We start from the raw sequence: 144,179 nt of genomic DNA on the forward strand, positions 1-144,179 counted from the left end.
CTTCTTTGCTTCTCTTCTTTAAAATTACTGAAATGTTCCCAACTTCTAGTTTATTTATTCTTCACTTTTGTTTTTTAATGAATATGCTCTCTCTTTAATTATAGTTTGTTTAGTGGTACTACTATCTCTAATATCTTTAATATTCTACCCTATGATTGTAATCTCCTATTCCTTATCCTATCCCCCTATACACTCTCTGCTTTTTTTTTTTCCTTTTAGCACTTTGACCATTCTATCTTCATTGTCTTCAAATCTGCTCGCCTCATACTATCACTGCCTTTCCTAAGTAGCTTAGATTCTGCTGTCCATTATTTCAGCTGTATTCTTGGAGTCTTTTGCTCCATCTTCATGGCCCTCTTTTCCTTTTGTCCCATTTGCCTGTCAAAATCCTTACCTTGTCTCAATAATTTCCTCGACATAACATGAAAATGCAGTTTTGTAAAAACAGTTCACTGTGATGCTAATCACTGTGGTCTATGGATGAGTCTCTGGTTTAGCTTGCATTTCTAGAGTAAGGCTTCATCAGTTTGTAACACAAGCATTTGCTAAGGATTAGACAGGAGAAAACTAAAATTGTATTTTCTGTCAATAATTTGAGATGAAGATTTTTATATTGCCAGTTATAGTTAGTTTCACACGAATTAATAGAGTTAAGGAAATGAAGGAACCCAGTCAAGAATTGTGCCTGAGGAGTTGACCATTTAGCCTGATGTACCCAAATACAAATAGCTTCAATTTCATTTTACATTGGTTCTTCCATTTCTTACCAGTTCTCCTGTAAGCAGTGCATTCAATTAACCAGCTAGTTTCTCCTCCATTCCACTCATTGTTTTTTTCTCTTCTCTCTTTCCTACCTCACCCACCTTATTAATCTTTTAAATTGTGATATATTATGCATTAATAAAAGTGCATAAAATGAACTTGATATGATTTTTACTAATAGAGAATGTCAGGTGAACATCTGTGTAAGTATTGTCTAGTCAAAACATAGAACATATGAAGCCTAGCACAGTGGTGCATGCCTGTAATCCCAGTGACTCGGGAGGCTGATGCAGGAGTATTGTAAGTTCAAAGCCAGCCTCAGCAATTTAGCAAGGCTCTGAGCAACTTATCAAGACCCTAACTCAAAATAAAAAAGGGCTGGGATGTGGCTCAGTTTTTCAGTGCCCCTGGATTCAATTCCTGGTACCCAAAATAAACAAACAAAAAACATATTCATTGTCCCCACTCCACCTGGTACTCCCCCAGCCCATGCCTTTTTTTTTTTTTTTTTTTTTAATTTTAAAACTAGGTATGCATCCCAGGGTAAAACTTCTGCCTTTTTTAACCTTTATGTAAATGTAAGTGGGAAAGTACAGTAGCTATTTGTGTATATGTCATTGTCTAATTTATTTTGCTTATGATCTGTTTCTATTTTTATCTGTCTGATGATGTTCATTCTTGTGTTTGTTGTATAACATTTAATAATCTGAGCATATCACAATATATTTACCCATTCTGCTATTGGAGAACATTTTGATTCTTTCTAGTTTTAGCTGTTAAGAACAGTGCTTCTATGAACATTTTTCTATTACATTGAACTTTGCTGAGCGGAATTGCTCAGGTCAGCTTTATTTTTAGTTGATTTATGTCCATTTAACACCAAAACACGCGCACACGCATGCACATGCACACAGTTTTTAGAAGAGATTATGCCAGTTTTGATTCATATTAGCAGTATAGAAGAATTTTTGTAACACTTGTCACTTTTTTAAAACTCGTGTCTTAAACTGAAAATGTTTAGTTTTCACATTTCTATATTGAAGTAAAAAAACTATTTTAAAATATGGGTTTAATCTTTTTATGTCATCTAAGTCCATGCCGTGAAGTCAGCCTATATTTTTATCTATGTTAAATGCACTGTTTATTGACTCCTTTTATATTCATGTAGGATGACTATATTTTGTAAGTACTTAATGATAGTTACAACTTTTATTTTTAAATAAAATAATTTTGTTTTTGCTTTATTTTTGATCTAAAATGTTATAGCTGTATAACTTGACCCTAAAAAAATAATGATATTTTATATAAAGATATGTGTTCCTCAGTAATAATATAATTTCTGGCCCTATTGTATAACTTTTATTTATACAAATGTATGTGGTATATTTATTAAAGTGAGTCTGATCTTTATTTTTCTTTCAAGTTGGCCTTTGCCAGAGTTTGATCCAAGTCAAATTCGATTGATTGTATATCAAGACTGTGAAAGGCGAGGGAGAAATGTCTTATTTGATTCCAGCGTTAAGAGAAAAAATGAGGACACATCAGTATCGGTGAGTATCATTATTGATGTGTTTGAATTTAATGTTGAGCATTTTAATAATTTGAGAAAGAATGAGTAGAATTTCTGTTTGTAAGTACAAAGTATCTTGTCAGTATAGAAAATGTTTAAAGTTCAGAGTTCTGATTTGAGATTTTTTTTTAAATAAGAAAATACTTGTATTATTTGTCATCAATCTAGTTAGAAACTATTTTAGTTTGACCTTTATGAATCTATATGATTATATGACATTTTCATTCTGATGAGAGGAAAAAAGCATTTGTTTATGTAAATAACTAAGTGTCTACAAGATTTCAGACCTGGAATTTTATAGGCTCTGCCCTCTTAGTCTCTCACCTTATTTGGGGAGGTAGACATTGAACAAATAAATGTATAAACAATTCTAAATTGTGATTAAGTACTATGAAAGAAACTTGTAGAACGCTTATGAGTTGCTAAATTGAATTGAGTGTTGGGCTCTTAAGGAAGATCCTACCATGAACCTTTCTTAGTTTTCTTCCATGGGGAGGCTAATCCCCAAAGGGCTCCGCTCTCGTGACTTAATCATCTTCCCATGAGAAGATGTGTTAGGAGTCCTTATCCCCTAATACCACCCAATTGGGGATTAAGATTTTAACATGAATTTTAGGGATACGCAAGCATTTAGTCCATAAGTATGTCCTCCTCCTCTCTTTTTGTCTCTGCCCTTTGTCTCTCTTGGTGTCTTTTGATACCTCTGTTTTTGTGTCAGGCTATCTTCATTGTTTTTGGTCTCCTCTCATCTTAGACTCTCCTTTCTATCTGTTGGTCTATCCTTGGTGTGTCTTAGTTTCCTCTCTTAATAGTATCTGTCTCTTAGCTCTGTTCTAATATTATCCACTTATTATTTAACAATGAAAATTTCCTCTAAGCCTACTCTAAAACTTTTAATGTAATTGGTACCTAGAAATCAAACTACCTTAAATACCAACAGTCTGGTTTTTTATGCTATCTTCTTAGATAAAATTTACCCTCCTTCAGGATTCCTTTCTGAGGGGCTGTGGCTGTCGCTCAGTGTTAGAGTGCTTGTCTGGCATGCATGAGGCACTGGGTTCGATCCTCAGCACTACATAAGAATGAACAAATAAAAAATAAAGGCATTCTGTCCATGTATAACTACCAAAAAAATTCTTTTCCGATTTCCCTTAGGTATATTTCTTCTCATTCAGAATTCTCATTACAATTTGTTCATAGTCATATATTATGGCTATCTTTGTTTGTATATTACTAGATTATGAAAAAAATCTTGAAATTAAAAAATTGGCCTATTATTTACCTATGTTTTCTAAATTGCATGCTACCTCACATGTGGTAAGTAGGCAGAGCATATTTCAATCCATTATAAATTTTATTCAGAAGTTTTTTTCAAAATCTTCTAATTTTTTGAAAATTCCACATATTGCTTTTGTACAGTACAGAATACACTGAAATACCCATTTGCAACCAATTGGAAGCCAGTTGATTTTTTGGGCGGGGGGGGGGATGCTGCTTTTTCTTTTCTTTTTTTTAATTTTTTTAAATTCTAATTTGTTATGTATGATCACAGAACACATTACAATTCATATTATACATACAGAGCACAATTTTTCTTATCTCTGGTTGTACACAGAATCACACTATTCGTGTCTTCATAATATATTTAGGGTAATGATGTCAATCTCATTCCATCATCTTTCCTACCCCCATGCCCTCTCCCTTCCCCACCCACCCCTTTGCTCAATCTAGAATTTGTCCAATCCTCCTATGCTCCCTGCCACCAACCCCATTATGAATCAGAATCCTTATATCAGAGAAAACATTTGGCATTTTTTTTTTGAGATTGGCTAATTTAACTAAGCATTATATTCTCCACCTTCATTCATTTACCTGCAAATCCCAGGATTTTATTCTCTCTTAATGCTGAGTAATATTCCATTGTGTATAAACCACATTTTTGTTATCCATTCATCTACTGAAGGGCATCTAGGTTGGTTCCACAGTTTATTTTGAATTGTGCTGCTATAAACATTGATGTGGCTGTGTCCCTATAGTAGTTTTTAAGTCCTTTGGCTGTAGATCAAGGAGTGGGATAGCTGGGTAAAATGGTGGTTCCATTCCCAGTTTTCCATGGAATTCTCCATACAGCTTTCCATGTTGGCTTCACCAATTTTCAGTCCCATCAGCAGTGTATTAGTGTGCCTTTTCCCCCACATCCTCACCAACACTTATTGTTGTTTGTGTTCTTAATAGCTGCCATTCTGACTTGAGTGAGATGAGTAATTTTGATTTGCATTTCTCTAATTGCTAGAGATGTTGAACATTTTTTGTATATTTGTTGATTATTGCATATCGTCTTCTAAGAAGTGTCTGTTCAGTTCCTTGGCACATTTATTGATTAGGGTGTTAGGTTTTTTGGTGCTTAGACTTTTTGAGTTCTTTGTATACCCTAGAGATTAGTCTCTATCTGATGATGTGTGTGTGGTAAAAATTTGCTCCCAAAATGTAGGCTTTCTATTCCCCTCACTGATTGTTTTTTTGTTTTGTTTTGTTTTTTTGCTCAGAAGAAGCTTTTGAGTTTGAATCCACTCCATTTATTGATTCTTGATTTTAATTCTTGGTCTATAGGAGTCTTATTAAAGAAGCTGGGGCCTAATCCTAAGTGATGAAAATTTGGGTCTACTTTTTCTTCTAATAGGTGCAGAGTCTCTGGTTTAATTCCTTAGGTTATTGATCCACTTTGAGTTGAATTTTGTGCATGGTAAGAGATAGGAATTTAATCTCATTTTGTTGGATATGGATTTCCAGTTTTCCCAGCACCATTTGTTGAAGAGGCTATCTTTTCTCTGATGTTTGTTTTTGGTGCCTATTATAAGATAACTGTAATTTTGTGGGTTAGTCTCTGTGTCCTGTATTCTGTACCATTGGTCTACCAGTCTATTTTGGTGCCAATACCATGCTGTTTTTGTTACTATTGCTCTATAGTATAGTTTAAGGTCTGGTATATTGATGCCACCTACTTCACTCTTCTTGCTAAGGATTGCTTTAGCTATTCTGAGTCTCTTTATTTTTCCAGATGAGTTTCATGACTTATTTTTCTATTTCTATGAGGCATGTCATTGGAATTTTGATTGGAATTGCATTAAATCTGTACGTGCTTTTGGTAGTATGGTCATTTTGACAATATTAATTCTGCCTATCCAAGAACAAGTTAGATCTTTCTTTCTTCTAAGGTCTTCTTTAATTTTTTTCTTTAGTTTTCTGCAGTTTTTGTTGTAGAGGTCTTTCACCTATTTTGTTGATTTTCAAATACATACATACATATATATATATATATATACACACACACACACATGTATATATGTATATATGTTTTTTAGACTATTGTAAATGGGATGGTTCTCCTTGTTTCCCTTTCAGAGGCTTTGTCACTGATATACAGAAATGCCTTTGATTTATGGGTGTTGATTTTACATCCTGCTACTTTGCTGAATTCATTTATTTATAGAAGTTTTCTGGTGGAATATTTTGTGTCTTCTAGGTATAGAATCATATCACTGGCAAATAGCATTAATTTGAGTTCTTTTCCTATTTCATATCCCTTTAATTTCTTTCAGTTATCTAATTGCTCTGGCCAATGTTTCAAGAACTATGTTAAATAGAAGTGGTAAAAGAGAGCATCCCTGTCTTGCATAGATAGCTTTTATGATGTTGAGATACGTTCCTGTTATCCCTAGTTTTTCTAGTATTTTAAACATGAAGGGGTGCTGTATTTTGTCAAATATTTTTTCTGCATCTATTGAGATAATCATATGATTCTTATCTTTTAAGTCTATTGATGTGATGAATTACATTTATTGATTTCTGTATGTTGAATGAACCTTGCATCCCTGGGATGAACCCCACTTGATTGTGGTGCACTATCTTTTGGATATGTTTTTGTATTTGATTTGCCAGAATTTCATTGAGAATTTTTGCACCTATGTTCATTAGAGATATTGTTCTAGAGTTTTCTTTTTTGATGTGTGTTTGCCTGGTTTTGGGATCAGGGTGATATTGGCCTCATAGAATAAGTTTGGAAGTGCTCTTTCTTTTTCTATTTCACAAAATAATTTGAGGAATATTGGTATTAGTTCTTTGTTAAAGGTCTTGTAGAACTTATCTGTGTATTCATCCGGTCCTGGGCTATTCTTGGCTGGTAACCTTCTGATGGCATCTTCTATTTCATCACTTGACTGTTTAAATTGTGTATATCATCCTGATTCAATTTGGGAAAATAATGTGATTAGAAATTTTTCAATGCCTTCGATGTTTTCTATTTTATTGGAGTACAAGTTTTCAAAATAATTTCAAATTATCTTCTGTATTTCTGTAGTGTTATGATATTTTCTTTTTCATCACATATGTTAATAATTTGAATTTTCTTTCTCCTTCTCATTAGCATGGCTAAGGGTTTGTCATTTTTATGTATTTTTTCAAAGAACCAACTTTTTGTTTTGTCAGTTTTCTCAATTATTTCATTTGTTTCAATTTCTTTGATTTCACCTCTGTTTTTAATTATTTCCTATCTTCTATTTTTGGTGTTGGTTTGTTCTTTTTCTAGGGCTTTGAAATGTAATATTAGGTCATTTATTTGGAGTATAATGTCAGGCATGGTGGTTCATGCCTTTCACCCCAGCAGCTCTGAAGGCTGAGGCAGGAGGATCACAATTTCAAATCCAGCCTCAGCAAAAGTGAGTTGTTAAGCAACTCAGTGAGACCCTGTTTCTCAAAATACAAAATAGGGCTGGGGATGTGGCTCAGTGGTTGAGTGTTCCTGAGTTCAATCCCTGGTACCCCCCCAAAATTTAAAAAAATAAATGGAGTTTAACTTCTTACCAGAGTAGTTGTACCAATTTGCAGTCCCATCAGCAATGTATGAGTATATCTTTTCCCCCATATCCTCACCAACGTTTATTGTTGCTTATATTCTTGGTGATTGTCATTCTGACTGGAGTGAGATGGAATCTCAGTGTAGTTTTTTGTTTTAATTTTTTTTAGATGTTGAAGGACCTTTATTTTATTCATTTATTTATATGTGGTGCTGATAATCGAGCTGGGCAACTGCTCTACCACTGAGCCACAACCCCAGCCCAGCATAGTGGGTTTTGTTGTTGTTGTTGTTGTTTTTTAAAATATTTTTTGAGTTGTCAATTGATCTTATTAATTACTTAATTAATTGATTAACTAGCATGCAGAGCTGAGAATCAAACCCACTGCCTCACACACTAGGCAAGCACTCTGTCACTGAGCCACAACCCCCACCCCAATTTTTTTTGGGGGGAGGGCGGTACTGGGGGGTTGAACTTGGTGCACTCGACCACCTGCTTAAAGTGAATGTTTATTTTTAAAAAGTATCTTCCCATATTCGGAAAAATTATCATGATAATTTCTTTAAACAGTGATATATATATAGCCAAATTAATCCAATTGAATTTTATCACATTACTGTTCTTATTTTAGACATTGTTTTGTGTCAGCAATAATGCAGTGCTAATTCATGAGTTCCTAGTAAATTATGTGCTCATTCACGTGTTCAACTATCACTGATTATATGTAAGGATATAGTTTTGTACATCAGTAAATTCCTGGAAAGGTGAATACAAATTGTAAGGGTTGAGAATTTTATATACTCCTAAGCATTATTCCTTGATTTACTTTTAGTCAGCCTTTTATAACTGTGACTAAAATACCTTGAAAGAACAACTTTGAGGAGTTTGACTGATGGTTTCAGAGGTTTAAACCATGGTAGACCAGCCCCCTTGCTCTGGACCCAAGGTGAGGCAAGACATCATGACTGAAGAGCATGGTAAAGGAGCATTGCTCTGCTCACGGAGGTCAGGAAATAGAGGGAGAAGGGGGAGGAATCACACGGAAGACAAACCCTTTCAGGATACTTTACCAGTCACACCCCATCTGCCTATAGTAACTACCTGGTCAGTCTATTCAAACTAGGTTCGACTTATTAGATTATAGCTTTCACAAGCCAATCATTTCTCCTCTGAACATTTCTAACACAGGAGCTTTTGGGGGATACCTCATATCCAAACCATAATGTCCATAGTCAACAAAAAATAAGGGGGTTGAGGAGTACAGTACAATAGATATTTTAAGGGAGACCACATTTATGTAACTTTTATTATTGTGTATTACTATTTTATTATTGGTTATTATTTTTAATCTCTTACTGTACCTGATTTATAAATAAAACTTTATCATACGTATGTGTGCATAGGACTAATTAGTATCTGATTTCAGGCATCCACTGGGGGCTGATAGAACATATCCTTCTTGGGTAAGGCAGGTACTATATGTCAAAATGTATAGTTGAGTCTTAATTATGACATCAGATTTGGGACAAGATTTGATTAGGTAATTGAATTCAAAGTTAATGTAGTATTAGTAAAGTCAATATAAATAGCTTACAATTAGAAGATACAAAGAAAGGAACACCTCCATTGAAAACAAATTAAAATGGCAAAGTAGTTATGCATAAACTTAACTAGAACTTTTAAAGAGTCTTTGTAGAAACATAAAAAGTTACTTGAACAAATGGCAAAGGAAAATATATTCTTATGTGATGCTCAGCATCATAAAATTGTCCATTTTCTTCAGCTTGCTTTGTAGAAGAACATCATTCCTCCCCCAAATGCTAACCTTTTTATTGGGGGGGGGGCGTGGGTAGTGCCTGCAACTAGATAGTAGACTATAACATTCAACTGGGAAAAAAAATTAGCAGCAAATAGTTGGAAAGCTGAAAATGAAGGGCACTGGGGATGAACCACTAATTTTCAATTATACTGTAAAAGTTCAATAATTAAAAGTGTATTATTGCCCAGTGGCTTGGGAGGCTGAGACAGGAGAATGGCGGGTTCAGAGCCAGCCTTAGCAACAGTGAGGCACTAAGCAATTCAGTTAGACCCTGTCTCTAAATAAAAAAAATGCAAAATAGGGCTAGGGATGTGGCTCAGTGGTTGAGTGTCCCTGAGTTCAATCCCCAATACCCCACCCACCCACCCAAATTATTATTGGTGTGTAGACAAAGATACCAATGGGATAAAATAGTGAATCAGAAATAAGTCTAAATGCATGAAGGAATTTAGTATGTGTTAAAGGCATCATTTAATAAATGGTATTGAGGGCTTGGGTTGTGGCTCAGTGGTGGAGCGCTCGCCTGGCATGTGCGAGGCCCTGGGTTCGATCCTCAGCACCACATAAAAATAAGTAAATAAATAAAGGCTAAATAAATAAAATAAAAATAAATGGTGTTGGGATAATTGGATAGCCGTTGAAAGAATGATGAATTTGAGATCATATTCCACTGTGTACATTGGGATAAGACTAAGTGTATCAAACAGTTAAATGCAAAATTTAAATGTAAAAAGAAGAACCCTTCTACATTACAAAAGAAAATATGAGTGAATTTCTAAATATCTGTGGAATGGAAAATACCTTTGTAGCTGTGACTTAAAATCCAGAATCCACAAAGTAGAAGAGTGATGAATTACTAAAAGCTAAAAGACATGGCAACCTGGGAAACACTTTTATAATTAAAAAAAAAAATTAAGTTGTAGATAGACATAATACCTTTATTTTATTTATTTATTTTTATGTGGTGCTGAGGACCAAACTTAGTGCCTCACACATGCAAGGCAAGTGCTCTTCCACTGAGCCACAGCCGTAGCTTCTACTTTTGTAGTTTGTAACTCCCAAGTGTTGCACTTCCACTAACAATGTTATTAATAGATGAATGGTTAAATAAATTGTGGTATATTTATACAGTCTAATACTGTGCAGCTATATCAAAAGAGAGTGAAGAAGATATCTAAAGATAGAAAAATTCTCCAGTGTATTAGTGAAAAACAAAGCAAGGAACACAATTGAATTTTTCTGTAAAAGAGGAAGAAAAGTAATATTATGCCTATGTTTATAATTAAAAACAGTGGAAGGACAAGAAAACCAATAAAAATTATTTTACCTATTAATGTGTAGACTGAGAGTAGTTGAATAAGGATGGTACCTAGACTTCTTTGTCTATACCTTGTTTTGAGTTTTGAATCATACAAATTTATTACTTATATAAAACTTAAGTTTTTTTTTAATTAACAGAACAAGAAAAATGTTGAAAATTTTGGGGAAAGTTATTTGTAAGAAAAGTGAAAAATACTTTTATTTGATTGAAGTTCAATTGTGATAGAATGTGACATAATTATATACCTAGATTAAACATTTTAATACCTCATGTCTGCTATCCTCCTTCTCTTCTTTATCCAAACAATTCAGTTCTAATACCAGTAGAGCTGAGCACAGATACCATCTGGTAGAGGCACACTGACCCAGACCTGGGTATCAGAGCCCAGGTAGGTTAACGAGAATATTTGCATAAGTTGTGATCTAACATGCCTAAGTGGAAGAAGGGGGGCACTCATCCTTGGTATCAGCTTGTGAAGAATGCACTTGAATTCATGGGCATCTGTTTCTCATGTAGACAAGAGAAATGGGAGACTAGTTATATCCAAGGACGTTTATGAAATAAATCTCATTCAAGATGATAGAAAGCTTATTTCTAAATGTGAGAGAAGGGAGGTATAAATTAGGAAATGAATACAGGAGCCATATGGATTTGGATTGGAGATTTTGGTGCAGATACATATGCAGATGTAGTAAATGTAGATATATATGTGTATGTGTATGTAGACACATAAATGTACTTTCTAGTTCTGCTCATTGAGAGGCCCTGGGGGCGATGAGACTCCACTATAATGAGCATCATAGTATCCACATTTTTCTAAAATCTGTTTTATGCTAAAAATAACCAGATCTTCTTCGAGAATTGACTTGTGCCTGGGTTGTTTGGGGCAGGAAAAGGTAAAGGTAAGCCTGAAACTTTCTGTGCTGCAAGTGCCAAAAGTGATGGGAACATATCAGAAACACATGGAGGCAGGTGTGGTGGCACTTACCTGTAATCCCAGCAGTTTGGGAGGCTTGAGACAGGAGGATCACAGGTTCAAAGCCAATCCCAGCAACTTAGCAAGCTTATAAGCAATCTAGTGAAACCCTGCATCAGAATTCAGAAAATTAAATCAAAATAAAAAGGACTAGAAATGTTACTCAGTGGTTAAGTGTCCTTAGAGTCAATCCCTGGTATCAGGGGAAAAAAACAAAACAAACCCACCAAAAAAAAAAAAACTGAAAAGTTCCTGGAATTCACTTTGAAGAGACTCATTGACCAAATTGAAGAAGACTTTATTATAAAACAATAAATGACAGTATTAGAATAAAACTCACTGAATGTACATATGACTGTATACTTACATCAGTGAATAAATTAAAAGTTCATTGAGGAACAGAGAATTTATATAGTTTCAGAATCTTCATTGACCAAAATACTAATTACAAGGAGAAAATAATTTCGTCATAGTGAAGATGCTTGGTAGATGGCACTTAAATAAAGTGATCATTAGTATTAAGAATATAATCAGGGCTGGGGTTGTGGCTCAGTGGCAGAGCACTTGCCTCACACATGTGAGGCACTGGTTTCAATCCTCAGTACTATATAAAAATAAATAAAGATATTATATCCATGTATAACTAAAAAAATTTTTAAAAGAATATAATCACTTAATGGGACAAATTGAAATCATAAGCTGTGTGATAAGACTCAGTGAGGACACTGTCACTTTTTGTGATATTCCACCTCAGTATGCATAACCTGAATCTTTATCATAAGAAACATGAGACAAATTGAGTCTGCAAAATAACTGCCCTGAAATCTTCAAAGTGTCAAGGTCATTGAAGTCAGAAAGGAGACTGAGGAATTTTTTCCACCTTGAATTAGAGTATAAAAAGAGATAATAAACATTTAAATGTAAGAATATGATCTGGGTCCTTTCCCTCTATGGGATACTCCTTGGACAACTGGCCAATTTTAGTGGAGTTTGAGGATTAGATGATTATAATGTATCAAATAAGATTTCCTGATTTTTTTGTGGTATTTTAGAAATGTAGAGAGTAACGTCTTTGATTTGAGGAAATGTACATTATTTAGAGCTGATGGCACATCAAGATGGCAACTTATTCTTGTTTGATTCAGAAAAAAGGTTTTTTTGTACTAGACTTGCTACTTGTTTCTGATTGAAATTGTACAAATGGCTACTAAAATTATAGGGCAGTTATATAAAGACTCACTTTTTAATAATGTTTATGATAAATATTTCTTAAGAGGGCGTTGCTTGATATAAAGTATGTAATCACTTTTCTTAGGAATGAAAGTAAATTGTAAAGAAAATTGAACCCCTTTTCCTAAATCTTCTCATTACAGAACTGTTCCTAGTCTGGGTTGCTGATTGTGCATTGTTTACTCCTTAGAGGACCATCTGCTCCTGTAGTTGTTGCCATGTGGTTCAAAAGAGCTATGGTTTAAGAATGTAAGGGAGAGCCAGGAACAGTGGCTCACACCTGTAATCCCAGCAACTCAGGAGGCTGAGGCAGGAGGATTGCAAGTTCAAAACCAGCCTGAGCAATTTAGCCAGGCCCTAAGGAAATTAGATCCTATCTCAAAATAAAATATATATTTTAAAAAATATTTATTTATTTTTTAGGTGTAGAAGGACACAACACAATGTCTTTGTTTTTATGTGGTGCTGATGGTCGAACCCGGCTCCCGCCCATGCTAGGCGAGCGCTCTGTTGCTGAGCCACAATCCCAGCCCCTCAAAATAAAATATTTTAAAAGGGAAGTGGGGCAGGGATGTGTCTCAGTGGTTAAGCACCCTGGGTTCAGTCTCTGATATCTTTTCCCCCTAAAAAAACATATTTTTACTGAATTTTATTTGTGTATGCATTAAATTTTATTAAGAGATTTATTTAATTTTATTCAAAGAGTAATTTAGGTAAAAACAGAATAGTAGCCTGACTCAGTAAATGCTAATGTGAATTAGCTTTTGCTGTCATTTGTTTATTATACATAAAATTACACATATTTGCATAATTATTTAAATGTCTTTTTTTTCCTGTTAGATTGTTAATTCCTGTGTTCTCTAGGGCTTGGTATACATAGTACAGTTCTTTTGTTGACTGATGAAAGAGTGGCTTGCAATAGTAGAAAAGTCAAGCTGAGTGGGTTTTAGATATAAGACTTAGTAGCACTTATAAACTTGGTGAAGTTGTTTAACATCTTTGGACTTCATGGTTTTTATATGCGAAAGAGTTACCTTTCATGGTAGAGAAAATGTACATAAAAGCTTATTGATCAATAAGTAGTGTTTCTAAGATGAGGCCAAGGGTACTTATACTAAAAATACTAATATTTTTAGTGTTTATTATAAATGGAAATACATAGTGGAGGTCCTTTAGTTTATGTTAGTTCCCTGGTTTAACTTTTCTCTAGTTTCAACGGTACATCAGTTAGCATGTACAAGTTCTCTAAGGTATTATAATTATTTTATTATAATGTGTGTAGTATGTATGCATACATATATGTGTGTGTGTGCGTGTGTGTGTGTGTGTATTTGTGTTTACATACATATTCCCTTAAGTGTCATTAGGTAGGGCTTTTCTTCCCATTAAACAGATAGCAAATGAAGTTTTAGAGAAATCGAGTAAACTGCCCATAAATCATAGTTTAATTCATTTCTAGTTCAAAAGCCCTTCTTTTTTTCCCGTAAGCATTTGGTTAGAGATGATTTAGGGATTATTAAATATCCTCTTTGAAATGCCTTTGATGATGATGGTAAATGTAAAATAGTCTTCAAAAAATGTGATTTCAGTCAAATTGTGGCTGCTACTACCACTACTTTTTTTTTTTTTTTAAAGTACTGGGGCTTACAACTGAGCCCTCTCCCCAGGGCTTAGAGATAGAGTCTCACTGAGTTGCTCAGGGCCTTACTAAGTATCTGAGGCTGTCCTCAAACTTATGAGTTCTCCTGCCTCGGCCTTCCTAGTTGCTGTGAGATTACAGGCATGTGCCACCATGCCGATCTTATTTGCTTCTTCTTAAAGCCTACTGAGACCTCTCACTTGGAAGAATGAGTATACTGGTGACCAATAAAACATTGAAGTACTATTATTATTATATACAATGTATGTATTACAAACATTGGTAAATTGCAGGTTTGGTAGTTGTGAATAGTGAAAGCTGTAGAACCCATTTGGGATGGGATACGATAAATTTATAAGTTCATTGCCTGAATACATTCTCATTTCAAAAAATTAAGCATATATATACTACATACATGTATGTAATAAGGTAAAATAACTCATTTGCATTTCTCCTCCCATTCCTACATTTCTCTCCAGCATGTATACATAGTTACCTTTTGAAAACAATGTTATTTGTATTAACTTGTAATAGGTTTGTTGTTATATTTAATTGAGTTAATAAATACTTTAAAATTTCTCGATTTTGACTTCTAATATAGGAAAACATTAATAGCTATAACTCCAGTGAACAAAAGCCTTTGGGATTCTCAGTAATTTATAAGAACAAAAGGGATTTAAGACCAAATGATTTGAAAACTGCCACTGTATATTATTAAGTCACTGTAAATAAATTTTGTTTAGACCATTATAATATAGAAAAATTCTTGTGATTTAGTAATGTCAGTGAGAAAAGTGCAATAAAACTCCTCAAATGTTATATCTGTGTGTCAAAGAATAGCAAGTAATACTGAAGAAAACATAGCAAATTAAAAGTAGAGTTTATATTAAATTATATTATTTTTAGTTATTTCTTCCTTGGATTTTACAAAGGTTTTTGTGCTGTGATTAAATTTGTATTGTATATTATTGCAGCACATGACTAAACCAGTAAGAATCACTTCAGGTGAAGTGGGCTGGCACGAAATAATGACAATTATTTTTCTTTGGGTTCTGTGATGGCTTCTCTGACCCAGCTCCCACAAAGGAGGCAAGGCAGGCAAGAAAGAAAGCGAGGAACACATTCTGAACCTTTTTATTGGGGAGAAGCCATTCAGATGAGGCAAGGGGTTAGGTTTCATGGGGTTGAATCTAGCTTTGTGTTGTCTTGCTATCAGCAGATTGACTAACATCTTGGAAGGCCATGCCTATCCCGTTTGCTGTGTGGGGATCATAGGCAGAATGAGTAAAAAGAACACATACATTGCCAGCCCAAACAGAGAGGCGACACCAGTCCAATCCACTATGTGTACTCAGTGCTCATAGTTCACACCCACACACAGCCTATGGCTGGCTCGCTGCATACATAGCTCCTGTCCAGAGTGGCTTCTGACAGTATATGGTGAAAAAATCTATTAGAATATGAATTGGAATATCGATTGTATTTCAGAAACTCTGCAGTGATGCCCAAGTTAAAGTCTTTGGGAAATGCTGCCAACTCAAGCCTGGAGGAGATAGTTCTTCCTCTTTGGATAGTTCTATCACTCTATCTTCTGATGTAAAAGACCAGTGTCCTAAGTACCAGGTAAGATCACTGATTTTATTTATTTACTTACTGATTTACAATATGTTTAGAGCACCATCTTAGAGACCTGAGATGTAATAGTTATTTTCCTGGAGCATTTTATGTTGTAGATATAATAATGAAATATTTTTATGAATTTTGAAAAATCTTAGGATAGGAAAAGTATAGAGAACTGTGGATATTTTCTTTTTCTTAAATTTTATTTTTTGGTCTACCAGAATAATTTATTTTATGTATCTTTTCTTTATTGAAGTATGAAGATAAATGTAAAATAATGCAGTTCATGGTATAAAATTACAGTATCATTGGAGATATATACAGCCAGAAATGTATGTTTTTATTTTTCAAAAGTAACATGATTCTTCTTTTAAAATATAGAATTCAACAAATCAGTAACTATATAGCAACTTCTCTGTAAACTTAACTACTTTCTATTTAAGAGCAGCGCTCAGTTTAATGCTAAGCAAATGTCACTTGATGTGAATTTATTCATGTCATCCAAGCTTGCATGAATCATAACTGTTTTATTTTTAGTAGTATCAAAATAGAATCTTGGACTTTTTAATTATTTGAAATGATATAATTCTAGGATTTTTATGTGATGCTGAGGATTGAAACCAGTGCCTCACACATGCTAATCAAGTGCTCTACTACTGAGCTACAACCCCAGCCCAATGTTGTGTATTTTTAAATGTAACTGGTGACCATTTGTATGCTTTTTTGAAAAAAATGGCTATTCAAGTCCTAAGTCCTTTTAAAAATTAGTTCACTCATTTTTACTGTAGTGTTGTAGGAATTCCATGTATATTTTGGAGAGTGACCTCTCATCAGATATATGATGTGTAAATATTTTCTCCCATTCCATGGTTGACTTCGTATCCTCTTGTTCCTTTGCTGTGAAGAAGCTTTTTAGTTTGATGTGGTTCCATTTGTCTGTTATTGCTTTTGTTGCCTGTGCTTTTACCATCATATCTGTGAAATCATTGCCTAGACTAATGTCATGAAACTTTATTCTAGTTAGAGCTGATTTTTGCATATAGCATAAGGGCCCAGTTTTATTCTTTTGCATATGAATATCCAGTTTTCCCAGGAGCAGTTGTTGAAGAGACTATCTTTTCCCTTTTGCATATTCTTAGCAACCTTATTAAACTTTAGTTAATGCTATAGGTACAAATTCATATCTGGGCTCTGTATTCTGTTTCGTTGATTTGATGTCTTTTTTTAATGACAGTACCATACTGTTTTGATTACTTGGCTTTGAAGTATATTTTGAAATCTGGAGTATGTTGCCTCCTGTTTTGTTCTTTTTTTCTCTAGGTTATTAGGCTACTCATGACTATTCATGGTCATATGAATTTTAGGATGTTTTCCTATTTTTGTAAAAAATGCCATTAGGATTTGAGTTACATTGAATCTGAAGATCACAAATCTTTTTTTTTTTTTAATACAAACTATATACAAATCACCTCATATGTAGATACTTCTTTTACACAATAGAAGTAGAACTATTCTATCTATTCAGTGAATTATACTTGTTATCTCTCCTGGAGGAGAAATGTTGCATATATTTAATACATGGTCAAGTATGTTGATTTTGAGCATTATTTGTAGTAGCAAAATCCTGAAAGTGACCTAAATATTCATCAGAAAAAGGAACTGGTCTAAACTGCCGTGTTTTCATTTGGTGAACTCAGGTGCTCTACCGTTGAGCTACATCCCCATTTCTTTTTATTTTTTATTTAAGACAGGGCCTCACTAAGTTGTCCAGACTGGCCTTGGACTTGTGATCCTCCTACTCTTAGCCTCCCAAGTAGTTAGGATTTCAGGTATGTGCCACCATGCCCAGTTATGGCACAGCTTTTAAGGGGAATGAGTTAAATTTCTGTGTTAACAAAATGGTTAGGTGTATGAGACATTGTACACAAAGACAGTGTACATAAAGATGAATTAAAACCTTCAAATGTAGAATAATATAACAAAAGAAATAATCAATATTTGAAAAAATCATAGGGGTTTTAAATTTTGCAATTTTACTAATGTTTTGGTTATTGTTCAGGGTTCAAGGTGCTCTTCTGATGCCAATATGCTTGGAGAGATGATGTTTGGCTCAGTAGCAATGAGCTACAAAGGATCCACCTTAAAAATTCATCAGATCCGGTGAGGAGTTTTCTGAATTTTTTAAAGTGAATTCAATTTTGTTTTTTGAAGATGACAGAATTTCATTTGATTTTCCACTCATATTGAGCATGCTACATGATTTATGATGGTCTGTAGTTTTAATGCTACTTCATGATGGCTCTTGTTATTATGCTACAAAATCTGGATGACTCACCAATTTTTATTTACAATAAATTAAAGAATTGTCTGAACTTCTATTTTTCTTTATAGTTCCCCTCCACAGCTCATGCTCAGCAAAGTTTTTACTGCACGGACTGGCAGCAGTATATGTGGAAGTCTCAATACGTAAGTTCTTATGGATGTAGAGAGAAAAGTTTTAGTTATGATAAGTGGATATGAAAAAAAAGAATTGCTTTTTGTATTATAGTACAACTTGAGATTTTTTTTTGTCTTTTCCAAGTTTGAAGGTTTATGGAGACCAGATTGCATCATTTGTGTTTAATCAAAAAACAGGAGATGTTGTTTCTGTTTCTATAATTTATTTGATGGTATATCTGGAAGCAAAATGTTGAGTGCATTTTCATCTTATGTTAACCTGCTGATTTTTAGTTTTGCAGTTCTGAACGAAGTTAGTATTTGTAAGGTTGTGTTCTTCAGTTTTCACATTCCTTGCAGAATAAAATCCACTGACAAGATTGGTCTAGGTCAGCCATGTCAGTATCTATATAGTATATATAATACATAATGAGAGCTGCAGGGGTATGATAAGCTATGAATGCCAAGATTAGAATAGTGAAGCTGAAACAACAGTAGGCCTGGTGTTAGGATAATGGACCATTTATCAGAACTTAACAAATGAACTAAGAGGGTTGGACTTAGGTGCTAATGGACCCCAAGAGAAGAATTCTGTGGGTCCAAATCAGAACAGAGCTCATTGGTTAGGTGGAAACCCAGGAAAAACCTGAGGTGAAAAGAAGACAACAAGGAAACTATTCTAGAGAAATTCTCTTGAACTTTCATTAGTTGTTTATGACTTTAAAGTGCTGTATGTTTCTAGGGCTGGGGTTGTGGCTCAGTGGTAGAACGCTTGCCTAGCATGTGTGAGGCACTGGGTTCAATCCCTGGCACCACATAAAAATAAACAAATAACTCCGCTGTGTATCCATCTGATCCTGGGCTTTTCTTGGTTGGTAGACTTTTGATGGTGTCTGCTATTTCATCACTTGAAATTGATCTGTTTAAATTGTGTATATCATCCAGATTCAATTTGGGCAAATTATATGGCTCTAGAAATTTGTCGATGTCTTCCATATTTTCTATTTTATTGGAGTACAAGTTTTCAAAATAATTTTAAATTATCTTCTATATTTCTGTAGTGTCTGTTTTGATAGTTCCTTTTACATCATGTATATTAGTGATTTGAGTTTTCTCTCTCCTCTTCATTAGCATGGCTAAGGGTCTGTCAATTTTATTTATTTTTTCAAAGAACCAACTTTTTGTTCAGTCAATTTTTTCAATTGTTTCTTTTGTTTCAATTTCATCTCTGATTTAAATTATTTCCTGTCTTCTGCTGATTTTGGTGTTGATTTGTTCTTTTTTTCTATTTAGTGTTAAGTCATTTATTTGTTGACTTTTTCTTCTTTTAAGGTATGAACTCCATGCAATGAACTTACCTCCTCGAACTGCTTTCATAGTGTCCCATAGTGTCCCAGAGATTTCGATTGTTGTATCTGTGTTCTCATTCACTTCTAAAAATTTTCTAATCTCCTCCTTACTGTCTTCTGTAACCCATTGTTCATTCAGTAGCATATTATTTAGTCTCCAGGTGTTGGAGTAGATTTTATTTTTTTATTCTACCATTGATTTTTAGTTTCATTCCATTATGATCAGACAGAATGCAGGGTAGAATCTCTACTTTTTTATATTTGCTAAGAGTTGGATGGAGTTAGAGAAGATAATGCTAAGTGAAGTTAGCTAATCCCCCCCAGAAAACAAATGCTGAATGTTTTCTTTGATATAATGAGGCTGATTCATAGTGGGATAGGGAGGGGCATATGGGAGGAATAGATGAATTCTAGATAGGGCAGAGGGGTTGGAATGGAAGGGAGGGAGCATGGGATTTTTAATGGTGAAATGTGATGTTCATTATTATCCAGAATACAGGTATGAAGACACGAATTGGTGTGAATAAATTGTGTAAACAATGAAAAATTTTGCTCTGTATGTGTAATAAGAATTGTAATGCATTCTGCTGTCAGATATAAATAAATAAAGAAACTTTTAAAAAAATAAATAAAATAAAGGTATTGTGTCCATCTACAACTGAAAAAAATTTTGAAAAATTTCTACATTTCTGTAGCAGCTCTTTTAAAACTTTTTTTTCCCAGGAAACAAAGGGAAATATTCTTAAAAATATTTTAAACACTTAAAAAAACTTGATGTGAAAAATGCTGATTTTTTTTAGTTTAATTGTGAAGTTGAAATTAGAGGTCATTGATTTTAGTTGTAATCACCTCAGTTTCATCTTTTTTAAGTTATTGTAATAATTCTTGAAGTTTATTGAAAGTGTAATTTGCACTAACAGCATAAAGTAATTTTATTTTTGTTATTCTGACAGATATACTGAAAGAAGTAATATAAGCTGTTTTAAATGTGTAGACTAAAGATATGTTTTGTTTGGTTGCAGCTGCTGCTCCTCTTCCTCCCTCACCTCCCCCCATATTGAGAAAATATTTTCATATCCAAAATGTGAGGGAGGCTGGGTACATAGCTCAGTTGGTAGAGTGCCTGCTTTGCGCGCACAAGGCCCTGGATTCAATCCCCAGCACCACACACCCACGCACATACACAAAAAGGAAACAATGTGAGGGGAAACCTTATTGGTGGACAGGGGTTATAGCTCAGTGGTAGAGCTCTTGCCTGGCATATGTGAGGCACTGGGTTTGATTTTCAGCACTGCATGTTAACTAAGTAAAATAAAGCTCCATTGACTACTTAAAAAATATTTGAAAAGAAAAGAAAACCTTGTTGGTAATGTAAACCAGAGTCACAACTTTCCTTTATAAAAGGGCCAAATACTAAATATTTTTGACTTTGTGAACCACACAGTGTGTTGTACTTTTTCACCCCTACTTTGCAGCATTAAAACAACCATAAACAATATATAAATAAATGAGCATGACTATGTTTCCATAAAAGTTTATTCATAGAAAAGAATAGCAGGCTGGTTTCACCCTCAAGCTGTATATAGTTTGCCAATCCCTCATTTAAATGATTACTTGGTTATCGTATATAGTTTATAGTACCAATATGTAAACATCCTTAAAGAGTTTTTTGCTCATAAAATTTCATTAGGATGTATACAGAATTTCCATTAAAGCATAAAATGAATTTGGAATTTATTTATATATTTCTCCCCCTCTATAGGTTGCAAGATAGTCTTGAATTCATCAATCAAGACAACAATACATTAAAAGCTGATAATAACACAGTTATTAATGGACTACTTGGAAATATAGGTAAATGGTTTATTTGATTTTATAAGTTTAAAAAATGTTAACAGTGTAACATGGGTTTGAACCTATTTCTTAATCATGTAAACCTATTATAAAACTAAAAAATTTCAAATACCATACACGGAAAATGCTTTTAAATTGCACATATTACATAACATTTGTAATATTTGGAAAACATTTTTATTATGTTAGGATATAATATTTATTTTGTCAACTGCTGAAGATATAATTTGTCCTCACTGTTTTTTTGTTTTTAAATTCGGCTTTCATTGATACAGAAAGCCCATATAAGTGTTCTTGAATATTCCACAGCCAGGAAAGACTGATATTGTCCCTTAACTCTTCTCTCATTCCTAACCACAAGTCATTTTAAAATGGTTCTCATTTTTGTGATCTGTAATTCACATGAGCAGACATCCAAATTTGTTTTTTTTTTTTAAAGATTTATTAGGCTTAACAACTTATTTAGTAATGTGATTAGCTAATTGTTGTTATTATGTAAGCTCAACATTTTAAAATGACAAGCTATTTCTGAAATTTCTGGTCGTTTGTCCTAGAAAGTACAACTAAACTGCTGCTTATTACTATTTTCCTTGCATGAAGAACTATAATAGCTCAGGGAGTGGGTGTCAATTAAGCTAGTATGAATATTTCTCTCTTATTTAGTAAGAACTTTTGTTTATAATTAGTTTTAATAAACATTTAGTAGTTATATGTATTAGTAGAAAACACATTTTTCTTCCAACTTGAGCATTGTTAACGTTCTGCTCAGTAAATATTATTTTTATAAGTCATGTTTTTTTTCAAATGAGCAACTATATTAAGCATCTAGTTTTTCTTAATTTATTTTAATAAAGTAGAACTGTAGCAAAGAAATAACATGTCTTTTTTCTTTATAATTTTGACACTATTAAAAGCTCAAGGGGCTTATTAAAAGCTACTCTGTTTAATAGTACTAATCTATTGTCACTTAGAAAATTACACTATTGAGATTACATATACTCATTCTTTCTTTTCTAATGTAGAACAGAAAATCCACTTAACAAAGAACAGGTTTTAAATAATGAATGGCTTATACTTGCACATTCTTAATTGGAACTCAAGGAAAGTTGGTCCTTGTGCTATTGTTTATTTTCTTTAAATTTCTAATCAGTCAGTCAATCAGGTGCTTGTTGAGCATCCATAATAAGTGAAGCACTCTGCTAGGCCATAGGGGAATTAGTTTCTGCCTCAATGAACTAACACTTAGTGGGGGTCAGAAAAGTAATACAATAATTGTAATATTCTGTAGTGAATTCTTAGACAAGACAAAGAGCAGAATGTAATGAACATTTTGAGAAGCACCTCACTCAATCCTGGAGAGTCATGGAGGTCTTCCTTGAGGACATGAGACCTAAGCTCACATTTAGCCAGAGAGCCGGGGAAAGATATTTTCTAGGAAGAACGCAATGTGTATCTAAACCTAGGGAAGAGATCATAGAGTATGCAAAAAAGGTGACTGTCAGTAAGACCCCTTTCTGTTCTTGTGCTAAATGCAGTAAGATATTATTCTTTTCATAGTTGCAGGTGAATACTGTAATCATAAAACTGACTTTTTAAATAAATTTTATTTGGCAAATGTAGATAACATTTTTGTCCTTTTTTGAATCTTTACAAACTGTTTTACATTAGAAAGCAGAAACATATTTCTGTTATTATGTATGGGCTTATTAGGAAATAGGCAAGAAATTGTTTACATAAACTATGACTCAGAGGAAGACCATCCTTTTTCCAAAAAGGGAAGACAACTTGAATTCTATTTAAGTTAAAAGTTTCCATCCATATCTGTTAGTCTGCTTTTGTGCTACCTTACCTTACCTTTTTCCCATGACGCATTGTGGCTTCTCTAACAGCCCTCTTTCATGTGTATTTTACATTTTTGCCATGTAGGTCTTTCACAGTTCTGCAGCCCCAGGCGGGCATTCTCTGAGCAGGGTCCGCTCCGCCTGATCAGGAGCGCCTCTTTCTTTGCAGGTTTGCCATGTGCTGTGTGGGTAGACTAGTTGTTGTGCCCTAGAGGCTAGAATCTGTAGTTAAGCTGTGGAAACAAGAGGGTAGGTGAATGCAATTGGGAAGGTTGTGGTTAAGAAACCATTACTTATGAACTATAAGAGCTTAATTACTTTCTACTGAATATGTTCCTAAAGGTTCCACAAAATAATCAGTACAATTATATTTTTATGAAATTTCAGTTTGTTATTTCTTTTCCCTTTATGTCATACTGGTTTTAACTTAAGAATCCTAAACAAAATTGAGTATGAACATTATTTCTTTTACTGCGACTTAGAATTTTAAATTTGACACTGTCTTGTTTCCATGGCTAAGTAGCTTTTGTATGGTAGTTCACCAATTGCAGAAAAGTATCCTCTGATTATTATTGTAAAATTTCTGATCTATATTTTTCCATAAAAGCAATTTTTCTTGGAGCTAAGATTTAGATGAACAAGCACCATTTTAATGCTCTGTAAAAGGAATATCTGAGTATAGTCATTTGTATCATTAAATTGATCATTATATGTGTGTGGTCATGATTTTATATTTATAGGAATCTAGTCCTATTCTATATTTTCACACATTTCACACACAGTGACCTGGCATTGTAACCTTCTGGTAGAAATTATTAGAATGGAGCACATTTATTGGTTATTGTTCTCAGATTGGTATTCATTTAGCCCTTCTTTTTAAATTACTATTTCTTTTTTTCTTTTGTGGGGGGGGGGAAGGGAGGTTCCGGGGGTTGAACTCAGGGACACTCAACCACTAAGCCACATCCCTAGCCCTATTTTGTATTTTATTAGAGACAGGGTCTCACTGAGTTGTTTAGCAACTCGCTAAATTGCTGAGGCTAGCTTTGAACTCACAGTCCTCCTGCCTCAGCCTTCTGAGCTGCTGGGATTACAGGAGTGTGCCACCGCACCAAGCTTAAATTAACTGTTTCTTTTTCCTGTAAATATTAGATGTGAACAGTACATCTTTATCATAGAAAATTTTAAAAATATGAAAAATAGGCCAAAAAATGTGCATTAACCATCTTGTCAGTTAAACAGCCACTTTTTTGTGTTTATGGTGCTAGCAGTTGAACCCTGGAATTTACCCGTGTAAGCGGGCACTCTACCACTGAGCTGCAGCCCTAGACCCCCACCTTTTATAAACAAAATTAGTATACATTCAAACAAATTCCTCAAACTTTTTTATTATAAAAATTTTTATTTTTGTTATGTGTCTATTTAAACGTTGATATAGTCAGAATTAGTGAAGTATACCATGAGATACCAATCACAGAGACACAGCAATCAGCATTCATACTGTCCTGTACTTTGCTTTTTTTTCATATAGTAGTATATTGTAATATCTCTCTGTTACTGAATATGCTTCTAGAATATTGATTTTAGTTACCCCTAACTTCTTTAGATATTATTATATCATAGATTATTCAGTGTCAAATCTTACAGATCTCAAAGCTTGTTCAACTGAGTAATGGCTCTTGGTGTTGGGTTGGTGCCATGCTACTGAAAAAAATAAAGGAATGCAATGAGATGAGCATGATTTAGTTTGCTGTTTAAAAGGAGCAACATCCACCTGAGTAAGAATATATTCTATAACTGACAATTTTGTCTTGATTTGCAGTTCATAGTAACCCAATGGACATGCCTGGAAGAGAGCTAAATGAGGACAGAGACAGTGGCATAGCACGCTCTGGTAATGTCAGGTTCTTGTACTAATTTCATTTTTTATGAGATTGCTGTTAGCTGGCATTGATTTTTTTTTTTAATCCCTGTTTTTATCATCTAATTCTGTGTGTACAGTTGTTCATATTGATACTTGACATACAAGAGGATTGTGGCAAGAGCAAAGAGATACCTCTAAAATTCAACCTTTTTCATGTTTATGGTTAAGTGTGCCTGGTAGAAAATGGCTTAGCTACTACAAGAAAGAAAAATACTGCTCAGGAGAATACTTAGAAACCATAATAGAAAACAAAACAAACAAACAAAAAAAAAACCCCCAAAACTACACAGTAGTTTATATCTGCTTGCTGCTAACTAGAGTTTAAATTTTTAGATTGTCTTTTGCCCAGAAAAGCTTAGGCATTAAGAACCAGTGTTATACATACATTTTTCTTTAAAGTATGAAACTTTTCCAAAATCTGTATTGTCTAGCAGACATTTAGTAAAACATGCTGGATATTGGGAGGTAGCAGGAGGCAAAGCCCAGATTCTGCTCTTAAGGAGCATAGAAGTGCAGAGTCTACTGGAAGAACAGGAAAATCTTCTGTCATTAATTCATTGTATGGTGTGTTAAGTGATAGACCTGTGCAAAGAAGTTCAATGAATGGATACTTCTGTTAGCCTGGTTAAGGGGCAGGATGCCAGCAGTGCTTTTCAGAGATATAATGCTTGAGTTATATCTTGAGAAATAAATAGCCAGGCAAAAGGCATAGAAAAAGGTATTTTAGGTAAAATAACTTATCATCTGGCGTGTACCTTTTTATAGAAGACGTTAATACTTCCATGTTTTATGTTTGATTACCAATTTTCATTATGTGATTATAATAAAGATGGAAATCTAAAATATTGCCAAACAAAATAAGCCCTTATTGGCATACCTTAGATCTACTTGGGAGAAGGAGAAGATCTCTAGTCCAAGGAAAAGTAGAGGATTATAGCTCTCAATTTCTCAGGCAAGAAACTGGTCTTAGAAATTCAGAGAAGGGGTTTGGGAAAGGAATTAGCCCTACAGTTGAGATTGCAACAGTTATAACTAGAGTAGGGTCTACTGGAATGTGTTGTCATCTTAAAATGCTCCAAAGACTAATCTGTAGGGTCAGCTGGTTTTTGTAGCATAGTAGGTATAATCATGACTCTTACTCAAACCTATCCATTCAAAAGTGATACATGAGTGCTCTTAAATTACCTCTATAAATGCCAGGCACTTAACTTTCAAAATAAAGCTTTTGTTCTTGAAAACCATCTGTTGCATTGTTTGGAACAACATCAGATTTCCTTTAAGTACTTAAAAGGTTCAGCAAAGTTAGGGGACAGGTGGCATTTTCTTCTGTAGGGGGTGGGGCAGGGATGCCAAAAGGGGATTGTCTTAGACTTGTTCTAGTACATACAAAATTTGTCACCATGAATGATATATTTTCAGTGGAAAGTTTAGAGGAGAGGCTATTAAGGCAAAATGAAAAATTGAATCATTCTGCTCTCAAATTTGTTAAAAAGAAATTTGACATTATGTTTAGTTATTCTTGACTTATACTTTGTACTTGTTCTTCTGGCTTAACAGCATCTCTCAGCAGCTTGCTTATCACCCCATTTCCCTCCCCAAACTCCTCACTTACCCGAAGTTGTGCCAGCAGCTACCAGAGACGTTGGCGACGCAGCCAAACAACAAGTTTGGAAAATGGGGTATTTCCTAGATGGTAAGTTGAAATTTGAACAAGACTGAATAATATTTAAAGGGTTTTTGAAACCTGGACTTGTATTTTATATATTTTAAGTCTGGAACTAAAAACTTTTAAAATTATATCTTTTTTTATTGTGGTAAGTTATGAAAACAATATTCTGTTTTAATGATTTTAGATGTACAATTCAGTGGCATTAAGTACATTTACACCATCATCACTATCTAATTCTTGAACTTTTCCATCTTTTCAAATTGAAACTCAATAACTCCTCAATCCTCCCTCCTCTGCCCCTTGCACGCACTCTTCTATTTTCTGTCCACATGGATTTGGCTGCTTTTTGTACCTAATATAAGTACAATCATATGGTACCTGTCCTTTTATGTCTGATTTATTTTACTTAGTAAAAATATCTTCAGGGTTGATCCATGTTGTGTCATATATCAGAAACTTATTCATTTTTATGGCTAACTAACATTTAATGGAAGTACATTTTGTTTATCTATTATCTGTCAATGGACACTTAGGTTGCTTTGGCCTGTTGTCAGTAGTGCAGCTCTGAATATGATATACAAAAATATCTGTTTGAGTCTTTGTCTTCAGTTCTTTGGGTATATACTCAGAATTGGAATTGCTGGGTCAAATGGTAATTCTATTTTTAACTTTTGAATAACTGCCACACTGTTTATTACTGTGGCTTCACTATTTTACATCTCTACCAGCAATATAGACAGGTTCTAATTTTTCCATGTTCTCACCTGACACATTTCTGTTTTGTTTTTGTTTTTGGAGTTTGGTAATCAGACCAAGGTCTTTGCACATGCTAGCCAGGTGCTCTACCATTAAGCTACACTCCAGCCTCTTCTCCCTTTTTTTTTTTTTTTTTTTTTTAATAGACTTGCTAATAATGGATGCAAAGTGGTTTTTCATTGTAATTTTGATTTGCATTTCCCTATTGATTAGTGATATTGAGCATCTTTTCAAGTGCCTGTGGGCCATTTGTATATCTTCTTTGGAGAAGTGTCTTTTAAACTCCTTTGTCATTTTAAAATCAAGATTTGTTTGTTTTGTCATTGAGTTGTAAGAGTTCTTTATATGTTTTGGATATTAATCCCTTGATAAATATATGATTTCCAAGAGTGGAGAATTTATATTTTTATTATATTTATGTTACATTTCATCAATATTTCATTCTGCTAATAATATCCTTTTATGCACAAGTTTTAGTATTTATGTAGTTCAGTTTAGCAATTTTTTTCTTTTGTTGCCCATGCTTTTTGTGTTACATTCAAGAAACTATTGCCAAATCCAGTGTCAAGAAATTTTATCCTTTGTGTTTTTTTCTGAGAGTTTTATGTTTAGCTCTTTGATTCATGTACTGTATGTTTTGATATTTCAGTTTTTCATATTTCTATTTTGGTAAGTTATTCATTCTCTAAAGATCTTTTTTTGATCTATGTTAAGTACAGCTACAGATAATGAAACTTCTTGCTTCCTCATTTACTCACTCTCTTTATTCTGTCTTCTTTGATTTTGCTTCTGAAATTGAAAGGAGCACCAGTAGATCCTAGAACAGCAAATAATTTATACCTGGCTCTCATAAATTCCTTAAAATTCAGATATTTAGCTTAATTATGAATTGGATCATGTGCTTCTTTAGGGACATCTAATTGGACAAAAATATTTCCAGCCTGAAACTATAGTAAAACTTCTTATCAAAACTTAAGCATGAAAGGATAGCCAATGTATTTCTCAAGAGACATAAAATTTGTATGAAATTTTAGATTTATTTGATAAAAAATTCAGAAGATCTTTAATTTGCCTGCATTTAATTATCAAGAAGATTGAGTTGCAAATTTAATTACTTTTTTAAATTAAAAAATTTATTTTTAAGGTCTATAGAAGAAAGCTTTAATCTGTCAGATGAAAGCTGTGGCCCTAACCCAGGAATTGTGAGGAAAAAGAAGATTGCAATTGGGGTAATCTTTTCGTTATCCAAAGATGAAGATGAAAATAACAAATTTAATGAATTCTTTTTTTCACATTTTCCTCTCTTTGAAAGCCACATGAACAAATTAAAGAGTGCAATAGAACAGGTAAGTAGTTCTTTATATCTGACAAAATATTTATTTTTATCATTTATTATTCTGATTAATCATTTGGCAAAAAAATTAAAAGCCACTTTGCAGATGCCTTACAAAATACTCTTGAAGATGGAAATAAGATACAACCTTTTTGAAGAAGCTTACTGTCTAATAGAAGGTCTATTCTATTATTCCTTTAGAAACTAAATTTTTGAGGACCTATAATGTAGCAGAACTATTCTAGTAACTGAAGAAAACTTGTAAAGAAAGCACCACTCCTGACCTCATGGGATAGCAAAATAAATGAATATGGTTTTTGTAGATGGTAGTAAGTGCTGTAAAGAAAAGAAGAAAATAAGGCATGTAAGAGAAAGGTACATAAGGCATGTTCTAAGGAAGAATCACCAACTCTTATAGGCAAATCAAGAAGTCCACTCATAAAATGAAATAATAGATATGGGGAATATGAAATAGGAGATATGGGGAGTATGAACTAGAGTGGTCAGGGAGAATATGTTTGAAGCAGGAGCAAAGACCCTTTGGCAGGAGTGATTGTGATGCTTAACCAGCATTAAGGATGCCAAAGTGGGTTAAAATAGGACCAGATCATGTAGGGCTTTATAGGATTCCACTGAAAGAGTATTGGCATTTACTAAAAAGGATGGGAGAACACTGGAGTAGAGAAATGACATTATTTACAAGATCATTCTTACTGCTGGTGGAGAACAGGTTTCTAGGAACAAAGGTGGATGTTGTGGGAGTAGTTAGGAGGCCATTGCAACAATCTGAGTGAGAGATGATGAACACTGAAACCAATTTAGTAATGGAATTGGTGAGAAGTGGTTATATTCTGAATATATTGAAAATAGAGCCGATACGATTAGCTGATGGATGAAATTAAAATGTGAGAGAAAGAGCAGTATACCACTTACGGTAATTTTGAAATAATATTTGAATTGAAAAGTTGGGATTTAATAGGTTAAAGGTTACTTTTTTAGTGTTTTCATGTTTTAGTGCTTTGACCATTCTATAACCTGAAGTGTACACTGTTAATACTTATAGTTGTCTGAATATTTCTTCATGTTTAATATCTCACTTTTTAAATTAAGGGTAAAAGATAAAACTAAGTGTATTTGTATAAATGAATGGGACTTTAAAAGTTCTATAGTAGTTTAGTGATAGGATTTAGTGAACTATAAATCATCCAAAAATGTTATCATCTAGGTTCAGTTTTCAAATTATGGACTTTTTTTTTTTTAAATTAAAAGCTGTGAATTATCTGAGTTCTTAAGCATTACCTCTTTTTGAGATCTATAATGTAATTTTTAAATGTGATATGATTGCCTGGTACTGTGGCATATGCCTATAATCCCAGTAGCTTGGGAGGCTAAAGAGGGGGGATTGCAAGTTCAAAGCCAGCCTCAGCAAAAAGCAGGGTGCTAAGCAACTCAGTGAGACCCTCTGCCTAAAAAAAAAAAAATACAAAATAGGGCTGGGAATGTGGCTCAGTGAGTGAGTGCCACTGAGTTCAATCCCCAATATCCAAAGGGGAAAAAAAATGATAAGATTAAAGAAGACGACTTAATTCTAGTACAAGAATATTTACTTCTTTATAAATTGTGAGTTTCTTAACTGTCTGAAGAAACAAACTTACTTTCATCCTATGAAACTTGATCTCTGGCCTGAAGTCATTTAACCTTCTAAATTAAAAAAAAATGAAGTAAATTTGTAATTACATAAATAATGCAGAATTAAATTCTCTTTGAAAAAGTAAAAACTTGCGAAGTTTTTTTTTAACTCCGTATCCTAATCTGCATCTCAAGCTTTCCAACTTAAGCTGATTGTGTCTTTTAAGATAGCAAATATTTCTAATAAGTTTAGATATATTTCAGGAGAAATTTTACATTTCTGATATTTAAAAAAGCATTAACAGAAGCTGTGAAATTATCTGTGAAATGCAAGAATTAAATCTTGAGCTACTATTAATCAGTTATCATTAAGTCTTATTTTGTTTAGGAAAAAACATTGTTCTTCTGTAACCCAGAGATTGTGGACATCAGTTTTCTTTGTGTGTTGATATTCTGCAGTTTGATAATTAAAATAAGAGATCTAGGGAGCTGGGGTTGTGGCTCAGTGGTAGAGTGCTTGCCTAGCATTCATGAGGCACTGGGTTTGATCCTCAACACCACCTAGAAATAAAAAATAAAGATATTATGTCCACCTAAAACTAAAAGATAATTATTAAAAATATTTTAAAAGAGTTCTAACAGTTGAAAATTTTGAATTTTGACATAATAATTAATAACTAAAGGTACAAAAAAAAAGCTATTATAAATGGGTTTATCTTTTTTATTTCTTTCTAGGTTGAAATGTTGGTAGAGTGTTGTATAAATATATGACTTTTTCTGTCTTTTTTTTCCATGTTTTGACCACGATTGGCATAAGATCTAACTATGTAATGATTGTTTTCAAGGCTATGAAAATGAGCCGGAGATCAGCTGATGCCAGTCAGAGAAGTTTGGCATATAATCGGATAGTTGATGCCCTGAATGAATTCAGGTATATATTTCCCAGTTTTAATAATACAGAACTGTTTCATAGTATACCCAAGAAGATATTTCTTTTCCTAATTTGTTCTAATAGAATTTAGTTTTTAAAATGTTTTTTTATCCCATAGTTAAAGGAGGGTGGTTGGGATCAAAGCACGTTTTGTAGTCTTCAGTGGTACAGTTTTTAGTACTGGACTATTTGACAAAGTATGTATGACCGGAAAATGCATTGTTTTAAGCAAAGTATGCTTTGTTCTGTAACTAGTGATAGTAATCAAATGTTCTTTGATATAAATTTTCCATGAATACAAGTATATATGGATATAAGCAGAATGAATTTTATGTTCTGTTGCTTGGTCTTTTCTCTAGATATGGCACAGTGACTAGGATTTCTTCTGATATATTTTCTGGCTCAGTTAAATTGTACCTGAAGCTCCAACATGGGGCTGCATATATGTGGCAAGCAAAAATATTACAAATGAGCTTTAAGTTCAGAATCACAATAAATGATTGTATGTCTCAACATGAAGAAATTAATTTTAAGTCTACTTCATCATCTCAGTCTTATTTTCTTTAGACTGGAGAGAGAGAGTATAGTACAGAGAGTAAGAGCTTAGGCTTTAGAATTGACTGACTTGTGTTCTCACACTGGCTCTGCCATTTACTACCTTCAGTGACCTGGGGCAACTCCACTAACATGTTCAACTTCTATTTAAAAAAAAAGAAAAGTTTAAAATAGGCAAATTCAATTAATGGTCTAGTAGATTGTTTTAAATATTAAACAACATGCATTTTACTGACACCACTGAGAAAGGCATTAGTGGCACCACTTTTTTCTCTGGTAAACATAACCTACAGCATTGCTTCCCTAACTATAATTATTCACATCATACTTTCATAATTTTCCCAAGTCTATTTATCATCTATCATTTTAATTTAATGTTTCTCTTTAAGTTGTCCCTCTTTTATACCTAGGTAAATTTATTTTAAATGAAACTTTATTACTCTAAATGGATAATCAATATCCTTTGCCATAAGCTAACTATAAAATGAACTACTAAAGTAAATTCAAGCCAGGCATGGTGGCACACACCTGTAATTAATTCCAGCAGCCCAAGAGGCTGAGGCAGGAGGATCACAAGTTCCAAAGCAGTCCTCAGCAATAGTGAGGCGCTAAGCAACTCAGTGAGACCCTGTCTCTAAATAAAATACAAAATAGGGCTGGAGTTGTCTAGTGCCCCTGAATTCAATCCCTAATACCAAAAAAAAAAAAAAAAAGTAAATTCATAATAACTAAAATTGAAAATGTGTTCCATACCACAGAGGGTTTGTAATCCATTTACCTCATTTTCAAAGAAACTGATCACATATTTTTGTTGTTGTTGACAATTGTGGAGTCCCTTATTGGGGCAGGGACTTTCTGGATTGTTAAGTGGCCTATCACATATTAAAATAAGAGTCTGTTTTTACTTGTGACACTGCTGTATTGCTGTGTTGAAAGTGTGTAGGCATGCCATATATATAACTCTTTTTTTTCTAAATGGAGGTGAACAAGGAGTGGTGGGTTTAAATGGAAAAAGTTTTCTTTATGGGTATTGTGTAATAATCAATTATTAAACTCCGTTATTGAAGAGAAAATTGTCTAATCATTGTTTAATTCACCATAATTTGGGGGATAAAAGACATTTAAAGTGAGTTTAATAAATCTTGATTTTCTGTATAGTAACTTAAGTGGTCAGGAGAAATGTAGAAAAACACATAGAATTTGATTGCAAGCCCTATTATTTATGTTTGGTTTTGGAAGGAAATAATTTGCATAGACAAAAACTATATTAGAGCATGGGGTTGTGGCTCAGTGGGTGGAGCACTTGCCTAGCACCTGTGAGGCACTGGGTTCCATCCTTAGCACCACATAAAAATAAATACATAAAATAAAGTTATTTTAAAAAATCATATTAGAGATGATATTTCTGCTCTTCTACCACTAAGCTACATCCCTAACCCTTTTACATATATATCAATTTTATTCTAACATCATCATTTTAGGCTTTTTTTTTTTTTTTTTCCTGGTATTGAGGATTGAACCCATGGGTGTTTTACCATTGAGCTGTATCCCCAAGCTCTTTTAATCTTTAATTTTGAGACAGGGTCTCACTAAGTTGCTCATTGACATTTTGCTGAGGCTAGTCTTGGCAATTCTTCTGCTCAGCCCAATTTTTATGATTTTATTTAAATTATTTAGTTACTTCATTTGCACTGGAATTATCATGTTTTCAACCATTCTTTTTGCTTATTTGCCTAAAACAATCCTTTTTAGAAATTTTTGAATATTACATTTTGTAATATTACCCAGTATTGAATTTTTGCCCTTGCACTGGGAGCTCAGTTAAGCATTCTTTTTTTTTAAAAAGAAATATTTTTTAATTTTTTATCTTTATGTGGTGCTGAAGATTCAACCTAGGACCTAATGTGTGAGAGGCAAGCGCTCTACCGCTGAGCTACAATCTTAGCCCTTTCCCCCTTTTTTAAATTTAAATTTAAATTAATTTATTTTAGCATTCTTAACTATATTTTTAAAAAATACCTTATAAGCTCTTTGATTTTTAATAAAAGGCTTACCTATAAGTTCTTTAATTTTATATAGGCAGTCCTCATTATTTGTGGACTTTGTATTCAAGAATTTACTATGCAGTAACATTTATTTATTATCCCCAAAGTGTACTAGAAGTGGTTTTGAGGTAATCTGTGGATATACACAGAGAAGTAACGGATTTTGAGACACCTAATAAACATTTTCCTGGATCAGGTTAAATAGGTGATTCTCCACCTTCTATTTCAATATTTTTACTGTAAACAAATGTCCCTTTTGATATTTACTTAGCACCATGTTTCTTGTTTTTCATTCTTTGTGCTTTTTAAAAAATTTTTTTTTAGTTGTAGATGGACACAATATCTTTATTTTTATTTATTTATCTTTTTTATATGGTGCTGAGGGTCGAACCCAGGGTGTCAAGCATGGGAGGCAAGCGCTCTACCACTGAGCTACAACCCCAGACTATTTTTATGCTTTTTGATAGTGATTTTAAGGTTAAAAGCATAATGCTGAAATGCTATCTAACATTGCTAAGCATAGGAATGGTGTGACGTACCTTAAGAGAAAAAAAATTTGTGTGTTAGGTAAGCTTCATTCAGGTATGAGTTAAGGCCGTGAGCTCATCAACCAACAGCATATTATTAAATTTATTTTTCAGTTTTTGGTGGACACAACATCTTTATTTTATTTTTATGTGGTGCTGAGGATCGAACCCAGTGCCCTGCGCATGCGAGCGCGTTACTGCTTGAGCCGCATCCCCAGCCCAGTATATATTAATATAAAATAAAGTATCTTTAAATGGAGATATGCATAAAAACAAGATTTTAACTAGGCATGCCTGTAATCCCAGTGACTTGGGAGGCTGAGGTAGGAGGATTGCAAGTTCAAAGCCAGCTTCAGCAACTTAGCAAGGCCCTAAGCAACTTGGTGAGACTCAAAATAAAAAATAAAAAGGGCTAGAGATGTAGCTCAGTGTTAAGAGCTCCTGGGTTCAATTCCTAGTAACCCCCCCTAAAAAAAAATCCAAATGTTTTGTATTGATGGATTAATGAGATTATCTGACCACAGGAACCCAGCTAATCCTGTATTTTAACTAGGAGTATTGGTTCAATGTTAGTTTATTCAGTATTACATGGATTTTACAAAAAAGGTATTTCATTTTTTTAACCACAAAAGGTTTTTCAAACAACAAGGTTGGACCATACTATTTAAATAAAGTGATTATTAAATATGAACAATTACATAATTTGAGACCAGATGCTCAATACGTTTTAGATAGTTGCAAACAGGAAGGAAATGATTCAGATAAATACAACAACCCTGAAACTTAGAGCAACAGGAAGCATATTTAGTTAATACTGTTGCCTGAAAAAAATTAACATTTTTACTTAGACTTTATGCATATCAAAGAAGACTAAATCATGTCTATAATTACTTTCTAAATAAAAGTCTTTTATTCTCTGGGCACTGAATGGGGAAAACAAGAGGACAGTTGCCTTAAAGTATTTGCCTTTCTTATCGTTGAGGTATAGGGCTCAAAAATTAGGATGGAAGAAACATTTAGAAGAAATTATTACTTATACATCATTAATGATAACATAGTGTTGTATATAGTAAGAAATAATATTGTGTAATTAATTTATTTGCATTCTTGGCACTTATTTTACTTAGGGTCACAGCATACATTTAATCCATAAAGCACCAAAACAAAGATCCTCAGTAGACTGTTATTCCAATGTTAGTGGACTGGCTCTGGCTGTAGACTTAGAGTAGACAGCACTATACTAAAGAAACTTACGGAAATTTCTTAAGTGATAATTTTCTTAAATAAATTTCTTAAGTTTATTTATACAGCTTTTTTTTAAAAATCAAAAAGTACATGCACATAGTTAAGAAACAAAAAAACCTATAAAATTTGAAAGTTCTAATAATGATAAATAAACTGTATTCGACCTTTGACATTCTCCCATTCTTACTTCCCAGAAACATTCTCTTTATTTGTGCTTACATTTTAATTTAACTTCGTTTAATTGATTAATGAATCACATAAAATTACCTATATTTATAGGGTACCATGTGATCTTTTGATACATGTATACATTGTGTAATGTCTTAAATCAGTATAAACATAGTATTTTCTTAAACATTTATCATTTCTTTATGAGGAAAATATTCAACATCTTTTCTTATATTTAAATATATATGTACACAGACTTGGGTGTAGTGGTACATGCCTGTAGTCACAGCTGTTTGGGAGGCTGAGACAGTAGGATTGTTTTGAGTCCAGGAGGTCAAGGTCAGCATAGGCAACATAGTGAAACTCCTCAAAATTTTAAAAATATACAGTACTTTATCAATAGTCACTCTACTCTGCAATAGCACGCAATAACAGAACTTATTCTTCCTATCTAACTGTAATTTAGTACCCATTTATCAACCTTTTCCATCCTCCTCACCCCTACTTTCCCCAGCTTCTAGTAATCACTCTTCTACTCTGAACGTATGTGAAATCATTGTTTATAAAATTCACATGTAATTGAGATCATGTACGTGGTTCTTGTCATTCTGTGCCTGGCTTATTTCACTTAACATAATGATCTCCAGTTTTGTCCATGTTGTTGCAGATGTCAGGATTTCATCCTTTTTATGTCTGAATAGTATTCCTTTTTGTGTATGTAGCAGAAATATTCTCTTTTAACTCTCAGTTATTCTATTATCTATCTCTGTATTATTAAATAGTATATTTTATGATATTTCTTGATTTATCAATTTTAGATCATTTTATTTTCTGCCATAATACATGGATTCATATTACCCCTTAGTCCTTTATCTTCTTGTAAGTTAAGCGCTATTCTTCCACTTTGGTAAGTTTTCTGGGTTGTTATTTTTTTTTTTTTAAATCATTTATTTTCTTCTAATTTTTCTGTCTGAACTTTTTTGGATTGCTCTTTTATTCCTCTTTAATATTTTTCTACTCATTTTCTGAATGTATTATTTTTATATTTGTTTTTCTGTCCCTTTTATGGTTTTTAATTAAACTTTAGTGCTTATTTTTAATTAAACTTTGTGCTTATTTTCAGGTAATCTTTTTCTGTGGAAAAAGATTTTTTTTTTCATTATTTCTGTTTCCTCCAGAGTCATTTTATATGTGAGAGTATATATGCATGCTTGCTTTCTTTTTTTGCCTCTGTTTCCTTGCAAGCTTTCTTTAAATATCAGTGTTGTTTGATTGTTCAGTCATATTTTGTGAGTGGGATACTAGACAGTATTTGGGAGTTCTGTGTAAAATAGACTTTGGAGTGGAGACCTTCACTTTAGGAGATTGTTTCTTAAACTCCATGAAGGAACATATTTTTTTCCTAATCTTTCCCTGTCCCAGAATGAAATTTTGGTACTAAAAAATACACGTTCTATTGGCTGGGGTTGTGGCTTAGTAGTAGAGCACTTGCCTAGCACATGTGAGGCACTGGGTTCAATTCTCAGTACCATATAATAAATAAATAAATAAATAAATAAATAAATAAAGGCATCATTGTTATCTACAATTAAAAAAATTATTAAAAATTGCTCTATTTCTGTTTATACTCATAAACATTCAAATATCAGGAAGTTTTTCAGAGAGATCATTCCACTGGACTATTGCTATATTTGCTTCCCTATCTGTAGTCATTCTGTAGGTAAATGAAATGCAGGTACAGGTCACCAACCATTTACACACCTTGAATTAAACTCTTCATTTTCAGTTAATCTGTCTTAACTCTTGGCCTCTCCTTCACCTGCATTTGTGAGTCCTGATCCCCTTTTTGTCTTAGTGGGAAAAAATAAGCTACTCCTTGCCCATTCTCCTTCTGTGAGACTGTAATCTATAGCTCCCTCCACTTTGCTACTTTATTCACCATTCCAATGTGTTTTGTTATTTTTAATTTTCTCTAATGAAAATTTTCTTTTAATGTTATTTGCTGTAGTGGTTTATCTGCTTTTAAATCCTTAATTAGTGTTCATTTGGAGCCTTGGAACTGACAGAGCATAATTATTTGCAGTTTTCTCTCCTATTTGATTAAGATAAGCATTTTATATATTCCTAGTTTGTATTCTATTCATTTTTCTCTATGAAATACCTCAAATTCTTATTTTATAAAAATCCTATTTAATCTTATTTAAAGTACCTTTAGGCTAAGCACAGTGGTACATGTATGTAATCCCAGTGGCGCAGGAGGCTGAGGCAGGAGGATTGTGGGTTCAAAGCCGGCCTCAGCAACTAAGAGAGGCCCTAAGCAACTTAGCAAGACCCTGTCTCTAAATAAAATATAAAAAGGGGTTGGAAATGTGGTTCAGTGGTTAAGCACCCCTGAGTACCAAATCCTGGTACCAAAAAAAAAAAAAAAAATCCTTTAATTTTTATTTAAGTTCTTAGTGATGATTTTATGCCCTGCCAAGAACTTACTAGTTTATATTTGTTATTTCTGTCCATTGTAATATAATGTTCATATTAGTGAAAGGTTCAATAAAACTTGTATAGGCAAATAGGAATTCGTTCCTTCCTTCCTTCCTTCCTTCCTTCCTTTCTTTTCTTTTTTTTTTTTTTTGATTCTAGGTATTAGAGAACTAATTTGAAAGGGATAATAACAGAATTTTTTTTGGAAGTTTCAAAAATTGCTAGAGCTGTATTGTCCATTATACTCTGAGCCTTTAGCCATATGTGGCTAATTAAATTAAATTAAAAATTCCATTACTTATTCATATGACTGACATTTCTAGTGTTTATAAACTACATGTAGCTGATATCTACCACTGTAGATTTAGAGCATTCTCATCATTGACAAAAGTTCTGTTAGACAGCATTGTTCTAAAAAGTAGAAGGTAGGATATATTGTTCTGTAGTTTCTCCAAGTCTTACAAGGTTCTTAAGCCTCAAGTTTTGCATAGTTGTGTTTTCTGTTCAGTACATAGGACTTGGTTGAATAAATATTGATATAAAAGGAAAAAACACTTGCCTATTTGAATCTGTTTTGAAGTGTTTAGGATATAATACAAGTCACAAGACTAGCTATTGTCTAAATTAATCCAAGAAACAGCTAAGAAAGCACCATATTAATTGTTCAGTAATATTTCTTAATGTTGATTCAGGGGAAAACTACAGAAGGTTGAGAATTATAAAACATAGCATGTATGTATAGAGTCAGTATTCTTCAGACTTATATACTAAAGAGCATCAAAATGTTACAGGTTTGAGTGGGTGGATGGATAAGCTGTTACCCTATCAGAAATTTTTTTTGCAACAAAAAAAAAAGAATTTTTTTTGCATATGTTATTAATGATTTACAATATGCTTAAGTGCAGCATGAACTTTAGAAATGTAGAGCTTGATGGGGCTTTAAAAATTGTCCAGCCCTGTCTTTTCATCTTACAGGTAGGTAGAAGAAACTGATGTAACATTTATGTCTAAAATGTATTTTCTGTGCTACCATGCTGATGACAAAGAACAAAAGACTTGGTTCATTGACTTTTTTCAAAAGCTTTAATAATCTATGTATAAGTTCTAAGCTGGTAACTTCAAGATTATGCAATTTGGGGAACCATAAAATTTCATAATTCCTATGAATTTCATAATGGGTCTTTCTTTTTAGAACAACAATTTGTAATCTTTACACAATGCCACGAATTGGAGAGCCCGTGTGGCTTACAATGATGTCGGGGACTCCAGAAAAGAACCAGCTTTGTCATCGATTCATGAAGGAGTTCACTTTTTTAATGGAAAATGCTTCCAAAAATCAGTATGACTTGCTTTATTTGTTTATATATGTATATTTGTTATTTACTATAACTAGATATCTAGAGTGTGAGCAAATTCAGTTTCAGAACTGGGATGATGATTTATTGTTTTCATAATTATTTCATATTATTAGTAATCAGAACAGTACTCTCAAAATAATTAAACAATAGAGTATGGGAGAGTGCTGCAAAACCTAGTGAATGAAGAATAGAAAAAATGTCTTAAATTACATGTTAAAAATCCTGACATCTCACAGAAAACTCTGAGACTTCCTGTTTGTGAATTGTATTCATTTTTTAAAAATACTTTTTTAGTTGTAGTTGGACACAACGCCTTTTTATTTTATTTATTTATTTTTATAAATAAATCCTCAGTGGTGCTGAGGATTGAACCCAGCGCCTCCCACATGCTAGGGGGGTGCTCTACCACTGAGCCACAACCCTAGTCCCATGTATCCATTTATGATACCTTCATAGGAGAGGTTTAAAAATACTTATGAAGTGCTAGGATTACAGTGATACATTTTAAATGTGATATTTTATCGTACTGTTTTCTTTGAACTATTCACCAAGTCCTCATAATCCGTATGAGTAATTCAGATGTTTTTATTCTCTTTAATGGTAGACAAAGTTTTCTTAGTACTATACTTCATTTTTCTCATTCAGTAATTTAGAAATCTAAGGACCTGCTGGTTTGAACTAAGCAGATTAACACTCAAAAGAATCTAGTTTTTCAAGTAAAATGGCATCCTTGTTTTGTAATTATGATCCAAATAACTTATGAATGTTTTCTTTATTTTAAAGATTTTCTTTAATTTGTTTCCCAGGAATAGATTTATTACTTTTTCATGCTGGTGGTGTACCTATCCTTTAGTCTCTTCCCTTCCCTTTTTAATGCTATTTGGCCATGAAAATATGTGCTGTTTTTGCTTATTCTGTCAAAATGTTTTACCTAAGGTTTCATGAAGGTAGATTAGAATCTGATAGGGATGTGTTTTGTTTTTAGATTCTTGCCAGCTCTCATAACTGCAGTTTTGACCAATCATCTTGCCTGGGTGCCAACAGTCATGCCAAATGGACAACCACCTATTAAAATATTTTTAGAAAAACATTCCTCTCAGAGCGTGGACATGTTAGCAAAGACTCATCCATATAATCCACTCTGGGCACAGCTGGGTATGTAACCTGAAACTCTTACACTGTGTATTATACTTAGACTTTTATGTAACTATCTGGAATTACTTTATAAGAAGAAAAAAATAAAATCCTCTCTTTTACTCCCTTAATTCTAAAGCATCTCTTCTGCTTTTGTCCTTATATGTCTGTTAAATTGTCCTATCATGTTAAGCCTGTTATCATTCCTCAAAGCTAGAGAACCACAGTTAAAGCAAGAGTTGCAGACTGATGGCTGTTTTACTAGTACTTCAGGGTCTTCAGAGTGTTATGCATTTTCACACTTTGTCTAGAAAGAATTAACCAACTAAGTCACCTGAGATAGCTAGAATACATCTAGTTGAGAAGCAGTTCGTTGAGATTTCTATTGTTCCACTTTTTGTTTGGTTACCATTTTGGAAAATGTTCTTTCTTAGTATTAGGCATTACTCAATAAGTGGGGAATATAAGAAGGTGGATGATTGATAAGTTCTGGGCGTGAAAAAACATGCTACACTCCATAAAGTCGGGCGTACCACTGTTGAACCATATTTTTCTTATTAAAAAAATGGAGATAGTACATCTTCAAACAATTATGAAAATTAGATAATACATGTAAAGTACTTCAGTCTGGTAAACATAGCTATTACATCTACTCTATTCTGTTTCCGTTAGATGGTGAATGGAAGATAAGTTGAGAACATTTGGTGACTTGGTTGAAACTTCCTATAGGTTTCTCTGGTGATTGAGCTTGCCAGGCAGGTTGGCATGTAGCTTATTATCTCATGTTAATCAGCCTCCTTTCCTCCTTCCCTACCTGTTGCTTTATTGAGTTACAGTTTACATAGAATAAATGAATACTTAAAGTATATAATTGATATGTGTCTGTGTGTTAATGTATTCATATACCTCTGACATCATCCCCATAATCAAAATGCTGAAAATATCTATCACTTCCAAAGGATTTCTCATGCCCTCTTGTAATTTCTTCCTCCTGTTCCTTTTCATTGTCCTCCTTCCACCCTTTCCCCCCATTCTTAGGTCTGATTTCTGTTACTATAAATTAGCTCATTTTCTGTTACAATATGTACTTTTTTTGGTCAGACTTATTTCATTCAACATAATTAAGAATCACTTCTATGTTGTATGTATTAATACTTATTTTAATGCTGTGTAATATTTTTATATGGATAGTAATTATTTTTTAAAACAAGTAATTAGCATTTTAAAATTGGGACCTTTCAAATTTATTTTCAATTCTGCAGTCATTTTTTTCCATGTTTTTAAATTGGTGCGTTGTAGTTGTACATAATGATGGGATTTGCTATTAGATATTCGTACATGCACAGAAAAATTAAATATTTTTTTTGGTACTGGGGACTGAACCCACAATTCTGCAAAGAGCACTGGAGGGTATAAGGACAAGTAATAATTTGGTCTTGTCTTTATACCCTCCAGTGCTCTTTGGACAAGTAATAGTTTGGTCTTTGCCTTCAAAAAGTTGATCATATTTAGGGCTGGGGTTGTGGCTCAGGTAGAGTGCTTGCCTAGCATGCTTGAGGCACTGGGTTCCATCCCCAACACCACATAAAGGTATTGTGTCCATCTACAACTAAACATTTTTCAAAAAGGTTGATAATGTTTAAAACTGTAGCTAATATATATCCAGACAAGAATGACAATTCAAAGAGGAAATATAAATGCCCAGTGTGAGTTCAATAAGAGGGGCTTACTTCTTTCAGTGACAATATCTAATTGAGAAGCTCTGGACTATCAGAGAGAGATAGGGAACAGTAAGTACATTGCATGAGTGAAAGGAGTTTTGGTGTTAAAAGTGCAGAGCATATTCAGTGGTCCATTTTAAGTGGGATTTTGGATTCAAAAGATGGAAAGAAAATTAAGAAGTATAACTGGAAAAGTAAAGTGGGACCAGTTGTGAAAGACTCACTTGCTGTGCCAAATTGGTTTGAATTTTTAGTTATTAGTGAGAATTTTGGATTTGGTTTGGAACAATGGCATTGTAATATTTGAGCCAGTATTTTTAGTCAGAGGATAAAACTTACCATAATGCCATGTGGAACATACATTCATTTGAGACCCATTAATGTTTGTTTCTTTAAAAAATATGGAGTTTTTATAAAGTAAAAATAGAGGTTTTTAAATGTGTATACTGACAACTTACAAAAATTGAATTAAATTTATTAAATTTGTGTTCTCCATTTTTAAGTCGTTTTGCACACCGATTCCAGGTTTAATTTTGAGTTATAGCATAAATATAGGAATGTGTGTTGTGACTGTTCCAGCTCTACTCCTTGCCATCACTGCTCCCTTCCTCTTCTTGATCTCCAGCAGATATTGTGCTTTCCATTTTTCTATGTTGGATATAGTTTATAGAATCCTTGTATATGAACTACTTCAGGCAGTACTTCTCCTAGATCCTGGCATAGACAATATGCCTAATAAATGTGACTCTTTGAAGTTTCAAAATCACAGCAACTCTTTAAGCAAGAAGTTTTTAATTCCTTCATTCACCTTTCTCTTTGGTTATAACCATTTACCCTACTCTCCTGAATACTCAGTCCTCTTTTAAATAACAGTAAATTTTTCCACTACTCATTCAATAAGAGTAGTTTCCTTGGGCTGGGGTTGTGGCTCAGTGGTAGAGCGCTCGCCTAGCGCGTGTGAGGCCCTCGGTTCAATCCTCAGCACTACGTAAAAACAAATAAACAAAAGAGGTATTGTGTACAACTAAAAATAAATATTAAAAAAAGAGTAGTTTTCTCATAATTGAAAATAGCTTCCTTAGCTGTGTGTTGAGGATGTGTCCATTAACATTTTTCTATTACAGGGGACTTGTATGGTGCTATTGGCTCTCCTGTACGGCTTGCAAGGACTGTGGTAGTTGGCAAACGACAAGATATGGTCCAGAGGCTACTTTATTTTCTTACTTACTTTATAAGATGCTCTGAACTTCAAGAAACCCATCTTTTAGAAAATGGAGAAGATGAAGCCATTGTTATGCCAGGCACAGTGATTACTACCACTTTAGAGAAAGGTGAAATAGAAGAATCAGAGTATGTGCTTATCACAATGCATAGAAACAAAAGCAGTTTGCTGTTGAAAGAGTCCGAAGAAACAAGAACTTCTAATTGTAACTGTAAATACTGTAGTCATCCACTCCTTGGGCAAAATTCAGAAAATGTGTCACAACAAGAGAAAGAAGATATTCCAAATAAGGAACTGCTAGGCATTTCAGATGAATGCCGAATAATTTCTCCTTCTGACTGCCAAGAAGAAAATACTGTTGATGTTAAACAGTGTAGAGATAAATTAAGAACTTGCCTTGACACCAAGTTAGAGACTGTTGTTTGCACAGGATCTGCTCCGGTAGACAAATGTGTATTGTCAGAAACAGACTTAGAGCCAACAGAGGAAACATGGCAGAGTAAGGAATTGCTGGATCCAGATAATCACACAGGCAAAGTAATGAGATCCACAGGAATAGTTGTGGAAAAGAAACCTCCAGATAAGACTGTGCCTGCTACATTTTCTTGTGAGGCCATCCAGACAAAGGTTACATTTCTGATTGGGGATTCTATGTCACCTGATTCAGATACTGAACTCAGGAGTCAGGCTGTGGTGGATCAGATTACTAGGCATCACACCAAACCATTGAAGAAAGACAGAGGGGCTAATGATTTACATCAAGAAACTAAACAACCAAGCAAGGACCAATCTGTAGAGTCTGATTTACAAAGCCTGCTTTCTGGAGAGCCCTGTGAACTTCCCTGTTGGAGTCCTTCAGACCCAGAAAGCCTGAGCTTATTTGATGAATATTTTAATGATGATTCAATTGAAACCAGGACTATTGATGATGTTCCAGTTAAAACAAGTACAGACAGTAAAGAACACTGCTGTATGTTAGAGTTTTCAAAAAGATTGTGTGCAAAAAATAGCAAACAGAACAATGAACTTTGTAAATGTATAGAAACAATTCACCAAGATTCGTGTAAAACCTGCTTTCCTCAGCAGGACCAAAGAGATACACTCTCCATTCTTGTCCCCCATGGGGATAAAGAGAGTTCAGAGAAAAAAATTGCTGTAGGAACTGAATGGGACATTCCAAGAAATGAAAGTTCAGATAGTGCCCTTGGGGATAGTGAAAGTGAAGATACAGGTCATGATATGCCGAGACAAGTCAGCAGTTACTATGGAGGAGAGCAAGAAGATTGGGCAGAAGAGGATGAGATACCTTTTCCTGGGTTAGTAAAAACTTTTTTCACCTATAATTGGCCTTGTTATATACCATTCTTTTGTTTAGCTGGTCTATGAAGGCTGGTAGTAACTAATATAAAAAAGAGATGATTGTCTTTTCATATTCTTTCTGTTTTTGATACTGGGGATTGAACTCAGGGGCACTCAGCCACTGAGCCACATCCCCAGCCCTATTTTTATATTTTATTTAGAGACCGGGTCTCAGAGTTGCTCAGCGCCTCACCATTGCTGAGGCTGGCTTTGAACTCGTGATCCTTCTGCCTCAGCCTCCTAAGCCGCTGGGATTATAGGTGTGCACCATTGCACCCGGCTTCCATATTCTCATTTTTTTTTATCATGAGCTCTTACTCATAGGGAGTATTAAAGTTTATACCCCACAAGCACCCCATAAAGACTTTGTGAAGGTATCTGAGAAGATACAGGATCTAGTTGATATATATAGATTACTTATTGCTTAGGAGTGTCTAGACATTTTGGAGTGAATTGTGATCATAAAAGGACCAAAACATGTCAGTTAGGGATAGGTAATCACTGAGAAGGTAGGAAATTGCTATTCAAAATAAATGTGGTCAATACAAAGAGGAAAACAAGGAATGTATACTCTAGGTCAAGTATAACAAGGAGAAAAAACAGGCTTTAGCAATGATGTACTCCCAGATATGGACAACAAAATTAGCAACTTTGTTTTGAGTAGCAGTTTTCAGAATCTGATTATATAGGACTGTGTTAAAAACACAACTCTATTTAAGTAATGAAAGATTCATGCTCACATTACAAAGTTGTTTATTAGCTATTCCCTGGATAAGAAGAGTACTTTGTGGTCTGAGCGCTTGAGGCAGTTTTTATTTAAGGATGATTTTATACTGAGTATATTTTGTAGAGAATAATGTAAGTGGAAATATGGACTAGTAGAATTCACTCTTTTGTTTTGTTTTTACTGGTGTAAAATATCTTTATTACTAATTAGATCTGTCTTCTTTGGGAATCTTTCTTCCAGGTCAAAGTTAATTGAGGTTAGTGCTGTTCAGCCCAACATTGCCAACTTTGGGAGGTCCTTGCTGGGTGGCTACTGCTCGTCTTATGTGCCTGACTTTGTTCTTCAAGGAATTGGGAATGATGAGAAGCTCCGCCAGTGTCTGGTGTCAGATTTGTCTCATGCTGTGCAGGTGAGTGTGTTCTTCATTTTATTTAGATCAAACTCAGGAGGACCCTGAATTGCCTTGTATTTTTGGTGATATGTGACCATGTAACATAATCATCTTTCTCTGAATCTGTCATTTTCTATACAGTGTTTACATCTTTGTACATTTCACTGTGAAAGCAAGTATACAGTTATAGTAATCTATCAAAATGGAAATGTGAAATACAGAATGTACTTTACTCATACATGTCCTTAAATTAGATTATTTTCAATATCAAAAAATTACAGATGAAATGCAAATGAGATTATTTTCGTAATCTCCTTTTTGGATTGTTTATTATTTATATGTAGAAGCATTGACTTTTATACATTAATCTTATATCCTAAGACCTTGCTGAATCTTCTAGTTCTATTTTAGGGTTTTCTCCACACAGGCTGTGGTTATCAGTAAACAGTTTTACATATTCCTTTCCAATCTGGATGCCTTTTATCTCTGTTGTCTTCCTTCCCTTCCTTCCTTCTGCCTCATAGCAGTACAATGTCATTAGAAGGGGTGTCATTGTCTTATTCCTGATCTTAGGGGAAAAACATTCAAGGTTTTTTTTTTTCCTCTTCTTGTGGTACTGGTGAATGAACCCAGGGATGCTCTAATACTGAACTACATTGTAATTTATTAAAAAAAGTTGTTCATAGTGTGCATTTATAATCCTTTAAATTTTTATAAGGTTGCTGGTAATGTATCTATTTTTTGTGTGTGTGTGTGTGTGTGGTACAGAAAGCTAAAAACAGGTCTTTCTACCATACAGTGGCAGCCATTCTTAATATAAATCCTTACAACCAGTCATGGTGGCATATACCTGTAATCCCAGCTACTTGGGGAGGCAGAAGCAATAGGATTATAAATTTGAGGCTAGCAAGACTCTTATCTCAAAATAAAAAATAAAAAGGACAAGAAATGTAGCTCAGTGTTTGCCTAAATGCATGAGGACCTGAGTTCAAGCCCTAGTACCACCAAAACTAAAACAAAACAAAAACAAAAACAAAACTCTGACAGTCATTTGGCAGCCTGTGGATGCTTATACAACAGACTTGGCCACTTACTACCTCTATATCCTAGGACAAAATAATTTTTTTTTCAGTACTAGGGATTGAACCCTGGTCTTCACACATGCTAATATGCAAGAGCTCTACCATTGAGCCACATTGCCAGCCCATTTGGTTTATTTTGAGATAGAGTCTTGCTAAATTTCTCAGGCTGGCCTTGAACTTGCAGTCCTCCTGCCTCAGCCTTCCAACTCACTGGGATTATAGGTGTGTGGCTGGTTCTGAGTAATTAATTTAATAAGACATCTTTTCTCAACTATAAAGTGATAATAATGCCAGAGTTATGTTGTGTGGTGTTTTGTATTAGGTATTCTGTGACATATTTTTTTAATCCTTATTCTATATTTATATGTATATGTGTTTTTTTAATACTATATAAATGAGGCCATATATATATTCCAAGTAAGTGAGCCATGTGCATATAATGTCTGCATATGTATTTGTGAATATATACTATATACTTTATGTATGTATAATTGAGACCTTGTATATAGAATATATGCATGTATGTATATGTAACATATATGTATATATGTGAATATATAAAATACATATATATGGTTCTATATTTTTTATTTTGAATTTTGCTTTTGTCACTGAGCAACTAACAAATTTATTTCTCCATATTATTAACATAGTTCATAAACATGTATTGATGTTTCTTGATTATTTCATGATTTTGTTATGGTTGATCTTTTTCTTATTCTGTGTGTGTATTTGTGTGTGTGTGTGTGTGTTGCTGGGGATTGAACCCAGGGCCTTCTGCATGCACGGCAAGCACTCTACCAACTGAGCTATATCACCAGCCCACTCAGCCTTTTTCTAGAGAAGGGAGTCTCACTATATTGCCCAGGCTGGGCTCAGGTGATCCTCCTGACTCAGCCTCCCAAGCAGCTAGGACTGTAGGTGCACAGGACTGTGCCTGGCTGCTCTACTACTGAGTTCTATCTCCTGCCCCCTTTTATTTTTCATTTTGAGAGAGGGTCTTGCTATGTTTTGCAGGCTAGTCTCAAACTTGCAATCCTCCTGCCTTAGCCTTCTGAGTAGCTGGGAATACAGGCGTGCACGACCACGGGCAGCAAAATTTTTCATTTGATTTCTCTTAGAGAATTTGCATAGTGATTGTTCATTACTGGATAAAGTGATATCCTTTTAGGATGCCTAATGTAGGCTTCTTCAGGAGCAAACTTATATCCTTAGCAACTAAGAGCTATGTTAGCTAAGCAGCTCAGAGCTTAGCTCAATAAGTTGCTGAAGTTGGCTTTGAACTTGCGATTCTCCTGCCTCAGCCTCTCCAGCCATTGGGATTACAGGCATGCACCAGTACACCTGCCTGTGCTTGTCATTTTTGATCTTTTTGGCTAAATCATCAGAAGCCAAGGGCACAGCCTGTGCCTCTTGGTCTTTTTATCAATACATGTAAGTTAAAGTATTTTTTTCAACTACACCTTAAGTTTTTTTATTATGAAAGTGTCATGCTGTGATAAACATTCAAATAATACAAAAATTTGCAGAGTAAAAAGTAGAATTTTATTTTTGGAGCGTGAGTACTGGGGATTGAACTAAGGGGCACTCAACCACTGAGCCACATTCCCAACCCTATGTTGTATTTTATTTTGAGACAGGGTCTCACTGAGTTGCAAACACAACTAGGATATAATAGTATATGTATATATTAGTATGATGACATTTGTTTTTCAACAGTGTATGTTGAACAGCCTTGTTAGTACATGTTGATTTCTCTGCTTTTCAATGCCATCTTTTACTGTGGATATACCTCTTGGTAAAATAGAAAAATCTAGTACACACAGGCAGTAAAGTACTTTATGTCATTAAGGGATAGCCCCTGTGGTGCTGAGGCATATCAATGCTTGGAAGCACAATTTACCATTAACTTGTTTGTATGGGTAAATTCTGTCTTATTTTAAAATTGTTTACCCCTTTCAAGCTAAACATATTTTCCCTGTTGCCTGGCACATAGTTAACAGTACATTTTCAAATGAAAGAATGATCAAAAGACTGATGAAAGTAAAGTTCTAGATTAAAAGATACAGAATTCTGGTGATGAGTACAAAATCTCTATGATTTCCTCTGAGACATCTGAGGATGTCTCAAAGTATTTGTTATTGAGTTAACTATTTCATTCTCCTCTGCTAAAGGTTCTTTGTTGTTAGCTGTCAGAATTTAACTTTTTTTTTTTCTTTTCTGCTTTTGGTTAGTATTGCTTCATTGCCTCCTTCCATTTGCATTATCTTTGAATACTTTATTTGCTTATCATAAGTTGAATTCTTTTTTTTCCCCCCAGCATCCAGTGTTGGATGAACCAATAGCAGAAGCTGTCTGCATTATAGCTGATATGGATAAATGGACTGTTCAAGTGGCCAGCAGCCAGAGACGAGTGACAGATAATAAATTGGGAAAGGAAGTGTTGGTTTCGAGTCTTGTTTCCAACCTGCTTCATTCCACCCTTCAGCTTTATAAGCATAACTTGTCTCCAAATTTTGTAAGTATATGTAAGCCTTGAAAAACTTTGAGTAATCTAGTAGGTGATTAAGTTTTACTTAGTATGTGCCTGAGTTAAATACTACTGCTAACTTCATTGGTTTTCTGAAACACTTGATGTTTGTTGCTCCCACCACCAGCCTTATTGTAATAGTATTTGGAGCTGAAAAGTTTGGCAGGTAATTAAGGGTAGATGCGATCCTGAGGTGGGGTCCACAGGGGTCCACTGATGTGATTAGTGGGTCTACTAAGGAGGAAAAGAGAGATTATTCTCTCTCTCTACTCTTTGAGGATACACAGAGAAGTTAGCTGTCCATCAGCCATGATGAGAGCCCTCACCAGTACCCAACAGTGCTTTCACCCTACCCTGATCTTGGACTTCTAGCTTTCAGACTGTGAGAAAATAAATCTCTCTTGCTGAAGCCACTGTGTTATTTTGTTATGTCACCTGAGCTAAGACTGAAAGGTTTGTGTATACATCAAAATACTGTAATTTCAGTGGCCATAATTTTCAGTCACCTGTAATATGGTCATATAACATCCCCATGCGTTATGTAGAATGCCACTGCATTCTGGACCCTCACTGCCACATCAGGTAGAGCACCTCTGGGTTCGATCCCTAGTATGTCCAAACCAAACCAAATCAGACAAGTAAACAACAATGGTAGTGTGGGGTAGGGAAAGAAAGAAAGAAAAGGAAGAAAAAACCTAGTTATCAAAACAAGTATACAAAAAAAAAAAAAAACCCACTGATAACAACAAAATAGAAATCAAGTACAATAGTTTAACCAAATATATATTACCATAGGATGCAGCAGTTCTACTTCTGCATTTATACTCAAAAGAATTAAAAGTTCGGACTTAAACATTTTAATGTTTATAGCAGCATTATTCACAATAGCTAAAAGTTTGAAATAACTCAAGTTATCATTAGCAAATGAATGGGTAAAGAAATTATGGTATAATACGTACAATGCAATATTTAATTGGCCAGAAAATGGAATAAAATTGCTTTTCTGTGAAGTGGCACATAAGTGTAATCCCAGCTACTTGAGAGCTGTATTCTCCATACAGGAGAAGTACAAGTTCCAGGCCAGCTTGGGAAATTTAGTGAGATCTTGTTTCAAAATTTAAAAAAAAAAAAAAAAATGGCTGGACTAGCTCAGTGGTAGAGCTATGACATAGATGAACCTCAGAAACATAATGCTAAGTGAAATGAGGTAGATATAAAAGAAAAAATATTCTGTGTAATCCCAATTATATGAGGTATCAAGAAATTCAGACAAACTGCAAATAGAATAGTGGCTACTAGTGGGTAAGGGAAGTAGAAAATGTCAAGGCATTATTTAAATTCTGTTTGAACTGAAAAAACATTCTGGAGTGTATGGTGGTGATGTTTGTATAACATTGTGAATCTCTTAATGCCATTGAATTATGTACTTTTAAATATTTAATATGATCAACTGAACATATTTTATATATATATTTCAGTTAACATTGTCTTAAGACATTTTCATCTATAAGCAAACATTATGGAGAAAACATATACCACAAAATAGATGAGCTAAGAAATCCATTCAGTTGTGTTTTTCTAATAATGGGCTTTTATTAGGAGTCTTTAATAGCTTTTCATTGGAAAGGGGATTACTCTCTTCAAGAATCTGAATGTTTTAATACTTGAATCTACTGTTTTTTTCCTCAAATATCTATAGTATTTATTCATGTGAAAAACTGTCTCTAGTAAAATGAGCAAGCTTATTAGCACAAAGCAAAATCTAGGTATTTAATTTGATGTTCCAGGTGAGAAACCTTTTCAATTACAGAGTATTCTCTGAACTATTGCAACCTGACTTAATCACAGGAGAATACACCCTTTCCTATATATTTGAAATAAATCAATTTATAATAATGTTATATTTATCAAATTTGAAATACAGAATATTTTTTTAAATCCTGAAAATGAGTATTGCACATTTTGAATGTACTTTTTGTCAGTAAATTATACATTTTAAAATGGTAAATTTTATGTTACATTTTTTTACCCCAATTTTTTTTTTCCCCCCAGTACCCGCTGTGACTTAGATGAATGCTATGACATAGATGAACCAATGGCACTCAACTACTGAGCCACATTCCTGGCCCTCTTTTGTATTTTTTTTAAGAGACATGGTCTCACTAAGTTGCTTTATGCCTTGCTTTTGCTGAGGCTGGCTTTGAACTCTAGATCTTCCTGCTTTAGCCTCCCTAGCTGCTGAGATTACAGGCTTGAACCACCATGCCCAGCCTTTACTACAGTTTTTAAAAAAGCACTTTTAGAAGCTAACCTTTGATAAAAGCCAGAAACAAATTTCTACTCCTTTTTAGCTAAAACTTAATGTGCTGTAAATTTTTGTTCATGTTGGAATAACAAAATAGAATTGAAAAAACATGATGCTTTGAAATTTGTCTTTCTTAAAGAGTTGGAACCAGTTTTCTCATCTGATTCTTGGTTCTTCATTAACTGCAGTGTGTAATGCATCTTGAAGACCGGCTGCAGGAACTATACTTCAAGAGCAAAATGCTGTCTGAGTACTTGAGGGGCCAGATGCGTGTTCATGTCAAGGAGCTGGGTGTGGTTCTTGGGTATGTTCGTAGTTTCTTTTCTGGCTTTGCTTTCTCATTGCTCTGTCTTTAGGCAAGAGATGTTTCTCAGAATTGCCCTTTTTCCTTTTAAGTATATTTTCCTATTAAAAGTTGGCCATTGTTTTCATTTGGATTTCTCTGTACCATACAAAAGCAGATTCCCTGTCATTCACTGATCTGAAAGGCACTGTCCATTGTGCCACTACATGCAGTATAATGAGAATATATTCAGAGTGAATTACGATCTAAATTTTTATCCTAGAAAAAATAAGTTAATAGTAAGTTTTTATTTATTAAATATGTTGTAAACATTTTTCCAAGATTGTGTCCTATCTTTTACATGGTGAAGTCACAGCATTCTGAGGATGAATGTTTATATAAATATGTTTATTTACATATTTCTTCTCACCTTATCTGTATGTCTGTCTCTTCTGAGTTATTCCATGGAAGGAAACAGTTATCCAAAATGCTAACTGCAGAGGAACAGAAAGTTTGTAGGAGAATAATAAAGCCCTATTTCAGTATATTCTTTTTTTTTTTTTTTTAGGTATAATCACATTTATTGAAAAATTCCATTAATTTAGCATAACAATAAATTTTTAATAATAATAATTTGGGAGGAATGTTGTAGATCTTCAACAATACATAATGCATCATCAATCTCTTCTTGGCCTTTTGAGTAAGACCAGGTGTAGCTTCATCAATAGTGGCTAGATAATAAGTTTATAAAATTGGGTAAACAGTGATCAATTTCTTTGCTTGATTGGTTGTATATCTCATACCATCACATCTCGCAGGTATTTTTCTTTTTCTTTTTCTTTTAAATTTTTTATTGTTGGTTGTTCAAAACATTACAAATTTCTTGACATATCCTATTCCACACTTTCATTCAAGTGGGTTATGAACTCCCACCTTCACCCCATACACAGATTGCAGAATCACATCAGTTACACATCCGTTGATTTACATATTGCCATACTAGTGTCTGTTGTGCTGCCTTTCCCATCCTCCACAATCCCCCCTCCCCACCTCTCCCCTCCCCTCCCCTCATCTCTCTCTACCCCCTCCACTGTATAACCCTGAGGGTCTCCTTCCATTTCCAAGCAGTTTCCCTTCTCTCTCCCTTTCCCTCCCACCTCTCATCCCTGTTAAATGTTAATCTTCTTCTCATGCTCTTCGTCCCTACTCTGATCTTACTCTCCTTATATCAAAGGAGACATTTGGCATTTGTTCTTAGGGATTGGCTAGCTTCACTTAGCATAATCTGCTCTAATGCCATCCATTTCCCTGCAAATTCTATGATTTTGTCATTTTTTAATGCAGAGTAATACTCCATTGTGTATAAATGCCACATTTTTTTTATCCATTCGTCTATTGAAGGGCATCTAGGTTGGTTCCACAGTCTTGCTATTGTGAATTGTGCTGCTATGAACATCGATGTAGCAGTGTCCCTGTAGCATGCTCTTTTTAGGTCTTTAGGGAATAGACCGAGAAGGGGAATAGCTGGGTCAAATGGTGGCTCCATTCCCAGCTTTCCAAGAAATCTCCATACTGCTTTCCAAATTGGCTGCACCAATTTGCAGTCCCACCAGCAGTGTACAAGTGTACCCTTTTCCCCACATCTTCGCCAGCACTTGTTGTTGTTTGACTTCATAATGGCTGCCAATCTTACTGGAGTGAGATGGTATCTTAGGGTGGTTTTGATTTGCATTTCTCTGACTGCTAGAGATGGTGAGCATTTTTTCATGTACTTGTTGATTGACTGTATGTCCTCCTCTGAGAAGTGTCTGTTCAGGTCCTTGGCCCATTTGTTGATTGGGTTGTTTGTTCTCTTATTGTCTAATTTTTTGAGTTCTTTGTATACTCTGGATATTAGGGCTGTATCTGAAGTGTGAGGAGTAAAGATTTGTTCCCAGGGTGTAGGCTCCCTATTTACCTCTCTTATTGTTTCTTTTGCTGAGAAAAAACTTTTTAGTTTGAGTAAGTCCCATTTGTTGATTCTAGTTATTAACTTTTGTGCTATGGGTGTCCTATTGAGGAATTTGGAGCCCGACCCCACCGACTGTAGATCGTAGCCAACTTTTTCTTCTATCAGACGGCGTGTCTCTGATTTGATATCAAGCTCCTTGATCCATTTTGAATTAACTTTTGTGCATGGCGAGAGAAAGGGATTCAGTTTCATTTTGTTGCATATGGATTTCCAGTTTTCCCAGCACCATTTGTTGAAGATGCTATCCTTCCTCCATTGCATGCTTTTAGCCCCTTTATCAAATATAAGATAGTTGTAGTTTTGTGGATTGGTTTCTGTGTCCTCTATTCTGTACCATTGGTCCACCCGCCTGTTTTGGTACCAGTACCATGCTGTTTTTGTTACTATTGCTCTGTAGTATAGTTTGAAGTCTGGTATCGCTATACCGCCTGATTCACACTTCCTGGTTAGCATTGTTTTTGCTATTCTAGGTCTTTTATTTTTCCATATGAATTTCATGATTGCTTTCTCTATTTCTACAAGAAATGCCTTGGGATTTTGATTGGCATTGCATTAAACCTATAGAGAACTTTTGGTAATATCGCCATTTTGATGATGTTAGTTCTGCCTATCCATGAACAGGGTATATTTTTCCATCTTCTAAGATCTTCTTCTATTTCTCTCTTTAGGGTTCTGTAGTTTTCATTGTATAAGTCTTTCACCTCTTTTGTTAGGTTGATTCCCAATATTTTATTTTTTTTTGAAGATATTGTGAATGGAGTGGTTGTCCTCATTTCCATTTCAGAGGATTTGTCGCTGATATACAGGAATGCCTTTGATTTATGCGTGTTGATTTTATATCCTGCCACTTTGCTGAATTCATTTATTAGCTCTAATAGTTTCTTTGTAGAGCCTTTTGGGTCTGCTAGGTATAGAATCATATCATCTGCAAATAGTGATAATTTAAGTTCTTCTTTTCCTATTTTTATGCCTTTAATTTCTTTCGTCTGTCTAATTGCTCTGGCCAGTGTTTCGAGAACTATGTTGAAGAGAAGTGGAGAGAGAGGGCATCCCTGTCTTGTTCCAGATTTTAGAGGGAATGCCTTCAGTTTTTCTCCATTCAGAATGATGCTAGCCTGAGGCTTAGCATAGATTGCTTTTACAATATTGAGGTATGTTCCTGTTATCCCTAGTTTTTCTAGAGTTTTGAACATAAAGGGATGCTGTACTTTGTCGAATGCTTTTTCCGCATCTATCGAGATGATCATATGGTTCTTATTTTTAAGTCTATTGATGTGGTGAATAACATTTGTTGATTTCCGTATATTGAACCAGCCTTGCATCCCAGGGATGAATCCTACTTGATCATGGTGCACAATTTTTTTGATATGTTTTTGTATCCGATTCGCCAGAATTTTATTGAGGATTTTTGCATCTAGGTTCATTAGAGATATTGGTCTGTAGTTTTCTTTCTTTGAAGTGTCTTTGTCTGGTTTAGGTATCAGGGTGATGTTGGCCTCATAGAATGAATTTGGAAGTTCTCCCTCTTTTTCTATTTCCTGAAGTAGCTTGAAAAGTATTGGTATTAGTTCTTCTTTAAAGGTTTTGTAAAACTCTGCTGTATACCCATCCGGTCCTGGGCTTTTCTTAGTTGGTAGTCTTTTGATGGTTTCTTCTATTTCCTCCATTGGTATTGGTCTGTTTAGGTTGTCTATATCCTCCTGACTCAATCTGGGCAGATCATATGACTTAAGAAATTTATCTATGCCTTCACTATCTTCTAATTTATTGGAGTATAAGGATTCAAAATAGTTTTTGATTATCTTCTGTATTTCTGAAGTGTCTGTTGTGATATTGCCTTTTTCATCCCGTATGCTAGTAATTTGAGTTCTCTCTCTTCTTCTCTTCGCTAGCATGGCTAAGGGTCTGTCGATTTTGTTTGTTTTTTCAAAGAACCAACTTTTAGTTTTGTCAATTTTTTCAATTGTTTCTTTTGTTTCGATTTCATTAATTTCAGCTCTGATTTTAATTATTTCTTGCCTTCTACTTCTTTTGCTGTTGTTTTGCTCTTCTTTTTCAAGGATGTTGAGATGAAGTGTGAGATCATTTATTTGTTGGTTTTTTCTTTTTTTAAGGAATGAACTCCAAGCAATGAATTTTCCTCTTAGAACTGCTTTCAATGTGTCCCATAGATTCCGACATGTTGTGTCTGTGTTTTCATTTATCTCTACGAATTTTTTAATTTCCTCCTTGATGTCTTCTATAACCCATTGATCATTCAGTAACCTATTGTTCATTCTCCAAGTGATGTATGCTTTTTCCTTCCTTCTTTTATCGTTGATTTTCAGTTTCATTCCATTATGATCAGATAAGATGCATGGTATTATCTCTACTCCTTTATATTGTCTAAAAGTTGCCCTGTGACATAATATATGATCTATTTTTGAGAAGGATCCATGTGCTGCTGAGAAAAAAGTGTAACTGCTTGATGTTGGGTGGTATATTCTATATATGTCAATTAAGTCTAGATTATTAATTGTGTTATTGAGTTCTATAGTTTCCTTATTCAACTTTTGTTTGGAAGATCTGTCCAGTGGTGAGAGAGGTGTGTTGAAGTCTCCCATGATTATTGTATGGTGGTCTGTTAGACTCTTGAACTTGAGAAGAGTTTTTTTGACGAACATAGCTGCACCATTGTTTGGGGCATAAATATTTATGATTGTTATGTCTTGTTGGTGTATGGTTCCCTTAAGCAGTATGTAGTGTCCCTCTTTATCCCTTTTGATTAACTTTGGCTTGAAATCTATTTTATTTGATATGAGTATGGAGACTCCTGCTTGTTTCCGAAGTCCATATGAGTGATATGATTTTTCCCAACCTTTCACCTTCAGCCTATGTATGTCTTTTCCTATCAAATGCGTCTCCTGTAGGCAGCATATTGTTGGGTCTTGTTTTGTGTTCCATTCTACTAGCCTGTGTCTCTTAATTGGTGAGTTTAAGCCATTAACATTTAGGGTTATTATTGAGATATGGGTTGTTCTTCCAGCCATATTTGTTTATTTCTGTTACTAAACATTGTTTGTTTTCCTCTTTGATTATTTCCCCCCCCCCTTTACTGTCCTACCTCCCACTGTTGGTTTTCATTGTTATTTTCCATTTCCTCTTCCTGTAATGTTTTGGCAAGGATGTTTTGAAGAGATGGTTTTCTAGGTGCGAATTCTTTAAACTTTTGTTTATCGTGGAAGGTTTTAATTTCATCTTCCATCTGAAGCTTAATTTCGCTGGACACACAATTCTTGGTTGGAACCCAGTTTCTTTCAGTGTTTGAAATATGTTATTCTAGGATCTTCTAGCTTTCAGAGTCTGTGTTGAAAGATCAGCTGTTATCCTGATTGGCTTACCCCGAAATGTAATCTGCTTCCTTTCTCTTGTAGCTTTAAAAATTCTCTCCTTATTCTGTATGTTGGGCATCTTCATTATAATGTGTCTAGGTGTGGATCTCTTATGATTTTGCACATTCGGCGTCCTGTAGGCTTCTAGGATTTGGGATTCTGTCTCATTCTTCAAGTCTGGGAAATTTTCTCGTATTATTTCATTGAATAGACTGCTCATTCCTTTGGTTTGGAGCTCTGTACCTTCCTGTATCCCAATGACTCTTAAGTTTGGTCTCTTAATGTTATCCCATATTTCTTGGATGTTCTGCTCATGGTTTCTTAACAGTCTTGCTGAGCTGTCTATGTTCTTTTCCAGTTGAAATACTTTGTCTTCATTGTCTGATGTTCTATCTTCTAAGTGTTCTACTCTGCTGGTAGTATTCTCCATTGAGTTTTTAAGTTGGTTTATTGCTTCCTGCATTTCTAGGATTTCTGTTTGTTTTTTATACCCTCTATCTCCCTGTATAGTTGATCTTTTGCTTCATGGATTTGTTTATGTAATTCATTGTCGAAGTGATCTTTCATTGTCTGATTTTGCTGTCTAATGTCTTCCTTGATACTCCAGATCATCTGAAGCATGTATAAAAATATGGAACGCTTCTCGAATTTGCATGTTATCCTTGCGCAGGGGCCATGCTAATCTTCTCTGTATCGTTCCAATTTTAGTATATGTGCTGCCGAAGCGAGCACTCAGTATATTCTTTGTTGGTGGTGTTTTCTTTTCTTTTCTTTTGTGTCTGTCTGTTTGAGACAGGATCTCCCTAAATTGCTGAGGCCCTCACTTCTTACTCAGGTGGGCCTCAAACTTGGTGATCCTCCTGCCTCAGTCCCCGAGTCTCTGAAATCACACACATAAACCACCATGCTTGGCTTCAGGTTGTCCTATAATCACCTTTTTTTGTGTTCTGTGACCACTTTTTTTGTGTGTGTGTGTGTATGTGTATATTTCATTTCTTGAAATACTAGTTGAAGAAATTATAACAGAGAGAATTTTTTTTCTAATTCAGTTTTTATGAAGGGAAAAGTGGAGAACATCATTTAGGAATTTACTGTGTGTCACAAACCAAATTGAATTAAATTCTTTTATTAGTTTTACTCCTTTTTTGTGTGTGTGCATGCTGGGAATTGATTGAGCCTAGGGCTAGGACCTCAAAAATACTAAGTACACACTCTGCCACTGAACTACACTCCCATTTCTTAATTTTTACAGTCGTCCTTCAGTGTGTAGGCAATATCATCCAGATTGGAAATCAGGATTTTGTAAATTAACATGCCAGATGTTACACACTAGTAGGAATGAGTAGGGATTTGAATAACTATATCTTTCTGACGGCAGATTCTGTTTATTTATACCATAGTACCACACTCTTGTTCAGGTCTTGATGAGGCTAGGCTATTGACTTGAGGAGTACGTAGAGAATTGTTGTCAAGTATTTGGGAAATCAGAAACAGTATATAATCTTGTTTATTCTAGGGAGGGAAATGTATATGTAATGTTTTTATTTTTTAAAAAATTAGACTAGTTTTTAAAATAATGGGCATATAGCCAAAGTTCATGCCATATTGGCATAAATTAAAAGTTGTTTTCATCTTTCTCTCAGCTTTGGAGAGTTTAGACTCTTATCTGTTATTGTAGAACTGACCTTCTAATATGTCTTCAACATTTATTCATATGAGCACATACTGATCACTCTTTTTAATGGCAGTATAGCATTCCATCATATATTTTATAGTTTCCTTTTTCTTTTCCTAAAAATATAAATCTTTGGCTTTTGTAGGATATATTTCTAGAAGGAGAATTTTTGGGAAAAGGGCACATAATTAAAAAATTTTAAAGATATTGTAATAGTTAATATTGAGTACTATGCAGAAAGTAAATATAAATTTCCACAAACAGCAAGAGCTAGGGTGTATTACCAGACTTTAAATTTTGCCAAGCTGCTAGCTGAAAAGTGGCATCTAATTTTATTCAAATTCCTCCAACTGTGAGTTAAGTCTGAGTTGCTTTTTCTATGTGTACTAGCCATTTTTCTTTTTCTGTAAATTGTTTTAAGATGTATTTTGAAGAAGTTTCCTTTACTTCTTCCAGTATACCTTATTATAGAAACACTTTTAGCCAAAACAATCTACACATAATATTATTTTATTATACTAGATTTTATTGTTTATACATTATGCCTTGCATAAATGCAGTATTAGTAAGTGAATGAGATGCTTTCCTGCATCCATGAGTTTGTTACCTTTGAGTTTAGAGGCTTTCTTTTCACTTTTTTTAATTTAAATTTTTATTTATTCATTTATTTATTTATACTGGGGATTGAATCCATGGGTAATTTACTGCTGAACTACATCTCTAGTCCTTTTTATTTTTTATTTTGAGACAGGACCTCAAGAAGTTGCTGAAGGTCTCACCAAGTTGCTGGGGCTGGCCTTGAACTTGGAATCCTATTGTCTCAGCCTGCTGAGTTGCTGGGATTAAAGTGCCACCACACCCAGCTTTTCTTTCCTTTCTTTTAAATCTGTGGTTTTAAATTTTACTTACTAAAAAATGTTGTACTTTTGTTATTCTCCCCTCTCACCCTTTTCCTTTTGGCCAAGGTGACTCCTTAACTGCTGAGGCATAGTAACATTTCAGGTAGTTGTCATCATCTGTAGAATTCATATTCTCTGTACAGAAAGCCTGAACTGAGTTTTCTTTTCTTTATTTCAGTATTGAATCCAGTGATCTTCCTCTTCTGGCTGCTGTAGCAAGCACTCATTCTCCATATGTTGCTCAGATACTTCTTTAACTTTGGTGGAAAGTTAAATAGAAACCAAGGAAAGAGGCACAACATGTATTTATGAAATTTTTTTCCTGTTAGACTTCTGTCTGAATGAGTTCATCTCCCAGGTACCCTGCACTGCATTGCATATTCTGGGTACTTTGGATGAGTTTTCTTTTAACTGGATTTGGGGTGGTGGTAGGTTTTTTTTTTAACCAAGTGAAACTAAAGCAGCATAAATAATTTTGCTGGCTGGTGAGTGGGGGGCATTTGAAAAAGCCAAAGCATAACTTTGAAATTTCTACAAAATAAATAATATCAAGGAATTTCATGTCATCACTACAATGTTGTCACAACTCATAAATGAGTGTCTCATGATTAAATGGCTCAGAAGTAGTCATTAGTTTTTAATTCTGTAGAAAGCTAAAAAACCTTGATTATTTGTTATTTTGTTTTGCATTTCAAAACAGCTAATTTCTGGTTATTTCTCAATGTAAGTATTTTAAACATCCTGTTAATTACAACAAACTCAGAATAATGAGTGAAAATATATGTTATGTTGTCCACCCAAGTGTACATATGTATCTATTTTTTTTAAAATGCAGAGGTAGAAATACAAAATTGGTGAACATGCCTTTTCTAAAAAAAAATTTTCAACTAATATTAATTGTATATAATGTTATTAGTTTATGTGATTTTTTTTTCTGTTTCACATATTCTAAAATATACATAAAGCCAATTTCTTTTTAAGGCTGAGGATGAGGATTCCTAAAATAAGAATACTACTTTATACTATTTGTTTTTTAAGTATGAGCTAATTCTTATAAATACTAATATTTACATATTCACTAATTTAATAAATGAAAATTAGGATAAGAAATTACACCAAAGCATTGGCAAAAATAAGAATAATATTTTCTTTAAAAGTGCTCAGGTAGTCAAGCCCCTTATTTTCATTATCAGCCCTTTTTGAAACCACAGGAGCAGAGTCTTTGTTACACTGCTTAAAATATTCAATTTACACTAATTGAAATTATAAATTATTCTCTTTTCTGTGACAGTTCCTCCCTTCCAAATGGTGATTTTTTTCAGATTTCCACTTCTCAATTTTTGTTGTCTTTGTATATACTGTAGAATGTTGCTTGTAAGAAAGGCTAATATGAAACCAAACCCATGTAAGTAATGTAAATAGAAAGATGGGTAGATAAAGTTTTCAATATGCTCTACTACCTCAGTTTACTTGAATACTTAATTATAGTTTATTCTTTGCTTATCTGGTCTAAGATACATTAAATGGTAGAAATAATTCTGATTTCTGCTTTGACTGTTTCCATCACAATTAACTCATTAGCTTAAGAAAACCACTTGTTTATTCATTTACTAAATACATTTACAATATAGCACATCCATTCTTGCTATTATAACTTTTCAATGATCTGTGAAAATTTTATGTTCTTTGTTTAGTCAACCTTGACTAGTGTTGGGTCACATTTTCCTCACCCTTTATGTTTATTCAAGAGATTTCCAACTAGACAAAGAAGTGGTTGTTTTAATAGAAAGTAAATCTGAAATTGATCTGCCTACAGTTTGGCCCATGTCCTTTAGGTGGTACTTGTTAGTACCCAAGTCTCCTGTGGATGACTTGCTGCCAGAATGTTTATGAATGTATTTTCTTTGGCTTAATTTTCTTACTCCATTCATTAACAGAACTCTTCTATTGTCTATTTTTGCAATTCAGTGAGTCGATCTCTGGCAGAATTCAGATTCTATAATACTTCCTATATGGGCCATTGTACATTATTTTTTGGTTGTGGCTCAGAATAATATGTAGCAGGTAGGTAATGTCTGTTTGAGTCAATCTTCTTAATCATCAAACTGTTTTCAGTCCTATTTGAAATGTCTAATAAATTACTATTTAGTAATTCTAGTCTTCAGTAAGTGAATGGCTCATGCTGCTGTTATTCTTAAAGCTAAGCTTTGCTGGGAAGGAAAAGGTTCATAGTTTCTTAAGCACACCTTAATCCTTATAGGTTTCCTGAGTTATAATTCCTAACACTCCTATAATTTCTGGACCTTCATCATAATCATTCTTTCCTTATATGAAGCCCAAGGAATGATTTACTGCTTTGGTGGTCTGTATGATGAATGTCAAAAGAGTTTTGACCTGTTTAAAATAAGTTTTTCAACTTCTTATGGTACAAATATGTTACATATCAAAAATATTGTTGCAACAAGCAATAAAAAAGGGATCTTTTATATGGGATAGAATTAAAACTAATTTTCCATACATATAAACTAATTGAGTTGGTTCTAAGTGTCCTGGCATTTATTAATATGTCTTAATTTTGAGTTTGAAAATATTAAGTGCAATAAACATACTAGCACAGATTTCGTTTTGTTGCAGTTGGCATACACTGAGGATGATCACAAAAAAAAAAAATCAGATTTTACTTAAGGCCTACTTCTGTTTGATGTCTTATGAGAGTGTTCTGCTTTCTCTAAGTTATTTAGATGATGCGTATATAAAATGTACATACTTGTTCCTTGTTCAGAATACATTTTTCAAATGTACACCTGTATTATAATAACCTCCCAGTTCTAGGGGAAATTTGTGCAATAAACACACATCAATTTGATGGGTAGTGTTGGTCTTTCTTTCGTATGTTAATAAGATCTATGTAACATTATGGACTCTGATGTCAAACCAATTAGATGTTTGACACTTCTGGACATGTGACTTTTCAGTATTTGTAAAATATACATCATGAGGTTGTTGGAATTGAGTAAAATAATGTATGTCAAGAATTTACTTCAGATCACTACTGTGGGTTTAATCTCAGCACTAGAGTGCCTGGTTCCTTAATGCCTGCCCTAGCATTACATTCACTCCCCAGTACAGGGGTGGGATGGGGATACAACTCAGTGCTAGTGTGCATCAAATGATAAACCTTTTGGCTGTCACTAATAACCTGGTGATTTTACCAGCCTTTTCCCAATTGTTGTTGGATAATTTTTAACATGTTCTTATGAATAGAAATGCAATAACAAAACATACACTAATACATTCTCAGACTGTATTACTCACAATGACAAAATTTCTTTAAATGCAAACTGAACCCAACCAACTAAAACCTAGAGGAAGCTATGTGAAGCTGTTAAGAACATTGATTTGAATACAAATTAATTATTACAAGACTTTACAATTAAGCAAAAAATTGGCCAATTTGTTTGGGTTGTAATCCTGGTTTGTTTACTGATCTGAATGTGACTTCCAGTAAGTCTCTCCTTTTCATCTGCATTGTAGGGTAGTCAGCTCTTCCTTATATCCTTCAAGCCCACTCCCTAGCAGGAATTCAACCATGAACAAAGTTGTTGGGGAGCTGCCTTTCTCAAACCAGGTTGACTTGAACAGTTATGCTTGGAGACAGGACTAGACCAGGGACTTTGGGAGTACCTGTTTTCATATCATATTATGTGTATGACTTTTTTTTTCAGCAATTAGCCAAAGAAAATAAGTGCATTGTTTTCATGCAGAAGAAGTAGCTAATATTTGGGAAGCAACTATCAGTTCTCTTCATCTGTTCGCACATACACTTAGAAAAAAATCTTGCAACACTTCTGAGAAGCATCGAGGACTTGTGAATGAGAAATTGAGGTATGATCCTCAGCACCACAAAAAATAATAAATAAAATACATAAAGATATTGTGTCCATCTTAAAAAAATATTAAAAAAAAGAAATTGAGGTATAGAGAATTTAACATTACCTCAAATCATATAGTTTTTCCCTATATATAGTCCCATCTTGTCTCTCAGACCAGAAGTTTTCTTAACTAGTTGTGGTGAGAGATGTAAAGATATCTGGGATTTCTTCATTTGTCTTTGCCAATGTGGAACATAGAGGTGGGGTTGCAAGTGAAACAAATCTGAGCTGAAAGTGTAACAGGGGCTGGGAAATTATAGCTCTGTGTGGGAAGGGATTGGGCAGATAATATAGTTGACAGGTTGGAGATGTAGCTTGCTGGTAAAGCATTTGGCTCTCCCACAGGACACTAGGTCCCCTTATCACCTTTCTTTTAAAGTAGAATTTTCTTCCAGGGAATATATGACTCTAGACTGTGGGATCCCTTCATATTGCAGATAACTCTTGGTCTGTATTAACACTATCCTTTTAGACCTCCTGCAGATAAACCTTGATTTTTATTCTAGAGAGAGTTATCAATTTTTTTCTTTTTTTTTTTCCTTTGCACTGAGAATTGAATCCAAAGGCACTTTACCACTGACCTACATCCCTGTTCTTTCTATTTTTTATTTCAAGATAAGGTCTTGCTAAGCTGCTGAGGCTGTCCTTGAACTTGTGATTCTCCTGTGTCTCTGCCAAATCACTGGGATTACAGGCATGTGCTTACACATGCCCAGTGGGGAAGTATTATATTAGGATTGAAATTCCAAATGACTGTTTTCACAAAGGAGAAGAAAAACATGTCTTTATATTCACCTAATTGCTCAAATTCATATTACTGATAAAGGCATATTACTTTCGTAAATTGTATCAAGCAGAACAAATCTGATGAAATGTGTAAATACATGGAAGGAGTGAGTTATTATTATTTCCTTTAGAAACTTATGGTACTGCCGCAGTCTGGCTGGGCACAATCAGGAGCCACTTGTCAAAAGAAACTAACTTTATTTTTAGAACCACACACGACAAACAAAATAGTCTCTCAGGAAAAACCCTCAGAGCCTCAACTGCCACCACCGGCTTTCCCCAAGCCTCTCTCTCCCACACAAGCTTCTCCCCACCTCCCACAATCCTCCTGCTCTTGAGGCCGATTGGCTGGGTCACGTGGGCGGAGCCAAAAAAGTCCCCCAATGAGCAGCTCCGTGGTCTGAAAGGGCAGGGAAACAGTCCAATGAGCATCACCGCAGAGGAGCCAATCAGCTAGATATTGCTGGGGCCGAGGAGCCAATCAGCTAGATGTTGCTGGGGCTGCTGTGAGCCAATCATCAGCCAGCAGCTGGAAGTTTGCTGGCAGCTGGAAGTTTGCTGGGGCCCCTTTGGCTGTGGCTCTCAACATCTCCCCCTCTCTGTTTAAACAACAAGCATGTGGCTTAGGGACCGTGCCTGTTAGGCAGTCCAATTCAACATATGGTCCTTACCCGTCATCGGATGAACTGACCTCTAGGCGTCAGCCTCCTGTCTTAGGTTGGTACCACTGCAATTGGATCATACCCGTCACTGACTACCGGTCCAGCATACAGCCATACTTGTGGATAGGCCTTTGCACCTGTGGGGGGGTGAGGTTCTTTGCCTCACCTCTGTTGGCCCCCAAATTTTAGACCATCACTAGTAGAGGAGGATGCAAAATGCCATGACATTAAGCCAATTGAGGGCTCCTAAATTGTACCACCGGTGACACCATCAGCAAAAATACTCCAGCACTACCACAATTCGCTGTACCAACAGATAGTTCACAATGCATACAGGTGAGCTCACAATGTGTCCAGGCAAGTTCTGCAAGCAGTTCAGTGATGGCTATTGTAGAAGCTGTAGATTGGTTTTATCTTTCACTTCACCAGCACTGGGATGAAGATAGGAATTCTGGCAATAATGGCTAAAGAAAAAATTATGTAACATTCCAGAAGGCACTAAAAGAAAACAATTTTCTTAACAATTTACATTATCTTTAAGAGAATTATTAAATATAATTAAAAGGAAAGGTAAAAGTAAACAAACAGATCTGTTAACCTTCTTTTTTGTTTACATATTAAACCAATCCTCAACAGTTGTTTACCCAATTTAAATTAAACCATATAAATCACGTGAAAAAAAAAATATTTGGATCCATTTTATCATGAGCGCTCATCATATATGATATATGGACATACGTACATTCAAACATATAACACAAAACACAAGTGTGCACACATAATATAATACATGCAACACATAACATTATAGTAAAGGCCTTCTAACATTTTACAGGTGAAATCTCCATTGCAATGTTTAAAAACTCTATAGTCAAAAAATAGAACTGATCAGCAAAACATTAACCTAGGTCTGTATGAGCTCAAAAAACAAAATAGAACTTCATGATATGGCAAAGGGCAATAATAAAATAGATATTGAAAAAAGCATCCTGGTTCTGTTGCAGATGTAAGAATAGCCAAACTGGAGTTTTGGATATCAGTTGTTATGGATTTGAGCCAAATCATCTTCTTTTTGGTCTGTAGAAATCGCTTTAGTTAATCTTTCTGGAATCCAAATCGGCTGCTGTTCTCCTTGTGGTAACACATAAACAGACCCCCGACTCCAGACAATCACTGGGTCAGGACCTTGGTTAATCTCTCTGGAATCCAAATCGGCTGCTGTTCTCCCTGTGGAAACACACAAACAGACCCCCGACTCCAGACAATTACTGGGTCAGGACCTTTCCATTGTCCTGTTAGAATATCCTTCCAAAGTACCTTGGGCTTATGTACATTTTTTGGACACATATGCCTTTCCGCAGCACTAAGTCCTGATGAATCCAAATTTAAAAAGTTTAGAGTAAAAAGGGTTATTTTAAGTTTATCTTTGGGGAATATATACCCCTTCCCAATTCCTTCTTTTTGCTTTAATAAGTACATTTTAATAGTTTGATGAGCTCTTTCAACTATGCCTTGTCCCTGTGGATTGTATGGGATTCCTGTTATATGAGTAATGCCAAATGTTGAGCAAAATTGTTTAAAAGAGGTAGAAGTATAACCAGGGGCATTATCTGTTTTTAACTGTTTTGGAACACCCACAGTGGCAAAATTTTGTAAGCAATGAGCTATAACATCTTTAGTTTTTTCTCCGGCATGAAGGGAGCCCATCAAAAATCCAGAAGAAGTATCAACTGTAACATGCAAATATTTTAATTTTCCAAATTCTGGCAAGTGTGTGACGTCCATCTGCCAAATATGGTTAGGTATCAATCCTCTAGGATTGACTCCAAGATTAACTTGTGGTAAAAAGGTCACACAATTTTGACATTGTTTTATTATTTGTCTAGCTTGTTCCTTAGTTATTTTAAAACGCTTTTGTAAAGTATTAGCATTGACATGGAACTTTTTATGAAAATTTATAGCTTCTTCTAGTGTAGAGAAAATATGTATGTCATGTGTAGTTTTATCTGCTAAATCATTGCCCAAACTAAGGGCTCCAGGCAATCCTGTATGTGCCCTGATATGTCCTATAAAGAATGGATCTTTTCTGTCCCAGATTAGACTTTGTATAGTGGAAAGCAAAGAGAAAACAGTAGAAGAAGGGGAAATCCTACCAGCATCTTCAAGAGATACTATAGCATTAACTACATACTGACTATCAGAAAATAAATTAAATACAGAATCTTTAAACATCACAAAAGCTTGTAAAACTGCATTAAGCTCTACCTTTTGAGCTGATTGTTTGGGTACTAAAAATGTAAAAGTTTGATCAGGGGTAACTACTGCTGCTGTACCATTATTTGACCCATCAGTGAATATATTTGGAGCATTCATGATAGGTGTTTTTCTTGTCATTTTTGGAAAAATTACAGGATGCAATGACCAAAAAGACAATAAAGGATTAGATGGTAAGTGGTTATCAAATGAAACATTAGATTTGCACATGATTATTGCCCAAGTATTTAACTCATTAGCTAACTCATCAATTTGATTCATAGTATATGGAGTAATAATTTTATTGGGAGAAATTCCAAACACTCCCTTTGCTGCTTTTATTCCTTTGAGTATTAATTGTCCTACAGCCTCAGGATACCTAGTAAGAATAGTGTTAGGAGAATAAGATAAATGTATCCATAATAATGGACCTTCTTGCCAAAATACTCCTGTAGGAATATTTTTTGTTGGTAGTACAATAAATAATAAAGGCAAACTTATATCAATTCTATCCAAATGCATATTTTCCATATATGTTTCAATGATTTTTAATGCCTTTCTTGCTTCAGGCGTTAACATTCGGGGTGAATTTGGATCTGATGGACCTTTTAGGATATCAAATAAAGGTCCCAACTCTCCTGTTGGTATACCTAAATAAGGCCTTATCCAATTTATGTCTCCTAATAACTTTTGAAAGTCGTTAAGTGATTTGAGTTGATCTACTCGTATTTGAATTTTTGGTGGACGGACCATGGTTGAGGATAATAGAACTCCTAAATAATTAATTGGAAAATTTAATTGTACTTTATCTATTGCTATCTCTAGATTATAATTTTTTAATAAGTTTGTAAGTGTGGCATAACATTCTAGCAATGTGTTTTTATCTTTGTGTGCTAATAATACATCATCCATATAGTGAAATATTTGTAGTTCAGGATTTTGATTTCTAAGTGGCTGGATTACTTTGTTAACATAAATTTGACACATAGTTGGGCTGTTAGCCATCCCTTGAGGGAGTACTTTCCATTCATATCTCTGATCAGGACCTTCATGATTCAGTGCAGGGATAGTAAATGCAAAACGTGGACTATCCTCAGGATGAATTGGAATTGAAAAAAAACAATCTTTAATATCTATAACTAAAACATACCAGGTTTTTGGCAAAGCAGACAACTGAGGAATCCCTGATTGAGCAGGTCCCATAATAACCATCTCATTATTAATGGCTCTTAAATCTTGCAATAATCTCCATTTACCAGATTTCTTTTTGATGACAAAAATGGGAGTATTATGGGGAGATACAGAAGGTTGTATATGTCCTTCTGCTAATTGTTGTTTGACCAGGTCATGGGCTGCTTGTATCTTTTCTTTAGTCAGGGGCCACTGAGGAACCCATACTGGTCTTTCTGATTTCCAAGTAATTTTTATTGTCTCAGTGGCCCTTTCTGAAAATCCAACCCATGTCTGTCTGTTCCTTGATCTATTTGTATTGGTGCTGCTATACCTTGTTCTTGTTTTTCTAATCTTTTTCCTTTCCTAAAACCTTGTCTAGTCATAATAGTGGGTGCATTTTGGTTGATGTTATTTGTTAATGTCAAACCTAATTGATCTAGGACATCTCGTCCCCATAAATTTATGGGAAGATGATCCAATACATATGGCTGTATAGTTCCTTCACATCCTTCAGGATCCTTCCAATCTAATACCATTGCACTTCTATGGGGATTAGTTGCCACTCCTAGGCCTCGAAGCGTTTGAGTGGCTTGTTGTAATGGCCAATGTTTTGGCCATTCTTGACGAGAGATGATGCTAAGGTCTGCACCTGTATCCAGTAGCCCATTAAATTCATGTCCTTGAATATTTAGTTTTAGCATGGGGCGAGAATCTAAATTTAAAGAAAGCATAGCCCAATCTACACCTGTGGAGCCTAATCCCTTGGAACCTCTTTCTACAGTACGACTGGAAAATTTATCATGTAGGCTGGGTATTATTAGTAACTGTGCTATTCTATCTCCTGGTGAAATTACTGATATACCCTTTGGAGAACTGGCTATAATTTTTATTTCACCTTCATAATCGGAATCAATTACCCCAGGACTTATCATAAGTCCTTTTAGAGTAGAAGAGCTGCGTCCCAATAATAAGCCTACTGTTCCTTTGGGAAGAGGTCCTTTCACCCCTGTGGGAATGATTTGAACTCCCATCTCTGGAGTTAGTACTGCTCTGGCGGAGGCGCAGATGTCCAACCCTGCGCTCCCTCTGGTTTGTCTGATGAGGGATCTGATGGACAATGTGTCCTGGGCACTACCCTGATGGGGTTGCTGGGTTCCTCCAGTGCTCCGTATATTTGTGGTTTTGGGCCCCGGAGCATTGGGCCCCCCTGTCCATTTTTTGGCAATGGAGCCCGATGCCTTTCTCCACGATATCGTGGATAAACACCTGGTCCTTGTTCGTTTTTTGATAATGGAGTACCCTCTATGGTGGTTTGAGAACGGCATTCATTAGCCCAATGTCTCCCTCTACGGCATCGTGGGCAAATACCTGGTATTCTACTCCTTTGATACCTAGTTTTGTTAAACCCTCCTCCAATGGGGCAATTCCTTTTAAAATGTCCTGTTTGTTCACAATTGTAGCATGTTCTTGGCCTGGCATCTAAAGCCTGTTTTACTGCAGCTGCCACAATTTGCCCTTGTTCATTAATGTCTCTGGCATCTAAAGCCTGTTTTACTGCAGCTGCCACGACTTGCTCTTGTTCATTAATGTCTCTACATAATTTAATATATGTGTTTAAATCTTCATGTTTCCATGGTCTAATGATATCTCTGCACCAACGATTCGCTTGCTCATAAGCCAGGTGTTTTAGTAATGGCATTGCTTGTTCTGTATTCCCAAAAACTCTGGTAGCTGTTTGAATAAGCCTATCTACAAATTCAGCATAAGGTTCATTATCTCCTTGTATTACCTTAGATAATTGACCTTGTAAACCTCCATGTCCTTGTAAAGTCTTCCATGCCTTAATTGCATCTGCAGCAATTTGTGCGTATACGCCAGGATCATATGCAATTTGTTGCTGCTGATCCTCATAAGGTCCCTTTCCTAACAACATATCTAGATTTCTCTGAGGATAACCAGCTGCTGCATTTCGCCTAGCCGTCTCCTTGCAAAATTCCTCATTGGCAACCTTCCATAACAGGTATTGTCCTCCATTTAGCACAGCTTTACACATATTAGCCCAATCTGCTGGCGTCATGTTCAAGTTGTTAATGGATTCGACCAAGCTTACAGTGAAGGGTGCTTGAGGACCATAGGTTGTTACAGCCTCTTTTAGCTGCTTCACTGTTTTGAAATTTAAAACTTGGTAAAATCGCTGCCCTCCTGCCTCAAATACAGGGCATGTTAATATTTGAGACCTTGTCTCAGGATCCCAACTATCAACTGCGGGGGTTGGGGGCCTCCCTGCATATGGAGGTGGCGCTGTTGGTTGGACACTTACGTCCTCTGGTGATAGAAAGGTGTTAGTAGCAGTCTCCTGTAGAGGTGGTGCTGTTGGTTGGACACTTACACCCTCTGGTGATAGAAAGGTGTTAGTAGCAGTCTCCTGTTGTAACTTTCCCCCTGATGGCTTTTTCTGTTTTACACTTTCTTTCTCTGTCTGACTAGCTTGAGAGGCCTTCTCTTTTACTTGAATCTTTTCCTCTGTCTGACTAACTTGAGAGACCTTCTCTTTTACTTGAATCATTATGTCTTCTCCTTCCTCTACCATTGTCTGAACTGAAGGCTTTGGACTAAGCAAACAAGATACGAATGTCCACAATGGCAATGTGCCAACTGGCAGAGTCCCTGGGCTTTTCTTTTCTATTCTTTTTAAATCTTCACCATGATGGTTCCATTGTGATATATTTAACAACTCCTCCTTAAAAAGCCATGGGCTACATTTTTGTATTGTATCAACGTATGCCCTGACTGCTCTTGATTTTACTGGGATGCCTCCTTCCTCTAACAATTTACTTAACACTCTTTCAGTTTGTTTTTTTACTAATTTCTGATCCCATATTTCTACTATAATACAACCCAACAAGATGACGCCAAACAAAACCGAGACAGAATGAAATAAAAAGGGAACAACAAAAAGTCATTATAGCCTTTCTATCCTCCTGACATGGGCATCCGTCCTTTCTCCCTATCTGTTCCTCAGACGTAAATAGTTTTTCCTTAGATGTGAGCGGTTTTTCTTCCGTCTCACTCATCTCCAGGGACAGGCAACTTAAAACAAAAGTGAAGCAAAATAAAAGAGGAATCTTAAAATGGCTACCCATCCTCTCGCCCTGCCCTCAGGGTCGAGCAGTTTCACTTACCCTCAGTCGCTCCCCGTGCGAGCCACCAAATGCCGCAGTCTGGCTGGGCACAATCAGGAGCCACTTGTCAAAAGAAACTAACTTTATTTTTAGAACCACACACGACAAACAAAATAGTCTCTCAGGAAAAACCCTCAGAGCCTCAACTGCCACCACCGGCTTTCCCCAAGCCTCTCTCTCCCACACAAGCTTCTCCACACCTCCCACAATCCTCCTGCTCTTGAGGCCGATTGGCTGGGTCACGTGGGCGGAGCCAAAAAAGTCCCCCAATGAGCAGCTCCGTGGTCTGAAAGGGCAGGGAAACAGTCCAATGAGCATCACCGCAGAGGAGCCAATCAGCTAGATGTTGCTGGGGCCGAGGAGCCAATCAGCTAGATGTTGCTGGGGCCGCTGTGAGCCAATCATCAGCCAGCAGCTGGAAGTTTGCTGGCAGCTCGAAGTTTGCTGGGGCCCCTTTGGCTGTGGCTCTCAACATGGTACCACCCTTTTACAACACATTGAGTCTGTCTCAAGTATAGGAACTATAGTTGAAATGGGTGAAATGCTAGTCTAAAACCTGAGTTTAAGAGATTCTCAAACCTTAGAGTATATTAGAAACACCTGGCTTTTTTTTTCCCCCCCTTTGGTACCAGGAATTGAACCCAGAGGTGCTTAACCACTGAGTCCCATCCCCGTTCCTTTTTAATATTTTATTTAGAGACAGGGTCTTGCTGAGTTGCTTAGGGCCTCACTAAGTTTCTGAGACTACCTTTGAACTTGAAATCTTTCTGCCTTGGCCTCCTGAGCCACTGGGATTACAGGTGTGAACCATTGTGCCCAGCAAACACCTGGCTTTTGAAACACACACACACACACACACACGTTTTGGCTGTGCTGGAGATCCAACCCAGGGTCTCAAGATGTGTAAATGGTTTCGAAAAACGTTAATTCCTATCTGGGTTGGTTCAGTGGCACACACCTTTAATCCCAGCTACTCTAGAATCATGTTAAACATAAGTTTGAGGATCCCAATTTTGAGGACAGCCTGAGCAACTTAGGGAACTCTTGTCTCAAAATTATTTTCAAAAAGGGGCTGGGATTTGACCCAGTAGTAGAACACCCTTGGATGCAATCCCCAGTACTACATACACAAAACAATTTTAATTTCTAAATCCTGCCTTCAGAGATTGTGACTCATTGATAACATTCTGGATCTGAACCAGAAGTTCTATGGTAACTCAATATTCAGCATACTCATGCCTCAATTCCTTACCTTATTCCAAGTGCTACTAAAACCAGAGCTTTTTACTCCCATTTTTTGTTGTTGATTTACAGTTAATTGGAAAGGTGGTCATATACATCTGCTCAGTGGCTTTCAGTTTGGTATGTGCAATAGATCTAGCCAAATTTCTCTCTTTACCACTGTAAAACAATCAAGTGCTTTACTTTGCCTTGCCTTTACTACTACTACAATTACTACTACTACTTCCTGTTGTTATTTTTTACAGGTATGTGCCATTATGCCCAGTTTCAAAAGCCTATTTTGCCAATAGCAAAATTCCTTCTTAGTATTTAGTTCTATTTTTTTTTTCATTCAGCAAATAATTATTGAGCACCAGTTATGTGCTAGGTAGGGATAGATTTGGGTGCCAGGGATATGTCAATAAAAAATACAAACATTCTTTTCTATTCTCATGGAGTTTACATTTTCCCCTCTGGTGCAAAAGACAAATCAGGTAGTATAAGTACCATGAAAAAAAATGAGGTAGAGAGTTAAGCTAATTTTTTAAAAAACCTAACCATGTTATTTTCCCACAATTTAATAAATTACTTGCATTCACATCATTATATTTTCACCTTACATACAGTTAGTGCTGGCAAATCCTGTCCTGGAGGTTACCTTATACAAGTTGGTTAAGGCCAAGATAGATTTTGAATATGTGCCCATTTTTAGATAATGGACAGCATTATTAGACAATTTTTAATTGCCACAACAAAATACCTGAAGCTGTATAATATGTACAGACATAGTTCTGGAAGCTGGTATTAAAAATAGCATGGGGCCTGATTAGGCAAGGTTCTTACAGCAACCCCTCTTGGGAATTACTGGGGTCCCTTCTGGGGGCAATGTCCAAGTGATATAATTTCCTCACATTGGGTTCTGTCTAGTAAAGTTTCCATCCATCAACACACTGGGTTCATGCTTCCAACACATGAAACTTTTTAGGGACACACCAGCAGCATACCAGATTGTCATTGTGGATAACTATTATTGCTGTCACAAAAAAGTCTAATAAAACAAGTTATTTTTGTGTACTAATTCATTTTCTCTTATGGCATACTGAAAAGTGAATATACACTCATGTAACAATTACCCATGTCAAAAAGTAGATTGTTTTCAGCAATATAGAAGCTCCCTCCTACCTGTACCTTGTCTCTTTATGGTGTGTGGGGGGGAATTTACCAGGGATTGAACTCCAGGACACTCAACTACTGAGCCACATCCCCAGCTCTATTTTGTTTTTTATTTAGAGACAGTGTCTCACTGAGTGGCTCACTTAAGGCCTTGCTTTTGCTGAGGCTGGCTTTGAACTCACAATCTCTTGCCTCAACCTTCCAACCTGCTGAGATTACAGGCGTGTGCCCACCTGGCACGGCCATATACACCCTATCTTGATCATAATTTCTCATTTTTGTAACTATCAACATGACTTTTTGTGAATGTGTCCTTGTTTTTTTCTTTAGTTTTGTCTTTGTGTATGTATCCATAACTAATACTTGTGTTTGAACACTGAGTGTATTCATACTCCTTATTTTGTTTTTGTTTTCCCCCTCAACATTGTTAGGAGATTCGCCCATGTGCAATGCAGCTGATATTGCACTGAATGAGTATACCATTCTGATATTTGACTTATTTCTTTGTTTTGGCAACTATGAGCATTTTTGTCCATCTTTTTTGGTGTACATAGGTATTCTTTAAAACATTTATAAAGGAGTGGACTTGCTGTCATGGAGTGTTAAGTTTCAGCTTTATAAGATACTTTTCCCCCCTGCCAAAAATGTTTTTCCAAGAATTCCTCTTGTTCTACATTTCATGTTTCTGAATAGAAATGAACAAACACATTAAACTATCCATTTCTTCAAACTTGAGTTTCTACTTTAGAGAAATCATTTCCTAGAGGTAAAGTGAAAATAATGAAGAATGTTTGAATTGTGCAGGCAACATAGTAAGTGTTTAAATGAATTTTCATCTGTAATCTTAAATCCTGAAGCTATAAGTCCTTTACTATTCCCATTTTATAACTGAAGAAACTGAAGTTCAAAGATAGTTTCAAGGTTGCAGGTGTGGCTCAGTTGTATAATGTTTACCTAGCACACACTGATACCCTGGGTTCAATCCCCAGTATCACAAAACAAAAAAAAAAAAAAAAAGTCACCTAAGTAGAAGTGGTGTTTTAAAAGTCACAAATTCAGGTCTGTTTGCCCCTAAAATCCAAGTTAATGATAATCCATGTTTTTGATTCCTTTCCCCTCTTTAAGGATACTGATGACACTGGAAATTGATCCTTGGAGAATAGAAGGGATAATCTTTTGTCTGACGTTGAGCAGACCTTTGAGTATGTACGTGTGTGTGTGTGTGTGTGTGTGTGTGTATGATGTGGGGGAGGGATGGTTTGCCTACTGTTTTGTGATTTTTCCACTATTATTTCTGTAATGGCTGAGCCACATCTACTTTGGTGTCTTTTCTCAAAATTAGGGCGAAAGAGACTTGTTAGTAGTCTTCAAGTTTGAGCAAGTCCCAGGACCAGTGCAGAGTATGGCACTATGAAATATTGTAGCCTGAACTTTTCTTTTCCGTTTTTTTACTCTAAAATAAATGTTAACTTTCACCATGTCATTAAACACATGAAAATCACGTCATAATCTTAAATCAATTTAGTGAAGTATATTAAGATGTATCTAAATGAGGCCAAAGCCTTCAAGGACCTTAAATTTCAGTTATGTAAAAGACAGTCCGTGGTGTTGCCCAAGTGAGGAACCTTGTGACTAATGCGGCCCATCTTCGCATTAATGAGAAATGGTACAAAGCATTGTTCTAAAATGAAGGATTCTGGAATTTTGAGCTAACTTTTATTGTTTAAATAGCCTTTGCTGATGTCTGATTGCCCCGAAGTGATGTTTTGCTTACCAAAGGACAAGTAAATCGAAATGGGCTTTATCCAGCTTGCTAGGAAGCAGACGCAATGTAAAAGCGCAAAAGCGTCCACTCTAAGTCCAGGCATTCCTACGCCCACCTACCTGAGAGAGGAGATGGGTGGAGGGAGGCCGGTTCTGGGCATTGGGTGAATGCGGTTTACACCTGGCTTTGCAAAACGGCGATTATAAGCTGGCACCCAGCACCATGGACACTCGCCCCTCTCCAATGTCAAAAAGCTTTGCTTTTTCTGCTTTTTTCTGGTGTTAAAATACTTGTCTTGAGAAGAACAAGCACTTTTTTGTGGACAGCTTTCACAAAAGATTGTTATATTGAAAGAAACACAGGGAGTGGTATGCGTGGATTTCCTTGCTTGGCGAATGGCGGCTTCGACTTCCGTACTTTCTCCAAGGGCCGGGCGTCACAGTTGCAGAGAAGGAGCTCCGCCTAGCTTCCGGATTTGGATACAAACGTCTCCCTCCAGACGCCTTCCCCAGAGTTCCGCCCAACAGGCTGTTTTCGCTTAGACCCTGTGAGTGCGTTTCCGGCCCTACTCCGGAAGCTAGAGTGGCCAAAACCACAACTGTGAGGCGGATCCCCTGATCGGTTTAAGTGAGATCTCGCGACGAGTCATTAAATCTCACGGAGGGCTGGAAAAGGTTTAACCGCACCGCCCCAGTTATTACGTCACCCTTAAGGCTCTGGTTAGCGTGCGTGCACGTGATGCGCATGCGTACTTGCCTCCCCTTGCCCCCGCGCGGGCTTCTTTCTGGCCAGTCGCGCGTGGGCTGAGGCCCTGGGCGGGCACTGCGAAGGTTTGTTTGCTTGAGCTCGGACCCTACGACGGTGCGGAGTTCCCTCCCTGTAGGGAGGGCGCACCCCTACGTGAGGTGAATGGGCTGTCCTGTGGGCTGCTAGGGGTGGGGTGAGGAGCATCTGGGCTGCTGCCATGAACTCACCGGTGGACCCCTGCGCTAGGCAAGCGCTGAAGAAGAAGCCGCCCGAACGGACCCCCGAGGTAAGGCCGTTTGATCCTGGCGCGCTTCCGCAGTTCAACTGACGGCGTTCCTCAGCTTGCGGCGACTGTCCCAGTGCCAGTAATTCTCACCTGCTGCCGGGTATCTGTTTTCTGCGTCCTGTAGCCCTGACCCAGGTCCTTGTCATGGGCTGGATGGTGACCGCCTTTCCTTCCCGAAGAAGTGCTGTCTTCTCAAGCATGCCCGTTCTTGCAGGGCACTTCCTTATGTCTTCGATAAGAAAACCCTGTTACTAAATAGTATTTTCTGAGTTGGGTGAAATGTGGGTGGGTGAGGGAGTTTGCCCGTACGTTCAGGTAGACTAAGACACAAAGTAAGAATTTTAAGTGACCTATAACAGTCAGACAATTAAGAACGAACTTCAGTGTGTGCTGCGTCCCAGAAATATTGTACAGTCCACTAAAAATGGTAAAAGTTTAGAAACTCCGTTTAAAACTTTGCATCCAGTCAGATGATAAGATCTGTGGTGGCTGATGCCTGTTTTAAGATCACTTCTCTAGGTACTTTTTCAGACTGTCATTAGAAATTTTTTTACAGTATTTTGGGCTTGACTACACGATAAAGTATTTTGGGTTAGCAGTGATGGCACGAACTGAAAAAGTTGTCATTTGACCTGAAGCTAAATTTCAGACAAATAACGAAAACCTGTTAGCCTTGCACATCCTTGTGGATTATTTAAATTTTGGGGGAAGGTATTCCTTGTTTTGGAGAAGGTTTTTTTTTTTTAATTTTTTTATTTTTATAATCACTGGCATGTTTCCTAAACCAAAACAAACACTATATAACAACCATGAATGGGAGTACTCGCTTATATTTGCATTAATGAAATTGAAATGCTTTAATTCTTAAGTCACTTTTAAGTTTCAAGGTTTTGTTTGTTTGTTTTTGCGGTGCTGGAGATTGAACCCAGGGCCTTGTGTGTGCAAAGCAGGCACCCTACCAACGGAGCTATATCCCCAGCCCAGATTTTCAGGTTTTTTGCTTAGTAATAAGTAACTGCGCCGGCCTTGTAGGACATATTACTATTTAAGTCATAATTTAAGCCGTGGTAGGTCAAACTTTGTTATTGGAAATCCTGGTCTTTGCACAGGATCAAAGTAAATATTACCACTTTCCAGAGTCCTTTGCATCTTTAATCGTATGAATCTTAATTTTCTTTCTTTGTGTGTGTGTGTGTGCGTGTGTTTTGTTAAATTATTTATTTATTCTAATTTATTATATATGATGGCAGAATGCAATTCATTTCATATTACACATAGAGCACAATTTTTCAAGTCACTGATCATATCTTCAGACTTGTAATTAAGGTAATGATGTCTAATCATTCCAACTTCATTCTTACCCCCTTGCTCCCTCCCTTCTCCTCCCTCCCCTTTGCCCTATCTAAAGTTCCCCCCATCGCTATTATGGAATCTTAATTTCTTATGATTCTGGAAGAGCATGTTAGCTAAGTGAAAGCAGTCTTTTTAAATAGCTGAATTTTCCTTTATTATTTATTTATTTTTGAGTTACTGGAGATTGAATCCAAGGGCTCTCTACTACGGACTTACATCCCCAACTATCTATTTATCTATCTATTTTTTTAATATTTATTTAGTTGTAGATGGACACAGTATATTTATTTTTATGTGGTGGTGAGGATCGAACCCATGCCTCACACTTTGAGGCAAGCACTTTAGTGCTGAGCTACAGCCCTAGCCCCCACAACTATATATTTTTTTATTTGGATACAGGGTCTGGCTAAATTGCTGAGGCTGGGCTTGAACTTAATATTCTCCTCCCTCAGCCTCTGGAGTCATTGGAATTAATGGTGTACACCACTGTGCTCCGCCCTCCCATAGTTTTTTTTATCGTTAGAAATATTCAGGGGCTGAGGATATAGCTCAGTTGGCAGAATGCTGTCGAACAAAACTTTGAATGTTTGATGTAAGTTTTACTTGTAAACATTAGTTTTGATACATTCATATTTTAATTGTAGAACTCTTCTCCTTAATGGCAAAATTATTATTGCATATTTTTTGAGCGTAGGAAAATTTTTAAACTGTTTGTGAAGTTATATTTGCCAAGTTGTGCTTTAAGTATTTTATCTTGTTTTACTGGAAGATCAGCATTATTCAAGGAATGCCTACAGTTCATAAAATAGAGCTTGACATATAGCAGCATAATACGTTAACTGCTTCATTCATTGGGGTACAAATGTAGAAATAAGGAAAACATGAGTAAGTAACCCAAATCATAGTGATGGTTTATTTTGATTAAAAAAATTGAGGCCTGGGGATGTGGGTCTAGCGGTAGCGCGTTTGGCTGGCATGTGTGTAGCGCTGGGTTCGATCCTCAGCACCACATACAAATAAAATAAAGGTGTTGTATCTGCCGAAAACTAAACAATAAATATTTTTTTAAAAAATTCTCTCTCTCTCTCTCTCTCTTTCTCTTTAAAAAAAAAATTGGTTAAATTCTCACAAGTTCATTTGCTTTCAGAAGAACCTTTTTCTTTTAGTTGACTCTTAAGGGTATATTATAATTATTTCTTGTGCACTTACCTGTTCAAGATACAATTCTCTGTACCAGGACGGATCAGTGAACAAATAGGTTGGTCCTAGTGGGTTTTTTTTTTTTGTTGTTGTTGTTGTTTTGTTTTGGCACTGGGACTTGAACCCAGGGGTACTTTACCACTCAGTTATATCCCTAGCCCTTTTAATTTTTATTTCAAGACAGAGTCCTTAAGTTGCCAAGGCTGGTCTTGAACTTGTGATCCTCCTGCCTCAGCATGCTGAGTCACTTAAATTAAAGATATGTGCCACCCTCCTGTCCTGTGGTTCTTATATACTAATGGAACAAGGAATGGAGAAGGCAGATGATAAATATAAACAAGTGAATTATTATATTGTATATAAGTAATATAAAAATTATATTGCTATAAAAAAGAGTAGGATCAGGGGTCCTGGAAACAATAGAACAAGAGCTGGGTTGCAATTTAAATAAGGTAGTTCCTGTTTTCCTGGTTGAGTTGACTGTTGGGGGGGGTTATCAAGGATTGAACTTGGGGCATTTGACCACTGAGCCACATCTCCTGCCCTGTTTTGTATTTTATTTAGAGATAGAGTCTCACTGAGTTGTTTAGCACCTCACTTTTGTTGAGGCTGGCTTTGCACTCACAATCTTCCTGCCTTAGCCTTTCGAGTTGCTGAGATTACAGGCGTGTACACTGCACTCAGCTTTGAGTTGACTTTTGATTAAAGATTTGATGTATGTGGTGGAATTAATCATGGGGGAAGAGCTTTGCAAGCAGAGGAAATAGGCATTGCCCTATGATGAGCATGTCTTGATGCATTGTAGGAATAGCAAGCAACCCTGGAGTGACTATAATAAAGAGTGAACTAGGGTGAGTAAGAAGTGAAGTTAGAGGAAAGAATGGTGAAACAGAACTTTCTGAATCATTGTAAATTCTTTGACTTATTTTAGTAATAGGGGTGGAAGGGCCACCTAAATATTTTAGAGCAAAGGAGTAAAATTATCTTACTTAGCTTCATTTTTAAAGTCTCCTGACTGCTGTGAGGGAGCAAATAGAAGTAGGAAGTTAGAGATTATTGCATTAAGTCAGGTAAGAAATGATGGTAACTCAGACTAAGGTAATAGTAATGGAGGCAGTGAGAAGTATTTAGACTTTGAAAATTGTCAGGAGCCATCCATGGGCTGTGTATGTAAGCTATGCACATTTGAGCGTATAAGGGGCCTGGCCTGACATTACTGTCTGATTAGGCTATGCGACATATGTGTGCCTTTCCTCTAGCTCTGCCTGTGATCCCACATAGCACCTGAGACGGGTGTGGCTTTCCAACATGTCAGTCAATCTGCTGACCACAAGACATCACCAAGCAAGATTTCACTCTTCGAAACCCAGTCCCTTGCCTTATTTGGATGGAACTTTCTATCGAATGTCTTTTTCCTAAATAAATAGTGTGGGGGTTAGGGTGTGCTCTCTCTCTTGCCTCTTACCTCTTGCCTCCTGCCTCCGTTTCTCCCCTTGAATTCCAGCTTGGGAGCTGACATCTGAGGCATCAAAGCTGTCCCTGAGCCCTGAAAAAGGTATTTCTGTGTTTGTATGGTTTTTTGTTGTTGCTAGCTGGGCCAGCTGGTGACAGAAAATAATTTGAATGTTTAGCCAGTGGGGTTTGTTAATACATTAGATGCAATCTTTGAGGGAAAGAGAAGAATCAAACACTATTTTAAGAGTTTTGGCCTACATAACTGGAGTTTAATTAGAGTTTGAGGTGCCCTCAAAGAGCTGGGGACATAGACTGGGAGTGTAGCTTGATAGTAGAGCACTTGCCTCTGATGTTTGAGGCCCTTTATTCAACCCCAGCACAAACACACAAAAAAGATGCGGAAATTTGCAAGAGGAGTAGGGTTTGTTGAGGAGGATCAGAAATTCAGTTTTGAACATGTCAGATTTAAAGTGATTATTAGAAATGTTGAGTAAGGAAGTGCATGTACAAATTTGTTCTAAAGGAATGCTATGCTGGAGATTTAAAAGTGTCTTTAACTTGATGAATAAAATTTCAATCTCCAGTCTCCTGGGTGTGGGTGTGTTCTCTTTAAATAATATATGTAACCTTATGACTGCAAAATTTTAAAGCAGGAAACTGGACGTGGAATTACTACTATCAAGAGTGTTCATTAAAAATAGAAGGGGACTAAAGACAGTAAATTTCCCAGAGCACTCCATCATTTTAAGGTTAGGGGAAAAGCCGGGCGTGGTGGCTCGGGGAAGCTGAGGCAGGAGGATTGCAAGTTCAAAGCCAGCCTCTACAAAAGTGAGGCACTAAGCAACTCAGTGAGACCCTGTCTCTATATAAAATAAAAAATAGTACTAGGGGTGTGGCTCAATTGCCAAGTGCACCTGAGTTCAATCCTGGATACCAAAAAGAAAGAAATAGTTGGGGGAGAAGAGTAAAAACCATCAAAGGAATGGGAGCAAACTATCCAATAGGAGAAAAACCAAGAGAGAAAATAGTAGTGTTCTGGAAATCAAGTGAATAAGGTGGATGATAAATGGAATTAACATTTGATTGATTAAGCTTAATTTACTTATTTTCCTTTGGGTGGAAATTATTTATGAAAAATACACAAATGGCTAAGAATTGTGTCTTTTTAAAATTATTTTTGTGGTGCTGGGGATTGACCCGGGGGCATTGTGCATGTGAGGCAAGCATTCTACCACCTGAGCTATTTGTGTCTTATAACTTTGTAATAAACTTTGTGAGCCAGACACGTCATGTGTGTCACTTAGATATCTAACAATTTTTACTTTTCTAGCTATTTCTCCAGCTTCCACAGCATTATTTTTTCTGAACTAGTTCTTTGATTTCATTTTTCACTTTATAAAGGTATTTTTATGGGAAATTTTGGACTTAAATACTCTGTGGGAAGCTGGGTGCATTGGCAAGCCTGTAATACCACCTACTCAGAAGGCAGAGGCAGGAGGAGCTCAGATTCAAGACCAACCTGTGCTGGTTTTGACAAAAACTGCTAAAGTACTCATTTTGAGTCCTTACATCAAAAATTACTTAAAAATTCACAGATAAAATTGAATGTAACTGTTTTTCAACTGAGTGCATATTCAACACCATTCTTTATAACCTTTTTTTTTTTTTCACTTTAGATTGAATGTACATCTCTCTTATGGTTATTTACCTCTCTTTAACATAATATTTTGCAATATTCATCAAAAAAAACAAGAATTGGAAATATATTTTATAAAGTCTTCATATACTAAAGAATACTTCATGTTCACCAGGACTGATGATTTGTGTATGTTAGTCTTTTTTCAGTAACTTCATTTAATTTTTATGGTCTGACATATCTAAGCACCATATATTTCATTTTATCCCCTTTTTATGTGTTTCAGATTCGAGTATCTAACTTTCAAATTGTCTTCCAGGTTCTTAACCATTTGTCTTAAATTGAAGTCTTCATTATTTTCCCTTTTTAGTATTTTGTTGAGATGATCGGACTACTTGCCCACCTAAAAAATGTGTGGGTTTTTGCTCTTGATTCCTCCTGGCATCTTCCTCCTTATATCCAATTGGTTAATACATCTTATTGATCTTACCTCCTGAATCTATCGATGGACTCCCCAGTTCTGCTTTAGTTCAGACTTTTTCCCCCCAGTTTTTCTACCCATGTATTTTTTTCTAGTTATTTCATCATCATATTGCTTTTAGATCTTGGATCTAATCATATTCTATTAAAAAATAGTTTTTAGTTGTAGATGGACACAATATCTTTATTTATTTATTTATTTTTATGTGGTGCTGAGAATCTAGCGCAGTACCTCACACGTGTAAGGCAAGAGCTCCACCACTGAGCCACAACCCCAGTCCTTCATATTTTACTCTTGTTTAGATTTTATTTCCCACTCTCTAGTATAAATTAGCAATATGTTACCATTTGGGGGATTTAAAAGAGTAGGTATTATATGTGTGTGTGTGTTTGTGTGTACGTGTGTATTTATGTATGTAATATATATATAACCTGTTTATATAACAGGTTAAAGAGGAAGTCTTCTAGAAGTGTACTTGCATTGCTCAGATGATAACATCCATACCTTTAACAAATAATATGTTAAAACTGATATTAAAACAAAGGTTATAGATAGAAATTGAGTACGGTCCCTGTTCATCAGTGACTTAGAAGAAAAACATGAAAACATAAATGTAGTAAAACATTATGGTTATTATTAGGGATTTGAAACTGCAAGTTGGGTAAAGGAAAGACTTTTTGTTTTTTTTTTTTTGGTATATGGATTGAACCCCCCAGGGGTGCTTAACCACTGATCCACATCCACATCCCCAGTCCTTTTTAATATTTTATTTAGAAGCAAGATCTCACTGAGTTGCTAAGTGCCTCGCTAATCTGTTGAGGCTGGCTTTGAACTCTTGATCCTCCTGCCTCAGCCTCCAAAGTTGCTGGGATTACAGGCATGTGCCATTGCACCCGGCAGAAAAGACTTCTTGGAAGAGCATTGAATTTGATCCTAAATGTCATGAAAAGACATCTGAATGGTATAAGGTATACCAAAGGGAGATCATTCTAGGCATATGCAAAGGCACAGATAGTGGCAAGCCAGGTACATTTGTAGAACAAGAAGTCAGTCTGTAGGAGCATGCATTTCCAATGGAAGTGATATCACTCCAAAAGGGACAAAAACTGGTTTTTAGGGGGATGGGTGGGTAAAAAGGTGTGGTATTAACTACAAATATGGCCTTCTAAAACCCAACCTTACTGGCAAAGTTTTATTCTTAGTATTAATTGGATATGGGTTGGCAGTTGTGGAAAGAATGTCTAAAAGGTTCTTTGAAAGGGGATGATAATGGGGCAAAGAAAAGATTGTATAACACTGGTCTGATGTATGGGATATTTGGTGGAAGTGGTTCCAAACATGTTGATATTAACAGTGAAGCTGGATGTACTAGTGTGGTTGGATCACTTCAAAGATTTGGATTCCATTTTATGAGTAAAGGAGAAACATTGGAGGGTTTAAATCCTGAAATAAGATAGTTTCTTAAGAATTACTGTGAGTATACGGAGATGTAATTGGAAGTAGAATGAAGCACACAAGAGGCAGGGAGGCTTATAGGTAAATAGAATGAACGTAAAATATTTTGTCTAAACTGATAAACATTTCTATGTGGAAGGTAAGACTATTCATAATTATATGAAGATAATAGGAAACCCAAGAGGTATATGTGGTTTAGTTAAAGAAACATGCAGTAGATCATGTGTGAGATTAGGTCCTGGACACAATAGTGACAACAGCAGATAGGCTGAGATATTGAAGAGGTAAAATATATCCAGCATGGCTTCTGATGGGAGGGGTAGTATCTGTTCCCCACTAGAATTTTTCTTTTTAAATTTTGAAATTGACTAAAAAACAATAATAGTAAAGTCTGCATACCCTAAGTATATTTAGCCAGATAAATGTTTAAAAATATTTTTTAGTTGTAGATGGATAATATTTATTTTTACATGGTACTGAGGATAGAACCCAGTACCTCACATGTGCAAAGCAAGTTCTCTACCATTGACCCACAACCCCAGCCCAAGCCAGATAAATTTTTACAAGTATATTTAGTTGTATAGAGCACAATATAGAATGTTATCAGTGCTCTAAAAAATTCTTTCCCCTTCCCAGTCAATACCCTTTTCCAGAGGAAACCACTGTTACGCTTCTAATGCCAATAGATTTCTTCTTCCTGCTTTTGAACTTCATTTGAGTGGAATTGTGTTTTTGTTTTTGTTTTTGTTTTTGTTTCCTGGCAGTCAAGAGGATTTTTAAGCTGCTTTGGTTGTGTTTTCTCTCTGGACTGAACTTTAAAGCTCCTCTCTTGGAGCTTTCCTTGGTGTTAATCTGGGTATCCTGACCCATCCTTTGCCACCTTTTTTTTTTTTTTTTTTTGGTATCATCTACTTCACTCTGTCCAGACTAGCTCCTGGAATAATTAACTGCTTCTCAGCCCCAGATGCTCCAGTTGTTCCAGATGCATCAGTCCCAAGTCTGGCGAAATATTCCTGTCTTTTGCTTACTGGTAACAAGCTTGACTGGATGCAAGAGCAAAGCAGAAGTTAAATTATTTTTAATTTTCTGACTTGGGTAGCTGTGTAGATAATAGTACAGTGTTTAGGAGTATTAAAGAGCAGAGTTGGGGGGGTGTCAGTTTTGAGACCTCTTACAGAAGATTAAATAGAGATGTTTAGTAAGTATTTGGAGCTTCAGGTCAAACCTGGCTATAAGGTTGAATTGTTCTAATATTCTACAGTATATAGGACACAGGTGAAGTCATAGGCTTGGTTGGAATGCCCAGGGTGAAGTGAAGAATGAGAACAGAAGAGGGTCAAAAACAGACCTTTGTGTTCCCCAATATTAAAAGGGTGGGGAAATAAAAAGAATTATTACGGGGTAAGAGAACAGAATGCTGTTATAGGGAATGAAGACTGATAAATTCTTTGGATGGCTTCTGTCAGAATGATTCCATTAGACTGATTAAGAGAGAACTTGATTGTGGAGGATGAGAAAATAAGACACAAGAACCTAAAAATGTGGCTCAGACAGAGGTAAGAGTCCTTTTCTCATTATGTGTGAGGCACTGGGTTCAATCCTCAGCACCCCATAAAAATAAATAAAATAAAGGTGTTGTGTCCAACTAGAACTAAAAAAAAAAAATTAAAAAAAAAAAAAAAAGAAACTGAAAACAGTAAGTATAGTATAGTGTTTATGGGTTTGGCTCTAACAGGAAGAGAAAATATACAAGGTCCTCCACGATCTTCTGCCCATGTTGATATGACACAGGACTCTAACCTTATCATCCTCTGCCTTCAAACACTGACTTTAACTACATTCATGTGTCATATCAACATTTTGGTCAGTAACAACATTGTGGTCAATACCATTCCCATGCAATTATAGTGCCTAGTAGCCAACTTAGTTTATAAGTATATGTTATGATGTTTGCACAGCAATAGAATCACTAATGATGCATGTCTGAGAACATGTCCCTGTTAAGTGATGGTATTTGAAAATATCCTAACACTGTTTCAACCTAAGCTCACCCTAAATTTCTTAAATTAGAAACTTCTGAAAGGGAGTATAGACATTATTTATAGAAAGAGCCTCCAGTTGTTCTGATACATGACAGAGAAATGAGAAGCATTGTTCATTGTGCCATATTCTCTCCTGTATCTGCTTTGCATAGGATAGAAACTGTATGGTGTTATATCAGTCCTGAAATTTGTATTTGAACAAGGTGACTCAGATCTGGGGTCTAGGGGCTACAGTTGTGGCTCAGTGGTAGAGCGCTTGTCTAGCACACATGAGGCACTGGGTTCGATCCTCAGCACAACATAAAGATAGATAGATAGATAGATAGATAGATAGATAGATAGATAGATAGATAGTCACACCATCTACAACTAAAAAGTATTTCTTAAAAAATCTGGAGTCTAATACTGAGAATTTGATCCTAGGCAAGCTACATAGCTTCTAAAAATTGAGGAGGGATTGTTGTATTATTGCCCAAATGAGAATTTTATTTACATATGTGTGTGTGTATGAAATGTATATTCAGCCACGAGCCTTCACAATGCACCATAAATAGTAGTCATATGTATTAGCTTGTTTCCTTTGCCAGAAAACCATTCTCTGGCTTGAATACAAAATTGAATACAAATTTCTCACTGAAATCTCATCCCTAGTACTCTGCAAATTTGTGCAGCCAGCCTTCTTTACTTTTCCACTTCTCTGTGTTCTCAGGATATAACACTACTTCTACCATAATGATTTCTGTACTGTTATAATTGCTCTTATATTTCTCTTTCTGACTGTAAGCTCTTTGTATTGAGTGGGGAGTACTGGATATTGAGCTTAAGGGTTCTACCACTCAGCTACATCCCCAGCCCTTTTTATTTTGAGACCTGCTCTCACTAGTGTCCTGTGGCTGGCTTGAACTCTTGCCTCAGTCTCCTGTGCTGGAGTGTAAATGGTTATAAATTCCTTGAGAATAGTGCTTGTATCTTTATCTTTCAGTGTTCCACCATGTAATATTTGTAGAATAAATGAGTTATAAAGAAAAATAATGTGGAAAAATGCTGTTCTTTACAAGTCTGCTAGTGATTTCTATCAGTCTAATAGTTGAAGTGCTGGGATGAAAAGACTGGTGAAGTTTGGCATAACTGCAAAATTTGCTATTGATTTTTCTATTACCAAAAGATGAATAAGTACAATTGCCCAGCATTTCCTCTGAGAGCATTAAGGGTAGAGGAAACTGGTATGTCCTGGAACAGGAATTCCTTTTCTGTATGGCTTCAAAACAATTTGTAGGAAATATCAGAGAACTATAGGTAAATGCCACTTTTACCTTTTTGTATTTTGTTACCAAAATACAAAGAAGGAGCTAGAACTGAAAAAAATGTAAAATTTAATATCTTATAATAATTTATTAATCTGTTTCAGAATTCATAATAATATGGTCTTTAACTGTACCCTTGGTGAGGTTTTTTTCTTCATTGGCAAAAGAACAAAATTGTACATGGAATCATTTTTGAGTGAGTCATTGTGCATATCCCTGAGGGTGGCACAAAAAATTCTGTTGTGTTTTTCCATAGAAGATGTACATTCAGAGGGTTCCTTGGGAAGAAAAAGAATTTATTCTTCTTCTAGGGTCCTTTGACCTTCATTTGTAAACCCTTCTGGATAGAAGGGGGATGTTGGATCTGGATGGGCCCCTTATTGGAGATCATCTTTTTAAGGCATTTTGTTTACATGCATTGGAGATTGCCAAATTGAGAAAAAGCTGTGACAGTCTTGGAGTTTAGATACCGTATGATTTTGTTTCTGAGATGCTGAGAAATTTCCCTTTGAGTGAATATTCTAAAGAGGAGGAGCAACCATGAAGAATTTGATCACATGACAAATTATTTTTTAAATTTGTTTAAATTAGTTACACATGACAGTACAATGATCTTGACATATCATACATTTGAATCAGATGGAATATAATTTCTCATTTTTCTGAGTGTACAGGTTGCAGAATTACATTGGTCGTGCAGTCACGTATATACCCACAGAAATAATAATGTCTATTTTATTCTGCTGTCCTTCCATTCCCCACTTCCCCTCCCCTCCCTTCCCATCACTTCTCTCTACCCAATCTAATGTGACCCACTTCTTTTTTTTTTTCCCTCACATCATCATACCTGTATTCTGTATAACGAAGGGGTCTCCTTCCCTCTTCCATGCAATTCCCATTTTCCCTCCCTTTCCTTCCCACCTCTCTTCCCTATCTAGAGGTAATTTTCTTCTCATGCTCTTCCTCCCTACCCCATTTTGAGTCATCTCCCTTATATCAGAGAAGACATTTGGCATTTGTTTTTTAGGGATTGGCTAACTTTACTTAGCATAATCTGCTCTTATGCCGTCTATTTCCCTGTAAATGCCATCATCTTGTCATTTTTTAGTGCTGAGTAATATTCCATTGTGTATAAATGCCACATTTTTTTTTATCCGTTCATCCATTGAAGGGCATCTAGGTTGCCTCTACAATCTAGCTATTGTGAATTGTGCTGCTATAAACATTGATGTGGCTGTGTCCCTGTAGTATGTGGTTTTTTGGTCTTTTGAGTGTAGTCCGAGAAGAGGAATAGCTGGGTCAAATGGTGGTTCCATTCCTAGTTTTCCAAGGAATCTCCATACTGCTTTCCAAATTGGCCGCACCAATTTGCAGTCCCACCAGCAATGTATGAGTGTACCTTTTTCCCCTGCATCCTCACCAGCACTTGTTGTTGTTTGACTTCATAATGGCTGCCATTCTTACTGGAGTGAGATGGTATCTTAGAGTAGTTTTAATTTGAATTTCTCTGATTGCTAGCGATGGTGAGCATTTTTTCGTGTATTTGTTGATTGATTGTATATCCTCTTCTGAGAAGTGTCTGTTCAGGTCCTTGGCCCATTTGTTGATTGGGTTATTTGTTTTTTTGTTGTTTAACTTTTTGAGTTCTTTGTATATTCTAGAGATTAGAGCTCTATCTGATGTGTGAGGGGTAAAAATTTGTTCCCAGGATGTAGGCTCCCTATTCACTTCACATATTATTTCTCTTGCTGAGAAAAAAAACTTTTTAGTTTGAATTCGTCCCATTTATTGATTCTTGGTTTTAATTCTTGTGCTATAGGAGTCTTATTAAGGAACTTGGGGCCTAACCCCACGTGATGGAGATTAGGGCCTACTTTTTCTTCTATTAGATGCGAGTCTTTGGTATGATTCCTAGATAGTTGATCCATTTTGAGTTAACTTTTATGCATGGTGAGAGATAGGGATTCAATTTCATTTTGTTGCATATGGATTTCCAGTTCTCCCAGCACCATTTGTTGAAGATGCTATCCTTCCTCCATTGCATGCTTTTATCACCTTTGTCTAATATAAGATAGTTGTAATTTTGTGGGTTGGTCTCTATGTCCTCTGTTCTGTACCATTGGTCTACCAGCCTGTTTTGGTGCTAGTGCCATGCTGTTTTTGTTACTATTGCTCTGTAGTATAGTTTAAGAGCTGGTATAGCGATACCAATTGTTTCACTCTTCCTGCTTAGAATTGCTTTAGCTCTTCTGGGTCTCTTATTTTTCCAGATGAATTTCATAATTGCTTTTTCTATTTCTGTGAGGAATACCGTTGGCATTTTGATTGGAATCGTGTTGAATCTGTAGAGTGCTTTTGGTAACGTGGCCATTTTAATAATATTAATTCTGCCTATCCATGAGCAAGGTATATTTTTCCATCTTCTAAGGTCTTCTTCTATTTCTCTCTTTAGGGTTCTATAGTTTTCATTGTAAAGGTCTTTCACCTCTTTGGTTAAGTTGATCCCCAAGTATTTTATTTATTTATTTATTTATTTATTTATTTATTTTTTTAGGATATTGTGAATGGGGTCGTTTTCCTCATTTCCATTTCAGAGGATTTGTCACTGATATACAGGAATGCCTTTGATTTATGGGTGTTGATTTTATATCCTGCCACTTTTCTGAATCCATTTACTAGTTCTAGAAGTTTCTTGGTAGAACTTTTTGGGTCTGCTAAGTATAGGATCATATCATCAGCAAATAGTGCTAGTTTAAGTTCTTCTTTTCCTATATTTATGCCTTTAATTTCTTTCATCTAATTGCTCTGGCTAGTGTTTCAAGAACTATGTTGAATGAAGTGGTAAGAGAGGGCCACATGATAAAATTCTTGTCTTTGAAAGAGAAGGAGGAATGAGTGTGAGCTCTAACATTGTGGTTATCATTTGGCTTTATCTTGGACCAGTCTGGGTAAACTAAGGTATGACTAAATAAAAACACAATGAAGCACTTTACTAATGTTCTAGAGGCAGAAGCAGCATGTTTGATGTTCCTTTTAAATGTAACTCCAAAGGTGAGATACGTTCCTCACTTCCTTGCCATAAATTGGAACTTTGGCTGCTGGAGGGCTTCAGGGCTGTGGCACATGGCAAAGATAGTGAGGATTTTTGGATAGACTACTTAATACATAGTGGAAATTGCACTGCCTGGCACGTATTTGTGAACACATATATAGCACTTCCAGTAATACTTTAGCTGATGGGGTCGACCTGTGAAATGAGAGATTTACACAGATAAAGGAACTGAACTCTAGAGAGGTAAGATGTCTTACTTAATGCTACATGACTCATCAGTGATTAAGCACCCTGAGTTCAGCCCTGTCCTTCTCTTTATCAAAACAATGAGTTTTAGTCTACCTTTTAAACTTTGAATATTAAGCATCTACATAGATGTCAGTATAGAAATGATGCCTTTTATTTAGTCTTGATTTTGCTAAGTGAAGTACATTGGCCATTTATATTCACAAGTTTCACATTGATGGATTCAACCAACCCCAGATGGAAATATTCAGGGATAGGACTAGGGGTTTATCTCACGATAGAGTGCTTGCTAAGTTGAATTCTTGAGCCCGTAGGTTCAATCCCCAACACCTCAAAAAGAAAGAAAATATTCTGGGGAAAAAGTTGTGTCTCTACTGAACATGTACAGACTCCTTTCTTTCCATTGTCATTATTCCTAAATGATATAATATAACAACTATTTATATAACATATTTTATGAGATATTATAGGTAATCTAGAGAGGATTTGAAGTATATGGGAGAAACCCTTCATGGGTGTGCTCCCCTTTTTTGTCCCTGGCACTGAGGCTGCTGAGACAGGAGGATCTTTTGAGCCCAGAAGTTCAAGACCAGCCTGAGCAACGTAGCCAGACCCTGTCAGTTGGGAATAAAGTATACAGTAGGATGTGCTTCGATTATGTGCCAATACTATACCATTTTATATAAAGCATTTGAACATCTGTAGATTTTTATATTTGTAAGGAGTCCTGGAACCAATTCCCCACATATGATAGAAAACAACTGTACTTTAAAGGTGCCTGTGTTAATTTAGTGAAAGGTGTTTGTTTTTTTGTGGAGTTTTTGTTTGTTTTTTGTTACTGGGTATTGAACTCAGGGTGCTTAACCACCAAACCATATCCCCATCCCTTTTCATTTTGAGACAGGGTCTCACTAAGTTGCTTAGGGCCTCATCCTCCCAAGTCACTGAGATTACAGGCATGCACCACTGCACCCGGCTTTAGGGGAAGTTTTTGATTCTTAAATTTTATGTAAAATGAAAATAGGTGTGCTTAATATGTGATCTTTAATATTATGTTTTTTAACTTACACTTTGTTTTCAGAGGATACATGGCAGCCTATTTAGTTTGGCTTCTTAAAACCATTCAGCTAATACGAGAAGGCTCCATCACAGAAGAAAAATGTCCATGAGTGTCTTAGGCCTGAAGTTTGGATTATTTATCAGCTGGTTAAGTGACTGTGAGGAACATTGAATACACACCTTTTTTTTTTTGGAGGAAGGCTGAGTAATGAACATTGTGCAGTAAAAAAATTTTTTTTTTTTAAAGAGAGAGAGAGAGAATTTTATTTTTAATACTTTTTTTTTTTTTTTTTTTAGTTTTCGGCGGACACAACATCTTTGTTTATATGTGGTGCTGAGGATCGAACCTGGGCCGCACGCATGCCAGGCGAGCACGCTGTCGCTTGAGCCACATCCCCAGCCCCAAGTAAATATTTTTTAAGCACTGTTTTTAGTGCCAGTAATAGAAGGTTAAAGACAGTTCTTTCATCAGGTCCTCAAGGAGATAGATAAGTACACAAATAGTTAATAATATATAACCTGTTTAAGTACAGTGATAATTATAAATACTAGATACTCTAGAGTTTATAGGAAGACTTTTGGGGATGAGAGGGTAGGAAGGTGCCATTCAAGTTGTTTTGGAAATAGGATCCTGATTTGAAGTTAGAATATGCAAAAATTTAGGTGATAAGTGTTTCTTAAAGAGGAACTTCATGTGCAAAGGCCACAAAATGAACACATACAGCATGCACATGCAAGTTGTCTGTACTTCTAGAACATTTGGGACATTAATGAGTAGTAAGATGAGGCCAGAGGAATGGTCAGGATCAAGATCATGAAAGACTGTATTTTCTTTATTAAAGAGTTTGGATTTGGCATTTAGAAAGATCATTCTGACAGCAGTATGAAGAATAGATTATAGAGCCTCAGGCTAGAGTCCAGAAGACTATTTTCAGTTACCCTGTGAGTATTAATGAGTCCTTAGACTCATTTAGAATGCTAAACAGAGATATTCAGAAATTAGAATTGACAGATTTCTTACTAGGGCCATTGAAGGTAACACTGTTTTCATGGAATTGATAATGATTTTTGTCTTAAATATATTGCACTTTAGTTAAGGATTGATCAGTCAGGTGAAAGTGTTAGTTTCCAGTAGTTTACTAGAGAACTCTGGGCTAGCAATACAAATAAGGATATCCTAAGCATACATAATAGTGATTAAAGCTATGTATAATGGAGAATACTCCTTACGCTAGAGAATCTCCAGTGAAATAAGGGTAGATGTAATAATTCTGGAAACATAAACTTTATAAAGATTTAAGGGAATAAGAAGAAGAAGGGGAAAAAAAAAAACAAGAAGCAGGCTGGGATTGTGGCTCAGGGGCAGAGTGCTTGTCTCACGCGTACGAGGCATTGGGTTCGATCCTCAGCACCACATAAAAATAAATAAGTAAAATAAAGGTATTGTGTCCATCTACAACTAAAAAGATATTTAAAAACACACACACACACACACAAAACATGAAGCCTGTGACGGACACTTAGAAGGAGCAGAAAGGCACTGTATAGCAAAAGAACTAGCTGAGACTTCTCAGCTGTTTAGGATTTATTGGATGCCTATCACTGTTATGAAAAGTTTACCTACTTTATCCTTCAAAAAGCCCTCTGAAAGAAGCTATTACACCCACGTTTTACACGTGGGGAAGTAGAATTATGGAAAGATGAACTTGCCAAAGGTACTATAGCTAGGAAGCAGTGGAGAAATTCAAGCTTTTTATAATCTTTGCTTGTCATCGTTGCTAAATAATTCTCATGAGGACAAGGACCCACAGAGAACCATATTACAGAAGGGACAGGGTCTTTTAGGATGGGGATGTGAATGAATGATGAATGCAATGGCAGTAAAATGCTACATAGAATGTAAGGAGAGAGGATTGAAAAAGCATGGGGAAAAGTCTTGGGTGACTTCACAGTTATTGAAGCACAGTGAGTGGTAGCATCAGGAATGTGAACTTAAGACAGCACTGTGAATTTATAAATAACAGGACGCCTGCTTTTTTTGACATATTGGAATTTTAGTGGATAATTATTGGAGTCCTGAAGTTAATGTATATCATTTGGGACTTTAATACTAAGGAATTATAATTTCAAGGTATAATTTTTTTAATGTTAGGGAGGGAGTTTTTATTAATAAAATTTAATTTTTAGTTATGTAGTTAAGCATTGTGTATTAATCTATAAATTAAAAGTTCAGGTTTACGATGAGATAAGAAATGTATAAAGTTAAATAATGTCGTGTCCCGTCCATCTGCCATCCCCCAACCCCACTATCATGAACAAGGCAGTTTAGTGTCTGGCCAGCTGTCTGAAAATTTATCATAATTTGGATTCCTGTGGTTGTTTTCTCACGATTAGATTCAGGTTAAATAATTTTCTTAAGAAAGTACATAGATAGATGATATCCTGTCCTTCCCATATTTGCCCCATTGAGGGTCATATATTATTAGTTATTTTCATTATTGGGGATGTTAAATTGATAATTTGCATCTCTGTTGTAAAGGGTAAAGTCATGCTGTAATTATTTATTCATTCATTCATTCGTTCATTCATTTGTTTTTAGTGCTGGGGATTGAACCTAGGGGCACTTTACCACTGAGCTACATTTTCAGTCTTTTTTGCTTTTTAATTTGAAACAACCTAAGTTGCTGAGGGTGGCCTGGAACTTTTAAATCTCCTGCCTCACAAGTGGATGGGGTGTGCCTCTGCAACTGACAAATGCTGTAATTTCTAAATCATTCTACTTTGAGACTATGTGAATGTTTTAGCATTTAATTGTACCTAAATTAACTATTACTTTGCTGTTACAAAATAATAATTCTCTGATTCTGTATTCTACATATTTAGATATTTTCAGTGTAAGAGAACTTTCTCCACCATCCTCTCTCCTTCCTCTTTTTTTTTTTTAATCACTATGAATTTAGTTTTGTTAAATTGACCCACATTTAGGTAGTGGGAGCCTATGCCAAAGTCAGCTTCTCTGTCTTTTTGACATGATCACCTAGTGTTTTAATTACTTTCTTGCTTTTTTTTTTTTTTTCCCATAAAAATATGTTCTAAGCTTATAAGTTCTTGTTTTAGAACTAAAATCAGCCATTTATCCAAAGAAACCTGGTTCTCCTTTAGAGGAAATGTATTTAGAAACCAGTATCTGGAGCCAGGCGTGATAGTATACATGCCTGTAATCCAAGTGGCTCTGGAGGCTGAGGCTGGAAAATAGTAAGTTCAAAGCCAGCCTCAGCAACTTAGTGAGGCCCTAAGTGACTTAGTGAGGCCTAAGCAACTCAGCATGACCCTGTCTCTAAATAAAATGTTAAAAAGGGCTGGGGATGTACCTCAGTGGTTAAGCGCCCCTGGGTTCAATCCCTAGTACCAAAAGAAAGAAAGAATCCAGTATCTGGGCTCTGGGTGTGGTCATTATAGTTCTGTACTGCTGAATTTATACCTTGATGAATGAGAAAAACAATGGAATGAAATTCTGTGTTTAATATATATCTTGTTAACTTGGGAGAACTGTTTGCATCTATAAGGTAAAATAGTTTTACTAGTCTTAAGAATGTAAATTGACCCTTATTTTGTAGTTTTATAATAGTCACTGTGCTATACATTTAATAAGCATTTTTAAATTGTGTGTCCAAAAGTATTTTATCATTCTTATTGTACAGGTAATAAATTTGTTTTTGTGTTTTGTTTATAGACACATAAAAATTGTACATATGTATATTATGGGATGATATCTTCTCATTATGGAATCTAAGATTGTTTTGAATGTTTAAATGGATACATAAAAATTATACATATGGGGTTTCATGTGATATTTTGGTACATGTATACATTATGTAATGTTCTAACAAGAGTAAATACTATCTGCTCAAATGTTTATTATTTCTCTATGGTAAAAACTTTGAAAATTCTTTCTCACAGCTTTATAAAAACTATACAGTATATTATTATTACCTGTATTTAACCTCCTGTACAATAGAATACCAGAATGTCTTACTACTAAGTAACTTTGTACCCATTGACCAACCTTTCTGCTTTTCTGCCTACCTTCTGTTTTCCCCAGCCTCTGGTAATCACCTTTTTCTCAATTTATGTGACCAACTTTTTACAATTCCAAATGTAAAAAAAGTCATAAGGTGCTTGCTTGTCTTTTAGTGCCTGAATTATTTCATTTAACATAGTGATCCCCAGTTCTATCTATATTGTTGTAAATGATAGGATTTCATCCTTTGAATAGCTTAATAGTATTTCCTGTGTACATATACCACAATTTGTTTATCCATTTGTCATTTGGTAAACACTTTGGTTGTCTCCATTTCTTGGCTTTCGTGAAAAACAGCCAGCGTTACAATAAACATGGGAATACAAATGTTTCTTCAATAGACTGATTTCATTTTTTCTGGTGGAGGTGGGGGAAGTAGTTAATATACCCAGTAGTGGGATTGCTGGCTCTTATGGTACTTCTTTTTTAACTTTTCGAGGAACCTCTGTATTCTTCTTTTATAATGGCTATACTAATATACATTCCAACTAACAGTGTGCAAGGGTTCCCTTTCTCTACATTCTTTTCAGCAGTTGCTATCTTCTGCTTTTTTTTGAAAATGGCCATTCTTACTGGAGTGAGGTGGTAGTTTATTTTGGCTTTGATTTGCATTTCCTTTATGACTAGTAATTGTTAGGGTCTGTAAACAAGTCAAGATGGCACCTGGCATTTTGCCAGAGGGAGTGGTTTGTGAAGTAATGCCAGCGAGCCATTAAGTGTGGAAATTCCTTATTGGTTGACTGCTGTATCTAGTTTATGTTAATTAAGATAAGCTGTGTGTAATGTATATATACCCCTCCTGTCCTACAATAAACGGCTCCCACTCCAGCTGTATCAATGTACACAAGTTGTTTGTCACCCCCCGGTTATTTTGCTGCAGCCACACTTCGGCAAGTAATATTGAGCATGTCTTCACATTTCAGTTGGCCATTCATTTGTCATCTTTTATGAAATGTCTGTTGCCCAATTTTTTTTTTCCATTTGAGTTGTTCAAATTCCTTATATATTCTGGATATAAATCTCTTGTTTGATGTATACTTTGCAAGTATTTTCTCCTGTTTTTAGGTTGTCTCTTCACCCTGTTTTCTTTGCTGTGCAGAAACTTTGTAATTTGATGTACTCTCATTTGTCTTATTTTGCTTTTATTTCCTGTTCTGGAGTTATGTTCAAAAAAATCCTTGCCCATTTCAGTATCCTAAAGTATTTTACCTGGTTTTCTTGTTCTTTACATTTAAATCTTTAATCTAGTTTGAGTTGATTTTTGGTAGAATAGGGTTATCTAGTTTGATTCTTCTGTATGTGGTATCTAGTGTTCCCAGCACCAGTTATTGAAAAGACTGTCCTTTCTCCAGTGCACATCGTTAAGCACCTTTGTTCAAAATTATTTGGCTATAGATACATAGGTTTATTTCTAAGCTGTTTGTTTTGTTCCATTTGTCTGTGTGTGCCACTACCCTGCTGTTTGATTACTGTTGCCTTGCAGTTTTTTTTTGAAGTCAGGAAGGGTAATTCTTCCTGCTTTGTTCTTTTGTTCCAAGATGGCTTTGGCTATTTGGAGTTTTTGTGGTTACATATACATCTTAGAATTGTTTTCCTTCCTTCCTCCCTCCCTCTCTCCCTCCCTCCCTCCCTCCTACCCTCCTTCCCTTCCTCTCTTCCATTTTTCTTCCTCCCTTCCTCCCTTTCCTTCCTTCCTTCCCTCCCCCTACACCCATGCTAGGCAAGTGCTGTACTCCTGAACTACACCCCCAACTCCTAGGGTTGTTTCTTCTAATTCTGTGAAGAATGTCATTGATATTTTGCTGGAGATTGCATTGAATCAGTAAATTACTTTGGACAGTATGGACATTTTAACAGTTTTCATTCTTCCAATCCATAAACACAGAATGTCTTTCCACACTTTTTGTGTTCTTTTCCATTTCGTCATCAGTGTTTTATAATTTTCGTTTTAGAGATCTTTTCCACCTCTTTGGTCAATTTTATTCTTCATTTATTTATTTATTTTTGGTGGTGCTGGGGATTGAAACCAGGAACTTTATGCATACTAGGCAAGCACTGTACTAACTGAGCTATATCCCCAGTCCCTCTTTGGTTGAATTTATTCCTAAATATTTTGTGGGTTTTTGTTTTTGTATCATAAAGGGGATCATTTTCTTGATTTCTTAAGTTTAGGTAATTTGCTATGGGCATGTAGCAATGCTACAGATTTATTTATTTATTTTAGAATTTTGGTGCTGAGGATTAAACCCAGGGCTTTGAATATAGTAAGTCCATGCTCTATCACCGAACATAATTTCCAACTGTGCTAATGATTTTTGTGTATTTATGTTATGTTCTGCAATTTTGCTGGATTTGTTTGTTCGATTAGGTTTTTGAGGGCAGTTTTTTTTGGTGGTTGTTTTTGTTTTTACGAGATTTGTCATTTGCAAACATTGACAGTTTGATGACAGTTTGGATAGCTTTTCTTTTTCTTGTCTGATTGTCCTGGCTGGGAGCGACTTCCAGCACTGTGTTGAATAAAAGTGGTCAGAGTGGGCAAACTTGTCTTAAAAAGAAAGCTTTCTATTTTTCCCATAATTTTAGCTCTTGGCTTATTATAAATCATCTTTATTGTGTTGAGGTACATTTCTTTATACCTAATGTGTTCAATGTTTTTGTCATGGAGGGATATTGAACTTTATCGTTTGCCCTTTCTGCATTTATTGAGATGATCATATGGTTTTTGTCCTTCATTCTTTTGAAATGATGTATCATATGTTGAACCATCTTTGCATCCCTGGGATGACTCCTACTTGATCATGGTGAAAAATATTTTTAGTACTAGTATTTTTATTACTACTAGTATCTGCCCAGTGTTAGGTTTTACCAATTCAGCTCTAAGTTTCAGAGCCAAGTCTTGTGCTTACTATCCTGTCCTACCCTCAGCAAATGGGTTCTGCACCACTGTGTTGCCTGAGGTCCAGGTAGTGTTGGTGAAGGAGAGTTCATTGACCATCTAGGTTGACACTAAGCTGCGTCGTGCTTGAGTCTCCAGGCTGCAAGAGCCTGCATGATCTCAGGTGCACTGAGACTTGTGCCACAGCTGGCAGTGATCCAGTCTGAAAATGAGTCTTTCCCACTGGGCACTGTTATGCTTTAGATAGGAGATGTCCCCCCAAAGGCTCATATGTGAGACAATGCAAGGGTGTTCAGAAAATGATTAGATTATGAGAGTTGTAACCTAATTGGTTACTTAATCCACTGATATGGATTAACTGGGTGGTAACTATAGGCACCTGTGGCTAGAGGAAGTAGTCACTGAGGGAATGCTTTTGTTTAAATTTTGCCTTTGTTGAGTGGAACACACTCTGTCTGCTTCCTGGCTGTCAAGTCCTGAACTGCTTTCCTCCACTATGCCCTTCCACCATGATGGTCTCCTTACCTGAGGCCCAGAACTTTGGAGTCTGAACCTCTGAAACTTGGAACCAAAATAAACTTCCTCCTCTAGATTGTTCTTGTAAGATCTATTGATCACAGCCATGCAAAGTTGACTAAAATAGAAGCAGATCTCTAGATAGTTCCAGGGCAGTTCTGTGATAGCTGTGCTGCCTGTGGTTGGGTCACATATGAGTCTCACACCTGCAGGCACCTCCATTTTCTTAGGGGTAGGGCATATGTGCCCCAGAGCTCGGTTCAAGGCTGGAAATGATGCAGACTGAAACTCATGTCTGTCTCATCTGAACACAAGTCTTTGCCCAATGCTGGGCAAGTCTAGGGGCTCTGTCTATGAACTCTGGCCTGCATAAGGGCTGCCTGTTTCTGCCAGGTACTTGGTCTCATTGTGACAGACCAGGCATTGAGCTCCATGACAGAGTCCTACGCTTATTTTCATTACTTACTTTCCAGCAGGTAGAGTCTAATTTATACTCTGCTGCCTAAGGTTGTAGGAGGGGGGTGATAGAAGTAATCAGTTGCCTGGCCCAACACAGTTCCAGTAGTTCAGTCTGTGGGTAGTGGTCTACTGTAAGGGTCGTAGTGCTTTGCCCAATGTTGGGTTTCACCATGGCAGGCCTGGTACTAGATTTCTAGTCTTATGCCTGGGATGCTTGTAGTTGGAGGAGGAGTGATGTGGAGTGATGTAAGCAATTCTTCTTCCTGTCTTTTTCAATACCTTTTTTCATTTTGCTGTACTAAAAGCAGGCCCTGTGATCTTTCACATGACTTCCTTAGCTCTTGTGAAGATATTTTTGTGTGTGAAAAGCTTTCAACTTGGTGTATTTGTGGGAAGATGATCACAGGAGAATCTTACTCAGCTGTCATCATGCTGTGCCTTTCACCATACTGTATTAACTTGTTAAGTCCTCTTATCTCAGATGGAAATGATGTAGACTGAAACCTTTGGAAATTTAAATTGAGCAACCAAAAAAACTACTTATAATATCTTCCAAAATAAATATTATTTTAGCATTTTATTATTTGGATAAAAATAATAGGTACATGATGAAAGCATTTGAAAATATGTCTTTACATTTCCTATACACACATACATATATTTAAAAAATAGATAAGGTATAGATTATGATTTCCAACTTCTTTTAGTGAGTCTGTATCAATTTCATTGAAATAGTCACAGAATTTAAAATCTGGGATTTAATGGGTTAATTACTATAGCTTTGTAATATATTTTGAAGTCAGGTAGTGTAATGCCTTCTGCCTTGGTTTTACTTGTTCTTGTAATGGTGCTCTACTAGTGAGCTACATCACCAATCCTTTTTATTTTTCATTTTGAGATGGGGTCTCACTGTACTTTTGAGACTGCCTCAAACTTGACAGTCCTCATCCTCCAGAGTGGGTGGTATTATAGGTGTGCATCACTGAGCCTGGCTCAAGCGTTGATTTCTTTGTTTTGTATGGGTTTGTTTTGTCAAACTTCTTTATGAATTTTGATTATGTTTTCTAATGCAGTGAAGAATGCCATTAGTATTTTGATAGAGATTGTGTCAAAGCTGGAAATCACTTTGGATAGTAATAGGAATTTTAACAGTATTGATTTTTCTGATCTATAAACACATATTTTCATTTCTTTTTGTCCTCTTTAGTTTCTTTTGTTAGTGTCTTAGAGTTTTCATTGAAGAGATTTTTTTCCTTTGGTCACAAGGCTCCCCACCCCCCCGCCAAGTTTTTAACCACATTGTTAGAGTGCTTTCCGCATAATTTGGAGAAGATTCTTCAGTATAATTTTTCATTATAGAACCATGGCTATATATAAAACCAGTCTCTTTTTCACCTCATTTTCTAGGTGAAAAAGATACTGGGTAAATTGTCTTGGTTAATGAAGGTTTTAGATAATTAATTTTTTAAAATTGAAAGTTTTATTGATGAACTAATCATACCATAGATAAGAATTTCACTAATGTTAGACTTTAAGACACAGCATGACAGTGTAATATGTTTAAAAGATTCACTAAGTATTCATATATACAGTGCTGCAAACATGAATTTAATATTTTATTCAACAGTGAAATTGAATGTCTATAGAATATATCTACAATGAATGCTAGTTTACCCACCTTCACTCACAAAAAAGACTGGCAGAAGGTGTGGCTGATTTGTATAGTCATGCATTGTTTAACAACAGGCACATGTTCTGAGAAGTGCCTCGTTAGATAATTTGTTGTGTGAACATCATATAGCATACTTACACAAACCTAGATAGTGGAGCTCAATCACTTGATGTAGCCCCCGCCCCCCTTTTTTTTGGTGGTACTAGGGATTGAACCCAGGGCCTTGTGCATACGAGGCAAGCACTCTGCCAACTGAGCTATGTCCCCAGCCCTTGATGTAGTCTTTTGATGCCATAAAGATATGTGGTAAACAAAATGTGAAGCTGCTGCCAATATAACATGGTATCTTGTTTTTCAGTGAATTTTTTAAATATGAGAAGAGTACACTTTATAATCTCAATAAAAAGTACAATACAGTGAGAACATACACAGTGACAGCCATGTATTATCATATGTTTTTTACTGTATGTAATTGTATGTGTGATGCTTTTATACAATGACAGTGCAGGTTTGTTTACTCCAGAATCATCACAGACACATGAGTAATGTATTACACTGTGACATTACTATGATGAGGAGGAGACTAGGCAGTAGAAATTTTTCATGTCCATTATGATCTTACGGGACAACTGTTGTTCTTGTGGTCTGTTGGTTGAAATGTTGTTAGGCATTGCATGACTGTATGGAGTCAGTCATTACCACTTCCTCACCTTCCTTTTTCTCCCTAGGTGGAGCTCATTATTTTATACATAATCTTGAGCTGATACTTGTTCTTCTAATATTCTTGCATAATTTCTTCAGTGTTTATTGTTGCAGTTACAGAAACAGATGTTACTGATCTGGGATGTCACTATATACCAGATGGCTATTATTCTGTTTTCCTCATGATTTCCCCTTTTCAGGCTCCATAGAGTAGCTTTCAAGTGCTCTGTAGGTAAATGATTAGTGCCCCCCTTGAATCTAACATATAAATTTAGGACTGAAGAAATATCTGTAAGACTTTTGGTCTGCTTCCGTCCAGGTTCTGTTGTTGGGAGTGAGGAGGCTTTCTGTAATAGATTTTACTGATCTTTTTCTGTAATAGACATACCGAAAGCCTAAAAATACAGTACCTCGAGCCTGTTTGACGGGTTATTGATAAAAAAGCCCCTCAATTCCCCTTTCTAAGCCTAGCATGACACAATCAACAGGATCCTTGCTGTCTTCTGTAAACAAAATACCTTATTCGTCAAAATACTATAATTGCCCACATTTATAAGCAAGCAAGAATTAATCAGCTTGCTTTGTTCTGGGAGGTTCTTTTTTGTCTCTCTGGTGAAGGCTTAGCATTTTGTGACCCTCAAATCTCTGGAATACTGGAAGGACTGTGATTTACTAGACATCCTAGTGCTTGTTTCTGTTCCCTACTAATAGGTTACCAGACATATTATCCAGAGTGACCTAGAACATACCTATAAACCTGTGGTTCTTAGTGTATATCATAACTATGTATACAGCTTCCTAACTACAGACCACTGGACCCGTCTCAGAAATTTGGGGAGTAGGACCTGAGAATTTGCATTTTTGCCAGGTTCCCAAGTGATGCTGATGGTGCTGATTCAAGGTCTCATAAGTTGTTACTTAATATTCAACAGAATTTAATTCTGGCCAATTTTAAAGAAAATGAACTTATTAAAAAGATTTGGGCCTGATGTGGTGGCACTTGCCTGTAATCCCAGTGGCTTAGGTGGCTGAGGCAGAAGGATCACGAGTTCAAAGCCAGCCTCAGCAATTTATTGAGGCTCTGAGCAACTCAGTTAGACCTTCTCTCTAAATAAAAAATTTTAATAAGGGCTGGGAATGTGGCTCAGTGGTCGAGAGTCCCTGAGTTCAGCCCCAGTACCAACAATAAAAGATTTGGGGTAACTACAAAATTGCTTGGAGTATTGGAGAAATAGACTTGGAGCTAGGTAACCACGGCCCATTCTTTCTTGTTAACAGATTTGATAAAGATACTACTGCTGCATTGAATATTGGGTGCCATAGCTTGCACTGCTGACCATCTATACTGTGCACTGCATTTGTAGCAGACCCTGCTGCTACAAAATAGCTGCCCGTTTGGATTCTGTGCAGTTCTTGATTATTGCAGTTATTAGCTTCTGATTCGAAGTCTGGTATTGATGTGTCTGATAGCATTTTGAGTAATTTTCACATGTCTTAGTTATATGGGAGGTTGTAGGACAGGGGGAGACTGGTGTTTTAAGCTTCCATGGTAGAGACAAAACTTTGAAGGTGGAATATTTTCCAAAAAGGAGTTCATTCATTGCTTGGTTAAACTGGTTAGATATTTTTTTAAAATATTTTTAGTTGTAGATGGATATAATAATTTTTTGATTTATTCGTTTATTTTTATATGGTTCTAAGGATCAACTCAGTGCCTCACACATGCTAGGCTACCACTGAGCCATAACCCCAGCCCACTCATTAGATACTTTTGAACATATGTTTCAGGAGTTATCAAACAACATCTAGGAACCAAATTAGCCTACCATCAACTTTTTGTGAATAAAGTTTTATAGGAACTCAGTCATACCCATTTATTTACGTATGGTTTAGCTGTTTTCATGCTGCAAAATGCAGAGTTATGTAGGTGTGTCAGAAACCATTTAACACACACAAAATCAATAATATTTACTAGCTCACCCTTTATAGATAAATTTTATCAACTCTGAATAGGAATATTGCTAATATTTCAATCCATACCAGTGCAGATACCATAATAGATGTTCTAGGGAATAGCAAGTTCTTTTGGCCAAATTGTCCCTTTGTAATAAGAAGTTTACAGGTAAATAATTGGGCAAACTTTCAGATATTTGAAGAAGCATCTGAAGTGATAAACTTTTTGAATCTCTAGGCTGAGAACTAAAAACCATGCATATACACAAAATCGTGAATTATACTCGGTTTTTAATAAGTTAATTCCCAAGGTTTGTCAGGTATTCATGTCATGGTACTCATTCTTTCTTCCTCCCTCCCCTCCCTCCCTCCCAGGAAAGCTCTACCACTGAGCTACTTTCCCAGCCTTTTTTTCTTATCTCTGGGCCACATCCCCAGCCCTGTTTTGAACTCGCAATCCTCCTGCCTCAGCCTCCCAAGCCCCTGGGATTACAGACCTACACCACTGCACCCGGCCTATTTATTTATTTATTTATTTATTTATTTATTTATTTATTTATTGGCATGGTATTTCTAAATTACCCAGGCTGTCCTCGAACGTGAGATCCTCATGCCTTAGTCTCCAAAGTAACCAGGATTACAAGTATGCACCATTGCACCTAGTATTATAGCATTGTTAAAGATGAACCAAAGATAATCCTCTGACTTGAGAACAGGGGAAATTATATGACATAAATTTAGCTGAGAATTTCAGAAAATTCTAGTGCTTTTTAATTAACACTTAGCCTACCTTTACCTGGTAGGTCAAGTTATAGGAGTTCTGATTCTGTTTGCCATAAACCGTTGCATTTTAGAGTTTGCAGGACTTGTTTGATACTAAAGCAAAATTGTCTTTGTTTCAAAAGTCACAAGCATATTACCATAGGATAGGTACTTTGTGTATGTTTGCCTGGGTTATAATGACTCCTAATTCAAAGGGTTGGGCTAGCTATGTTTGTAGTATGATCATCCTGTGGTATTCTTACAGGATTGATTCCAGGACCATTTTGAAACCAAACTTTGTGGATGTTCAAGTCGCTTATATAAAACTGTAGTATTTTCTTATCACCTCTGCATATCCTCCCATATAGTATAAAATATCCCTAGATTACTTAAAATAGACCAAATAAAATGTAAATGCTATGTAAATTATAGTTATGCTATATCGTTTTTAAAATAATGACAAAAAAGTCTCTGCATGTATAGATGCATTTTTAAAAATACTTTCATCCCATGATTAGTTGAATTCATGAAGGTGGAACCTATATGGAGGGACAATGTATATGGCCATTGTTTTGGAATTCTTTGTTCATGTGATTAGGCAAGTAGATAGATGGTGAATGAAGACATAATACTGTAATTATTCACAGGTGTTATTATTTGTATGTAGAGAATCCAGAAGAATGTACAAATCATGAGAATTAAGTGAAAAAAATTTTTTTTTTTGCCTTGTACAGAGGGTGCTTTATTCTCCACAGAATAATACATCTTATTAAGTTGGCTTGGGCTTGGGCTAATGTCCCCATATGTACAGAACTGAATAATGTGGGTCTCTGAGCAGAAGTCTGTTTTGCCTTGATGTGAAAGGGTGATGGGTAGGATGTTACAACCGGAGATGTGTTCAGGCCCGAATTGGTTCTGGCCTGGAATGTAGAGAGATGAGGCAGCTCTCAATGTGTTTATTTCCAAACAGGAGATGCCTGTCAGGCTCGAAGGGTTTTTTGTACCATATCTTCCCCTTGTCATCTGATATCTCCTGAGCCCAGGCAAGAACTCCTGGTACAAGCAGGCTTACTCTATCCATTTTTCTTTTTTTTTTTCTTTTCTTTCACCAGCTCTACGTGTTCTGGGTTCATGGGAATAGAGCTGTGGCTGCTCAATTTCCGTTAGCTCCTTCCTCATCTTCGTCCTCACTGTCCAATGATGGGTCTGGCAAATGAAGCCCCGGGCCTGGATCCAAACTTGGATGTCAGCAACTGCATCTTCTCCATTCCCCACTGGTGCGAGCTCCACCTCCTCTTGTTCAGGATATTGGTTTAAGGGCTAGTAGGAGTAGCTAGCCCTGCCTGTCCTCCTGCTCTTCTTCAGGCTCCAATCCCCAGTGCCTGTAGGGCCCAGATGTGGCCCCAGTTCTTCACTCTGATTGGGGAAGATATACTCAGGGCCCATGGTGTCTCCCTTTAGAACTACTGTGGCCATCTGGCAAATGAAGCCCCAGGCCTGGATCCAATCTTGGATGCCAGTAACTATATCCTCTCCATTCCCTCCTCTTGTTCAGGGGCCTCTCAGAGCCCATGGTTGAACCCACCAAATAGTAATGAATTTATTAGCCAGATTGTTGAATTTGAGTTAAATGTGTAGAATACTACAAAACATTTGTTAGTCTGGTCCTATGAAAAACAGATGTAAAGACAGCATTATAAATGCAAGAGATATATTAGGGGAATGCCTGTATATTAAGGGGGTTGCCTGTATATTAAGGGGGATGCCTGTATTCCCTGTATTAGGGAAATACCTGAGCAAAAATGAAGAGAGCTAGGAGAGCAGTCAGACCAGGATGCTGATGTGAACCTCTTGAAGGAGAAGGGAAAAGAAAGTTGTATAGAAGAGCCTTAGACTGCAGTGCAATTCTGTAAAAGTTTAGCGAGATAGATGGGAAATCCTTGAACCTATTTGAGTAGTTCTGAGTCTCCCGAAACTTGATTGCCCTAGTACCTCTACAGGCTTAGTTATTGTTTGGGAGTAATTCAGGGAAGGTTGGCCCCCATATAAATATAATGAATTTCACACCACAGTTAACAGAGGCATTTGGTCAGTTAACACTCCCTATAGTTGGGTATCTGAGAAGCACATTTTCAAGAACACTTGGGTTTACACTTTATACTATACAGATAACACTTTTTTCCACAGGTTCAGTGCTCAGGAAACTACTTTTCTATGGTTCCTCATGAATCTTTTTCCTGAGAAATGATTTAGAAGATAAATGACAGTAGAAAGAACTATAGCCCTTATTGTTATGGTTGATCTCAGAGTCGCAAACTTTCTCTCCCACTATGTGTCTTGTTTTCTCTTTAGTCTCAGATAATCACTTAGGCAGGTCTCAGTGTTTTGGTGGGGCTAGAGATTGAACCCAGGGCCTTGTGTATGCAAGGCAAGCACTCTACCAGCTGAGCTATGTCCCTAGCCCTTACCTTTTTTCTAATGGTATGACTCATACCTTTCCTGGAATGTGTGAACCCTTAGTAATCATATCCTTTTCTGATGTTGCCACATGTATCCATTTACATATACAGTGAGGTAAAGGAATAAACAGTGGGTCATCTGGATTCCACACATAGTTCTCCTTGTTAGTATTACATTAAAAAACAAAGACAAAGCCCTTACCTCTACCTTCTGGACAGGGTTAGTTAACCTAGCCAAAATGGCAACTATTCTTGCCTGCCAGTTCTTGGGCCCTGGAGTTTAAAGTACCCTGGTGGCAACTGTAACTTGTAGTTCAGTGAGACTCTTGCACTGTACCCTGACTTCCAAAACTGCAGAGCCCAGATTTGTGGAAATAGGAAGCATCAAATCCTTTAGTGGCTTGTTGGGAGTAATAAGTGGGTGATCCTTGCTTCTACTGATTGGTTGCTGGGCCCATATATTTTTCCTGCTGTGTACAGCACCAAATGAAGGTCTCTGATTTGAAGTATATTATACATCCTGAAAAAAAAATGCATTCGTTTGTATTATTGTCCTCAAGCTAAAGTTCATCTGTGTCTTTGCAAGAGTATTTCAGAATTCTTTGGGGCCAGCTACTTCTGAAGTGGTCCAATGGTCATGGTTTGACTCCTGCCCTGGTGTACTCATCATAAATCCAAGAAAGACAATCCCAAATATTGAAATCCTGAAAGATTAAAATCCTAAAGATCAAATCCTGAAAATCATAACCTTGAAAGATTAAGATACTGAAAGCCTGCTACACCAGTTCTTCTCATTTTAAATAGGTTTTTGTTTTTGGTGCTGCGATTGAACCCAGGGTCTTGTGCATGCTAGGCAAGCACTCTACCACTGAGCTTCATCCCCACCCCACCCCAGTTCCCATTGGGAAAAAGAGGTTATTAAAAAAAAAAAAGGGTAGAGGGTTGGGATGTAGCTCATTGGTAGAGCATTTGCCTAGCATGCACAAGGCTTTAGGTTTGATTCCTAGCACCACCAAATATAAATGAAAAAGGTCAAAAGCTGAATCTGAGTGGTTGAGAGTACATATAGAATGGATTATTATGTAGGTTATTCTCTCATGCCTTCCAGAAAGCTTCATCAGAGAATGAAAAGAATTTAAGAAGCTCAGTGATCTTCTGACTTCATGACACTTGCTGATAAATAATAGAGTGTTAGAAAATATTTAAATTGTGACTAATCTTGGTTAGGAATTTGACTGTTGAAGAAGATAGACTTCATATTTACTTCTAAATATAACAGAAAAACTAGCACATACTTCACCTTGGTTATTGAATGGCACTTTCAGAACTGTCCCTACTTTCTTTTTCTTTCTTAAATATTTACAATTTATGCTCCTGTTGCATCTGAAAGTTTGAATTTATCTGCTTGTTTATTAATGACTGGAAAAAATGAAGCACTTTATAATGCTTAGTTTGAATGTTTGGTGTACATCGCAGAAGAAAAATAGGTTTCATTTGAATTTCTAAACTACAGTAACAGATTTTTAAATTGGGTGCAATCGAGGCTTCTAAAAGCTAATTTCAAGCTGTTACTCATAAAGTTGTTTTGTTTTTCTTTCTTTCATTTAGCACAGTGCACTTGCTGGAAAATTCAGATTAGTGTATGGACTACTTTGATGAGGCAGTGAGGGAAAAATATGTCTCCACTGGCATCCTGGAAAGGTGCTGGAAGGCTGATGAAATTCCAGGAGTTCTTAATGAATTAAAGCTTGGTTTTCCTGAAGAAAAGAAGATAGACACCATTGTTACTCTATGATTACCAGTATTATTTCACCAAATTTGTGGTCTATATATGAGAACATGTAGAATGGATTTCCACTTATCTAAAACAATATAGAAGTATGATGTAAAACTTGGGAAGATGTAATAGGGAATGCTCATGTTCAAAATGCTATATATCAGATCATAAAAGAAGCTCAGAATGAGTAATGCCATGAAGAAAATGAATGTGAAAATACTCTCTGAGAAGAGCCGTGTCCCCCTCCCCAAATAAGCAGCTATTCCCTTCTGATGTAATACTTAAAAACATAATGATAGTTAAGAGTCAGTAAGCTCTTACAGTACCCATAATCTGCCCCTGAAATATACTTCATATATCAAGTTTTCCTTTAAGTTTTTTCCTTTTTAAAAAATTTTCTTCTAATTTTAATTGTCAGCAATATTTTTTACAATTTGTTAAGACAACATTCTCAATGCTGAAAGTCTAAATTGTGTAAAGAGTGAGTATTCTAATCAGAATTCTAATGTGTTTTCCCATTTTTTGCAAATTTGGCTCCATAGAAGTATATTATCACAACATTGCTTTGTGTAAGCATGTGCATGTATGTAAAAATGTTGAAACTTTTTGTAAGTGAAGATATATTTTTTTGAGTATCTGCATTTGTGAAAGATAAAATTTCTTGAGATCCTGGTTCTGAGTAACTGTATGTGGTGGTGGTGAGCATCACAGTTTTTCAATTGTATACATCAGAAGACTTAGGTTGTCTGTCATGGTGTTTCATGTGAATATAATTATAAAACTAGGTGGACATAATTACCAGCCATACTGATACACGAATTAAACAGTTTACTGTTTGATCTCTTTTTTTATGCATATGGCTCATCTGCTCATAACTGTTACACCCACATTTGCAACTGTGCTTAGTATACCTGAGTGTTTGCTTGTAAAACTGTGCATGTTGACAGTGCACACCTCTTTTCCTAGTTCTAGGGATGCTTAGGCAGGAGGATTTCAAGTTCATGTCCAGCCTGTCGCAAAAAATGAGGTGGTTTGGGTGTAGCTCAGTGATGAGTATTTTGAGTTCAATCCCAAGTACTAAAAGAAAAACAATAAATCTATATGTCATTGCCTACTTTATTGAGTAAAATGTCCCATGAAGTATTCAGTCATATTTTTACACATTTTCTTTAAAAATTTAAACAAATATATTAAAGATTTTTAAAAATTGTTTTCTGCAGTTATATCTCATAATTTTCATCTTTTGGAATTTTAGACTTTAGGGATTTTGGTCTTTGAGGATTTCAAAAATTGGGATTTTGGCATTCAGATTTGTGTCTTTCAGGATTTGGGTTCAAACCCCTCCTTTACTTTTTTGCTCTGAGTTGAATCTACTGGTAGGACATTTTGCTGCATGGGATTTCATTCCTGTGGCTCAGGTATTCATAAGCCCCTGATTGTAGACTTGGTTGAAGCTCCAAGAAAAGAAAGACAAACCCAAATCCAGACAATAGAGATGCCTGCAAAATGATTTTCAGAGATGGGAGGGACATGTTCCTAAGTAACTGGTTATTCTTGCAGAATAGTGTTATATCAGGAGCTCAAATGGTTGATCTCTGTTGCTGGTAGATCGACCTGGATTAAGTGGGAATTCATTCTGTTAAACACATACATGGCCTCAGTCTTGTGTCAGCCTGGTCACTCCATTCATGTACTCATTGTGCTAGTTCGGGGATATCTGATGGTGAAGGCTAGCTAGTGTTAACCTGGCCAAGTCTTTTTGTTATTGTAATTTTTTAGTGACTATTCCATGGTTGATGTTTTTGATGAACATTGGTAATTTTGATTTCAGGAATATTCCCACCATTTCATAACTGAAAAAGCATGGTTTTCAGTTCTCAAACTGGTTTTGTAGTTCTTAAACTGGTTTTGTAAACAGTATGATTTGTGCTGAACACCTGCTTCTGGGAATCTGGAAGACCTTCCCCAATAAACACTTGAAGCACTGTTTTTTTGTTTTTGTTTTTTTTTAATTTTATGTTTTTAGACACCTCACAGGTGTTACACTTTAATGTTGGAGGAATTAATTGCATCTACTTGGTGACTTTCCTGGGAGAGAGGACTTTTGGAAACTTGTGCCTGGTGTCTGCTAGATTTTTTTCCACCACTCTTACTGCCTGTATTGTGTGATGCAAGTGTCAAGGTTATTTGCATTATAGTCTGGACCTTCTGCAGATCACTTTACTTTTTGAAGCCATACTCAAAGCTGATGGTCTTCTGTGGCACCCAGAACAGTATTTCTGGGTGTAGAATGTGGTACCTGCTAGTCACATTGCTTCCTTTTTGTTGTTGTTGTTGTTTTTTTCCTTTCAGTACTGGGGATTAAAATATAGGATTTCATGAATGATATAGGCAAGTACTCCCCAACGCTGTGCTTCCTTATTCCTTGGAGGAGGTGTAAAATATAGCAGTTAATCTTTAACATTTGAAATGGGTTTCTTGTAGGCTACATGTAATTGTGTTTTGCTTTTCTCATACAGTCTGACAGTCTCTCCCTTTTAATTTGTGTGTTTAGACCATTTACATTTTATGTAATATGCTTAGGTTTAAAATCTACCACTTGCTGTTTCTTTTTAATTTGTGTCATTCTTTGAATCCCCTTTTCTACTTTTTTTGCCTTTTAAGTTGTTATTTTTATCTCCTTTGTTGTCTTATTAGCTATTAATTCTTCTATTATTATGGGAGTTGTTAATGGGGCTTATAGTGTGCATCTTACACTAACTTATATATTGTGTAAGAATCTTACACACAGTATGCCTCCATATTTACCTCCTGAATTTAGAGGGACGTTTCAGTTCTACATGTTATAAACCTTGTAATATGTTGTTGCTTTAAGTAATCAGTTATCTTTTAAATTTGTTCAAGCACCACATTAAAGACTTTTGCACCAGTTGATCACATATACAAAGGTATTCCTGTAAAATTATATGGCCTAGTGACATCATAGCCATCTTAATTTATGTAAGTATACTCAATGATGTTTGCACAATGAGATCACCTAAGGATACATTTCCTAGATTGTATCCCAATAATGAAGCAACATGTGACCCGCTAGATTTTCATCTGGTGTTATCTTCCACCTCATGAACACTTTTAACTTTATTTTTTAAAGAGCAGGTCTGCTGGTGATTAATTGGTTCAGATTTTGTTAATCTGAAAAATATTTTGCCTTGGTTTTTGAAAGGTATTTTGACTAGAAATAGAATTTTAGGTCTATAGGTTTTTTGTTTTGTGTTCTTCCCTGTCCTCTGTTTGGGACTTTGAAGATGTTACTTCAGTGTTTTTTAGATTGCATTTTTTCTGACAAGTCTGCTATAATATTAATTCTTGTTCCTCATTTTGTAATTTGTTTTCTTTCTCTGGCTGCTTTTACAAATTTCTGTTTATTCCTCTTTTTAAGCAATTTTCTAATAATGTATTTTGGGATTATTTTATTTCTTGTGATTGAGGTTTGTTGAGCTTCTTGGGTATGTGAATTAAGTGTTTTCATCAAATGTGGAATATTTTTCCATGATTCTTCAATTTTTTTTTTTTTTCTGTTCTCCCTTTCTCATAGCATTACTGTAATTATCCAGTGGCTTACTGGGGCATGTGCTCTCTAGCTGGTTTTTATTTTGGTCTCTTTTAAATTTTTCCTCTTTAATTTCTATTGCTGTCTTTCAATTTATAAGTCTTCTCTAATGTCTACTGTGTTGTTAGTCTTATCCCATGTATTTTTTTTATCTCATACATTGTTTTTTTTATCTTTGGTAGTTAATTTTTAAGTATATTCTTATATGATTATTCTTTTGTATTATCTTGAACACATGGGATATATATACATAACACACTTTAAAATGTCTTTTTCAACAAATTCTATTCTGCATGTGATGATTTAGTCAGTTTTGATTTGTCTTCCTTTTCAGAATTTATTTGTTTCAGTTTTCTTCCCATGTCTGGTAATAGTTGACTGGGTACCAGAAACTGTGAATTTTATATGTGCCAGGTATTTTTGTATTTCTATAAATAGTCTTGAGGTTTGTTCTAGGACTCATTTAAGTAACTTGAAAATAGTTTGAAACTGTTTGTGGCACCTTTAAGTAACTTGGAAACAAGCTTTTTTTTTTTTTTTCCCCCTTCTGGTACTGGGGATTGAACCCAGAGGTGCTTAACCACTGGGCCACATTCCCAGTCCTTTTTGTATTTTATTTAGGATGTCCTGAGTTGCTAAGTGTCTCACTAAGTTGCTGAGGGTGGCTTCAAATTCGTGATCCTCCTGCCTCAGCTTCCTGAGCTTCCAGGATTACAGGCGTGTGTCACTGCACTTGGCTTGGATCATATATTTGAGCTATGTTATAATGTTATATAGCACCAGGATAGCACTTGGTGCTATCCATCATTGAGTATATACATCATTGAGTATACTTACATAAATTAAGATGGCTATGATGTCACTAGGCCATATAATTTTACAGGAATACCTTTGTATATGTGATCAACTGATGCAAAAGTCATTAATTTTGCCCCCAAATCGAGTCCAAAGCCTTCTAAGTACTCCATTATATGTGCTGTGAATTAGGAGATCTTAAAGACTTGTATGGTGAGAACATGAACTGTCCCTGTTTCTGTGTACATTGTGGATCTTGTTCCCTCTTACCCAGGGTGTTGAGGTTAGCCTCAACATTTTGGCCCAGATAATTCTGTTCTGTGCATTATAAGGTGTTTAGCAACATCTTTAGTTTCTATCTACTTGATGCCAGTCACACTCTACCACCACCAGTAGCACCAGTAGCAATAACCTGAAATGTCTCCAGACATTGCTAAATGTCATTCAGCAATGACAAAATCAGTCCTCAATGAAGACTACTACATCAGTCCTTTTAGGTACTTTCCTTTTTAACCTGACTTCAAATATTTCTTCACATGCATGCCATGATCCATACTTACTCAAGACTCAAGAGAATCTTCTGTAGATTTCTGGAACACATTTTGTATGTAGCTCCCTATGCATCTCCTTCCTGCTCTGCAAATTTTAGTCACTTCTACTTCCTGGGTCCAGCTTTTTCTCAACTCAAGATACTACCAGGTAATGAGGTGGAGTAATCATTTGTATCACTTCATTTGTTTATTCCCTTTCAGATGCCACTGTTCTTTGGTTCTTAATACCCTATCGAAAAATGTTTTTTTCCTATATTTGTGTTTACTTTTAGTAGTTTTAAGTGGATACTGAGTTTATTTCCTCTTATTACATCTTGACCTAAAGCTGAAGTTGTAACAGTTGGTCTTTTGCTTTGTAGGGAATGTCCAGAAGTGCCCCTAACCACCCCTAAAAAACTTAAGTGGCAGGTCTGTGAATCTTCATAATGTTTATCTCCCAACTTCTGGAGCATATGTGTATTACCTAGTACTCTGTAGTATCAACCACCTGTGGATTATTATGTTAATTCTCTCCAGTCAGTATGATGTCATCTGTGTAATAGATCATGAGGTGTAGATATCTGCAGACTATGGTGTAGCAGAGTGGGCAAATTAAAATAGCTTTAAGCAAATATAATTTAGAATTGCCCCACATAAACACACACTTTTTCTGATCTTAAATTATAATTGGAATGGAAAAGGATGCATTCACCAAATCAGCACTATTTGAGGATTGCCTAGCTTCAGTAACAATATTTTGTCTGGGATTACAGATGCAATTAGGGCTGGAATTTGATTAAATCTGTGATAGTCATTTTTTAGGATCCATTTGCTTTCTGCTGCAGGGTTCACACATATTAAAAAGGTATGATAAGGATCATAACTCCTGCATATTTTAAGTGTATTTATTTGTGACACTAGTCTTTGCTAGTTGTCTTAATAACCTACTGGAAAGCTTATCTTAGTTTCTTTTCTTCTTTATTGTCATCTGATAATTGGCAAGTTGCATATCAAAATTTGGGTGGCAGTGTTTGGGAATGGTCTGTCCTTATATAAGAGCATTATTCTCATAACGGAATAAAAAGGTACATTTTATGTGCAGAATTTAAGCTAATCTATTATTATTATCACTAACCAGTAATCTTAAATAATGTCAGTGGTAAAATACTCCTTTCCAGGGATGTCTACTACTCTCATGTCTCATGTTGTTTGTTGTTGGGTTTTTTTTTTTTCCTTTTTAATCTATTTATTTATTTATTTTTAAAGGCAAATGACCCTTTTTGTTGGGTTTTATTTATTTTTTGTTGTGCTGGTACTGGGGATTGAACCCAGGGCTTGGTGCTTGCTAGGCAAGCACTTGGCCACTGAGCTGCTGTATTGTTGCTCTTAGTTGATGTTATATTGTGTTGTCCTGGATACTTCTGTTTGTTTTTTACTCCTGGTTATCTGAGTGAGGGCTAAAGAAAGATTCCCTATCTCTTTCAAAGAGTGAACAATGTCCATTGAATATAATTTCATTTAGTGGTAGATTATACAACTTTCATGTGCCATTCAGTTATTCATTCATTCTCTTTTAGAAAGAGATATTCTTTAGAAAGTCATATTTTAATGGAATACGAATAAAGTGGGTCTTAAAAAGGGGTGGTCAGCCAGGCTGCTTAGAGATATGGAATCTGCAAATATTGAGATTATATAATCTAGAGAAAACAAAAAAAATTAACGAGGATGAGATAATTGTTTTCAAATAGTTTGTTGTCACTGAAAAAGAAAAGGTTACCTTTACTTGGAAATAAAATAATGAGTTCATATATTTTTGTATTAAATAATGTGTGTTTGGCTTTTGATGTGTTTGTGTTGAGGAGTTGTTCCTGTGCAAATAGAGGGAGCTCTTTTTTTTTTGAGGGAGCTTTTTCTTATTCAGGTCTTTTACCATTCTGTCTCTTCCATAGTTAACAGCTCTGTGATAAATATGTGTGTGCTTAAAATCAGAATTGTTTGGTGCCATTATGTTTTAAATAGTATATGTGAAAAATAAATTCCTTTCTGTTCCACAGGACTTAAATACTATTTATTCTTATCTTCATGGAATGGAAATATTGTCAAATCTCAGGGAGCATCAGCTTAGGTAAGTGTGGTATTGTGTTTAAGAGCATGTGCCATGCAGTTATTCATTCATTTAATCTCCTTTCCTATTTCTCATACTGTTTTAAGTACTTGACATATACAATATAGATTAGATCCCTACTTTCCTTTGGTTTTTGTATTGGTGGGGTGGGATTTGGGGGTTGTGGGAAAACACTATAAAAACTGTATATAATATCCAGGAATTATAAGTACTGTGAATACAATAAAGCACAGTGGTGTGAAATAAACCGAGTAGCTACTTGAATTTAGATGGTCAGTGAAGACCTCTCAAAAGAAGTAATTTTTTAAATAGAGACCTGAATGACAGAAGGAAGCTAAGCCAAGAGAGAGGGCTTTGGAGCTGGAACACAGAGAGAAAAGAGAGGTGGAGAATTGTAGAAAATGAGTTTGGATGGTGGTTATAGGGGCCAAGTCATTTGATGTTTGTTGGATAGTCATGGAAATTTACATTTCTTCTCCTCCTACTCCTTCTTCTTCTCCTTGACTCTCCACCTCCCCCTTTTTTCCCCTCCCCTCCTTCTCCTCTTCCTTTTTTAGTTATGTTGGAGATTGAATCCAAGGCCTCGCACATCTTAGAACCATACCCCTAGCCTAAGAATTTGCCCCTTTTTTTGGTAGTGGGGATTGACCCAGGAACGCTTAACCACTGAGCCACATGGGCGGGGACCCCTTTTTATACTTTTAGAAACAGGGTCTCTAAGTTGCTTAGCCCCTACTTTTGCTAAGGTTGTCTTTGAACTCGAAATCCTCCCGCCTCAGCCTCTGGGATTACAGGCATATGCCACCTTGCCCAGCAGGAATTTTTATTTTTTCCTGAGCAATAGAGCCTTGACCAAGGCTTTTAGGCTGCAGTTTAGTCTCTCAAAAGTAGAGATACTAAAAGTGTCGGGGCCTGGGGTTGTGGCTCAGTGGTAGAGTGCTCGCCTAGCAGTTGTGAGGCCCTGGGTTCAATCCTCAGCACCACATAAATAAATGAAGATGTTGTGTCCAACTACAACTAAAAAATATTCAAAAAAATTTTTTAAAAATAAAAATAAATAAAAGTGTCTTTGTTACAGTGTTCTGAAGATTAAATGAGAGTAAGAATCTAAAGAAAAGCATAGTGCTTGGTATGTACTAGTTAGTGAAAATAAAACTGTTTTCTTTTTGGAGTTTGTATTAGTATTTGTGATACCAAATGCTTAAGATGATCATGATATCTTGTATTAAAGTGAAAGGAGCAAGGCACTTGATTTGGCACAAATCCCTGTGAAGAAGACAGCATCAACTTTTCTGAACCTCATTTTTTCCTGCAGTTTGGGCTATCTACCTGTTTATCTTACATCACTGTGATTATATTTGTACAACTTTTACTGTAAAAGAACTGTAAAACACTCTTGTAATTTTGTATAACATTTTAGTTAAACATTTTTCTTCGTGACCTATTTATCTGACTACTTTTCCGGATGTTCTGTTTCTGATTATGGACCAGATTATTTCTAATTTATTCTTTTTTCTATATAACATAATTGAGGTGTTACTCTATATCAAATAAGTATATCAGGTAGAAAGAATACAAATAAAAACAGAGGAGTTAGTAATATTAAAAGTATTTTTTAAATGTAAATGTGTTTAACAAATTTTTTTGTATGTGCATTGCCTGTGCTAATAATTATTGTTCTTTACACTGAGGATATAGTAGTGAACCAAACAGTGGTCTAATTTTTCATAATGCTTATTCAGTATGAATTGACAGGTTTTATAATGTGTGTAAGAATTTTATGGTTAATGCCATTTAATATTATCTAGTTACTCTTATAAAATATTACTATATTATATATTTTTAAACTCTTAGTTTAGGGAAAATTTAGTAATATGATTATTTTCTGTTGGTGTTATTATAATAAAATCTATTTTAAACAATTTTTACTTTTTAAAAATATATTAGATTAATGTCTGCAAGAGCACGCTATGAAAAGTACAGTGGCAACCAGATTCTTTTTTGGTAAGTATTCCGCAATTACTATAAATCAGTGACTTTTATGTTTAAATGTTGATTTTTAGCATTGAAATTCATTTGATTCTGAAATAATTGCCATAGATCAAATTGAAATATAATCAGAAACAATGAAGTATAACATATATAGAATGCAAAGTGTCCAGTGCAGCAAATTTTAATAAATATATACACCTGGGTAACTACTGTTACTAATGAAAATATAGAAGATACCACCTTTTCATCAGCTTTCTTTAGGAACAGTTACCACAGTGTGACTTCAGTCACCATAGATTACTTTTACCTCTTTTTGAACTTATGGGTAATCTTTTGGTCAGGCTTTTGTTACTTAGCAGATATCTGTCCTAGGTTTTTAATGTTTTGCATTTGTTCTTTTTCACTGCTGTGCAGTGTACATTTGTGTGAGAATAACATCCATGCCACTATTAGTAGATATTTGGGGTAACTTTCAATGTTTTACTGTTGTGAATAGTAAAGTTTCTGTAGACTTTGCTCATCTTTTTATGCTCTTATGTACTTATTCTTGTAAGGCACATTCCTAGGAATAGAATCCTAGAAATTTCCATGTTCAATTTTAGGAAATTCTGACATTTTTCTGATTCAATTACAGTAGACATTAGCTGTGTGTAGTACAAGTTTCGGTTATTTCACATCTTTGACAGCTCTTGAAATTGTCAGGTTTTTTTGTTTTGTTTTGTTTTTTTGTTTGGTTATTTCTAATTTAATCATTCTATTGATTGTTACATTATCTCGTGATTGTATTTTACATCTCCCTATTTACTAATGATGATGAATGATTTTAATGTTTTTATAGGATATTTGGATAGCCTCTGGTAGGAGATCCTGGTGGAAGTTTTTGACCATTTTTTTTTTTCATTTGAGTTATCTGTCATGTTTCTATTATATGTAAATATTCTTTATTAATTCTGAATCAAAATCTTCTGTTGGATATACTTATTATAAATACTTCCCACCATGTACAGTTTTTCTTCTTCACTCTTTTAATGGCATCTTCTGAGGAAGAGAAATTCCTAAATTTGTTAGTTTGTCTCTTTGTGATTAGTGCTTTTCATGTCCTGTTTAAAAAGTCAAATCTTTCTCTTAAAATTGTGAAGATAATCTTTAGGTTTCCTTTAAAAGTTTTTATGTTTTTTCTCTCAAAATTCATTTTACAGTTCATTTTGGAAATTATTTTTGTTGGCAGTGCAGAGTGTAAATTCCAAATTTATTTCTCTTAATTTTAAAAATGTTTATTTCAAAGTAATAAGTCAGGTGTGGCGGTGCACTGTTGTAATCCCAGCTATTCGAGAGGCTGAGGCAGGAGGATTGCAAGTTCAAGCCTCAGCAATTTAGTGAGGCCCTAAGCAACTTAGCTAGACCTTGTCTCAAAATGAAAAATATAAATAGCTAAGGATATGAGTCCATTTACATTTTTGCAAATCTAATATGTGGTTGACAGATTCTCATAGTTGTCTGCTTTCAATCTACTGTGATATATTTTTTTAAATCAAGTAAAAAGTTTTTATAGTTATGTAAAACAATAACAGACAAATGGACCAATAAACAAAGTAAACTAGAAAGACATACACACATACAATCACTTAGTTTAGAACAAAGTAGATGCTCCACACAGTGGTATAGAAATGCAATCCCAGCTGAAACAGAAGAGGTTGGAGAATAAGCATTTTAGTAGCTTATTAATAATAAGCATATTATTTTCAAATAATTTGGATATTCTTCTTTCATATAATACAAAAATTTGTTAAGTTTCTTACAGGTTAGTTGCAGTATGGAATCTGACTTTATCAGTGAATGTTTGGTACTCCATTGCATTATAAATCATTGATCTGTCATGTACTTTAATTAATTATTCACCCAGGTTTGATTTTATAACACTATGTCTTAGTCATTTGGAAAATATTGCTTGTTGTACTAGGTTATGTTGTTTTTATAATTTGACACATTTTATGTATTATAAAAAATGACAGTTATTATCACTCCTGATTTCTTCCAAAAAGTTTAGGAAAGTAGGAAGTTCAATAATGTATAATTTAAATTTTGAGTAAAATTCGGATTTTATCATTGTCACAATTTATTATATATCTCTGTGGATGTCCAGTTGACCCAACATCATATATTGAAAAATATCCCTGTTGAACTTTAATGGAATTTTTGCTTGGTTGGGTGGGTTTTTTGTTTTGCTTTGTTTTACTGGTGTGGGCCCTGGAACTCTCTTCCACCGAGTTACATCTTTTGCCCTTTTTATTTATTTGAGTGTCTTACTAAGTTGCTGAGGCTGGTCCCAAACATGAATCCTCCTGTTTTAGCCTCCCAAATAGCTGGGATTACATGTCTGCATCACTGTGTATAGCATCCGCTTTGTTTTAAACTAAGTGATTGTGTGTGTGTGTGTGTGTGTGTATTGTTTATCTTGGTCCATTTGTCTATCTGATGCCATTATTAATTACTGTGGTATATGTTGACATTTGGTAGCATGTATTTTGTATGCTATTCTTGAAGATTGTCTTAATTAGTATTTTACTCTTCAATTTTAAAATCAATTCATCAATTTCCACACATATATACACACATAAAAACCTTTTGGACAGCTGGGGGGTTGAGTAGCATTAAATCTAAATCATTCAAGAGAGAACCCATGTTTTTATAAATATTATCTTTCTGTTATTTGTATATTCTTTCATTTAATTTTTCACAAGAATGTTTTAGACAGATATTTTTACTGCAGACAGAATTCTAGCATTGCAGTTTTGTTTTTGTTTTTTTCTTTTAATACATTTAAGACATGTTCTGGGTTCTGTGTATTTGAGGACTCAGTAACATTATTCCTTTGCAGGTAACATGTTTTTGTTTCTACCTCTGGATTTTATTTATTCATTTATTTTTTTAAACTTTGGTATGGGGGTGTGAATCCAAGGACACTTAACCACTGAGGCACAATCCCAGCCCTTTTTCCTTTTTATTTTATTTTAAAAATTTGTTTTAATTAGTTGTACATGACTTCCTTTTTATGGTTTATTTTGAGACAGGATCTGCATAAATTGGTTAGGACCTCACTAAGTTGCTGAGAGTGGTCTCACCTCCTGAATCACTAGAATTACAGGCATGTGCCACCACTAGAATTTTTTTCTTTTTGCTTAGTTAGATGTATCTATTTTTCCTAAATATGATTTTCTTTGTATTTATTTTGTTTTGGGGTTTATAGAACTTCTTGATTCTTTGATTTAGTAGCTTTATCAATTTTGAAAAAAATCTTTCCAATATTTTTTTATTATTGCTTATTTTCTCTTTTTCTTTAATTTTGTCCTTTATTTTCTTTACACTTTTTTCTGTATTTGCTGTTCTTTTTCTCTGTTACTCTGTTCTTACTAACTTACTTCTGTTTTGTGAATTCTTGTTTTTTGTTACTGTAGATCTCAGTGCTTAGGTCAAGTTCTCGATCTTATCTGTTTTCCTGAATGTATTAGATAAACTAACTTCTTTTTATTATTGGTTCTAAATTTTTTGATCCCATTCTTAGTGAGGATGGTAGTTTTTATTTTTATTATTATTTTTTTAATTTTAGTGGTATACCAGGGATTGAACTCAGGGGCACTCAACCACTGAGCCACACCCCCAGCCCTAGTTTGTATTTTTATTTAGAGATTGGTCTCACTGAATTGCTTAGTGCCTTGCTTTTGCTGAGGCTTTCTTTGAACTTGTGATCAGTGCCTCAGCCTCCCCAGCCACTGGGATTACAGGCGTGCAGCACTGTACCTGGCTGAGGATGGTAATTTTAATTGAATGCCAGACATTGTATGAAAAGTTACAGAAATACTGTCTCCCCTTAGGAAGTATTTAGAATTTTGTTTTGTTTGACATGCAGAGTACAAACATCTTGATGCAGTTGAGAATACTAAATGATATATACTTTTCTTCTAATAATTTCTACTTTCTCAGTGAAATAGGAATCAAGAGTTGAGATAAGGAAGAAGAGATTGTTATTTGAAGAGATTAGGATAATGGATGTGTTCAGAAACATATTATGGTTGCTAGGCAACTTTAAGAGCCCATTTGAAATTTGTGATGGTTGTAATTTTGTTTGTGGTACTGGTGGTTGAACCCAGGAGTACTCTACCACTGACCTATATCATATCGCCAGCCCTTTTTATTTTTTTTGAGACAGTATCCCACTGAGTTGCTTATGTGGACCTTGAACTTGGTATCCTCCTGTTTCAGCCTTCCCAGTAGCTGGGATTATAGGTGTGTACCTGGCTGTGATGGTTATGGTTGTTTTTTGGTTTTTATTTTTAATCAGCTATGTTCTGCTGTGGTATAGAAGTGGAGTAGGTAAAAAGTTGGATTTATTTAGCTCACTAAATACATAAAAGGAAAGTAGGGAGAATCAAGGGAGTTTTTCCAAAGAAGTGATAGTAGTAACTTAACATGAAAGGTACAAAAGGGGGGAATAGAAAAGAGACATGAGATTGATTATGGAAGTCTGAATGTTAGAATCAACTAGAAGGAATCCAGTGGGATGCTTGAGCCTTCTGATTATGAAAGTCTTATAGTTACTGCTAATGCAAGATTTCTTGTGTTTGGCCATGGAAGTGATTGCCTGAAGTAAAGTAGAGGAAAAGATCTTTAAAGAAGAGATGAAGTGATTCAGAGGCTGTCATTTCGGAAAGACAGAAACAATGTTAGAATGCTTACCATATTTCAACACATAATCATCACAGATTTTTATGCCAAATTTTTTGGTAAAAAAAAATGGTGCATAACATTTACAAGAAGCTTTCTAAAAAAAATTGTGCTAGTATTAAAAAGCATTTATTAATAAGCTGTCTTTGGTGCAGTATTAGAATGCACTGAATACTTGGTGAACATTCATTAAAATTGAATAGTCCAAATCAACACACATCATTCTTTGTGACAATTTAGTCTTCTGTGTCCAAAAATTATGGACTAACCTCACTGTTTTCCTTACCTCACAAGCAGTCCGCAGCACCACTCATACGTTAGTACTGCAATGCTAGGCTTTCCAAAATTAGTGTCAATGGGCCTGTGCTGAGAATTCTAAGTTTGTGTCTTGCAGTGCACAAGAAGACAAAAACGCATCTGTATGGCACTGGTGGGTACACTGCTGCTTTATTTATGTTTTAAGAGGCATGATGAACAAAATTATACCATGAATAATTGTGGATGAAAAGCTGTAAGCTGGTTTTTGCTTTGAGTAAAAATGGGGTGTAACAGTTATGCTGTGGGGACAATTATGCAGTGAAATTTGGTATTTAAAAGTCAAGAATTAAAATCTACAAGAAATGAGAGGACCATGGTGTTCGTAATAGTTTGCATTAGAAAAGGACAGTGAATGGAATGATCTGATGATCTAAGATTCATCAGGGCGTTGTTAGGAGAGGAAAACAATGGTTTCAAACTGATTAGTAGATAGAAGAGATTGTCCTATCTCTAGGCTAGTGGTAGGAGTACTGTGTAAGAGAAAACATTCACCAATTTTAAATGATTGTAAAGGAAGTAGTGTCCTCCGGAAATATTAAGAACACATTGAAAATAAAAAATATTTTTCATAGACTTAGTGGATGAGTTTTAGGACTATGAAAAGGTTGGGAGAAAGACTAATCAGAAACTAGTCCATTTAGGATTAGGCAGATTAGATACTTACAGAAGAAGGATAACAAGGGAGACCTAGGTTTTTGTGGTGATAGTTAAAGACTTCTTAACAATGTTTTTCTTTGAGTGGTTGGTGTTTCTTTATCTTAGGGGTAGGTAAGATCTTGTCTAGAAATTATTGTGGCTGTAAGTTTTCTTTTATTGTAAAAATTCATAATAGCAGGAAGGAGAAATGTTTTTCTTAAAGTATGTGATGCTCTTTTAAGTGCTTTCATTACTGTTTCTGGTTAATGAGTATGACTTGAACAAAGGTAGTTTGGGGATTTAGCCAATATTATATTAGGATTTATCCAACATAACATTTTAGTATTCACTTCTGTCAGGCGAGTGCTAAATCGGGAAATCTGAAAAATTAGAGCATTTGGTAAACGTAATTGAATTGCATATAAAGCATTAGTTATGCTTTGTGGTTTTATGACTTAGAAAAATATTTAATATCATAAAGCACAAGTTCTTTAATGTGGCTTTAATTGGCTTTATTTATTTTGGTACTGGGAATTACACCCAGGGAAGCTTAACCACTGAGATACATCCCCACCTCTTTATTATATTTTGTTTAGAGAAAGGGTCTCACTGAGTTGCTTAGGGCCTCGGCCTTCCAAACCACTGGGATTACAAGTGTGAGCTACCACCCTGGCTTTTAATTGACTTTAAATTAGAATTATTTCAGTCAGATTAATAGAAACTCATTCAGACTGTGAAGCTATATGAAATTTTAAATCATGTATACATATAAATATAATTACTTGTGAATAGCTTTTGTCTATAAAGGTATTATTTTGTTTTCTATATGTAGATTTTCAACATCTGATGTCCTTAGTCTTCCCTATTTCTTCCTGGAAGTAACATATATTTGTGAGAGAATATTTTCCAATGTAAAATAAAATATAAAACAGTAGAATGTATCAATTGCTGAATTTCCCCTGGAGGACAGCATTCTTTCCTTTACCTTCCCTCCCCACATTCTTGAGAACTGGTTGCTACACATACTTTTGAGCAGGTCTTTCCATCTGAAAGTTAATAATAATAATAATAGTAATTCACCCTTAATCCCAATTCTTCCATGCTGTTTTTTGTCATTTCTTTTGTATGTATTCATATTTTCTTTATGATATGCATATGTTCTTTGCTGCTTTATATACAATTTTATTTTAATGTATCTCTATTTTATAATGATTGTATGATAGCTGTCATATTAATTGTACCATGATTACAAAACTATTCATAATACTAGATGTTTAGTTATTTAAACAGTATGAGATGTTTAGATTACTGCTATGATTATGTTCTGTATATTTTTATTGCATAGATAATGGGAAAATTAGAAAACAGTTAAATAGAAAAACTAATTTATTTAAAATTATATTATACCGAAATAATAATTTCTTCGTGGTGAATTCCTCAGGAATAATTGTGAGAATAAAGGATATAACATTTTTATGGCTTGCACTGTATAGTACGCTATTGTTTTGAACAAAGTTTATGTTGGTAATGATTGTCAGTATCACTAAAAAATGAATAAACATAATTTTTATCACACCCCTTGGTAACATGCTAATTTGTGAGGATTTTTCTGAAAGTGTTTTAAATGTGTTTTCACTTTCATTTTCTATTACTACAGATAAGTGTTCTGTTAAGAATTATCTGCTTTTTTTCCCCATATAAATGCAGTTTTTACAAGACCCTAGGCCACGCTCAAAATTTCCCATGTTTCCAAGTATTGTTACATAGTTTTTATAATGATTTTTGCAATATTATCAGGATATATTCCATGTTGTGTATTTCATATTGAATCCATATATAAGTGAGCGTGTGTATTTATTTACTTGTTTATTTAAACAGCTCAGAAACTATTGCCAGATGTTGGTATATCCTGCTTTCTGGATCTGTACTTGTCAAAGACTCCATGGTTTTGCCTCCTTGCAGGTAAGTTTACATTAACTTCTTAGTGTATAAGGCAAAGTTAACATTGTAGTTGATTTCTCTCTTGTATTAAACTACTTTATGTAAAGTGTTTATTTTCTCTCAGTGGATGATACATTTTTTTTTTGCATCTATGTCTCTTGTTATCAGAAGTAATCTGATAGGAATTGACTGAAATTTCATACTTCTTGAAGCTTACACTGTGACATTGTATCCACTTCCTGTTTGACCCATAGTTTTGTGTGGGATTTGATCTGATTTAGCTTGGCATTTGGATTTATAATATTATTGATTATTGAGAAACAGTATATTGTAGTAGATAAGAAATTATTTGTGGAATAAGGCAGACTAGATTAAAATCCTAATTTTGTCACTTCATAGTTATGTGACTGGACAAATATTAGTTTTCTTGTCTATGAAACAAGGATAATAATAATAATAGTAGAACCTGGATGAGTATTGTCATGAGGCTTTAGCAAGCTCTACTACTCAAAGCTCTCAACAGAAGTCTGTAAGGGTTTACACTCTAGAGCCACATACTCTACCACTTCTTGAGCAAATTGCTTAATCTCTGTACCTCAGTTTGCTCATTTGTAAAATGAGGCAGTAACAGCATCTATTTCATTGGCTAGTGCTAAGAAATAAATGAACTTATCTATTTAAATCTCTGACAGCAGTGCCTACCTATTAAAAGAAATTGCTCATCATAATTATTAAATCAAAGAGGAGAAGGATAATTAGATGATCAGTTACAGTATTCTTAGGGAATTTGGTCTTTTAGCAGTTCTTCAGATTTTTAAGCCTCAAATTATGCTTTGGTGACATAGAAATGTAATTTTTTCAATGACATTTCCCATAATATTGAAAAGAGACTTAAGCTTTTAAAATAAGACTTGCAGTTGCAGCTAACTGAATTTAGTGTATAGCTATTAAATTTAATTGTCAAAGTATGGAAAATGTCAGTTTAGATGCATTTTGAAAGTCATGTCTTGAGTTCTGAAACTTTATATTAATGATTTTATTGATATAAAATCTTTGCTTTTTGACTGGTAGAATAAAATATATGGTTGACTATTTTTACAAATAAATTATATATTAGTTCTTTGTTATTTAAATCTTTGGCTGTTATTATTTTCCTCTATATTTATGAAACTGCCTTTAATGGATTTGTGTTAAATTAGCCATTAAGACAGAATAAGCCAGGTTGATATTGCTTGCAGTTATGTTTTAGGATATTATTTTTCTTTTGAATATTTTCTCTCTTGCTGTTATAAATAGTAGAAAAATTTTTGTGAAGACTTTGTACCATCATTCAGCTACAATAATTTACTATTAGTTTGTGATTAAGACAGTGATGTTTAACTTTTTAAAGTAATGAATAGGAATGCATAAGGTTTTAAAAGACAAAGTCATGGTATGCATTAATATAGTCATCATGAACTTCATAATAAACATACAAATTTGTTTAATCTCTATATTAAAGAACAATTCTAGGTCAGTTTTTTTGTATGTACGAAATATTTGTTATATCTAGGATGATTATTAGGATTAATGAGTTAATACAGAGAAACTACCTAGAATCATGTTGGCATATAATAATAAAATAATTTAGAGGTTTTGTTAATATTATTATAGCATAATGTCAGTGGGATGTGATCATTATGGTACCCACAAAATATGATCACTACCTAGTACTAAGAGTAGGAGTAATAATATTTTAGTTTATAGAAATATAGCCATTTTACTTACATGAACAGTTTTATTTAAAGAATTCTTAACCCCTGAAGAGATCAGTTACTGTTTTAGTCAGCTTTTTCATTACTGTGACCAAAAGACCTGATAAGGAGGAAAATTTTGAGGTTCATGGTTTCAGAAGTCTCGGTCTTTAGACAGTTGACTGTATTACTCAGAACCTAAGGTAAGGCAAAATATCATGGAGAAAAGATGTGGAGAAAGAAAGCAATTCAGGATATGGCACAAGTAAGCAAAAATAGAGTAAGCTCAGCTTACTATAGTTTTTTTTGTTGTTGTTATTGTTTTATGGTTACTATAGTTTCAGGGACAAAATATATACCTCAGCGACCCACCTCCTCTAGCCACATCCTGCCTGCCTACAGTTATTACCCAGTTAATCCATTCAAGTGGGTTAATGCACTGTCCTAACACCTTACATCTAAACCCTAATAGCTACTAAGAACGAGAAAGGAGAATATCCCACAGCTGAGGGAGAATTCCCAAGAAAGGGATAAATTGAAAGGGGCACCCCTTCCCGTGACTGAAATTCAGATTTGGCTGGTGAATATGCTAGCTGCAAACCAGCAGATGGTGAAGTTCACTGGATTGCCCTGGGCCAGAGCTGGTCCATAGTAATTTCATCCAGGCTGGTGAGGAGGGTATTGCTGAACAGTACACGCAAGCAGAACCTTACCACTACAGCTTTTTGCCTCAAGATATAGAAGGGCTCCAAAGCTGGGGACCAGCACAACAAACTTTCTCCTCTAACACTTAGCACTCCCATCCCTAAATGCACAGCAAAAGCCTTCCTACTGCAGTATCCCTCTGATACCCTCTACTAACCAAGCTTTAACATATCCACCTGACAAAAGTTTATATAATCCACACCCTTTAACACAAACTAGGGCAATGAAGTAGAGTTGAGAGGAAGTAAATAGCTGTCACAGTTCACTACTTTGAGGGCTGATCTTTTATATGAATGCCTCCAAGCACATTTCAAATTTAATTCAACAACAAACAACTGTGTTTCCACCTAAAAAGATACAGCTGTCCTTCATAAAAGTGAGGTTGTACTTATACTCTGCCCAAAATGAGGAAATGCACAATCCCAACAAAAATGGCTATCTATATAAATTATATATTCTATCATAATGTCTCTGAATATTCTGATAACTTTATTTCTTAAAGTTCATTTTCAACTAAGAAATATGGGGAAAAGAAGAAGATGGTTACATAAAAATAAAGAGATATCACAATTAGCAAAGAGAAAATATGAAAAGTTACGGTAGTCCTTGTATCTATTATTGGTCAGATTTTACCATCTCTGGTTTCCTTCTTTCACATCTCATTAAGTATTTTTGCCCTCAGCTACTCTAGGTTCTTTACCTGATCATGGGAATACAGCAGCTCAGGCACCAGGAAGCAGAATGAGTGACTCCCTTCATGACTGACAAAATATATGCCCCCAGAGATACGCCACTTCCCCAAAATCCACCTCCTCCGGCCACATACTACTTGCCCTCAGTGACCACCCAGTTAATCCACACTAGTGGATTAATGCACTGATTAGGTTAAAGCCCTCATAAAACAATCATTTTGCCTCTAAATTTTTTGTATTGTCAGACACCTGAGCTTTTTGGGGATACCTAATATCAAAAACATAACATGGTTTTATAGTAGGTCTTAAAGATGGGGTAGTATTAGTTCTCTTTGTTTTTCAATAGGTATTTTCTTCTCCGTATAAATTTTAGAATAAAATATTTATTTATTATCTGCAAAATATTCATATTCATTTTTATTCAGTTCATAGATGGCCAACTCCATTGTTCTGTGCCCAACATGAAGCAAAACATGGTAGAAGGAAGCAAAACAAGGTAGAGAAAAGCAGCTCACTGTATGATAATCAGAAAGCAGAGAGAGAGAGAGAGAGCTCCCACCACCATGAACAAAATATAAACCCCAAAGGCACATCCCCAATGATCCACTTCCTTCAGCCACACCCCACTGATTAAATTAAGACTGTTTTGACCTGATCATTTCACCTCTAAGTGTTTTTGCATTATCTAACACATGAGCTTTTAGGGTATTCCTCATATCTAAAACATAACAAGGAGCCCAAGAGAACATTCCCTCTGGGCCCCAGACAGTGCCCACCCGCACCCACCCACCCTCAGTGTGTCATAACACAGTTTTCTCTTGGTAATTGTGATCCATCACTTGAGTTAGTAGAATGACGTCTTCCGCCCTTCGTTCAGTGGTCAGGAAGAAGTCTCTCATTGGAACCATTATTGTGTCTCCTGGGAGAAGCATTAAGACTCTAAACCAGCAGAGCTTAAAAGGTGTTATAAGTGAAAGCAAAATTCTGTGCCACTCCTATTTCCAAGACTTGAATATGAGCCTTTATGTATTTACTCTTGGAGAAGACAAAAAACATGGTTGCTTGAAAAGTCAGTTCCTTTATTGTCCCAAATAGCAAGACAGGAGTTACAATTTTTTTTGTAGGGCCTGGGGTTGTGGCTCAGCAGTAGAGTGCTTGCCTCAAACATGTGAGACCCTAGGTTCGATCCTCAGCACCACATAAAAATAAATAAGTGAAATAAAGGTATTGTGTCCAACTACAACTAAAAAAAATTTTTTAAATGTTTTTTGTAAACCCATGCTTAGATGATGCAGAAGCATTTCAGACAAATTCATTTCCAGAATAAGTTTGTTCCATTGAGAAGAAATACCTGCTTCCCCCATCATAGAAGAGGCCCAGTGGAAATAACCTGCCTCTAGTGGCCAATTAGTCCTCTTAAGAAATAGTTCCATGTTAGAGACTCAGTTATTAGTCTGTTGGCAAATTAGGCACCCAGGTGTAGCATTAGCATTTGAGTCCTCCTGACTCTCCTCCATTTCTGCCACCCTGGTTGCTTTGTCCATATTCCTATTGAACAAACACTAGAGTAGCCAGGAGAATAGGTAGGTTAGTTGACGTGTGTAGAGCATGCCATTTTTCCTTCTTATTAACAAATTTCTCTATAGTGAATGCCCTTTGGGAGTATACATGGGATATAACTATTTGTAAGCTGTACGCCTGTTCTGAAAGAGATCCAAACACATTCCCTTCCCAGACTTTAAAAAAAAAAAAAAAAGTCTATCAATCTTATTCTTCCAAGACTCTAACCATTCATTTGAACATTTCTGACTGCCCATGAATCTGTTTAGCTCAGAAAATTTTTCATCTTTCAGGCTAGACAAAACGAACAACCGAAAGTACTATTCTATTCCCTGGGAGGATTGCTCTTCACCAAATGATTTTTAGAGATCACCCCTGAGAGTGTCCTTTGTTCTTTATTATTATTATTTTGTTGTTGTTGTTGTACCAGAGATTGAACTCAGAGGTGCTTAACCACTGAGCCACATACCCAGCTTTTTAAATATTTTTATTTAGAGATAGGGTCTTGATAAGTTGCTTATGGCCTCACCAACTTGCTAAGGCTGTCTTAGAACTCACAGTCCTCCTGCCTCAACCTCCCGAGCTGCTGGGATTACAAACATGTGCCACCCACTCAGTGAGAATGTTCATTTTGAGTGGTCCCAGAATGTTATGCAGACCCATCTATAAAACAGGTTTAGTTTGTTTTCTTCATCAGTCAGCTGATCATAAAGAACTTCCATGGTGATAAACATGGATTGTGGGGGAGTAAGTAAGGTAACAGGATTTGGTGTTGAAGAAATCTGAACTTCCTGAATGTATATCTTGCTCTGGACCTATGTGAACTAGGTCTCTTACATTACTCAATAGTAGGTTGGTTTGGATCCAGCCCTTATGGCTAGGCACTCAGTTCATGATGGTAAATTCAGGCTATATAGTTACCTGATATCTTGTGGTTAAGCATTCAGCCTCTACCAAAGACCAATAGCAAACCAGAAGCTGTTTCTTGAAAGTTGAATAGTTAGGACATAGATATCTCAGAAATCCTAAAGGTATACATCATCATTCTCTTATTACTGTTTGCAAGATTCAATGGAGAGGACCTTATTTACCATGGACACTCTAGATAATAGTCACACTGGATATGCTGAATTGTGTGCTTGATGGTACATTGGCTCTTGCTGACAGTTTTAGCATAACTCTGAAGATTGATAAGAGTAGGACACTCACATGTGGTATATTTTAACTCCGCAATCTGAAGAAAACAACTAAACACTGTCTTTTTTTATGACTGTGGTATTTCCATTGCAACAACTTAAGGAGGGATATCTTGTCATGTCTCAAATCATGAAACCACCAGAAACTGCTGAGGAGGGGGGCCTTTAAAGTTTTAGGATTTTGTCTTCTAATGCTTCCCTTATTTTATAATGAATTTTTATATTTTATTTAAACTGGTAAAACATGTTTATAATTTATTATAAACAAAGAAACAAGGTCAGATTTTTTTATTTTCTTTTGGCCTGACTAAAGTTCAAACCCTGGACCTTGTTACATACCCTAGGCAAGGCTTCTACCATTAAACTACAGTCACAGTCCTTTGTGTCTGAAATTTAAATTTCTTATTTTGAAATAAATTTAGTACTTTTCTATAATTAAATTCACTTTTTAGTTATTACAGCAAAATCTGACTTTAGCTCAACAAAGACTTTGTTGCATTTGATTTTTAAATAAAATTTAACTATTTATTTATGCAACAAATAATCATTGAGTGTTGTCTATCCCTGCTTGAATACCACATTGTTGTAATTATTGTGGCTTTATAATGTATTGCAGGAGCAAGAGAACTCTAAGGAAGTACAGTACTTGAGTATGAGATGTGAATTGACAATAGACCAATTAACCAAAAAAGGGCATAGAAATTTATGTGCACACGCACATCACAGAATGGGGAACACTTACTACCCAATGAGATTTAGAAGCTTATATACCCTTTTTCATAGATTAGAGGGAAGTGAGCCACTATAGGCAATTTTAAAGGCAGAGTAAATGATTTTTAGAGAAAGTGAATGGGCCTGAAGAACAGACAGTGAGCCAGGAGCGGTGGTACCTGCCTGTAATCTCAGTGGTTCAGGTGGCTGTGAGACAGGAGGGATCACGATTTCAAAGCCAGCCTCAGCAAAAGTGAGGTGCAACTCAGTGAGACCCTGTCTCTAAAGTACAAATAGGGATGAGGATGTGGCTCAGTGGTCAAGTGCCCCTGAGTTTAATCCCTGATACCCTACCCGCCCCTCCCCGCAAAAAAAAAAAAAAAAAAGAACACACAGTGGCCTGGGACATTGTTGGTCTAGGTTCTGGTTGTGATATTTGACTCTGATTCTCTTTTTTCCATAATACAAGTTTAATTCTCTTACATTGATGAAATAACAAGAAGACAGTTGTGTCCCCTTCTGGTGGACACTGGCTGTAAGTAGATGAGGAAACTTCAGAGAAAAGCCCTTTTCTGCTTTTGTTGCTACACAGATGCTCTCAGTTTAAGTACAGATTGGTATGTTTTCTGGTGTGCCTTTCTGAACTCCAGCATATCTTGCTGGTTAATAGAGACATTGTATATAAAGACAGAGTAAATGATTTTTAGAGAAAGTGAATGGCCCTGAAGAATAGACAGTGAGCCAAACTGTCCCACAGTGTTTGTATCATTGTAGAGTCCCACCTGCAATGTGGAGTTGGAGATTCTATTTCTACATATTGTCAGCGCTACATGATGGTGTCAATCTTTTAGTTTAGCTATTCTTATCATTGTGAAATGGTTTTAATTTTTATTTTCCTGATTAATAATGATTTTGAATATTTTTTTCTTGTGCTAATTGGCCATTGCTTTCTCTCTTTTCTTTAGTGAAATATCTTGTTAAATTTCTGGGATAGAAGCCTGTTTTAAACTCCCGTTGTTTGGCTTTTATTTTTATTCTCTAATATTATAATACATTCAGGATACAAGCTATTTGTCAAACATTTTCTTTCATTAATTTGGCTTGTATTTTTACTTACTTATGTCTTTTTGAAATGAATTTATTTAGGTATAATTGAGATACACCGAACTACATGTATTCATAGTGTATAGTTTGAGAAGTTAGGGTATATGTAAATACTTGTGAAACCACCAAGATTAAAAAGATAATGAATTTATTACTTGAAAAAGTTTCCTCATGCCCCTTTGTAAACCTTCCCTACTATTCTTCCCTTGGTTCCCAGGCAATTACTGATTCCTGCCTCCCTTTTTTGCAGGGGTGAGGCTGTCAATGTAGATTAGTTTATACTTTCTTGAAAATATTTTATGTAAAGGGAAGCATATACTGTGAATGGTATTCTAATCTGGTTTCTTGAATTCAGTAAAATCTTTTTTTTGACATTTTATCAGTGTTATGTGTAATGACATCTCATTTTTATTTCAAGTGTTCTTACATTGACTATACCACTGTTTGTTTTAGCATTCAATCACTGGTGGACATTTGGATTCTTTTTTAGGTTTGGGTTTGGGGTTTGTTGTTGTTTGGCAACAGGAATTGAACCCAGGTGTTCTTAACCACTGAGTTAAGCCCTTTTCATTTATTTTGAGACATGGTCTCACTAAGTTGTTGAGAGCCTCAGCCTCCCAAACCACTGGGATTGAAGGCATTTTCCTATTTTTTACTGATACAGAAAGTTGGTATAAATTTTTGTCTCTAATTCATTATATATCCAAAGAACTTTCACTGTTCTTTAGTAATTGTGTGGGCCCATAACTTTCATTTAATTTGAATAAATACCTAACAATGGCTACTTTCTATGATAAGTACATCTTTAATCTTTAAGAAAAATATTATACTCTTCTAAAGTTGTACTGTTTTACACTGTCATCAACATTGTAGGGATTTTTACACATCACATCACCAAGAGGTGAGACAATGTCAATCTTTCTTTGGTACCAATCATTAAACCCCTTAACCACTGAGCCACATCCCCCACAGTTTTTATATTTTATTTAGAGACAAGGTCTCATCAAGTTGCTTAGGCCTTAGGGCCTTACTCAGTTCCTGAAGATGGCTTTGAACTTGGAATCCTCCTATCTCAGCCTCTGGGATTACAGGCGTGCACCACTATTACCAGCTATCCAGTTGTAATTTTCATAATGGTGAACAACTTCATATGCTTGTCTCTTGTGTATCTTTTATGAAGGGTCTCTACCTTCTGGCCATTTGTCAAGGAGCAGGGTAGGGTTGTTTAATTTCCTATTTTTGTGTTTCAAAGAGTTTTGTGTGTATGCTCTATATAAGTCCTTTAACAAGTATGTGATATGCATATATTTTCTCCTTGGCTGTGGATTTTCTTTTTCATCTGTTAACTGTTTCAGAGATTAGAAGTACTTAATTTAAAAAATTTGTTTTAATTAGTTATACATGACAGTAGAATGCATTTATGTATTTTGTTATACATAGATGGAATATAATTTCTCATTTTTCTGAGTTTACATATTGTAAAATCATATTGGTCATGCAATCACATATATACATAAAATAATAATGTCTGCTTTATTCTACTATCCTTTCTATCCCCACCCCCACCCCTCCCATCCCTGCATTTCCTTCTATCTAATCTAAGGTAACGCTATTCTTCTCTAATGCTCCCCATCTTATTGTGAATTAGCATCTGCATATTAGAGAAAACTTACAACCTTTGTTTTTTTGGAATTGGTTTATTTTGCTTAACATGATATTCTCCAGCTCCATCCATTTACTGGCAAATGCCATAATTTCATTCTTCTTTAAAGCTGAGCCATATTCCATTGGAAAAAAAAATACACACACACACACCACATTTTAATCTATTGAAGGACACCTACGTTGGTTCCATAGTTTAGCTACTATCAACAATTGAGCCACTATAAACATTGATATGGCTGTGTCACTATAGTATGCTGATTTTAAGTCCTTTGGTTATAAACCAAGGAGTGGGATAGCTGGGTCAAATGGTGGTTCCATTCCAGGTTTTCTGAGGAGTTTCCATATTGCTTTCCATAATGGTTGTACCACTTTGCAGTCCCACCAGCAATGTATGAATGTACCTTTTCCCCACATCCTCGCCAACATTTATTGTTGTCTGTATTCTTGATGATTGTCATATATTTGTTGATCAATTGTATTTCTTCTTTTATGAAGTGACTGTTCAGTTCCTTAGCCCATTTATTGATTGGGTTATTTGGGGTTTCTTGGTGTTAAGTTTTTTGAGTTCTTTACATATCCTAGAGATTAATGCTTTATCTGAGGTGCATGTGGTAAAGATTTTCTCCCAATCTGTATCTCCTCACATTATTGATTGTTTCCTTTGCTGAGAAGAAGCTTTCTAATTTGAATCCACCCCATTTATTGATAGAAGGACTTAATTTTGATGAAGTTCAGTTTATCAAGTGTTTTGATTGTTTCAACAAACTCTTCTTTTTGTGTTGTGTATAAAAAAAATTTTTGATTAACCCAAGGTCACAAAGAACATTTTTCTATAGTTTTTTCTGAAAGTTTTAGATTTTACTATAAATTGCTTAGATCTGTTTGAAAAATTTTTGTATATGACATGAGGTTTGGATCTAAATTTTATATTTATATGTATGCTATCTGTATTGTTCCAGTAACATTTTGTTGATGAAAATATCCTTTTTCCTCTGGATTGCCTTTGAATATTTATTGAATCTTAATTGATATCTGTGAGTCCACTTTCTGATTTTATATGTCATTTCATTGATTTGCTTTCTTGTCGTTTTGTTCTTGCTTTTGACACAGAATCTCACTGTGTTGTCTGATCTAGAACTCCAGGGCTCAAGTGATCCTTCCATCTCAGCCTACTGAGTACTGGAACTACAAGTGTGCACCACTATGCCTGGCTGTTTTTGTTGTTTTTATCTTTGCACCATTAACACATTGTCCTATTACTTACTATAGCTTTATAATAAATTACAAAACCAGACCCTCCAACTTTCTCCAGATTGTTTTGGTTATTATAGATTCTTGGTAGTTCCAAATGAATTTTGGCACCAGTTTATTTATTTATTTTTTTAAAATGCAGAGGCTTTGATTGAGAATGCACTGAATCTGTAAATCTGTTAAAAGATTCATAGATGAATCTTTTGAACCATCTACAGGGTTTATTATTTATTTGATCTTCTTTAACTTCCCTCAACAGTGGTTTCAACAGAAACGTGCTGCATGTGTTGATCTTATATCCGATAAGCTTATTAAAATCACTTATTCTAATTGCTGCTTCATAGAGTCTTCAGGATTTTGTACTTAAATGATCTTGTCATGTGTAAATAGGCAGTTTTGCCATTTTTCCTAATTGAAAATCTTTTTTTTTCCTGCTTTATTTTACCAGGAAGACAATACAGTCCAATATTGAAGAGATATATTGAGAGCAAGTGTTCTTTATTTGTTCTCGGTCAAAAGCAGGAGCTTAAGGGATAGAGAGGTGGAGGTATTCAGTTTTTCACCCAGCGTAATATTAGCTCTACATTTTGCACAGATGTTCTTTATCTAGTTTCCCATTTTAATCTAAACTTTCCTACACCAGCATCAGGCAGCCACTGTCTGCTTTCTAGTGTATAGAACAGTTTACATTTCCTACTAATTTGTATAAATAAATTAATGTGTTGCATGGTTTTTGCATCTCGTTTTTTTCACTTTACATAATATTTTTATGTTCATCTGTGTTCTAGCACATATCATTTTTAGAATGCCCATTTTTTTTAAATACTGACAAATTATATTTTATTCTACGTGGATAGCATATTTTGCCTATTGAGAAGATTAAAATTTTGGAATATTTGAAAACTTTGATTGTTTTCATATGGACACTCTCATAAATAACAATTGGCTTGCAAGTCTATTTTGATAGGATATGTTGTTTTTAATAGATAACCAGAAGTGGAATTTCCATGTTATAAGTACGTGTGTAACTTTTTAGGAAATGCCTAATTGTTGAAAAAATAACTATCATTTTGTATTTTAACCAGCAACATGGATAGTTTTTATTTCTCCATATGCTCTCCATTGTTATTGACAGTCCTTTTGATTTCTGTTATTGCCAACACAGTGTGTACTTAACAATATCATAGTGTTATTTTAATAGCATTTCATTAATGATTGCTGATGTTGAAGATTGCTTCATGCTTCCTTAGCCATTCCTGCATCTTCTTTGGTGTGAAAAGTATTTTTTTTTTCATTTTTTAAATTGTATTATCTTCTTATTATCTAGTTGTAAAAATTCACGTTTAAATACAAGTTCTTAATCATATACTTGACTTGCCTCTATTTTCTGTCAGTCTGTGGTTTGTCGTTTTAATAGTGCCTTTTAACAATATTGTTGTTAGTACACTATAATTAGTACCTAACATTGGGGTTCATTTTGACATAATCATACTTGCATAGAATTTAATTTGCTCCCAGATTCCAGTGCCTTGTCTCCGTCCCCCCCCCAATTCCTTCTGTTACCCCTTCTTATACTCTAACGATTTCCTTATATATTTTTTTTAAATTGGTATTCTATAGACAAAGGCAAAACTCACTGTGGTACATTTATACATGTACATAGAATAATTTTGTCAAATTAATTCCGCATTTCCACCCCTTTCTTCCCTCCCCATCAAACATCTTCTACCTTACTGATCTTTCCCTATTTTCTGGGATCTGTCCCCACCTCTTCCCCCACTTACTTTGACTTGGCTCCCACATATGAAAGAAAATATTCAAATCTTGACTTTCTGAGCCTGGCTTATTTCACTCAGTATCTTCTCCAGTTCCATCCATTTACTCACAAATGTCATCATTTCATTTTGCTTTGTGATGGAGTAAAACCCAACTGTGCACATATACCACGTTTTCTTTATCCGTTTGTTGACGGGCACCTGGGCTGGTTCCATGACTTGGTTCTTAGGAACTGCACTGCTATAAACACCAATGTGCCTGTATCACTTACAGTGTGCTGATTTTAGTGGTTTTAGATAAATACCAAGGAGAGGGATGGCCCAGTCATATGGTGGTTCTATTCCTGTTCTTTTGAGGAATCTCTATACTGCTTTCCAAAGTATGAGGGTGCCTTCCCCCCGCCCCCACATCCTCACCAGCGTTTGTTATTATTTGTGTTCTAGATGATTGCCGTTTTAACAAGATTGAGATGGAATCTCAATGTAGTTTTGATTTTCATTTCCCTGATGGTCAGGGGTGTTGAACATTTTTTTTTCATGTATTTCTTAGGCCATCTATTTTTATGTGTAAACATGTCTCTTTTGCCTACATAGGGGCTTAGTATCCAGAATAAAGAACTCAAAATATTTTACACTTAAAAAACAAACCAGACAATAAATGGGTGAAAGAATTAATAGTGCCTTTTAAAGTATAAAAGTTCTGAATTTTGTGTAGTCTGGTTTATTAAAATTGTCATCTTTTGAGGTTTGAGTTTTGGGCATTCTATCCTAAGAAATCTATCTTTTAAATTTATTTATTTTAATTAGGTATATACGAGAGCAGAATGCATTTTGATTCACTGTACACAATTGCAGCATAGCTTTTTATTTCTCTGGTTATACACGATGTAGTGTCACACAATATGTGTAGTCATACGTGTACCTAGGGTAATGATGTCCCATCTCATTTCACCATCTTTCCTGCCCCCATGCCCCTTCCTCCCACCCCTTTACCCAATCAAAAGTTCCTCCATTTTCCCCATTCCCTACCCCCCATCCCCCATGAATCAGCACTGCCTTATCAGAGAGAATATCCAGCCTTTGTTTTGGGGGGATTGGCTTAATTTGCTTAGCATGATATTCTCCAACTCCATCTATTTACCTTCAGATGCCATAATTTTATTCTCTTTAATGATGAGTAATATTTCATTGTGTATATATACCACAGTTTCTTTATCCACTCATCTATTAAACAGTTTCTAGTGTGGTTTTACAGTTTAGATGAATTGAGCTATTGTAAACATTGATGTGGATGTGTTACTATAGTATGATGATTTTAATCAGACTCAATTATTTTACCTTATGACTTTCTCTAAATTTTCTTTTAATTTACTTTTATATTTTGGCTAATGATTCATTGTGAGTTAATTTTTGGTTTTGTTGTGAATTTTTCGTTTTTCACATCATTGTTTTTACAGTTCACCCAGCACCATTTATTGAAATGGCTATATTTTCTCCACTGAATTGGCTTGGTAACCTCATTGAAAATCAGTTCGTTATATTTGAGGTTTTGTGTTTGTTTGTTTGTTTGCTTTAATTAGTCTATTTTAATTAAACTATTTTTAAATTTTTTTTAGTTGTAGATGGACACAATATCTTTATTTATTTGTTTTTATGTGATACTGAGGATCGAACCCAGTGCCTTACACATGCAGAGGAGTGTGCTACCAATGAGCCACAGCCCCAGCCCTCGTTGAACTATGTTTGTGTGTTCCTACTAGTGTCAGCTCTCTTCTTTATTTTGGCTTTATTATAGGTTTTCAAATATTAGTATGTCTTAGAACTTTGCTTATTTTTATAATGGTTTTGGTCATTTTAGATTCTTTATATTCTCACATAAATGTAAAGATTTGCTTGTCAATTTGTACAGTAAATCAGTTGGTATTGATAAGAAATTATTTGAAATCTACAAGTTTGGGGAGAATTGCAGTCTTGTCAATAGTGTGACTTCCAACCTATTAGCAAAGATTACTTCTACATATATTTAGGTGTTTTATTTTACCATAGCAATGTTTTGTATTTTTCAGTTGTATGTATCTTATATTTTTGATGAATTATTTTCAGATATTTTATTCTTAATGAAAGTATGGAATTATTTTCTTAATCATATTTTCATTTATTTATTGCTAGTATATAGAAATATGATTCATTTTTTATATTGATTTGATATTCAGTGGCCTTATTATGATCTTTGTTAAACCTAAACCTTTGTTTGAGGGTTTCTTAGAATTTAGAGCATCTCTCCTATGATAAAGACAGTTTTAGTTCTTTCTTTTCGGTCTCTGTGTCTTATTTTTTCATTAGTTTTTGACATTGCACTGGTTAGGTCTTCAGTATGGTTTTGAATGGAAGTAATATACAGCTTCGCCTAGTGCATATTGCCATCCTATATTACCCAATAAGAAAAAAAATTACATTAAACCAAAAAAGGGGGCTGGGAATCTTGTCTCACTTGCACAAGGCCCTAGATTCAATCCCAAACATTCTAGAAACAGGAACCAATGGATTTAAATGATACACTGAACAAAAATGCATCTTTATTATAACTGATGGTAGTAAAGGAAGAACAGAAGAAACCAAAAGGGTGGAGTGCTTAAAAAGCAGTTAGAAAAATGGCACGCATAATCCAGAGATGTCAGTAATTTTATTAGTCTCAATATTCTAACCAAATCCATGTTCGAGGTATATGTACTTTAGCTTCTAACATAAATAAAGTGAAAGTAAGAGAATGGAAGAAGGTATGCACCAGACTAATGATATTCATAGAGATCTTGAATGACAGTGTCAGTACTAGTCAAAATAGACTTTAAAATAGGAAATATTTTAAGAGGCTAACAAATTTTATAGTGTTAAAATGATCAATATATTAGGAGCAAATACCACTTGTATTGTATGTTTTATAATAAATAGAGCCCCACATATTAAAGTGGAAAATGGCAAAATTAAAATTCTGTTCAAGTTTAACTATTAAAACTGGAGGTTACTCCTCGTAATAGAATACTAGACTGAAAATAAGTAAAGGGCAACTGGAACGGTATTGTCAGCCACTTTGATCTAGAACATATAAGGTGTTTTTCAAGACTCATGGGTCATTCCTCATGGTAAAGTATATTCTAGGATTTAACACAAATCTTAATAATTTTAAAAGAATAATAAAATAATTTTTTACAATTGACCACAGTGTAATTCAGTTATAAATCAATACCAGATTTGAAATAGCATATTTGTAAATTACTCAGAGATCAAGGAAGACTTCACAATAGAAGTTAGTAAATAGTGTGAACTGAATGAAAATGAACATACATCAAAAATCATGGGATGTATCTAAAAGAGTGCTTTGAGGAGAAACAGTACAGTCATCTCAATTCAGTCATCTTATGTTTCCATCTAAAAATGAAAAGAAAAAGGAAACTCAAAATCAGGCAGAACAAAGATACCATTGAAAAAAATCAGTGAAAGGAAACCAGAAAAATAATAGTGAGAAAAATCTGTGAAATAAAAAGTTAATTCTTTGAAAAGGTCAACTAAACTGATAAATCTTGAGTTAGACTGACCATGAAATAAAAGGAAGCCAAAATTATGAAAATCGGCTATGAAGGAGATGTATGTTCCTATCCTACAGAAATTAGAAGGAAATTTTATATCAACAGTTTAGGCAAATCTCTCTCTCTCTCTCTCTCTCTGTGTGTGTGTGTGTGTGTGTGTGTGTGTGTTTTGCTGGGGATTGAACCCAGGGCCTTATGCATGCAAGGCAAGCACTCTACCAACTGAGATATATCCCCAGCCCCTGGGCAAATCTTGCAAAGACATACATTACCAAAATAGTCTCAAAAAGAAATAAGTTAGAATACAAAGACGACTTGATTTCTGAATGTTTTGAAACTTAAGGAAGCATTCTTACATATCCTATACAAACCCTCTTGGAAAATAGGGAAAGAGAATGCTTTCAGCTCATTTCTATGAGACTTATAGTATTGCTCCCAAAGCCAGACAAAGAAATGGAAAGGAAAATTCCAGATCATATCCTCAAAAAAAAAAAAAAAAAAAAAAAAAAACATACAGAGTTTGCAAACAAAATAATAGCAATCTGAATCCAGGAATATGCTAAAGTGTATTTTTTAACCATGTTGAGATTATCCCAGGAATACAAGATTGGTTGTTCATCTGTAAATCAATTAGTACAATATGTGGTATTAGTAAAATACAAAAACACTGAGTCATTTAAAGAAACCAAAAGAGTTGACAAAAATCCCAAAACATTCAAGATAAAATTCTAGATATAGAAATAAGGCATATCCAAAAAATGTATCACATGGAAAATTTTTATAGTTTTAATCTTTTTATGTATATTTGTTTCTAATCATTTTTTGCTTATGTTGTTAATTAAGACAACCCCCCTTTTTCCCTTCCATTACTGGTTATTCTAGCATCATTTATAGAAAAGATTATCTTTATTTTATTTCCTTGCCACTTTTGTCTCCCCCCCCCCCAAAAAAAAAATCATACGTGTCTGTATTTCTCCCTTTTTTCTCCTTATCATTGATTTACTTGTTGAACCAATACCACATCATCTTTTTTTTTTAAGAGAGAGAGACAATTTTTTTAATATTGATTTTTTAGTTTTCGGCAGACATACCATCTTTATTTTATTTTTATGTGGTGCTGAGGATCGAACCCAGCGCCCTGCACATGCCAGGCAAGTGTGTTACCGCTTGAGCCATATCCTCAGCCCCCCAAACCA

The 144,179-nt window shown here is 35.4% G+C and overlaps 2 protein-coding genes, 1 non-coding gene and 1 pseudogene across 7 annotated transcripts in view; 2 read left to right on the top strand and 2 right to left on the bottom strand.

The window, feature by feature from the left end:
* Positions 1–2,185: 2,185 nt before the first annotated feature.
* Positions 2,186–63,464, top strand: Fnip1 (folliculin interacting protein 1; the record flags this gene model as incomplete). Its single annotated transcript, XM_046452056.1, is given in 17 exon segments — positions 2,186–2,312; positions 15,659–15,793; positions 17,850–17,950; positions 18,182–18,256; positions 21,338–21,429; positions 23,356–23,439; positions 25,093–25,164; positions 26,752–26,887; positions 28,764–28,965; positions 31,427–31,512; positions 39,723–39,869; positions 40,874–41,043; positions 43,868–45,281; positions 46,292–46,460; positions 49,845–50,042; positions 52,548–52,663; positions 60,777–63,464. Coding segments are annotated over 17 exon segments (3,403 nt in total), but the record flags the coding sequence as incomplete, so codon positions are not given.
* LOC124097581 (U6 spliceosomal RNA) lies at positions 58,650–58,756 on the bottom strand. The gene has a single exon (XR_006853287.1). It is a non-coding gene; the product is annotated as a U6 spliceosomal RNA (small nuclear RNA).
* A 14,025-nt stretch (positions 63,465–77,489) lies between the features above and the next one.
* LOC124097579 (rap guanine nucleotide exchange factor 6) overlaps positions 77,490–144,179 on the top strand; it is a 172,162-nt gene continuing 105,472 nt past the window's right edge. The window contains exons 1-4 of one of the 5 annotated variants that reach the window (XM_058581879.1): positions 77,490–77,778; positions 117,328–117,398; positions 119,346–119,402; positions 126,945–127,028. In XM_058581879.1, coding sequence (XP_058437862.1) covers positions 77,710–77,778; positions 117,328–117,398; positions 119,346–119,402; positions 126,945–127,028 — 281 coding nt within the window. In that variant the 5' untranslated portion in view covers positions 77,490–77,709. Of the gene's footprint in view, positions 77,779–117,327; positions 117,399–119,345; positions 119,403–126,944; positions 127,029–144,179 lie in introns of those variants that run through there. The other 4 variants (XM_058581878.1, XM_046452057.2, XM_058581881.1 and 1 more) reach the window with 4 other exon arrangements.
* On the bottom strand, positions 107,059–107,578 carry LOC124097580 (male-enhanced antigen 1-like; annotated as a pseudogene).

The sequence above is a fragment of the Marmota monax genome, unplaced genomic scaffold (assembly GCF_021218885.2).
Source record: "Marmota monax isolate L192 unplaced genomic scaffold, Marmota_monax_Labrador192_F-V1.1 WCK01_AAM20220418_F8-fsc00598, whole genome shotgun sequence".
NCBI lineage: Eukaryota > Metazoa > Chordata > Mammalia > Rodentia > Sciuridae > Marmota > Marmota monax.